Genomic DNA, 144,179 nt, shown 5'->3' on the forward strand with positions numbered 1-144,179 from the left:
TTGAAAGGGGTTAACAGTGCATATTGGACTTACTTTGCCTATAATGACCTGAATTTCCCTAATTTGGTTGCTGGTCTACCAGCTCCACCTCCAGGGGTAGAAACTGAGGTTCCCTGAACTCAGAATCACACCCCAAAAAACAAAGTTTAGCACATGTTCCAGAAATGCTAATCGAGCTCAATTCAAACCCTGGATCCGATAGTGAGGGGACTGAAATTAACAAGAAAGTCAGTGATTCCAAAGGCAAGTAAAAGGGGTCTTACCAGGAGGCTACCGCAAGCCCTCAGGAAGGTGGAATCAAGCCTCGCCGCAGGACGGGATGGAGTAGAGGCCTGGTGGTGCTGGACCACCCTGGGCAAGCCAACAGGAGCCCAGGTACAGTAACAGAGTTAGCCTACCATACTGCCAGCACCTCCCGCCTGACCAGTGAGACCACTATCACCAGTCACCTGGCCAGTTTGCAGCTGCAACAGGCTCCCCGAGAAGAGTAAAGGGCAAGCAACTCACCCCCCTACCATTAGACTGTAAATCCTCCAACGCAGAGCTCACACACATCCTGCCCTTCCCTCCCTACTCCCACACTAAACACGGTTGGTTGGTTACTGACTACTGCCAACACCTGGCTAGTGTAGCCGGCTCCATTAATAGGTGAGGGCAATCACAGTAATGACTCCAGCACCTCCCTTTTCTTCCCCCTAACAACAGCACACACACCTGACAAACTGCAAAATCCTCTGAAGGGATAATAAATTCTTACGAAGAAATTATGTCAATAAATAGGAAGTGCAAGTTCACATCAGGTAGAGAAAAAAGGAGAAACAAATATTACTCATCCAAAACATTAATCAAATAAGGAAACAGATGTCAGACCCCACCCCCGCTAATTAATTAAAATTAACGCTGAAAAAAGAGACTTTCATCATTCAATTGAATTTATTGAGCGCTTATTGTATGCAGCGCACTGTACTAAGCACTTGGAAAGTACAATTCGGTGAGACAATCCCTACCCAACAACGGAGACTTTAATCCTTCTTGCTTGATATTGAGATTTCCTTCTAGCAATTTGACTTCCTTGTCTACTAAAGCAGGGGGGAGGGGGAAAAGAAAGAGATTTTTTTTCCCTGTGATCTAACAGGCGAACCTGGATCCCAGCCCCAGGTTTCTCTCTCTCAAACAGTGGAAAGAGCACTCTCTATGCCTCTCTCTCTCTATTTCCCTGTCTCCTCCCTCCCCGCAACTCCCCCTTCCTCTCCAAACCATTAACTAGGGGAAGCACATTTTGTGTGAGAGCAGGGAAAGGTGCAAAATTTCATGTTTAACAAGCTTCTTTACCCCAAAGTGAAGCGGTAAACTGATTTCAGAGCAAAGAGTAGAAAATGATCTTTCCATTAGGGCACACTCCCTCCCCAGGTGCTGTGCTTACTGTAAAAAAAAATGTGGCATATGTTAAGCATTTACTAGGTGCCTAGAACTGGACTAAGCCCGAGGATAGATACTAAGCCCACCTTTTCCTCTGCTCCCCCTCCCCATCGCCCCAAATCCCTCCCTTTGCTCTACCCTCCTCCCCGCCCCAAAGCGCTTGTGTATATATGTACATATTTATAATTATAATACTATTTATTTTTATTAATGTGTGTTTATCTATAATTCTATTTATTTATAATGATGCTACTGATGCCTATTTACTTGTTTTGATGTCTGCCTCCCCCCTTCTAGACCGTGAGGCTTTTGTGGGCAGAGATTGTCTCTATTTGTTGTTAAGCTGTACTTCCCAAGCGCTTAATAAAGTGTTTTGCACACAGTAAGCACTCAATAATTACGATCGAATGAACGAAAGAGGACACACTCCCTCCCCTCATGGAGGTTACGGTCTAAGTAGCTATTTAAGCCCCATTTTGCAAATGAGGAAATAGGGGAATAGAAGAATTAAGTAATAATAATAATATTGGTATTTGTTAAGCGCTTACTATGTGCAGAGCACTGTTCTAAGCGCTGGGGTAGACACAGGGGAATCAGGTTGCCCCACGTGGGGCTCACAGTCTTCATCCTCATTTTACAGATGAGGTAACTGATACACAGAGAAGTTAAGTGACTTGCCCACAGTCACACAGCTGACAGGTGGCCGAGCTGGGATTCGAACTCATGAGCTCTGACTCCAAAGCCCAGGCTCCTTCCACTGAGCCACGCTGCTTCTCAATAGCATGTCTGAGGTCACACAGCAGGAAAGTAACAGAATCAAAATTAGAACCCGGATCCCAAGCCCATGCTTTTTCCATGGGGTCTGAAATAATAAGTATTATTATGGCATTCGTTAAGCGCTTATTATGTGCCAGGCACTGTACTTTGGTGGAAACAAGCAAATCGGGTTGGATATAGTCCTTGTCCCACCTGGGGCTCACAGGCTCCATTCCCCTTTTACAGATGAGGTCACTGAGGCCCAGGGAAGAGAAGTAATAGTAATAATAATAATGTTGGTATTTGTTAAGCACTTACTATGTGAAGAGCACTGTTCTAAGCGCTGGGGTAGATACAGGATCATCAGGTTGTCCCACGTGAGGCTCACAGTTAATCCCCATTTTAGAGATGAGGTAACTGAGGCACAGAGAAGTTAAGTGACTTGCCCACAGCCACACAGCTAAGTGGCAGAGCTGGGATTCGAACGCCTGACCTATGACTCCCAAGCCCGGGATCTTTCTACTGAGCTACGCTGCTTCCCAAAAGGGGCAGAAAAGGGCTGAGGAGAGGCAGGAGGAAACAAGGATGCTGAGGAGGCTCAGGAGCCAGGGAGGTTGGGAAGGGATCATCCAGTTAGACTGGTAGGAACCCAAAACAATTGTTATCCACCCAGGGTCACACAGTAGACAAGAGGCTGAGCGAGGATTAGAACTCATGACCTTTTGACTCCCAGGCCTGCGTTTCAGAAAGTATAGCCTCTCACGGCGGCCGCTCCCGCATAGTCACCCCTGGGAAGGCACATTGTTGGAAGATAATAACCATGTTGGTATTTGTTAAGCGCTTACTATGTGCCGAGCACTGTTCTAAGCGCTGGGGTAGACACAGGGGAATCAGGTTGTCCCACGTGGGGCTCACAGTCTTCATCTCCATTTTACAGACGAGGTCACTGAGGCACCGAGAAGTGAAGTGACTTGCCCAAAGTCACCCAGCTGACAAGTGGCCGAGCCGGGATTCGAACCCATGACCTCTGACTCCCAAGCCCGGGCTCTTTCCACTGAGCCACGGATGTGAGGGTTTCTGGGAAGAGTGAGCCTAGGCCGGAGAGGGAACCTTCGATGTATTTTTGTCCCCAAAGCAGCGTGGCTTAGTGACCCTGGGCCGCGGAGGGATGGCTTTGTATGTCCCCCAGCGCTTGGCACGTAGTAAGCGCCTAACGAATGCCGTGATGATTGAAGGGCTTGTCCCTGGGGCGCGGAGGGATGGCCCGGTATGTCCCCCAGCGCTTAGAACAGCGCTTGGCACGTAGTAAGCGCTCAGCGGATGCCGGGATGAATGAAGGGCTTGTCCCCGGGGCGCGGAGGCCCAAGGAGGGCCGGGGAAAGCCTGGGCGAGGGCGCCCTCTGCCGCCCGGCCTCGGGGAGTGCAGGGCGCCTGGGCGGCCTCTGTGGGAGCCACCGCCGAGGCCGGCCGAGCCCGGCCGAGCCCAGCCGAGCGCGGCCGAGCCCAGCCGAGCGCGGCCGAGCCCAGCCGAGCCCGGCCGAGCCCAGCCGAGCGCGGCCGAGCCCAGCCGAGCCCGGCCGAGCCCAGCCGAGCCCGGCCGAGCCCAGCCGAGCCCGCCCGGAGGCCGCCCCGAGGACCAGAGCTCCTCCGAAGGAGGCTCAGGACCACGGGGCAAAGTGGGAAGGAAAGGTACCTCCCCAGCGCCGCGGGGCGTCGTGGAAAGAGCCCGGGTTTGGGAGGCAAAGGACGTGGGTTCGAATCCTGGCTCTGCCACTTGGCAGCTGTGTGACTGTGGCCAAGTCACTTCACTTCTCTGGGCCTCGGTTCCCTCATCTGGAAAATGGGGGTGAAGACTGGGAGCCTCACGGGGGACCACCTGATGACCCTGGAAATCTCCCCCCGCGCTTAGAACAGTGCTCTGCACATAGTAAGCGCTTAACAAATACCAACATTATTATTATTATTATTTCACTTCCCTGTGTCTCAGTGACTTCATCTGTAAATGGGGATGAAGACTGGGAGCCCCATGGGAGACAACCTGCTGACCCTGTTTATCTCCCCCAGCGCTTAGAACAGTGCTCTGCCCATAGTAAGCGCTTAACAAATACCAACATTATTATTATTCACTTCTCTGTGCCTCAGTGACCTCATCTGGAAAATGGGGATGAAGACTGGGAGCCCCACGTGGGACAACCTGATGACCCTGTATCTCCCCCAGCGCTTAGAACAGTGCTCTGCCCATAGAAAGCGCTTAACAAATACCAACATTATTATTACTACTTCACTTCTCTGTGTCTCAGTGACTTCATCTGTAAATGGGGATGAAGACTGGGAGCCCCACGTGGGACAACCTGATGACCCTGTATCTACCCCAGCGCTTAGAACAGTGCTCTGCACCTAGTAAGCGCTTAACAAAATACCAGCATTATTATTATTATTATCATTATTATCATACCGGCTCCACCACTTGTCAGCTGTGTGACTTTGGGCAAGTCACTTCACTTCTCGGTGCCTCGGTGACCTCATCTGGAAAAATGGGGATGAAGACTGTGACTGTGTCCCACCTGGGACAACCCGATAACTTTGTATCTCCCCCAGACCTTAGAGCAGTGCTTGGCCCATAGTTAAGCGCTGAACAAATACCATCATCATTATCATTATTATTATTCCCCCAGCCCTTAGAACAGTGTTTAGCACATAAGCAAGAGCTTAACAAATACCAATAAATAAATGATACAGTGCTCTGCACACAGTAAGTGCCCGATTAGACTGTAAGCCCGTCAATAGGCAGGGATGGTCTCTATCTGTTGCCGAATTGTACATTCCAAGCGCTTAGTACAATGCTCTGCACATAGTAAGCGCTCAATAAATACTATTGAATAAATACCGTTTGAAGCTCTTCAACTCTGCATGAACCTCAGGGCTCGGCCCTGCCCGGAACAAATGAAGCACGATAATAAGGATGGTATCGGTTAAGCGCTTACTATGTGCCAAGCACCGTTCTAAGTCCTGGGGTACATACAAGGTCATCAGGATGTCCCGCTTGGGGCTCACAGTCTTCATCCCCATTTTACAGATGAGCGGAGGCACAGAGAAGTTAAGTGGCTGGCCTAAGGTCACACAGCATACAGGTGGCAGAGCTGGAACTAGAACCCACATCCCGACTCCCAAGCCCGTGCACTTTCCACTAAGTCACGCTGCTTCTCGATGATCGGATTCTCTTGTATCTGCCCCAGCACAGCGCTTCACAGGCAACCTAACACTGTACTAAAAGCTGAGGTAGAGATAAGACAATCAGATCGGACCCAGGTCCTCTCCCACATCAGGCTCCCAGCGGAAGTAGGAGGGAGAACAAGTACTGAATCCCCATTTTACAGATGAGGAAACTGAGGCAACGAGAAGTTAAGTGACTTTTCCAAGCTCACCTAGCAGAGGAGTGGTGGAGCCTGATGTCCTGACTGCCAGCCCCTTGCTCTTTCCACTCTGCTCGTCTCGCCAGTGAACTGCTGGCAATAGGGAAGTCCGAAGCAAATTGCTTTCTCCACAGGAAGTTTTCAGCCAGCCGGTAATAACAATAATCCCTTGGATTTGTTTAGGGCTTTCATTTTTCCAAAGTGTTTCACATCCATTAGCTCGTTTTCTCCCCACCATATCCCTGGGAGAGGCTGTTACTATATCATCCCATCCCTCAGGTTGCCGGGGACGGGGGTTAGGGGTTCTCCCCACCCCTCTGTGCGTGATTGCTACTCAGGACACCCACCTTACCTTACCCCCAGGGGAGCCCAGAAATGACTTGTTTTTGGACACGATCCCCTTTCAATCAATCACATTTACTAAATACTTACTGTGTGCAGAGCACCATACTAAGCGCTTCGGAGAGTACAAAAGAACAGAATTGGTAGACGACGTTCTCTCCCTATGAGCTTGCAGTCTACTCCTTGTACCTCTGCTCGTCTGCCCTATCGTTGGCCTTAATAACTCAGATGAAATTGGTTTACAGGATAGTCAACAACTCCTTCCTAAGCTTCAGAGAACACTTTGGTACTTTGATTATATGAACCTTAGGAGCCATTCCTTTATAGCACAAAGAAATCAGAAGTTTCACCACCCTTTAGACCAGGCCATTAAATTCTCCCCTCCCCAGTCCGGCAAACTTCAAGCTCATTGTGGGTAGGAATGTGTCCGTTACACAGTAAACACTCAATAAATAGGATTGATTGGCAGAGCCCATTTTGAGCCTCTTCTGTGAGTGGGGCCACCCCAGTCAATTGGTGATATTCACTGAGTGTTATGTACCGAGCACTGTATTAAGCACTTGGGAAGGAACAAAAGAGCATTTAATTATACTAAACTGTAAGCTCATGGTGGGCAGGAAACTTGCCTACCAACTCTGTTGTACTTTTCTTAGTTTTTAGTACAGTGTTCTGCACAAAAGCACTCAATACCATTGATTTATAGTCCTAGAGTATATTAATGTCTTGTCTCCCCTCTAGACTGTAAGCTCACAGACAGGGAATTTGTCTACCAACTCTGTTCTTTTGTACCATCCCAAGTACTTAGCACGGTGCTGTACACCCAGTAAGTGCTCAATAAATGCTATTGATTAATGAGGTAGATCTGATCCCTGCTCAAACATGACAGCTGGGACCCCAACCTTAAAGTGCCTAATTGGGACAATCACTGTGGATGGTGGGAGGGGAGATGAAAGGAGGGGAGAAAGCTGTGTTATACTTACCTGGTGTAACTCAATTCTCATCACCCTTCCAATTTACCTACAAGCTAAGTCCTTTTAGCGGTCTTGACTGATTTGACCTAAGAGGATTGAACAGAATGCACATAGTTGGGCAAATCCAGATTTTACCATCTTTCCAACTGGCAGCAAAAACATTAACAGTTTTATGAAGAGGATTTCTTGGTTTTCAGCTACTGAACACACAGGGAAACCACAGCACGATTCTGAACGGGTATGAAGAATAAGCTCTAGGGAAAATGTTGACTTGGGTCTGATTCATTGGTGTGACTCTTCAGGCAAAGCAAAAAAAAAATGCAAGAGGAATACCGTGAATTCTTAAGAACTCCATTTTAAGTCCCCTCGTGAGCCTCCCCCTCCTCCAGCTGAACCTGCCATTTGAAGGTTAACTCAGTGTTGTCTGTTCAATTCCAATATTTAGCAATTCAATTAACACTTATCAAAATTAGAAGATAACTTCCAAAGACACGCTTGCAAACATGTCTTGGAGATAAATTAGCTGAGAGCTGGGATAGTGTGTACGTACTATTGTACTCTCTCAGTTGCTTAGTACCGTGCTCTGCAGAGTAAAAAGCTCAATACACGCCACTGAATGATTAAGTGGAGAGGGAGTTCAATGTGGGAGTTAAAGCAGTCATATTAATATATGATTACTTAGTAGCTTTTTCCTCTAGTAGCACTTCGATCAAAATAGCACCCCCAGCAAGCTGGCCATTTACATGCTACAAGAAGGATCCCGCAAAGGACGTGGCTTAGTGGATACAGCCTGGGCCTGGGATTCAGGACTTGGGTTCTAACCTCGGCTTCGCCATGTGTCTGCTGTGCGAACTCGGGTAAGTCATTTTACTTCTCTTTGTCTCCATCACCTAATCTGTAAAATGGGGATTAAGAGTTTGGGCCCAATGTGGGGCGGGGACTGTGTCCAACCTGATTAATCTGTATCTACCCCGGTGCTTAAAAGAATATCTGGCACATAGTAAGCACTTATGATTGTTACGACTAAACACCAGTTTTACAGTGAGTTTACCTGGAGAAAATCAACAGATCATTTCCCTCCATCATCATCATCTGCCTTGGAAGGAAAATGGTGAACTAGTTCAGAAATTTGGGAACTCCAAAAAATTCCTGAAGTATTTCTGGATTCAGGATTTGGGGTACCAAAAGCAGAGCCCTAAAGTTTACACGGTAACGAAGACGCCGTTCTGCGAGGTGGGGCAGAAGGGGAGAGATGACCCGTCCACCCACCCTAGCTTTAGTACGGATCTCCACTCCAGAGGCCGCGCAACTTGCAGTCTACTGCCGATGCCGCTTCCTCCAGTGGACCTGGGCAGCGGCTCAGGGCAAGTGTGGGGAAGAGTAGAAGAGACGGGTAAGCTCCTCGAGGGCAGGCATCACGTCGACTTACTCCGCTGTCCTCTTCCAAGAGCTCAGTAAATACCATCGACTGGAGGAAGGTCGAGCGGTGACCGAGTCGCAGCGGCAATTCCCTCTCGGAACACGGTCTAGGTCTCACCCCCTTTTCTCCAAATCTCCCCCAGGTAGGAGCGGCAACCGCTTTTGTTGGAGACGGCCATGAGTACCTCTTAAGGTTTCGGGTGCGACACCTGGCCTATCGAGCCTTGACTGGAATTGACGGCTTCATAATGAATGCTTTGGATTTTAGTGTTCTAGTTTTTATTTTTCATTAAATATCTTAAACAATTTAAACCAGATTGAAAAAAAATTTACAGTTTGGTTCATATAAATATTTAGAATTATGTACATGGCAGAGAAACTTTCATAATTCAAACAATTTGAGGCAACTCATTTTCCATTAATGTGGACATTAACAATGTGAATAGAGACAAAAGAAAAGAGTGAAAAAGTTATATATTCTTGAAGAAAAACATTTAATTAAAAAAATCAAAAGAAAAATTGAACAGTGCCTAAATCTTTATTTTTCATAACCTACATATTTTTCAAATTAGACAGTTTTACATTCTATGACACAAAAGGAAACTTAAATTACCAAGAGTTTACATGTAAGCTTGATTCCAGTCTTAATGGAAAAAGTACAACAAAAACAAAAACCCTCAAAAACTTCCATATTACACTTCCATTTCATGAATTGGCAGCTGTTACCTCTCTCTCTCTCTCTCTCGCTTTACATCTTCGATTGTCTGCTGCTATTCGTGTAATAGGTTACAAAGCACATAAAACCCTTAAACCATAGCTAGCTGAAGGAGACACTGAGATAGGTCCACACATTAGTCAGCTGTTGCTCTTGTGATAGACTAAATCAAATCCAAATGGGGCCTTTTTATGCAGACTGCTGAAATCTTCCAAGATATTGCAGCAACATAAAAGCTTAGTGCCACTAAAATTTGCCTCTGAGCGACAAACACCGATGGAATCATCTGTGGGGGTTAGGAGGAGAGGGACTGATCTAAAGTGTCATGACACACGAACGCTTACCTAGTAACCATTCCGCTTCAATACATTTCTGGCAAAAGATTCTGGACTTGGGAAACTTTCCAATGAAGAGCATCACCACACAACCTGGTCATAATTTCGATTGGCATTTGACTCGTATCTCCAAATCTCAAACTTGAGATACAGCTGTCTAGGAGGGTTTGGTGAAATCTTTTTTTTTCCCTTTTTGAAAGCCACATATTTTAACCAGCTGTATGTTCCATAGCAAGTCAGCATGCAACATTCCACCTTTCCATTCTGATAGCTTTATTTTGTCAGTAAGTGGAAAAGAAACCTCAGTCTTTGCAAATAAGGTTGCTTTTTTTTTTGTATATCATACAGCTATTTGGCATGTCATTCTTGTTTAATTAAAAAAAGCTATAAAAATCACGTCAGAGCAGGGTTTAAGCTCTCAATGCAACAGACTGTTGCTGGGTAAGCAGTAATTACAGTGTATTGACCTACTACAAATGGCAGCAGAACACATTACAACAGCACAACACATCCTGCTGGTCTCGATATATTACTTTATGATGTACCAGTTGGCTACGATGATTAGCTGTACACTGTTGCTGTAAGTCACCTTTTTCTAAATTATTATTTGCAGCTGCTTTCGGCAGGCAAACGGAGTGAATCATTACAGCTGGCTCTAACCATACACAGATCCAACTGCCATGTTCACTGCCCATGGGGGAAAGGATACATCTCTATTAACACCTGGTGACTGAAGGGGTCTGGTAATCTGGGTGATGACTCCTCTTGTTGAAGTCCCGTCTCCTCCCACAGCGTTTGAAGTGTGCAATACTTAGAAAAAATACCAGATTTCAGTTTGCCATGCCAACCCTTTCTGCGATAAACACGGTCTTGGATCGAAGAGGTCAATTAATTCGGTTAACGAGTTGGCAATTTCACAACTGCTAGGGAATCAGCTGATGTTTCCTTAACAGGCATTTGGAAAATTATTAGCATCCTACACATATTCAAAACAAGTCACACTTTTCACCCTGAAAGAAGTGGTCAAATAGGTCTCAGGGTGAAATTTTCTGGCAGCCTAAATGATGCTTAGTTATTAACTGAATGCAAGAGACTTCATTCAGATTAATCGACTGGTTTTACTATCAGACGACTGCCAGAGTTTCACTATTTACATTATATTACAGAACACTTCCATATTGGTTAAAATGCACACTTTAAAGACGACTATGAAAACATTTTAGGGCTTTTAAACTAAGACTTTCTTTCCATTTCCCTTTTGCAGTGAAGAGGCAGGTCAGTTCAGCACACCAGAAGAAAAAGAAAAGGAGGAAAGGAAAAAAAAACCAAAAACAAAACAAAAAACAAAAAACCCAACAAATTAAAGTAATATTCAAACCACAACATTTAGTTTATCTACATCCAGCTCAACAGCAACATTTATAATATATCGATAATTTTTTATCAGATTTTTCTCTTTAGGGTACCTTTTTATATGTTCTGATTATTTACAACTGTACAAGCAAAGCACACACTTCCAAGTGCACATATTTAATACAGTATTGACTATTTGCATTTACAGGATTTCTCAACAATCTGAAAAAGATCAACTGTTTAAGATCTTTAAGGTATATTACAAAACTGCTGCTCGTTTTGGGACTGCAGCCTATTTACCCAGTAAGACCAGTGACAATAGCTATATACTGAAACTGAGTAACTCTGAATTCCACTCACGCCCACCCAGAGGGCCAGACTTCATTAACTCTATGCTGTCTTATACAAAAGTTAAGGCAAAGTCATTTTTCAAGTTTAAATAAAATTCAAGTCTTTAAATATTGGATGGAAATCATTTTCTTTAAAAAAAATCAGCTGTTTTAAATAAACATTTTGTGGAATAAACGGTATGGTTACATTCAGCAGGAAATAGTCTTTAACTGCCTGCTGTGTGGAACACTTAAAGAAAACCTTTAGGCATTTTAAAACAAAAATAATTTATATTTAACTTTATTAGAAACTTGCTAATTTAGTGCATCCTTGTCCTTCAGAAGTGCATCACTTCTAAAAGTAAATCAATGTGAGAAACCTCATCTGAGAGGTAATTAGCAGGGATTTTTTCCTCCACCACATACACACGCACACACACACCACCAAAAAAAAAAATATATATTTTCTTTCATACTTGAAAAAATTTAAATTTGTATGCCAATGCTGGGAGGTCCAGGAAGATGTCAACCCTAAACTGACAGGGATGAGCTCTTTCAAAGAGTATTTGGGGAGGAGTTAAATCTACATGGAACATGGGGTGGGGGGCTGAGAGAAGAGGGAGGGAAGAAAAGTGGGAGGAAAGAAGGAGGGGTGGTGGAGGGAGGAAGGAGGGAAAAAGGAAAGAGAGGGGAGGGAGGGACGGAAGGAGGAAAGGGGACGGGGAAAAGAAATGGGTGAGGGAAAGGATAAGGGAGAAGGAAAGGCGCAAGGGAGGGAGAAAAACCAGAAGGTACAGCGGTGACTCACATCAGCTTTCTTGCCAGCCCAAGAGGGCTGACTTCAGGCTATCGCAAGAACATTACAATGCTAAATTGTGGTAATATACATCAACGGGTACCTCCCACTAGGAAAGCTTAGGAACTCATTGCAGGTTTTTTTTTTATTCACAATGTGCTTTGCATTTTTATTTAAAGTAGTATCCATTTTAAACTGGAGTGAGAAGCTGGTTACTCGCTTGCAGTTCATCAAAACTCAAAATTTTTCAGAAGGTCTCGATGGTGCTAGCCTTAGGATCAACTTTATTGTTCATTTGCACAGAAGATAAAAAAAAAAAAGCTAGAATCAACTGTTAGAGTTTAACCTAAAAGTGCAAGTTTCTGTGCTGACATGTTGCAGCAATCTAATAAAAATTCAGTCGTATTGAAGTGTTTTGTAAAATTTACTTGCTGTTCTTGCACTCTAAATACTAGCTGTCACCAGCCATATCAGTCTATTTTGACATTTTAAAGATATGTACTTGCAGACCAGTTATTTAAAAAATTGAAGCAGCCCAGTTCTGCTTAATTGTTTAGAAAAACTCACTATATATATATATAGCTTGCATTCACAGCCACATGGAGGCTTAATAAAAAATATCAAATTCATTAAGATAAATGCATTTTCTATCCTGAAAAAAAATCAGACTTTATGCATCACCTCCAGTTAAGCACCAACCTAAACATAAGGTTTAGATTAATTAAATCCTGAAAAATAGATGGGTTTTTGTTTTGTTTTGTATTTTCGGGGGGGGGGGATCTATTTCATAGAAGAAAAACAAAACTTGCAGGCATTTCACATGCCTCATATACCACTGCAAGCTCCTAACCAGCGACTCATTCTCGGTACTCTGAGTGGGGACAACGGGCTTAATTTGGGATAAGGAGAACTCTCGCTTGGCCTCCCCCTGACACACACTCGGTTTCACTGTGGAGATTTTGGGGGGGTGTTCTGTTCTTTATTCAAACGTTTCCCAGTGGTTGGAGGGGGTGACCTGCGTCCCGATGGTCTCCTCTGGTCTTTGGGCTGTCCCGGGTTTGACTTCACAGGAGGGGATTCTCTGGATCTCTCTACTGTAGGTTCAGCGGGCTTCCTTTCGTCTTTCCCACAACCCGCGGTGTTTGGTTTCTGCTCCTTCTGGGGCGGCAACGGAGGAGGATCTTTAGTTGTTCTCTGGCAAATCTCAGCATAACTAGGTTTTCGCAATTCCTTGGGGGAGAGGACAGACATAAGATACTGGAACCAAAATCACCACATGATCTGTCTTCAGCTGAAACTTGGGAAAGGTGTACTCTGAACAGGCAAGGCAAGAAAGTCCAATCATTTTTAAACTACAGTAATGCAAATGGGAACTGTAGCTCTGAAAGACCCTCATTTTTCCTCAACAAACCTAGCAGGCTGAACTGAAGAATTACAGACAAGAATTTTAGTAACATTAGAAAAGCAGCTTCAGGAAAGTGGACAGGAGCTCCCTTTCTTATTTTCCCCCTCCCCATTATCTGTGTTTTTCTCTTCAGGATGTCAATATGGAAGCGGCAGCCTCAAAGGAGTGGAGGAAGTGGAAATGCTTCTGATCTCAATCCTACCTACCTCCTAATAATTAAAAATAATTGTGGTATTAAGCACTTACTATGTGCTTAGCGCAACATAATCAATTTGGACACAGTCCCTGCCCCCTATGGGGCACACACACACACACACTAAGTAGGAGGGAGAACAGAAGGTGAATCCCCATTTTATAAATGAAGAAACTGAAGTACACAGAAGTGACTTGCCCAAGGTCACACAGCAGGCAAATGGCAGAGTCATGACTAGAAGCCGGGTCCTCTGACTCTGAAGCCTGGGCTCTTTCCACTAGGCCATGCTGCTTCTCACCCTGTTGACCGATACATGTCTAAAAGTGACATTTTGGGGGAATAGGTCAAAACAACCTCCCGTGGAAAGACCAAGTATTCCCTCTTTCAAAAACATCTCCGTACCAAAGGAGAGACACACTTGTGTATCTACATCTGCAGGCGTGCACTTTTTTTTTTTTTTTAATAAACTGCGTGTACATGGAGTTGTCCTTTGAGTATATAAACATATGCCATTGCAGAGTACAGCGGGTAGCTACCTAATCCCAAACTCAATAGTTTTAGTTTCCAAAGAAATCCTCAACTGAAGTCAACAATGGTGGAATTTAAATTCTAGGAAGACGAAGAACAACTGCCAGTATCTACCTGAAATGCTGGCTATGACAAGAGAAACACAGCTGGCTGGGCACAGGGGCTATTTTAAAAGCTCCAGACACATCAATGAGTATCAAGACTGCTTTGTCAACACAACCTAAAAGAAGCTAGTAGCCTGAGTGGACAAAGTAAACGCTGTACTACCTTTAGGTGTTAACAAGAGAGTTGCTGGGCCCGATATGATTATCTTGTATCTAATCCAGCACTTTAAGCCCTAACTATTATTTCTTGCTCTGAAAAATGATGAACAACTTGGAAGCAAAACTAAAAACAGTAAGACACGTACTGTGGCAGCCCCGTTGACTTGCACCGATTTACACGCAGTAGTGGTAGTGAGTGGAGAAGAAAGCCTTTCCACGCTTTGTGTTTCCCTTTGCTGCTTTTCCACAACTTTGGGTTCCCTGAAAAATAAAAGATGTTATCACAATTTGAATTTCCAGAGCCCCAGATATTACACGCATCAAACCGGAAGCTCAACTGTCAGAACCAAGTGGTGAGAGAGTTCAGAAAAAAAAGAAAAAAAAGGAACCATTAGCATGCTACCAGGCTCTATGAGGTCAGTAAAAGAATTGTCCTTTGGTTTAAAGACAACACTGCTAAAGTGCTGAGACTTCAGCCAAGAGTGAGAGAGGGTCACTGACACAATCTCTCCCATATCTGCACACATAGTTACTGAAAACACAGGTGGGCGCCTTTTCTGGTCCGTTGCCTTTTGGGTGAACGTTGCTTAGATGACAATGGTCAGAGGGGATGGGTCTGTCCTACCACTAGAAGGCTGTGCGTTTCAATTGCTTATGCAGAAGTGGTGGTGGTTTGAGCGGTGGCTAACAGGATGTAATGGGAGAAGTCTGGCAGGGGTAAGCGATGCAGTCCATAGAGGAGGACTCCTCCAGTTCTCCTCTAATGCAGAACCCCGGTTAAAGGAAAGCTCACTGCAGCACTCGGCCCGCGTCTGAAGCTTTGCGCGTACAGTGGTTCTTTCCCCGCCCTGAAATCGCTTTGCACTTTCTCCAGCTAGAGAAGGGCCCTTGGAAGAATGCTCCCTAGTTCTGTCACCGTGTTCTCTCTAAAATGCTCAGTTGATACAAGTGTCCTGACCAAACCGACTATTTCAGACTGAAATCCTAGTACTGATCTGAGGGAAAGACCACAGCTCTGGGAATCAAAAGACCTGGGTCCTAGCCTCACCCTGATAAGGAGGAGGATGGGGCTATGCCATCAGGGGTGAAGGCTCTGACCGAAGCATCGCCCAGGACATTTCGCGAGGTGGGCGGGCCCAGGGGGAATCCTGAAAAATAGTTGGCAAACGTGAGCAGCCAACACCTCAGCGGTTACAAAGGCTACGCGAGCTGGGCTGTGGATCGACAGTACGGCAGCAACACTAAGATGTGGCTACTCCCGTCTGGAAAAGCCTGGTGCCCGCACTTTGCCACGAACTACACCCCTTTCCAGCTACTCGTTCAGTGCATTCCTCTTCCCGATGGAACATGACTGCCCAGGAAGGGAAAGTGTAAGTCACACACGCAAACCTCTAGCACTAGAATCAAATCCTGCCATCTGCCATGCAAAGAATTCCCCAGAAACCTTTGACTTTTTGCAGGATCGGAGTTTGGGGTGATCAAATGGGTCTGGGTTTCTTGGCAAGGGCATTTTGGTTATCTGTAGGCCTCATTTTGGGTAATCAATATTTGAGAGTTGAATTCCATTTCGAACAAAAATTGAGTATAAAAATATTCTATGACCTTCAACGTACTTTTATCCTACAGAACTGCCCTTTGCCTCCAGTAAGGTCACATTCCTGTCCTTCCTTTCCAATTTCCCTTCGTTTTTCTTACTGCTGCTTAATACTACTTGTTCCTAGCTAAAATGAAATCCCTTTTACCTTCATTTCCTTTTCCCCATCACTCTTTTCCTCTGTTTTGTTTCCTATACCCAGCTTAAGCTCTTTAACCAGTGGAATAGGATTTCAGTAAAAACAGAGTTACTCATATAACGGTGCCTGCTTTTCATACGATGAAACTTTGGGGTGAAAGTACAGGATACCTCTTGAATATAGAAAGGGCAGGGCGCATTAATCCTAAATGAGCTGTAAAATTACACCCCAAAAATAAAATAAACTTTCATGTATTGGTTCAGCGGGAAAATTTTACTCGAACAACAAGCTACGCAACTGTGTGACTCAGAATAAACCAAGGCAAATGCAGGTGCGTCAAGGTTCCAAGTTCTTACTCTGGCGTCTGGGCTGGGGATGGAGGGCGTTCATACGTCCCAGGTACAGCGGTGGTGGTGGTGGCGACGACAGCAGTGGCGGCGGCGGAGGCGGCGGCGGAGGCGGCTGGGGGAGGCGGCTCTCTGGGGATTCCTGACGGGATAGTGTTTGTACTTGCATCCACATTTAGATTCTAAGGAGAGGGATTCAGAGCACAGAATCGGTTGTATATTCCGTCTCGGCAACCTCATCGGAACGGGACAATTTCACTCATCGGATTACAATTTGGGGGCACGAAAGGGCCACCGGTCCAAATGGACCCAAACCAATGGAAACAGAAGTCGAGGGAGGTACCCCACTCTGGAAAATGCAACAGAGGCTTAGTGTGGTGGTGCTTCGTGAATGATGGACCACTCACAGCACTTAGCACTTTTCCCTCTGCTCTCCCTCCCTGCCCCATCCCATCCTCTGCTTCTCCCCTCTCCCCTCCCCTCAGCACTGTGCTCATTTGTATACATTACCACCTTATTTATTTTGTTAATGAGGTGTACACCCCCTTGCTTCTATTTATCGTGATGTTGTCTTGTTTTCCTTTCGTTCTGTTTTGCTCTGCCATTTGTCTCCCCCAATTAGACTGTGAGCCCGTCATTGGGCAGGGGTTGTCTCTATCTGTTGCCGAACTGTACATTCCAAGCGCTTAGTACAGTGCTCTGCACATAGTAAGCGTTCAATAAATACTATTGAATGAACTTAGGTACACAGCTTTGAATTAATATTATAACAATCTATTTATATTCATGTCTGTCTCCCCTTCTAGACTGCAAGCCCGTTGTGGGCAGGGAAAATGTCTAACTCTGTTGCACTGTAATCACCCAAGCACATAGTAGGCACTCAAATACGAATGATTAACTGATGAAAGCTGGATTTGCACATCACATTAAAATTATAGGCGCTGTGGACTTGCAGAGTTATCTTTAATTCTGTCTTTACTTTGCTTAAATCATGGATTAGGAAAACTCCTGGTTAAAATCTAAGGGTCAAAGTGAACATTCAGTTAAATAAGAATTAAAACTCTTATAAAAATTATGAATTTGCATATTTAATGCAACTTTAAGTGCTCAGACTATCCAAGTTAGTGGCTTCCTAAGAGGTTCCCTTAATACAAAATGACTTACACTTTCTATGGCAGAATTGATCCACGGACACAGAAATCATCTGCCCAGAGGAAGAAGGGTTCTCAAGACCCCTTCCACTGTTTTAAATAGTAGAAAGGAACTAGAAGCGAGAAGAATGATTTTCTAAAAAGGAGAGGCTAGTTCCACTGTTTCTGCAAGTTAACAGTGCATAAACCACAGTTTCAGGTTCTCCAAGAGTTGGCTGACTACGGGTTTGTAGGAACCCCTCAATGAAGTGGTCAGATGAATCTGCTTCATAGTTGTGGAGCACAATCTGCAAGCTGTGACAACTTTGGGTGGGTGGTTTTTTTTTTATTCAAGTATGTCCTCAAGCATCCTGTGATATGATAGGCATGTGCCCGGCAGATTTTGTGGTATTCAAGAGGAGTCCTCCTTTGGACAGAATTTTAGGGATATACCGTAGGACTTAACCTAGGATCTAGAGCCTAGAGTATCCACCAAGGGATACCAACGTGCCAGGCAAAGGTCCTGTTGGGGGCCAGTAGCTAGGAATAGCTGCCTGATGTTAGTCCAGGCCACTGCCTGATACGGTCTCCCTACACACCCCGCCAGAACCCTAGAAAATCATCCGATGCTGCTGTTGCCACCAGTTAGCTCAGAGAAACCCCGAGATAAGCCCCCAGTTTTACCAAATTAGCTGCCCAGAAGCATGGCAGAGGGCTCTTGTCTCCCACAGCTCACTGGCTTCTGGGTGCTAACTGGAAACTGATAAACCCTGGTGCTGCAGACTCCAAAAACCCTATGGGGGGCCGCACCAGACACAAATCAAACCTACTAAATGCCACATCGTTAAGATGCAGATCTTTCTTTTTGGGGATTTTGAGATGTCTTCAGATGACCAATACGAGCGGTATACGGTTTGATGTTCAAATTACATGTGATTTCCTGCATGAGAATCAGTGAACCTCAACCTCCCCACCCCCACAACGCACATACCACATTAATGGTAGGTTTCCTGCCAAGTGTCTAACTTACCCTATCTTTTGATGCTCCTATTTCTACATTAGACAATCTGTTTTCAAACAAGTCCTCAGTCTTCAAATTGCCTGCAGCTCCGGGTAAAGGCGGAAAGCTAGACAATCCCAGTTCAAAACTAGGAGATGGAGGTTTTGCCGCTGGTGGTGGTGATTGCGTCTGACCCCTCTGTAACACAAAAAAGGTTAAAGTTTTAAAACTGCGCTCACTCTCAATGACATATTGGCCGAGCCTATCCAAAACAAAAATAATAGTATTTACACCATGCCAAAATCACAAATTCTGCTGTGCACAAGTATGTTTCCTCTATTCAACTTTCAAACACAAAGGAGGATTGTAAATTAGCAAACTCTGCCATTATAATCTAGGATCAAACCAATGTTCAAGGTTGAGGACTGGATCCTCCCCAGGGCCTCTTGGTTAGCTTAGGAAGCTGCTTCATGCCTTTACAGATGCCTCCCAAAGTTGAAACTTTCTTCTGTAATTTGCCCGTTCAAAATATAACTGTGCTAAAAGGTTGTATTCTGCAATGAGAGGGAGGAAATCTATGGAAAGACTGGACACCAAGCAGATTTTGGACTGGAACTAAATGAGCAGAGTACAGGAAGAACTCGCTCCAAATTCCTAATGGGCTGTTAACTTTAAAGACTAATTATCCCTATTACTATTATTTATGTTTATACTTTCTTATCCTAAAAGGTTTAATACTTCCCTCACCCCTTATTTCTTATCTTTCTCCTCTATGGAAGCAAAAAAAAAAGAGGGAAAGGAAAAGATCGCTCACGTTGTGGACAGGGAACATGTCTACCAACTGTGTTGTACTGTATTCTCCTAAGTGCTTAGTACAGTGCTTTGCACACAGTAAGCGCTCAATAAATACCATTGATTGATTCAAATTCTCATATCAAAGTTCTGTGTAAAAGTACAGGCCCAAAGTACTCAAAGTAGGTACAAATACTCACTGTAAACTTGTCCTCTCTTTTCTTTCGATAACCATATGAGTTTTTCCTAGGGGATAGAAATGGTAAAAATTATCTACCATTGCCCAGGGAGAAAGAAAACCAGCTCATTCTCAATTATTTTCAAACTTCCGAAGACAACCTTCTATTCCAAAATTACTGTTTTAAGGACAGGCGGTACTCTGATAGATCCCTGCAAGACCAGGCGGCGCTGCAGCATACGAAACGGGACTGCAGAGATTCAGTCACCAGTCACAACGGAGTCCACTGTGTACAGACCACTGCAGAAGATCAACCAGCTCAGGCTGACACAGTGACCTAGAGTGTTTTTCCTGCCATGGCTACTCACTGTCACCACTGCTTCCTCTGCTGCCGCTCCCTGGCTAATAGCCTCCAGACGCTACATTTCAGAGGTTGCAAAATACATCATCTTCTTTGCTACACTTGTTACCAGTAGCATGATACTCCTGCCCCTATCCTGACAACCCTGCACCTTCCCGACTAAAATAGGTGAGGGGTGGTGGAAAGGAGGAGGAAAGGAATGGAGAAGGGAAATAAGGCCAGCTGATAGATCATCCTGAACCCCCGCCTCCCAAGGCCTGCCTCGGATGGGGAGCTTGGGGGGAGGGAAAGTGGGGTAAAAAGGGGGGAAGGAGTATAAACATGGAACCATGGCAGGAAGCCGGTGGGAAGGACAGAAAGGTAAATTTCTAGGACAGGGAATGTGGAAAGGGAGTGCAAGGAAAAAAAAGGGAGTCGGGCTAGCAGTAGTTCGGCTCCAATTAAGCAGGCAGAGGAAGGCTGTCAGCCCTGCTCTCAGTGATTCCCAGATTCCTGGATATGGGGTCCATAGTGGGTCACTGAAGGACATAGAGAGGCAAGTTAGGGGTGTAGAGGCATGTTACGGGTGTTAGATGATGTCACCTAAGCACTAGGATGGATGTTCAGGAGGACGACCAACACACAGTTCCCTCTAGCATCCCATTAACACTGTCAGAAGCAGATACTGGGCTGGACTGACCACAGATATAACTCAGTAAATGGCAGTTCTGATCTTCTGATATTCTCCACAGGTAGTCTTTTTAACGGAACTTATCCCTCTGCTCTTTACCAATTTTGGACTTCCTGTGTGGAGGTAAAACAGGAAGGAGGGGTGAGAGGAGTGATAATAAGCTAAGCCTCCGTTTAAGCTGTATATTGTGTAGTCAATAAATGTTGATAACCTTTCCCACTGCAAAAGTAATGGGGCAAAATTATGACAGCTTTTGCAACGTCCACACTGAGTTTTAGCCATCTGGTTGAGAAAGACCAGAGTGACTAGTCAAACAGAAAAAGAAATTTGAGATTTTTGCAAGAAAAATCTAGAAAATGAAATTCTGTTATTCACAACTGTTCACACTCGCCAACAAAACACCGGACACCTATTTTACCTAACATTTTCGTAACTCACCTTCCTCTACCTAATCCAGGAGATGATTCAAGATTACTCTGTTCCATTCGCCCAGTTCCTATATCTCTCTTGGCATAGCTTGAAGTGTTTTGTATCCGAGTCCTGTTCTGTCCTGGCTGCCTTGCTTGTGGACTCCGGACACCATTAATTAAACGATCGGCAGAAAAATTAAATATCGTAGGGCTCTCTAATAATCCAGGTCCTCTATCTGCATTGGGTATTGTGTGTCGCAGATGTGACTTACTAGGATTCCTGCAGAACAAATCATTTTATACATATTTATTCTAAATAAAATTATGAAAGCTTGCATCAAGAGTTTACAACTAGAATGAGGACTTTGTGGTCAAAAAATATTTTACCTTCAAGTTCTGCTACTATTTATAGTCTCTTTAAAAATGAGTAATTCTCCTGAAGACCAAAGTATCTTCATCTGTCAGTCAACCCAGGAGCAATAAGCCATGGCTTCAATTTCCAAGGTGACATTTTTACCTTTCCAGAAATCCAATTCAAAAGTTTGAGTCCATACACAGACTCTGTGCAGCTATATGGCAACGCTGGAATTACAGGTAGAAAAAAATCTACCTGGAAGAGGGCCAGGTGAGGACTTACTGGTTCTAGAGAAAGCCGAGGGGAGCCCCTGGATCAAGGCTCATGTCCCTCTCCTGCTTCAGGTGGAGCACATGTTGCTCTAGACCGAAAGCTCGTTGAGGGTAGGGTATGTGTTTATTGATATATTGCACTCTCCCAAGCGCTTAGTACAGTACTCTGCACACAGTAAGCGCTCAATGAATACGACTGAATGAATGAATGTTGCCTATTTCCTAGGCACTCCCTGCACAATCTCAGGTTTTTTGGGTTTTTTTGCGGGGGAAGGGACTTTTGTGCCACTTTTAGAGCAGTAACTACAGGGCGGGGGGGGGGGGGGGAAGGGAGGAGAGGAAAGAAGAAGAGGGTGAGAGCTGCTAAAATGGCTGCAATGGGCCAGATGGTAGTTGTCCCCTCTCCTTCTCCTGGGTCTGTGGATATAGGGCGGCTGCTCTTTCCTTAGGGAACAATACTTTCCAAATGAAATTTATTATTTTTCCTAATTGTTTAAAGGGGCAAAGAAGAAACACTGAAAGACACTTTTTTTGTATGAACTTTACTATGTGTCTGTCCTCTAATGAGTTATCTGGTGATATTTGGCTTTAAAGCCTGGGTTCCACTTTAGGCATATTCACAAAGCAAATGTCCTGGATGGGGCAACTTAGTTTGTTGGTACCTACTTGCCTAAAGAAATGAAAATAACTCAAAACTCCTCTATATTTCAATCTGATTGACTTGCCTGTTCCTAGGAGTATACTGTCTGAGGGAAGTCAAAGGAGATGCTGCAGGTTTGAAGGTTGGAGACGTAAACCCATTGATAAATCCAGTATTTGGAAATGGTGCTACCTGGAGATAAAGAAACAACACAGATCAAAACCACAATGATCACACCTTTCTATTTTTTGTGCTGCAGGAAAAAGGAGGAGACTCCTACATTTTCACAGTCTAATTACATATAAGGCTAATTCAACATACCACATCCTATTTCACCTTTGAGAGGGGGGAGGGGGGAAGAGGGGGGAGAGAAGGGGAAGGGGGGGGAGAAGGGGGAAAGAGGGAGGAGAGAGGGAGTCTAAATTTCATATAGTGAAAGGGCAAAGAGAATGGAGATTTTGCTTTTGGCTTTCTCCAGTACTTTTGGCCCCCAACTCTCTCTCTCATAACACATGTGAGGAAATTAGAGAAGGAAGAGCTGTAAAGAAGGAAGAGGTAGCCAAGAAGTTTTTGTTTTCAAAGTGTTTCAGGGCAAGTGCTCTGGTTGAAATTTGATTTTAGAACAATACTACTGAGTGAACCTAGTCCAATATTTCAATTTACTTCATTTTCTTGTTGAATGATAGTTACAGTAGTATTTATTAAGCACATACTGCGTGCAGTGCACTGTATTAAGTGCTGGGAGAGAATACATAGGTCCCTGTCCCTAAAGGGCTCCCAATCTACGAGTTTCAGTGGGGAGAGGTAATTAGAGACCGACAATGGCAGTGACTAAGCATGAAACTCATAGTTGTGCTTTTTAATAATTACAATAGGGAGAGCAGGGTGAGAAATTATCTCGAAATGTTGACATTTCCTGTTTAAAAGTGACTCTTCCTTTATTTTATTTGCATGGACTTTTTCTTTAAAATTACTCATGGGAACCTGCCAGCTGCATGAAGAGGAAAGCCAATACCAAAAGTCATAACATGCAATCATTTCTGAAGGAGTTCTAAGAAGAAAGATGAACATTCATTTAAGGATTGACAACACACATCAGGTGAAATAGTGATTTAGTGGTGATAGCTAATGGTTCCCCCATCATGAATAAATATGAATTTTTGGAAAGCTGGAGGGGGGGGGGGGGAGAAAAGACAAGGAATTCCCCAACTTGGTCGTACCACGTAACTGGATCTCAGGAAATTAAATCCACAAAGACCCAAGCCAGGTCCGACTTGGCCAGAGAGAGAAGCTAGCTAAGAGGGGAGAAAGAAGGAAGTTAGGTTGAAAGCTTGAACTTTGGTCCATTTATTGCCTAGGAGCCCTGCCAAGGAAGGGCCAGTTAGTCTTTGGCCCAAGCAAGCAAAGAAGGAGGAAGTCCCAGAGGAGAGGACTGCACTATGCAAGGGGAAAAATCTAAATAGGCAAAGTGAGTAATGTCCTCCAATCTCCTCGTTTAAAGTTAGAATAAGGACGAACTTGCAGCTTGGTATAGGGCTTGTCTTGGGATTCATCTGTGAGATGAAGACGAGCATTGCTACTACCATTCATGTTTGATTCTGGGCCTGTGAGCACCCTGTACAGACAAATCCTCCATAAATCATTTCTTTCCCATTGTGCCCAACTAAAGGAGTTGCTGATAACTTCCCCTGGATCCCATTAAAAACAAAAGTACAACATGGTATCAGGACACCTGCTATGCAACAAAATCCTCTGGGCAGAAACATACGGTAATTTGGGCGATAGAACCTTTTTCAAAGGACTTTGCGATTACTGTTGTTTTAATATGACCCGTACTGCTATGAAGTAGCGATTCCCACTAAACTGTAAGACCCTTGAAGGTTGGAATTATGCCAACTGATTCTATTGTACTATTATATTTATGGTATTTAAGTGCTTATTATGCACCAAGCACTGTTCTAAGCATTATGGTAGATATCCAAATTGTACATTCCAAGGGCTTAGTACAGTGCTCTGCACATAGTAAGCGCTCAATAAATACGACTGAATTAATATGAGTTAATCAGGTTGGACACAGTCTCTGTCCCACATGGGGCTCGCAATCTAATCAGGAAGGATAACAGGTATTGAATCCCCATTTTACAGATGAGGAAAATGAGGCACAGAGGAAGTGAAGTGACTTGTCCAAGGTCACAAAGCAGGCAACTGGGAACATAACCCAGGTCCTCTGACTTCCAGGCCCATACTCTTTCCACTAGGCCATGCTGCTTCCTCAGTACTTGCTTCTTAGTACAGTACTCTGCACACAGGAAACGCTCAAATACCATTGAGTGACTGAAGTAGTTTTAGTTAAAAACTTGCTTCTCAGAAGGACCCAGGCAGTAACCTGCCAGCAGACTTGGCAGCCTGGGAAGTGTGTTGTCTGATGGTGACCTGGATCAAGAGCAATAATGGAGAGACTGCAAGAGGAGGTATTAGACGTTTCTCTGGATAAAGGTCTCTGTGCTTCTGACAACAAAGTGTGCATTCAAATGTGAGGCATCTAAAAGGGGGGGGGGGGGGAGGGGGATGGAGGGGTACTCAGTACTCAGTGGTATGGCTGGATGTTAAATTTTCATTTAGTTAGCTACGAATATGGTAAAAAAATTAAAAGCATGCAAAAAATTGGCATGGGGCCATGCCATTTGTTAGTACTAGTCACCAGTCCTGCTGCTGGTCCAGTGCAAAGAGCTTTGGCTCTCGGACTCAGGAAACTTGGGTACTACTCTCAGTTTTGCCTGCTGGAGCTATGCCAACAGGCTGTGAAGGGTTTCTTTTTTTAATTGTTTTTGTTAAGCCTTTTACTTTGTGCCAGGCCTTGTACTAAGCACTAGGAGAGATACAAGATAATCGGGTTGGACTTAGTCCTTGTCGCACATGGGGCTCACAGTCTTAATCCTCATTTTATAGCTGAGGTAACTGAGGCTCAAAGAAGTGAAATGACTTGCCCAAGGTCACACAGCAGACACCTGGCAAAGCCAGGATTAGAACTCAGGTCCTTTGATTTCCAGGCCCATACTCTTCCCACTAGGCCAGGCTGCTTCTCTGAAGGTTTCTGACCAAATTATTACCTCAAGCCTTCTGTGAGGTAGACAGGCCCACCAAGAATCCAGATAAATGGCCAATCAACGTGAGTGGCAAAGGCCACAGTGGCTACCAAGTCAATTGCCTTCCGGTTTATGGCACTATGGTACAGCACCAGCCTTATGTTGTGGTCCTTTCTGTGTTACTTCTCCTATTGTAACTGTCCACTCCAATGACACCCTGTTTGAGATTCTGCTTCACTGTGTCCTCTGTCCTCCTTGTCTAGAAACAGCTCTCATTAGCTCATTCAAGCCCAACTGGGCCACAGAAAGGTGGGGTAGTACATGTGCTATAGACAGTGGTTGGTGTGACTCTTGAAGTCACAGTACGTAAGCCTCACAAAGGACACGCTAGCCTTTTTGACAGGGTTTTCTATCTCCTAGCATAACTGGCCAATTTCCAATGAGAGGGGCCAAAAGGTACTGTTTTATAGATGTCACATTTAAACTACACTTAAAGGGATTTTTTTTCTTTTAATGGTATTTAAGTGATTAATGTGTGTCAGGTGCTGTACTAAACTGTTGCGGTAGATGCAAGATAACTGTGATGGATACAGTCCCTGTCCATATAGGGCTCACGGTCTTAAACTCCTTTTTTTATAGATGTAGGAACTGAGGCACAGAGAAGTTAAGTGACTGTCCGAGGTCCCACGGCAGACAAGTGAGAGAGGGTAGAAACTGGGTCCTAGGACTCCCAGGTCTGTGCTCTTTCCAAGGAGGCCATGCTGCTTCTCAGCATTTTCTCTATTTTTACTAATGGTTTCCCTCTTTGTATTTACTGAAGCTAATTCTTCTTTCTAGCTGAAACATAAATTTGCAGAATCATAAAAGGACTGCTTCTCAGTTAAGAATAAAACAGAGAACCACAGCTAAACAAAATTTGAACTCTAATGTTCTGTAATAGAAAGATCAAAAACCTTGGGAAATAGCACTTTTATACAACTTAAAGGGAGAGGGACACACAAACTAAGTCACTGATTATGCTGGGCGAGTTTAGAAATGGAAACCTGTTAACATCTCTCACAGCACATTCCACTGTGTAGACAGAAATTACAATCCTGGGAACAGATGCACAGTGTATTGTATGTTATAGGATTTGAAAGATTCATTCTGAATCTAAATTGGGCAACAATTATGAAAATATCAAGTGTTTTCACTATTTTGACCTGACTGGTATATTGTTTAGGGAAATTTAAATTAAAAATCAATCTTGTGTTTAAGTACAACTACCCTTTGGAAATTGATGATGATGCTACTAATGGTGAGATTTTATCCAAGTGTGTGAGTGAAAGACAAAGAAAACCTTGGTTACTTTGTTTTTACAGAGTAGCAGTCCTGGTGACATCAACCCAAATGTGCATCTTTAGAAACTATTCTCAAGTCACAGGAAAGACCAGAAGCTTTTCTCAGAGAGCACACAAAATGTAGAATAACATGTTTCTTTTAGTATATAGAGTTATAATGTTATATAAACTGCTGCTACTCCCTCATTGAATTAGGATCATTTAGAACCAATTATAATTGCGAATTGTGTGTCTTCCAAACAACTGCTTAAAATGTATCGGGGAATTCTATTTTCAAATCTGTTTGAATCAAATATTAACGGTGCTATTTAAAAACTGCTTTACCAAACAGATGATATAAAACTGCAAGCTTTAATTATGGTAATCAACAAATTTGTGATATGGAAACATGGCCTTTGATACCTTAATTCTATGCTGGAAACTTCTTGTTCCTCCATCACACTTCTTTCAACAAGCACCACCTACCAAACTCTAGAACTTTACTGAATGGTGTGTTTAGAAAAAGGCTTGATTGTGGAAAACAGAATATCCCTTTATCACAGTCTCGTTCTGGGGATCAGAAAGGTCAACTGCATATCTGAAGAACTGATTAAACCATTGGGATTTAGAACAATGGTTTTAAACCTTAAGTCAGAACCCTTCTGAAATTTCTTTCAGCTTCACAGAACTTGAAGCCGATCTATACAGTATGAAAGCAATCGTGTTTTAGAATAGTTACATTAGAAACTCCCATTAAGCCTCAGGATAGCACTGAAAGAGGGAGGAGATGGTAGGCGATCACAAAAACCACCTTTCTTCCCATTTTCTACAGTTCCACGCATGAAGTAATGTGTCCCTTTCATCCAGATGGGGGCAACACTATTTCCTCAGCCACCACCTCATGAGGTAGCATTAGCTGAAAATAGTTCAGCCCTAACTCTGAACACAAAAGGGAAAGCGGTTAGTTCACCCAAAAAGTATTAGCTAATAAGTGAGATGGGCCAGGGGAGAAAGCATGTAGTGAGCAAACACTTACTCCCTAAAGTGGCTCATGAGAATTTAATCGGCCCCTCTCCTGAAATGCCCACCCCAACCTTTCTCCACAAATCAACAACTCTTTCTCCATGAAGTCTTTTAGATTATTCCCAGTTGACTTTTGTGACAACTGCTCTCGATCTGTCTTTTATCCTTCCCACTTCTGATTTTTTAATAAATATACATCTCCACTGCTGCAGCTGGTCATATGCATCTGTCATTCGTGTCCTCTTTCTCATCAGAGTATCAACTGCACGAGGCGAGGACACTCTCACCTACTAGCTTGGCAGTTCTTCCCTGAAGCCAGTTCAAGAATTTGCACACAGTGGAAACTCAAATATTACTGACTGAACTAGTTTTGAGGGGTTTTGGTTTTTTCAATCACTAATTCTGCAGAGCAGATTACTGTTAAAAATGCACATGTAACACAATCAGTCCTAACCCTACCAAAAGAACTTGGCTTTAAATCTTTTAATCAGTGTTCATATATCATGGAAATGTAGCAAACTTGGAAAAATGTTAAAAAAAATAATAAAATAAAACAGGCTTACCAAAGAAGGATCCAGGTAGCTATGTGTAGTTGACCACGTCTGAGGGGTAATTAAGCTGTACAGGGGGAACTGCTGTTGGGGGCTGTACACTGGAGGTAAATAAAATGATGTAGTATAACGCTGCTGGGTGTAAAGGTTCATGTCCAGAGGTCTATATCCATTCTTTGGCAAAAATGTGTTTATAGCTATTGCCTTTGCTTTTATCCGAGCCTGTATTAAGAATAGTAAAAGCATATCAAAACTTCTTAGGACTATATTAATATCAATAACAATCAAAACATAGCCATTTCTCTTCCTTACCTTTATCGGTTTTCCTTGGAAGGTTTTCACTTCTTCTCTCAAATATCTATAAGCCTAAGGGCAGAAATGTTTACAAAAGTTATTCCTTCACTCACACAATACAATATGTACCAAACTTTCCTGAATTAGCCTAAACAGTAATGAATGACTCTTTCACTCCTTCCTGTATAGCCTTTAATAGCTGTTGCTTTCTGGAAGAAAAATCATGACTATAAAGCTTCAAAATTGGGCTATACAATAGTGATAAAATTCATTTCACTTAGTACTGTTTTTTCTGTTAAGAGCACTTGTTTACATGACTTTCACATTGCACACCTGAAACACCTTTTCAAAAATCTACTTAATAATCTACTTTCAAAGTCTAACTTTCTAACTTCAGAAATACTTTGACCAAGTGCTACCCGGAGGCACTTATTGATCTTGTTCACTCAAGTAGTTGCAGCACTGTTCTTTGTGAATACTTGTATAAAACACTACTGGTTTTAAAGTATATATATAATTGTGTGGCACTTAGATTGCAATTGCTAAAAGAGAACCTGATTCTTTTAGGGACAAGTTTAGTGAGCAACTCTGAAAGAAAGGTAAATTGGGATTTAGACTTCCCCGGGAAAAAAACAAAACCAATTTATAAAGAAAATACTCTAAATATGCAGCAAATGTTGAGTAAATACTGTTTACCCTATTTTGCATAATTAATGAGCAAGACAAAGAGGGGAGCACATTCAACTGTAAAACTTTAACTAAAAAATGTCAAAGACCAGTCATCTACTTATATCTAATTTATATTCAATTTTTGTAATGAAAACAATAAGGGCTTACCTGCTGCGCATCAGCTTCTGATTCAAATGTTATAAACCAGTTGTCATTATAAGCAAACTCACAGTTGATGAACTTGGGTAAATTATCGCCCTTAAAGAGCGCTTCCACTTCCTATAAAATAGTGAAACAGAGATAGTGTAAATATCCCATTAAATGGCCAAAAAAAGCAGGAAAAAGGAAAGAAAAAACAGCTTTCAGAATCTAGCTGCTTTAGTGTTAGAGGTGACAGTGGCTCAGTCACAAACCTCAATTCAACATTCAGAATTATACATAGGGATTTTATCTAAGAAAGATAAACTGGTAAAACTAGAAGAAAAGAACAAAGGTTGAGTTATTCAACTCAACTCAACCAAATTCTTGCCCAATCCAACAACCTATACTGCATCCTGTCCTCCTTGACCTCTCAGCTGCCTTTAACACTGTGTCCCGCCCTCTGCCCCCCCCCCCCCCCCCCCCCCCCCCCCGCTTCTCCTTGAAACATTATCCAACCTTGGCTTCACTGACACTGTCCTCTCTTGGTTATCCTCCTCTCCCTCTGGCCACTCATTACAGGTGCTGCTCCTCTGCCTCCTACCTAAAAGTGGGAGCCCTTCAATACTCCATCTACACCTACTCCCTTAGAGAACTCATTTGCTCCCAAAGCTTCAACTTCCATCTTTACATGGATGATTCCCAAATCTGCCTCTCCAATCCCAACCTCTCTCCTCTGAAGACTGCTTTCAGGGCAACTTTGTCTCTCCCCACTCCACTGCATACTTTGCTGCCCAGATCATTTTTCTTTAAACAAACAAACAAAAAAAACAACAAAAAAAACCCATTACCCCATGTTACCCCACTCAGTGATTGCCCATTCACCTCTGCATCAAACTCCTTACCATTGGCTTTAAAGCATTTTATCAGTTCACTCACTCCTACTTTACCTTGCGGATTTCCTAATACAACTTAGTCCAGACACTTCACTCCTCTAACACGAACCTATTCATTGTACCTCAGTCTAATCTGCCTCACTCTCGACCCCTTGCCCATGTCCTCCCTCTGGCCTGGAACTCCATCCTCCTCCTTAAAAGAGAGACCACCACTCTCCCTTCCTTCAAAGCCCTATTAAAATCAAATCTCATCCAAGACACTCTCTCCACTTTTCCCCTACTGCCTCTCCCTTCTGTCATCTATGCACTTGAATCTGTGCCCTTCAAGCCCTTGATATGCATCCCACCTACAGATCCACTGCACTTATGCCCACAGCTGAAATTTACTTTCATGTCTGTCTCCCCCTCTAGACTGTAAGCTCATTGTGTCTGTTTATTGTTATACTGGACTCTCCCTCAGGTTTTGTACAGTGCTCTGCATATAGTAAGTGTTCAATAAATACCATTCATTCAATTCAATAATATTTATTGATTGCTTTATTGTGTGCAGAGCACTGAACTAAGGGTTTGGGAGCAAACAATACAACAATTAAACTCATTCCCTGCCCACAAGGAGCACTGATTAACTGATAATTCAGTAAGAATTGGATGTCTAATGGCATTTCCAAAGTAAAGTTTACCTATCTTCAAAACAAAGCCTTGCCACTTAGCAAAACTTTTAGAATACAATGTCAATCTGAACAAATAATTTAATATTTTACCATACCTTCAGAACAGAGGTTTGCAACTTTGTAAAATTTACAGTGAAACATTGTCAAATGGAGCAAAGACTTTAATGTCATTATACTATTAAAAGGATGGAAACAACATAAAGTAATGCAATTCACAAAATAAAACATTCTTTTTTAAAGCCAGCTGATGAATGCTACTTTAGGTGTTTCCCACAGCACTTATGTACAAATATCTTTAAATTATTCAGTATAAATTACTCATATTCACATTGGTCTCCCCATCTAGACTGTGTAAGCTTGCTATGGGCAGGGAACATTTCTACTAATTCTGCTGTATTGTACTCTCCCAAGCACTTAACACAGTGCTCTGCATATAGTAGGTGCTCAATACCACTAACTGATTGCTGAAAGGCTGATTCTTCTCACTAAGCAGCAGAGCCAGTAATGTAACCAGGCAAGCGGGGAGCAAAAGGTGCAGATGGGCTTTATTGATATTAATGTCTGCCTCCTCTAGACTGTAAGCTCACTGTGGGCCAGGAATTCGTCTATTATATTGTTATACTGTACTCTCCCAAGTGCTTGGTACAGTGTTCTGCACACAGTCCTTCCAAACCTCTAGCTCTAGTAGCTGGAAATGCCCCTTATTCCATCTCTTCCCTGGGGCTGCAGGAGTAAGGACTGGGGCCAGCAGAGAAGAAATCCACAATCCAGGTCTTGGGGTTAAAGAAAGTGCCAGGGAGGGGGAGTGAACGTTTGTATCTATCTTCTTTGATACAACTGCAGGAAGAGGAAAGGAAAGGAGATAAAACTATCAACTAGCCACAGTACACCCAGGTCACCTGATGGCATGGAAAGGGGTGGAGTCAGTGCCAGGCACCGAACTGCACTGGTACTGAGCCCAGTTTACCCAAATACCCCAGGGCCCTCTTCCAGGGCACACAACTGGGCTGTTCCATCACTGGGGATAACCTATCAATCAATCCTAGACAAAAATGTGGACATCTTTAATAATGTCCACAAGGAGATGCCACAATCCCTTTTGCTTACCCATTCCAATGTTTAACCACCTTCACTTCCTGGACAGTGTTCATTATTTCTCAGCTAGACCCACTACCCAGCAATGTTTCACCTTTGGTGGAAGATCAGTAATTCTGGGTTATAGTAGCTCATGTCCTTGAAATGTTATTACGTTGCATCTTGAGCTAGGGTCACTCAAGGCCCCTAGCCTGGCTGTGGTCCTCACCTGGGCCTTCTTCGGCTCAGGGAAGGAGACGGCCATCACTTGGCCCCAACTTTGTGGGCCCCAAAGGCATCGAAGTTGGGGCACCAGAATGAGGATGGTCTACGCTCCTTGGCTTCAGATCAATGTTTTGGCACAGAGTTTACCTCAACCTTTTCTTCTCCGGGATAAAATGGTCTAGTTCCTTTGTCTTTCCTTGTTGCAATACTCTTCCTACCTGTTAATTAATCATGGTGGCTTTCTTCTGAACCATCTCCAGTGTCTAATGGGACTTCAAACATTAATGTCTTACAGAGGAACAGTCATCTGGCTTTGCGGATTCATTTATAACGCTTGGATCGGTTTCAGAAATGGAAGTCATAAAACTAGTTCTGTACTCCCTACTAGAGGGGAAATGTGTCAGGTTAGGAAAATGAGATTAAACCTCCACCATTACTCTAAATATAATTTTAAGCTTGTAAAAAGGCAAGTAGCATATAAACTATTTAAGAGGTTTTTAGACTCCACTGTAGGAGTTATTTCAGGGAGTATACAGTGAAGTGGTCTGAAAGAGCTCTCCACCTTTCTCCATTCCCTTTTCCCTGTGAGAACTTCAGCATATCTGCCTGACCAACTAAAGAAGAGATCTAAGGGCGGAAGCCTGAAATTACTCCTGAGCCAAGAATGTAAATTTCATCCTCGAGACTATACTGGAGTTGATAGAAAAATTGGTGGGGGGAGAGAGTTGACTTATCTATTGGGATACTTTAGGGGCATCACAATAGTCCAGGGGTTAAGTTTCTGAAGGATCTCATGTTACGGAAGACTCAGATTGCAGCACACGTGCTTTGATGGATGCCACGGCCTGCGAATGTACAACTTTTTTCTGATCACACTGCACTCTGAAGGAGATGGAAGATTTTAACGCTTAGTACAGTGCTGTGCACACAGTAATCACTCAAGTACGACTGAATGAATTCTCCCACAGTTTTCTACTCAAAACACATAGTCAAAGCACACATTCCGGGAAAACTCACTGGCCTATATATTTTGTGGTGGACCATTAGAATTATTTTACTCTACACATAGTAAACAGGGAGGATATAAAAAGTGTCCTATACAAAAGCAATTTTTCCAACTGGCAACTTGCGCTGAGTGCCAAGTGACAAATTCTAGGTTAATGAATTACTGTCTTGGCCAGAAGTTTCACTTGTCTTTACTGCAAATCTTTTCATTCTTTTGAAAAAGGAAAGAGGAAAAACAGAATAAAACATGGAGTTTTTGATCACAAAACATGGATGCTGAAGCAATTTTTAGACTTTAGGTTATGAATACAATATTAAAAAACCCAACAGAAATTATGAAAACCAGATAATTTCATTTTTCCATTTAGTACAATGATTCTGACAGATTGTGGTGTCTAAAAGGTTATCAAAGTAAGAATCCTTTGGACTGATAAAACCATCACATTTCAAAGAGACCTCTGAGGAAAGGAATCTGCTTCTATTCCTAAGATTTCTCCCTTTAGGTGGCCTAGAAGAAGGAGTTTTGATTCCAGCCACAGAACAGGTATTTAGTAATTTAGTGTTTCCAATCTGTTATATGGCTGAAGCCCTAGATGCACTTAGCATGTCTCTTCCTTTAACAAGAAAGGTTCTGATTTATTGGACTTCCAGACCTGCCTGAAAGTAGGGCCAGGTGGCACTCTTAAGGGAAACTAAAGAATCTCTCATCAGCAGATTTCCCAACACCCCATCGAAGCATGCATCACCATCAAAGAACATTTATTAGGCACACATCGGGAACTGGTACCTGTGTTCTACCAAGTTAATCTAAGCATTTAGTCAAATACAAGAATTTCGTACAGCAATCCAACTGAGATAGACTTTAAGTTACTCTACTAGAAAGGCACACAGTGATGGCTTCTAACACAACCAGTTTTTCAAAGTCTCCCCTTTATATTCCCTTAGCACTATTAGTGACCAGCCGCTTATGTGAATACTGGTAAACGGGGAATCCTATGAGTTGAGTAATCTTCCCAGAATATAAAATTCTTACTTCAATAGGAGTAGACTCAGGTACTTCACGTAATATAACAATGCAGCGATTCTGATTTGGCCTGACCTTTTCTCCCTTCTCATCCACTTGGACTAAAGGCAATGCTATAACAGGAAGAAAAATAAGAATTTAGTGAGGCAACAACAGGTCTTCTGGAATGAAAACTGAACTATAAATTAGTTACCTTGGCATTCTTTTTACACCACTTTTTGGTGAATGTTATAATACAATATTACCTCACTATTACATTTCTAGAAACAATAAGAAATAAGGATTTAGAAATTGCTACATTTGGGTACTTGAGAAAAATTACTTGTACCTTGAAAACCAGGATTGATTAGTTCTCTAACAGTTTCAAAAGTTTACCACAATTCTCAATTATTTAACAAAACTTAAAAAAGAAACGTTCAGGCACTAGCTAAGTTAACTATCAGAGACAGCTGTGGTGAACACAGTTTAAAACAAAAACGTCAGCCATGCTGTCTTTTTTTTTGGGGGGGGGGGGGCGCCAACACTACTTTGATGAGCATACTTTTGGAACATGCTGTTTTCAAACACTTTAGGCAAACATGATTATTTGTATTGGGTGTTACTGATATAGCTATGTAGGGTTGTGTTCTTCAGAACGTATAATAATCTGACATTATAAAAAGTAGCAGTTAAGAGTGATGAAATTTTGATGCAGCACTGTTGTTTCAAATTTAAAAGCTGCATGTCCCTTTTAAAGGAGCCTATTACAATAGTGAAGGAAAAATTACATACTCACATTACATATGTGTGTATATGTATGTTATGTTATGTGTGTATATATATATTAGAGAGAGAGCGTGCATATATGTAACACCAACTCATCAACAGAAATCTTCTTCAAAGACTTTTACGTCTGGATTTGAAAAATAATCAAACACAGCTAATGATTTGGGGGAGGAAGAATGTTCTCCAGAGATATAAATTTTTCAAGGGCAAATCCCCTATCTTAAAGTCACACTCTTGACAGGAGCCATGAAGCTGGCTCCACGATCACAATACCTTTGATACAGTTCTTCACACTTTCCTAACGTTTCATCAGTTACAAGGGAAATACAACAATCAAAATACAAGGAGGCTACACTTTTCATGAATCCAGGTTTTACCTCTTGATATTGGTCCTTCCTCATTTCTAAAGCAGAGCAGAAGAGGTAGACCTGACTTTTAGGGTAGGCTGCTGAAGAGGATTCATTAGCATAACATCACACTGAAGCAATGTTAATGGATTGTTCAAGGTGCACAAGGAGTCAAACAACTAGTTATTTAAATTCACTCGACTCAACAGGAAGAAACTAAAACTGTGGAATTCCTTGAATTATCTTTAAATTAATAATGAAATATTCTTAATTTGCTTTTTATTTTTAGGAGGGTGAGAGAAATATTAACTTCAGCTTGTCAGAGGGCATTCAGGAAATCAAAGTGACTTTACCTCAAGACAAACCACCACCTGAAAGATAAAACTGCCTGACTAATCTTATGGATATTGGGAAGAGCAACAAAAATTGTGCATAAAACATTATGAGCTGACTGGAAGAAGGCTATTAGAGTAGAATCTGCCAGTACTGTCATTGCTTTATCTGTAATAACGTCTGATGCTTTCTCTAACAGAGTACCAAAAAAACCAAAATTAAGTTTTGTGAAGTGGCCGAAGGCAGTCATCCAGGGCAGTCAAAATTAATAATAATAATAACGTTGGTATTTGTTAAGCGCTTACTATGTGCCGAGCACTGTTCTAAGCGCTGGAGTGGACACAAGGGAATCAGGTTGTCCCACGTGGGGCTCACAGTCTTAACCCCCATTTTACAGATGAGGTAACTGAGGCACCGAGAAGTTAAGTGACTTGCCCAAAGTCACATAGCTGACAAATGGCCCAGCCGGCATTTGAACTCATGACCTCTGACTCCAAAGCCCATGCTCTTTCCACTGAGCCACGCTGCTTCTCTACAAAGACTGAGATTTGGAGACATGCAGCAAAGTCTCTCAACATTTATACCTTAACTTATTAGTAATCATGGCAATCTTTAAGCACCAGATGCACACAAAACAAAACTTTTTAACAATAAAACTTGGCTAAATGAACCCTGGACAAAGAAGAAAGCAGTAGAGGGAAGAGTTACTAAAAGTATCACTTGTCCTAGTTTGCAAGCAGTCCTTACGAAGTCAGTTTATTTTAATAGAGCAGAGCATATCGGATTTCCTTTTCTTCGGGGAATGCAGTTGTGTATGAACAGGGAGGTCAGCTAAATACATCCATTGTATGGTTAGATCTTTAGATCTAGTTAACTGAAAGGTAGTAGCTTTTCTCAATAAATACTAGTATACTGCTTTCAGGTAAAGAAAGGTAATTGTCACCTACTTTGTCCACACTTCAAGAACAGCTGTCTCTCTTTCCTCTGTCAATCAATAAATGAGTTCTGCAAAGCCTGCAGAAGGCAGCCCATTATGGATGATCTCCCTAACTGTTCTCTTTCCAGGGAGGGGATCTCTGGAACCAACAGTCACAAACACCAGTGGCACGGTTCCAAAAACTGTTGCCTGGAGCTGAGCTGGGGGATGGTGGAGAGGGGGACAGGGAGAGGGAGGGGCACAGCTGGCTGCCGAGGGACGACACTAACGGGGGTGCCGCAGCAACCTGGTGCTGTCTGTAAAACCCTTCACAGTTGCTGGTGGCCATTCCTCCCTCAACTGAGGAAAATATGGAGGAGAGAGGAGGAGGAGGAGATCTTTTCTTCTCCCTCTATGGCCCTGAGAGAGGAGGAGAGGAAAAGGAGGGCTATTTAGCTTTATAGGTCAAAGGAAGAGAATAGAATTGACTGTTAACAGTGACATTTTAAAATAAAGTTCTCCAGTAACTTTTTTCTTTTTTACTTTTCATCTAGGAAATATCTGAAAATTAACTGAGTTTCACCCAGTGCGGGTATTATTGACTATTAGGGGCAGGCCAGAGGGAACAGAAAAAGAAAGAGGAAGGCCTAGTATTCAAACACAATGCAATCTAATGGTAAGTTGTTACCCTTACTCACATTCTTCAGATCACTTACAAAAAATTCCTATAAAAATACTGAGAGGCAGAATGGTATTTCAGAACCCCACCAATTCCAAAATAAGACACCTGGCGAATAGATGAGGGGGGAAAAAAACCCAAGACATACACCAGTTATAAAAAGTGCCATTCACTTACATCTCAGCACTTCAACAATCAAATCCATATCAGTACTGAGTTTCTTGACGTGGTCAAGGTTAGCTACTGTTATTATTGGCACATACTGATCACTGTCCATCTGTGATATAAGGTACATGTCGCTGGCAAGATTCTCTCTGTTGAAAGAAAACAGGACAGATTTCAGTTTCCTGTAAACAAAAGCAACATATTTAAAGAAGTGGTAATCATTCAGTGAGCACTTGGTGAGCACTTAGGATGTACTAAGCTTGTGAAAGAGCATAACAGACTGTGTTAGCCCACTAAGATCTAACAGTCTAGAGGGGCAAGACAGACATTAGAATTAACTACAGATAAAAGGCACTGATTTTACCAGACGAAAGACCAGTTAAAAGTGATCTTTTCTACCAAGGAGTCCATTCCATCTCTTCTAATATTGAGAAAAACCAAGGGAAGGTTGCCTGATAACTGACTGCCCAATAAACCTCGTATATTTGGAAGGAGCCTTCCATCTGATACATGCAGTACATGTGACGGTGCAGTGAAATTAAAGTACCAATGGAAAGTCAACACAGAGTTGGATCAGCAAAGAATGCTGTTGGCTCAAACTGGGCATCTGATCAAATGATGTAGGGTTAAACCAGCTCCTGAAAAAAAGACACTGCAAAATGTCCATCTGGTGTAACAACATAGGATTAAAAAGATCATTTACTCTTTGCTTCATCTCAAACACAATCAGCACCAGGAGGGAACATTTAAACATATCAAAGTGTTCCCATAAGCTATTAAGCAACCCTGTTAAACTCACATAATTTATTTTCAACTGCAAGAACAACTGGGTGGGAACTGTGTCTCTGAATCAGAATGCTCAGATATAGTTGGTGCTGAGCTTGTGTTACAAAACATAAAGGATACAGTAAAGAGATGGTGTACTGAGGGTACTTTATTCCCAACTCACTCCCTTCCTCTCTCCCCTGCATCCCATCACAATTACAGAACAAACAGGACTTTAAGAATGCAACTCTTTATGGATCAAAAATCGGGGTCCTGGCATGAAACTTCAGAACGTAGGGTCTACTTCCAGATTTCATTCCTGGGACCTGAGGGTAAAGGTGATTAAGTGCAAATCATTGCACTAACTGTTCAGGAAAGTACAAGAGCAGCAGGAAACAGGTTCTCTCCCCACAAGGAGATTACATGCTATTGGGGTACACAGACATAAAATGATTGACAAATGGGATAATCAGAAGAAATGAAATGACCGTATGACTCACGGCAAGAGCATGGGCCCGGAGTCAAAGGGCCTGGGTTCTATCCAGAGCTCTGCCACTTGCCTGCTGTGTGACCTTGGGCAAGTCACCTAACGTCTCTGTGCCTCAGTTCCCTCACCTGCGAAATGGAGATTCAATGCTTGCTCTCCCTCCCACTTGGAGACTGAGCTCCAGGTGGTTTAGGGATCTGTGTCCAACCTGATTACCTTATATCTTTCTTAGTGCTTAGCACATAGTAAGCATTTAACAAGGACCACTATCATAACTATACATATGTACATAAGTGCTTGGGTTGGGAGGGGGTGTATAAATATTCACATGTATAAGTGCTAGAGGTGACTGATAAATCCACGTGACTTGGGGTGTTGGGAACTACCAGGGGAAGGTTTACTGGCGGAGATGGGATTTTAACAAGTCTTTCTGAAGGTCTCCAGGTTGGGGTTGGTGGTTCCAGTATGGAGAAAGCAGTGTCAAAAGCAAGGTTCGGTACAATGTTGGCCTGGGAGGAATGAAGAGGACAAGGCAGAGAGTAGCGGGTGAAGAGGATCGACCTGTAATGCATGTGCACAGATCAATGTCTCTGTGGGAGGCAACTCTTCGATATTTCAGTATGCGTGCTTTATTTTTCATATCCAAGTGGCAGCGCCCCAAGGCCCTAGATCTCCTCTGACTTGGCACTCCAAGATAGTAGGGACAATGAGGAAGGTGTTAAGCACAGGGCTCTGGAGTGATAGCAGAACACATTTTTAATGGCTTCTGTGATGGAGGCAATCATTGCTCTTTACCACAAAGACTTTGTTTGCAAAGAAGGGAGCGATTTTACAAGTTTGGGGAGTTCTTTGAGTATTCTGAAATCTTTACAAAACAGAAAAATTATTAAATATCATAAGAAACTCTTCTCCCCTGACTTAGAAGAAAAATTCCATACTTGGAAGACTCAAGATTTGGGGCACTAGCAAAAACTGGTCAGGTGTGGCCAGGGGAAAGGGTGCAGTGGGCTTGCTCCTCTATCCATCAAACTGCATAGGCCCAATATTCAAGGTGAATCTATTAGCTACACCCAATTTCCTTCCTATGAACACTGCTGCAAATGATGCATAACTACAAAATATGAACCATAATTACAACATGATTAACTCGCTGTAAATCATTACGCATTTACCTGGACAGACAGAATTCCAGTGTTTTTTTAAGCACTTCCCGGAGGTCTTCTTGACCCTCTGGCTGTAGATGCTCATTTCCTCCTAAAAAAGAAGAAACTTGAATAAAGGAGGGATGTCCAAAACACACACACAGAAGTTCCTTGCTAATAAAGCTGCTTCAAATTCAAAATTATGCTTGGACAGGTAAATGAACTTTTATCACTTCTTTCAAAAGGTAGAACAGCAAGTCTCCTCAGCCTACGACCAATTACTCATCAGAATAACAACAACATCTAAACGGAAAATGTGTTGAAAAAATATTTATAAACTTGGCTCTTAATCAAATCTTCTCTAGAGTTTGATGGCACTCTTTAACGCCTATGTTCCATAAGCTTTAGGGAGGGTGAAGACACAGGAAAAGTCCACACTGCAGAGCGAATACATTTGGCCTATTTAAACAGTGGGTCACGATAATAAGGGCATGGCAAACTAATAACATAGGAGGGAGAGGCAGGCAAATAATGTACCTTTCTGTCCAGAAGGACTCACTGTAGTATGCCTATTAGGGAGAATGCAAATGCTTGGCCATTTTCACAAGAGATTTCATTTTATGGGCCTTCTATGAAAAGATCAGCTTTGTGCCTTTGGCCCCCAAATCTAACATTCATTTGCAAAAGGGGAGAAGGCATTGTTAACCAGACCCCGAAACTGTATTAGGGCTTTTAAGTAGAAGAGGCAGCTGGTTCAGGCTTGAATGCAGGTGTGATATGAATGTACCCTCATTTTGCCAAAGGGGGACTGCCATTCACAACAAGAACTAGATTTCCAGGGCACATATTGCAGCTTTGAGCTTTACTGTAAAAACTCGAAACTGAGGAACAGTGAAGTTAAGTTACCTATCGAAGGTCACCCAACAGGAAAGTGGTGGAGCCAGGACAAGAACCCAGGTTCTCCAACTCCTAGGCCTGTGTGCTTTCCATTAGGCCATGCTGCTTCTCTGCTTAAATCTAAGAGGGAGAACAGATCCCGGCTCGCCAGCCTGCCTGCTTGGGCAAGTCCCTGAACTTCTCTGTGCCTCAGGTTCCTCATCTCTAAAATGGTGACTGAATGCCTTTTCTCCATAGACTGTGACCTATCTTGTATGTTCCCAAGGGCTTACAACAGTGCTTAGCACATAGTAAGCATTCATTTCAGGTCTTCAGCACTGATTCAAACTCTCAGGCCTTACTAGGGATCTGGGAAGAACAAGGCTGGGAGTCCTGGTCGAAGAACGGTGGTGGCAATCATCCCCACCGGCCCCATGGAGTGACTACCTCTCAGTTATTCATCAATTTCACCCCTGTGTACTTTTGACACCGTGGGTTATATATCCTTGCTTTTCCTCCTGCTCCCACTATTTGCAAATAAGAAGTCTGTTTGGCACCCATATTAGATTGTAGGCTAAGGGCAAGGATCATGTCTTTCACTTCCGTGGTTCTCTCCCACATGCTTAGCTGGGAAGCGTCCACTGATTTACTGACTGATTGTTCCATGCGATAAAACTCTGAAGTATTTTTTGGAGTACGCTAGCACCATTAACACTGTACATGTAACAAAGCCTGGACAGGGTAGTTTTTGAGTGTATATTTTATATGGGAATTAAGTAAATGCAATGTTTTAGCACTCCTAATTCACACTGCAGGATTTTCCCATGAGTCATGACATACCACTACAGAATTACTTTAGAAAATAATAGGCAGTCTAATTGCTCAGAGATTAAAAAAAGAACAGAGCCCATAAAAAAAAAAAATCACATCAATAGCCTTTTTACCTGTCTGGGTGCTTTCAGGCAGAGATTCATATTCGGAATGATCCAGAGCCAAAGTGTTCATATCGGTCTGGTCTGACACCGTTAGAGATGGCTCTTGTAGTTCTGCTAACACTGCATTCTGATGCTTTTTGTCACCATCGCCATTGGCATCCAATCCTACAATGAGGATTATCCCCCAAAAGGAGGGATTTTGGAGGAGGAAGGTGGGAGGAGGGGAGAGAGACTGAAGATTTTCTCTTTTCAAAAAAATCTTATACTCTTAGTTACTCTAATTACTTCAATTATTGGAATGAAGTGAAAACATTTTATAATGTTTTCTGTTAAAACCCAAGAAACCACAATGCACAGCTAAGGCACCAGCCAATTTCTCAGCATTTAAGATCTGAGCTTCAAAGACATGCTCTAATGTAAAGCCACCGATTAGGTTTACGCAACCTAGAACATGTTACTACTTCTGACTTAAAGCTTACCTTCTTTGCAGGAATCTGGAGGGTGGTCTGGTATTTCTTCCCAGGTTTTACTCACACTACCAGTGGAACCACTTGCTTCCAAGTGTAGCATATGATTTCCCCATACTTTTGCATTAGGGTTTAATTCGGAAACCTTGGTGGACTCCTACGAAAGACATTTAGGAATATGTTGAGGAACACTTGGAAATTTAGGAATTCTACCGAGGCACAACAAAATGGAGAGAGTTTGTGCGGCTTAAAAACTCATGGTTAGTGGGAGATTTTGGAAAAGGGGTCCAAAAGAACCGAAGCTCCATCTCTTCGTGCGGATTTAGATCCGAAGATGGTGGCAGTGTAACAGGGCCACTCAGAAAGGACTAATCGCTCTGGCATCAACCCATGCCATCTAAATGCACTCATGTTACTGAGTAGCAATCGATCCTGGTCCAGGAACAAAACCTCAAATTTGGAAATCGAGCTACATTTTCATATTTATTCATAATGCTAATTCAGAAAACTAGTCCTCTTTAAGGCAAGGGTATTTCAGTAAGATAAGTGCAGAGATGAGATGGAAAAGTGAAAATTCCTACAACTTGGAATAGCAAAAGTTTTGGTACTAGTATTTCTACAGATAAGTGAGTAGCTTTAAAAAACTGTACTGTTTTATAAAAACATCTGAAGCAACATTTTCTTATATTCACTGAAAAAAATTCATTTAAATAGACCTTTGGATGTTCAGTAACATTTCAAAAGAATATTCAATTTACAACTAATTGGCAGGCAATTAACACTCCACTTCCCAGGATAACCAGATATCTGATGAGCAAATTGGTTATCTAAACTGGCATATTCACTTAAGCCTCACTTCATTTTATATTTGCTCTCAAAGATAAATTGGTTAAGAGTAGCTAGAACTCACTTAATGTGTTAATCAGTAAAAAAAAAAAAAAAATACTGAAATCTACTGACTGATTCCCCCAGTGCGCAGTGCTTTTTGGCTGGTCTCACCTGAACTACTTCTTGGCAGTTGTACACACCTCTTCTTTAATCCTAGTCCTAGTACTTGTTGACTCTTCCTGTCCTAGAATAACCTGGAGGCCTTTAATAACTCTGCTCTTGTGCCACTATTACTAAAGCTTTTAATTTCTGACAACAGTTTGTTTCTCTTAAGGGTAAAATGGGCCTCACAGACACAGAAAGCAGCAACAAAACTTCTAAATGAACACAATAGGCCGGTTGACAAGTTAGCTAAATATAACATTAAAAAAATTTCAATCTAATTTTGAAAATGTAATCACTAACATGCATAAGGAAAGATAGTTTTAAATTATGTTAAAGCTCTATGACAGCACAATATAGGATTTATAACATAACTCTACGCTTAGGAGTTCAATTGTTTAGATCTGGTGGTTTAACTATCTTCAAGTCTATAGAGTTTTTATTAGAAAAATGCTAAACAGGTTTCCTCCACATCCAATAAGGACAGGAGGAAGTATTAATATTGCTTATAAATAGTTTGAAAGCAGGAGAAGTTTCAATTCAACCATATAAGTCTCCTTTGCTTTTTGGGGATAAGACATGGGGACGGACCAACATGGGGGTTTGATACCCATATGCCCCACGACATTCACTGCCAGAAAGAAAGACTGGGAAATTTAGCCTCTCACAGATTCCTTCCAACTTTTATTCTAACACGCTGTGACATTCATACAACCTATGAATAAAAAGAGTAGTGGCAGATGGCAGCATTGATTTAGCACCTGTTGTTCGATGCATGGTCCTAGGCACCGGAGGTTATTATGAGACAATTAAGGGACTTGGGAACCCCTGAACAACAGTGCAGTGTTATGGGGCGCAAGGTGAGAAATGAACATGTAATATGAAATGTACACAAAAACCTGTAGCAAGTTTACAAATATTTATTCAAATAATAATAATGATCATATTTATTAAGCACTTACTATGTGCCAAGCACTGTTCTAAGCTCTGGGGAAGATACAAGGTATTCAGGTTGTCCCAAGTAGGGCTCACAGTCTTCATCCCCATTTTCCAGATGAGGTAACTGGCAAAGAGAAGTTAAGTGACTTTGCTCAAAGTCACACAGCTGACAAGTGGCGAAGCTGGAATTAGAACCCACGACCTCTGACTCCCAAGCCCATGCTCTTTCCACTATGCCATGCTGTTTCTCAATAGCATATGCAAACGTTAGGAAACGGCAAACGGAAATAGTAAATGCAAGGAAATTCTACAGAAGCTGCGATAGGGTAGTTGCTAGGGTAGTTGCAGATTAGGGAGAGTCTCATGTTGGAGGTGAGATAAAGTGAAGGGTTTAAAGAACAAGAAGGTCTGTACTTGGCAAAGAAGAGTGGATATGGCATTCCCCAAGAGGGACATAGATGTGCAAATGAAGATTTGGGTGAAAAATTAAATGTGTGTAGAAGGGTGGGAGGGAGGTTGTGAAAAATTCTCCTAGAGAATTGGGGCATGAATTTGTTGGGTGCCAATAAGACTTGGTTTCCCTATGTTTGGGGAAGCCACCTGGTAAAGACCTTGGAATCCAATGATTAGAAATTTAGATTGAATACTGGTAATGGATGCAGGAGGACTTCTAAGGAAGGAAGCAATGTGATCTGATGACATTTAAAAAGGATGACTCATAATCCTGAATGCAGGATGCCCTGGAGGGAAGAGAGATTAGAAGAGAACAGTAAGAAGGAAGTTGCATGAATACAGTGGTGAGGTGAGTGCTAAACATTTGCATAAAGATCATGGCAGTGAGACTGGAAGAGTAGGCAGAGCAGAAATATCAGAAGAAATATCAACAGGATTTGAAGCCATATTGAAAGACAGATAAAACAAAAGGAGTCAAAGATGACACCAAGGTTATGAACTGAGAGATGGGGGAGAACAGTAGGTGGTTGACAGGGAGAGGAAAGTTGACAGGTGGAGAAGGCTTGGTAGAGAAGATGAGGAGTTCAGTTTCAATTAGCTGTAGGTGGAAGTGGGCTAACCAACTGGAGAGCCCACAGATAGATGGGAATATGGAGGTTGGAGGTGTTAGGACAAGAGAAAGATTTAAGAGTTATCTTCAAAGAGGTGGTAGTTGAAACAACTGCAGTGGATGACCTCACCAAGAGGCAACAGCTTAAACTCCCAGAACCAGGCTTTGAAGGACGGCCACATTTAAAAGGAGAGGAAGAGGAGTCAGTGACTGGAAAGCATGGTTACAAAAGGATAGAACTGTCATTACAACAAAGCCAAAGAGAATTTTGAGATGGAGCCAGTGATTAAAATGTCAAAGCAGGACAAGAAATCAAGAGCCCTCGGAAAACCCCAGGAAGGGATAAATTAAGCCAACTGAATTTAAAGCTGTGTTACCATGTTGGGCCATCACAGAAATGAAGTGAAATACAGTATTTTAAGTGAGTACCTTTAGTCCATGAAGCAATATGTGCTGCTTCACAGCTGACTAAGTGGGTTTGGCAACTTAAGAATGTCAGCCTAAATTCCTTGTACAATATTTAGTCACCTGACTGGAGTGTTAAGAAAACTCAGAAGTGCATCAACGTGTGGTACAGAAGGCTGAAGCTACTCGAGGAATTTAACTCGGCTTAAATGACTACCCGCCCTAAAGAACAGTAGGGGGTATATTTTGGTGGTGCTGTTAAACAAAAAACTAGGGGGGGGGACGGGGACGGGGGACGACCAACAACCAAAACCATGATCCTACTGTAGAAAGTCAATAGGAAAGGGGAAGCTTTGCAAGACCCAGGGAGCACTGTCCAGTTGACAGTTGAAGGCCTTTTCACCCACCCTGAAGACAAAATATTTTATAATAAATCCAATACATTCACAAAACATGCCAGGCTCTCCCACTCCCTTGCACATTAAATTTAGCCCTTCTGTTGCCAAGTGGAAAGAGCAATGGTCTGATCATCTGGAGTCTTGGGATCTTATCCCGGTTCTGCCCACAGGAGGCTTCCGCTCTTTGCCGCACAATAGTATCATCATCGTCATTTAATGCAAAGCCTCCAGTAGTTTGATGGCGGCAGTTTTGTTTTAAAAATAAAAAAGGGTAGAAGAACAAAAAGGAAGAGGAACCATATTACTTTAATTTCTCCTCGCCATGGTGCTCTAACCTAAGACATTAATAGGCCAATTATCCAAACCTTTCTTATTTTGAACGGAGGCTAATTTAGACATTCGAAAAGTATGACTGATTGAGTCCCATTGAGGGAGTGTCTGCTGAAGTAGTCAAACTCAACTTTGCTTGGTTGTTAAAACGTTCTACTGAACTAGCCTTAGCCTCAATTAATTCAGTGAGGTCTCAACCCAATTAGCTCTGATAAAAGGCTGTGTAGATTGCTCAATAATTTTTCATTTCTCATTACTGTAAACACAGCATTCAGATATTATTTCCAGAATTTTAAAATTGGAAATTAAATGGCTCCATATGACATCATATAAAATAAAGAAATTCAGAAATCAGCGATTTTTTTAAATCCCCTAGGTGGCAATACTAATCCATATATGGATTTTTAGTGGCTATTTTTCCTGCTCCAAATAAATGTCTGTGAAGAAGGACCAAGTAAAACTTTTGAAATCTCATTTTGTCCACCAGGAAACTTGGAGACATCAGTTTTCAAATGTTTTAGTTTAAAGATACAAATGAGCAGGTAAAATTTGTCATGGCATCAAATAATGCGACAAATGTGAAATGTTACTTGATACACAATAGCTAACTGCTAGATTTAAAGCTATAACCTCAATCTACAAAACACGCACAAATTCCTGCCTTTAAATAAATCTTCACATAGCATGCTGATTGTTAGTGACCCAAAATAGATCACTGCAGCACCCAGCAGGCTTTCAACACCCATGAAGAGTTTAGATAATAATCCTTAGGAACAGGAGTTGACTACATTTGCCGATTTGAAATTGCAAAAGTGGAAAACTGCCAATTTAAATATGAAGTAATTGGAGGTACTGGCCATCATTTGCATCCAAATTTCCAATAACCAGAATAGTTTTCTCTCCAAGATTTTTTTATTTAAGAAATCGAAATATAGATTTTTTGCAACCTGCCAATATGGCAATGTAAGCTACAGAAATAATCACTATTTAAAAAAAATACCAGCCTGAAATGTTCAAGTAAGAGATATACACAATGGGCTCAATAAATACAATTGATTGACTGGGCAAGCTAATTAGTAAACATCTAAGAGATCATACTCTATAAAATACAAAAGGGATTTCTCAAGCCACATCAAATCATGTTTAAATACTTACTAATTGTTCACTTCTATCTTGCCATCCCCAAATACCGCTATCTTCCGGTACCAGCAGCTGGTAAGGACATCTTTCCATTGAAAATGAAGAAGCAATTCCTAAATTATTTTGTTTATTTTGTGGTCCTTCACTAAGTGTTTGCTGGTTATCTTCCAAAGTATCTTTTGCAGTCGGATTAGTCCATAGGTACCCCAACAAATATTCACCACCACCACTGAGAAGCCTCTCAGAAGACATCTGATTTGTTAGGGTTCCAGACTGATAGTAAGGAAAGTCACCCAAAAACTGGGAGCCCCCTTCATCTTGGAAATCCTGCAAGTCAGTTTCTGGGGGTTGTTCAGATTCGATCGAAATATCTTCCAGGGGATGGTGTGGAACGTAATTCTTCTTGTCTGGCACCAATTCTTGACCACCAACTGAGATGACTGGAACTGCTTGAGGTATTTCATATGAAGGAGTAGCAGCGTATTTATCTACTTGTGTGGGATCAGCACTAACATGTGGATGTCCATTAGGTGTGTTTGGTGTACAAAACTTGTTTTTTTCATAATTAGCATCATCCTGCTTTTTTGCATCACTCTCTTTGGCATGTAAAATATACCCCTTACTTGCTGAGTCTGCACTTATTCCTCGTGACTGGGATATGTGTTCATTTTTATCAACTGAAACTAAGGAGTTAAGAGCATTCGGATCAAAATTTTCTTTTTCTACAGCAAGTCCATCTTCTTCAGCACAGAGTCCAGCTTCCCCCTCATCTTGAAATTTGGGCTGCCTTAAATTTGATAGGCAGCTTCCGTAACTCTCAGTAACGTCTTCAGGTGAATACCCAGAAGACTCCCCATTCCATACTGCTTTTAGTTCTGGATTTTCAGGACTATCGCTAAAATTGTGCTTTGTCTTTTCAAAGGGTGTTGAAGCTGAATTAATTTGTAAACCATTTAATGCTTCAAATTTGTCAGTTGTCTTAAAAGCTTCCAAGTTATTTTCCTGTAGATTTATTTCAAATGTAGCACCTTCCAGAAGTTCAGCAGGGTTATCTTGAGTTGTCCTGTGCACTAACTCTTCTCTGCAATTTACTATATTATTTTTCTGACCGAGGGTGCTATCGGAACCTGGAATTAAATTTTGTGACTCGAACTGATTTGTCTCATTTTTGTCCGTTTCAGACCATGAATATGTAAATGGATCTACTAAATTTTTCGCTAATATTTTAAGTTCAGTCCCATCACACACTTGATTTTCCATTGCCTGAAATGAACTTTCAATTAGTAGTTCATTGTCTAAATCAATTTCACTTGCATCTGGACAAGCTGGAGGTGATTCAAATGAAATATCCTCTTTCCTTAAAGAATCAGAATTCTGAAAACACTTTTTACCTTCACTTTCTACATGTCTTTGGGAGCATTTAGGTGACGGATTGCTTCTGTCTTGAATTATTTCACATGGATTTGAGCCGTGTAATTCACATGTTGAAAATCTATTACTTAACTGTTCCAAAGTCTTGCTCATAATAGAATCAATGGGTACATCTATCTGATACGAAGACTTTGGCTCCACTGAAACCTTATTATTCTCCCCTTCTTGAGTAGGATTTACAGCACAGGCTACATCAGAAACCTTAATATCCCGTTGAAAATAGGGACTGCTCTCAGATTTTAAAGGTTTTCTTTCAGGCTGAACGTTTTCACTTTCCAATCTGCACCCATCCAGACCTTTCCCTCTGGTGTCTATGAGTTGTTCACACTCAAGATTGTGATCGCTAGAATTTGACACTGCTTCTTTGTGATCACAGGGCATTTGAGGAAATTCACTTCTAAAATGATTAGCAGTCAAGTCCTCCGGAATGAACTGAAGTCCATCTTGAGTGACTGAAGGAAAACTGTCTATTACATCCAATGCCCCTTGACATTTACCTAGACTGTCGCTGAACGTTTGTTGGGAAAATTTGTTTTCCAGTTCGTTTGGGAGCCTTCCCATACTAAGATATAAACTTGGTGATGATGCTTCACTTTCATCATTTCTTTGGGTATTGTCTGTGTTTTGAACTAAATTAATGGAAGCATCATCAATATGATTTACTCTTTCTGAACTATGACAATCTCGCTCTTGATGAGCATGGAAATGCTTTAGTAGATCATTGCTTGTGTTATTACTTAATTTAGCTAGGGTGCCAGTGCTAGCTAATGTGCTCATCTGAGTACAGTCCTTTAGAAAGTCATTTTTTTCCCCTACATCTTCAGTTGGATTATTAGATTTTAAATCACTAACTCTCAGTAATTCAGGACTAGACAGAATTTCCACATTTAGAGTCTCCTTTACTTCATTTGGCGCTAACGTTTTGTGTCCTGAAAATTCTTGCTGGTGAGTTTTTAACTCAGCTGCCCCTTGAACAGAATGCCAAACTGAAAATTCCTTCCCAGTATCTAGGGGCCATGACACAGTAAACATTCCCTCAGTGGTAACAGCTGAATGACACTTGCTTGTTGCAGTTTCTGCATGCATGACAACAGGGGTCTCTTCTTCCATTTTCAGATAATCGGTATCTACAGCACAAATGCTATAAAACCCCCTCTCTCTCAAATTCAGGATAGGTTCAATGCCACGATGAGAGAGTTTCTCATCTGCTAACTTTTCAGACATACCTGAAGGTTGTTTATACCCATCAGTAGTGCTGGTTTGCAAATTTACCACTTTTCCCCTCTCTGCTGAGTTTCTATAAGTTTCTTTGTTACACTCCAGATGGTTCCCATTTAAGGAAACCCCTTCCTGTAAGCTTTGGTTTGAAAGCACTGGTGCATAAGAAAGAGAAACAAAGTCATTTCGAGAACGTAGATCTTCAGCCATGTTAAGTTCGGGTCCATTATTCACGAAGTGTGCATTACTATTGGAATTTTCAGAGGCCTTTTCATTAGCAACGAAGTCACTCTCAACTTCCCTCTTCTCCAGATTCTCATATCTATTTAAGGCTTTTTGTATGTAATTCAATGATGAAAACACATTAGAGGATTCATCCATATTCTCAGTAGACCTTTCACATTCTGTCTTCCCCACAATCTTAAAAAAAGGAAACTTCAATTTTTCAGCCCAAAACATCCTTACAGAATTTGGCTCCCTGTCCGTTTGCAAGCCTCGAATACGGCTAACTACAACATTTGCCTCATTAGCTGTCTTGTCTACTTCGTATAGTTCCTTACTCTGCACAGTATCCAATATCGAAGATAAAGTTTTACTTATCCTGTTTTCTGGTGCCTCCTCTTCCCCCGAGTTTTGTAACAGACCAGTTTTCTCATTGCTTTTGCTGTCATTTAGTTCTTTGCTGAAGCAGCAGCCCATGATGGAAAAATCATAGCACGAAGCTCCAGTCTGCTTGTGAGATCTTAAATGTACCTCAACTAACTTTCTACTGTGCCCGAAGTGAAGCCAACACCCAGATACCAAAAATAGCTTGTTACAGGGAACTCACATGTCACTGCCACTCAAAAGCCAATTCTAATTCACCATAGACCACTGAATTGCTTAACAGTCCTGTACAATCCCCCAAAATATTTGCTAGAATCAAAACGAAATATATCACGGAGTTACTTTTGTTGTTTAATTCACGGAATGTTCTTTTGCTCTCTAAGATAAATGGCAAATCTATCGTTATTCCTCCCTCCCCCAGAATGAAATACCATTTCATACTCAGAGTCGCTTTATGCAACCAACACAGACAAGAGTGATTACCCCAAGGGTAACACTGCGCAACAATGTGGGGCAGAATACTGGCTTTACAAATTGTTACCGGCTTTCACTATGAGGGCAAAGCCATTACACTGCCCATGTGGTGCTAACCCCTAGGGGTAAATCAACTCTCTTCCCTTGGGGGAACCCTAACCACTGCTAACCCCCACCTCACTTAGTGGTTTCTTGGTTGTAGTTCTCTCAGTTACACACTGTACATTTGGAATACATGCAATACCTAATAAAATGGGAGGGAAACTCGATCTCATGCTAAACCAATGAATTTAAAGTTCCATTTAAAAATACATGAATTTGCCAATAAAGCTCTATGTCCAACCTCACAAAAGGGGAAAATGAGGGTCGATTAACAAAGACACTCATGTAGGACAATCACACTTAGCACTTCGTGGCTTAGAGGAAAGAGCACGGGTTTGGGAGTCAGAGGCTGTGGGTTCTAATCCCTGCTCTGCCACTTAGCTGTGTGACTCTGGGCAAGTCACTTAACTTCCCTGGGCCTCAGTTACCTCATCTGGAAAATGGGGATTAAGACTATGAGCCCCCATGTGGGACAACCTGAATACCTTGTACCTACCCCAGTGCTTAGAACAGTGCTTGGCACATAGTAAGTGCTTAACAAATATCATCATCATTTATTTTGTTTATGTGGTGACGGCTTTTCATACTTCCATTTAGTACTCTTTCCACTCTCTAGTGGATACCCCTTGTATCAATATTTTTCCTTCTGTTTCCAGATCCACGTACAATTTCAGTCTGCCAGATTGCCCTCAGATTGTACATTATTTAAGGGCAAGTACCATGCCATTTACTAGTCTGTTCCTTAACATCCAAGGCAAGTGCTCTGTCCGCAATAAATAGGTGCCCGGTAGAGCACTTTTACCAGCACCAATATGAGCAGGACTGGCTGGGAACACAGATCCCACATGAGTCAGTGTTCCTATTCCTTGTCCTTTTTCTGGCGCTGACTAACTCTTGTGATCCCAGGCTCAGTGGGTAAATCTCTCCGCCCCAGAGTCCCCACCTATAAACGATGAATCGCACTGCCCACATACACCCTCCCTTCCCCCTGGCACCTTGGGAGGAGACACCCACCCCTTCTTCTGAGACTGGGAGTTCCATGGGGACCGGGGGGGTGAGTCTAATGCTCACTTGCGTATTTTTCCCCAGTGCTCAATACAGTACTCTGTTGGTGGCAGGTCCTCAATAAATATTACCACCACAGAGACAACTACACAGATGGCCCACTGGCAAGCCCCAGAAGAACTTGGTCCATAAAAAGTGTTGTATTCAAGCCAGGGCCCTGCTGTTGAGAAGCAGCAAGGTGTAATGGATAGAGCATGAGCCTGGGAGGCAGAAGGTAAATGGGTTCTAATCCCGGCTTGGCCACTTGTCTGCTCTGTGACCTTGGGCAAGTCACTTCACTTCTCTGGCCTCAGTTCCCTCATCTGTAAAATAGGGATTGAGATTGTGGGCCCCACGTGAGACAAGGACTGAGTCCAATCCGATCTGCTTGTATTTCCCTTGGCCCTTAGTACAGTACCCGGCACATAGGTGCTTAACAAATTCCACTGTTATTAGTATTATTATTGGTCTAATGGACAAGAGCTGTCTCTGGGAATCTGAAGACCAGGATGCCAGTCCCTGCTCTGTTGAGTCAGGGAATACCTACTGAAGCTATGACACCAGTGGTGAGAGTTTCTGAAAAAAACCACTACCACCAACTGGCAATCTGAAAGAGGGATAGGCCCAGGACCCCTGAAAAATAGCTGGCTAACATGGGCAGCAAAAGCTTGCCTACATACCCATGCCCTGCCTCTGCCAAACACAATTACCAACAAAGTAACCTCCTATGCAGCCTTTTTTAAAAAATGACATTTGTTAAGCACTTACTATGTGTCCAACACTCTTCTAAGCACTGGGGAGGGTACTAGTTAATTAGATTGGACACAGCCCCTGTCCTGCATGGGGCTCACAGTCCAAGTAGGAAGGAGAACAGGTACCGAATTTGCATTTTACAGTTGAGGAAACTGAGAATCAGGGATCTGTCTAATCATTAAATTCTTCATCGTCTGGACCAAATGTAAAAAGTTACTGCAGATTATTTTCTCTGACATATTTCAAAAGATGTGACATTTGTCCCTTCTGCTCACTTGAAAAGTGAACCTAATACCTTCACTCCCATTGCAAAGAAAAGTTAATTCACTGAAATTTGCAGCCTGATCACATTCGTTTTCTTAGAAAGACTGGATATTAATAATTATAGCAATAATAATGATTATGGTATCTTAAGCACCTACTAGGTGCCAAACACTGTTCAAAGCACTGCGGTAGATACAAGACCATTAGGTTGGACACGGCCCCTGTTGCCCAAGGGGCTCACAGTCTAAGCAGGAGGGAGAGCAGGTACTGAATTCCCATTTTACAGATAAGGAAACTGAGGCACAGAGAAGTGACCTGCCCAAGGCCACACAGGAGGCAAGAGGCAAAGCTGAGTTTAGAATCCAGGTCCTCTGACTCCCACGTCTGTGCTCTTTCCACTAAGCCATGTTCTTCCCCTTGAATTTTGAAACTTATCTTGAAAATATATACCTTGTCAAAAATCTGAAAATCTTCAAGATAAGATTCTTGTCTGCTGTTTGACCTTGGGCAAGTTGTGTAAAAAGAGGCTTGCTTTTCACTTCTGACTTTCTAGTGTCAAGCACCCATTCTGCCACTCTAAGGCAAATCCTGAAAATGAATTTCAGTGATGAAATCCTGATTTCTCTGTGAAGATTTTAGTTTTGTAGGTGTCTGGTATTGTGGAATTAGATGGCTGTCTTTAAAGCTATAAACTGGATGAAGGCTTCTTTTATTTCAATACATAACCAGTTTTGTGCAAGAAAAGGATGCTTCCTTGTTTAGTAATTTAAGTCCATCAGGTGCCTAAATTAAGTCTGAATTGCTATGTTTTAAAGATAATATATATTACCGTATCTTAACCAATCGGATTAGTTCAGACTAGATGCCCCAAATCATTTGTTATTCTGTAATGAAATGTGTTATAAACAACAGGATCAGATACTGTTTTCCTGGGAGACTGAGAGCTACCAGGAGGGGGCCGAAATTTGTAAGTATGGGTTGTTTTACTTGGTGGTCGTGTTTTGGCTGCCCGAGGGTCTCTGACATGTTAACCTGGATTGAGGACAGCAATATAATAATGTTGGTATTTGTTAAGCACTTACTATGTGCAGAGCACTCTTCTAAGTGCTGGGGTAGATACAGGGTAATCAGGTTGTCCCTCGTGAGGCTCACAATCTTAATCCCCATTTTACAGATGAGGTAACTGAGGCACAGAGAAGTTAAGTGACTTGCCCACAGTCACACAGCTGACAAGTGGCAGAGCAGGGATTTGAACCCATGACCTCTGACTCCCAAGCCCTTGCTCTTTCCACTGAGCCACGCTGCTTCTCAATGCTTCCTACACCCCAGGGGGATGGAGGTAAATTTCCTCCAACCAAGTCCAAGGAGCTGGGATCTAGAATGGTCTGACTGTTTGTGCTGAAGCTCTGTTTCACATATCTTGGGGATCGGGGGATGGTGCTACTTGAGAATTTAGTGAGTTCTTACTGTGTGCACAGCACTGTATTAAATGCTTGGGAGAGTACTTTGCAGAGTTGCTACATAAAGGTGCCCTGCCAGCACTTACTGTCTAGCTGGAGAGGCAGATGTTAAAATAAACTGAAAATATGTACAACGGGCACAGGAGTCAACAAGGACAGTGAAATAATGTTGCCGGTCAGAGGAGAGGGCAGAGTTAAAGCAGGCAAGAATGAATCTGAGATGGACGTAATCTGCCTGGGATATGGACTTCGTCTATACAGCTTGTGTGCAGGAGCCAATGAAGCATATTGTGGAAGTGATCCAGGTCTGTGGGTTAGTGTACAAGATTGGTGAAGGGATAGAGGAATGACAGAGTTGAGTTCAGTAGATAGGGGGGCTTTGAGGACATCAATTTGTGTCAAGGGAAGGTAGTTTGGGTATGGGGCGTGACGACTTGAGAAAACTAGTGTGGGACAAAAAAACCCCTGGAGGTCTCTGTGGGGGAACAGAGCAGATTTGTGGGGAGGCGGTGAGAGAGGGGAGAGAAAGCAGGTTGCAGAAGTTGTGATCAGAGGGAGTGATTTCAGAGTCAGTGAGGGTAGAGATGATGAGATAGAGTGCGTGTCTAAGTCGGTGAGTGGGTGCGGTGGAGTCGAGCGGGAGCAAAGCGTGATTTCGATATTCTCCTTGGTTTTACCTTTACCTCCTGCTGAGCGGGAATCTGTTTGCAGAACCCGGTTAACTCAATAGGTGAGCCAGTGCAGAGAACGCTCTGTCGCCTTCCTCTCTGGAGCAGCTCCTGCTTGGTTCTCCTCTGGAGATCCCTCCGTCTCATTCTAAGCTTTGCTCAGGCTGGACTCACTAAGCTGGGCCTTGGTTGTGCCGGGTAATGGCTGGACGCTCAGAGGTTCGATTTAGCAGCTGACTGATACCATTGTGGCCTGGTGCGAACATGCAGGTGACTGCAGAGAAGCAGCACGTCCTAGTGGATGGAGCACGGGCTTGGGAGTCAGAGGTTGTGCGTTCTACTCCCGGCCCCTCCAATTATCAGTTGTGTGACTTTGGGCCAGCCATTTCACTTCTCTGTGCTTCAGTCACCTCATCTGGAAAATGGGGGTGAAGACTGAGTCCTACGTGGGGCAACCTGCTTACCTTGCATCTACTCTAGTGCTTAGAGCAATGGTCGGCTCATAGTAAGCACTTAAATACCATCACCATTATTATTATTAAGCGCTCATATACCTTCATTATTACAAATATTAGGGTCCCTTCCAAGCCACCAAGAAACTTCTAAACTCTTCCTCTCCTAGAGGTACGAGAGGACTTCATGTAGTGCTGCCATTGAATTCAACCAGTCAGTCGTAGTTGAGCACTTACCGTGTACTAAGAGCCCGATACAAAGACAGACACATTCCCTGCCCATAATTTGGGATTTAAGGGGAAGTGTCCAAATCCAGCGAGCTCAGCTTCAGTACCAGCCTGACCTGATCTTATGGGGTGCCTCTGGGTCAATCTATACCCGTGCAAAGCTTCACTAAAAAAGGTAACACTTTTGGGGGGTAAAAAGTGTGTTTCACCAGTGCCAGTTCAACAACTTAGCAGGGAAAACTAATACCATCCTAATAGTATCTTAGCACCACTCTGAAGTTTTCGGTAACCACTGCATAGCACTAGAATCCACAGATCTTGCTCATTCCAAATTTAACTTACCAGCCAGAAAAACTTACTACAACAGACACCATGAATTAGCTATGAATTCAGTATCTGATGAGAGCTACAAGAAATTGGGCAATAAGTCCTAATAGGAGACCTTTAAGGGCCCAAATCTTTTGGTGCAATTTCAGTTTGTGATTGAAATTTGGGGGAGAATTCTGCAGTCTTGTGCTTTCTTAGATGAATAATATACAAAGTTGGCAAGGAGCGAACCTATGCAGGGAGAGGAGACATTAGCAGAATAGGGACTATCAGTGAAAATTTGCCTTTTAACCTATTTGCAAGATTTGGGAGATGTATCTGAAGGGGAGAATTAGTAGTCTACAGAAAATGTTGATGATATTTCCATTTTTTGTCGGCCTGCAGTCAGATGAATAGATGATTAATATGAAAAATCGGTACTCGCCTCAGCCGACAAAATATATGGAAATCTCAATTTGGATTCTAAGTACTACAGTGGAAAAAGCTCTAGATTATTTTCTCAAATGTTAAAATGAAAGACATGCAAAAACTAAACATAAGGCGTGTTCCCTATCCCCAGGAGCTGAATTGTAATGGGAATAATCAGATTTATTTTCCTTAAAGCTAGGCACATATATATCAGGCTGATCTCGTGATTGGCCTGACACATTAAAGTGGCCACCAAGACCAATAATAAATTGGCAAATACCGATTTACAAGTTCATTCAGGCTTCATTCCAGCCTGAGAAAGAAGAGGGTTTTGGGCTAGGGAGTCCAGGGAAAGTCCGACATCAAGGAGCAAGTCGACCAAGCTGCACTAAAGCGAGTATTTCCCTTTCACTGATGTGAAAGTTAAGATCACACTGCTGGTTGGTTTACAGGGTGTTGGGCTGTGTTGTCTGCCAAAAAGCCGCTCAGATTTCTTGTGGGAGACGGGCTAAGACACTGAAGGGAAACGGGTTGGAGTACGTTTCCCAGAAGACCAGGGTTATTTCCTCTTCCTAGGAAATAACCTGAAATAGCAAGGCCCCCCAGAAATCCTCTCTCTGCACTTTCTAGGGCAGAAGCTTTAAAAACTGAAAAGCGGAAGCCATTTTGCCCTCCTCCTCTTGCTGCTGGTGTCTTGGCTCCACACTATTGCTCTGCAGCCTTTGTCCCGGGGAACAGGCCTCTAAACTAGGCCCCTTCACATAGTGAGCATTTAATCTGTTTGTTCTAGTGGTAATGTTTTTGCGAGGAGGCTTAGACTAGGCAAACAAAGAACTGGAATCACCAGTGGAAAATTCACAGGTAGATTAAAACTACCTGTGAATTTTCCCCTAGTAATTCCAATTTTTGCTCTGATTGAACTATTGCTACAGAATACTGAACTTGCAAATATATTACTCTAAGAGAAGCAGCGTGGCCTAGTGGATAGAGGACAGGCCTGGGAGTCAGAAGGCCCTGGGTTCTAATTCTGGCTCTGCCAATTGCCTGCTCTGTGACCCTGGCCAAGTCATTTCACTTCCTCTGCGCCTCATTTACCTCATCTGTAAAATGGGGATTAAGACTGTGAGCCCCATCTGGTACACAAGATTGTGTCCAATCTGATTAGCCTGTATTTACTTCAATGCCTATGCAGTAAGTGCTTAACAAATGCCATAATTTTTTTTAAAAGATGCACGGATAAAGCAACCCCCTAACCCTGTCAGGCTTCTATGCTGAGATTGGAGACACACTAACAAGATTGTCCGAGTCAAACACCTACCTGTCCAAAGAACATAGTGAATACAACTGAATACAAGAGATGCAATCACAGAAACCTTGTTTTATTCATTTGGGGGCTAACTGGTTCCAGAATCCATTAAAAGGCCAGGACCACCTGGCCTGAAGAACTCATACTGCTGTGGGTCCAGAGGTTGCAGGGGGTCCCCAAAGTCCAGGGAAGAAGCCGTGACCCCCAACAGGAGTTAGACACTTTAGTACCATGATTATGTTTGTCTGGTAAATGAAGGGTCTGAGGACTAAATGAAGGGTCTGAGGGACTCTTCTACCTAAATAGCAGTAATACTTTTTTTTCCTGCTGTTGCTTCACAACTGTTGATTTTTCTCTGATTTTTTTTTTTTGGTTTTGCTACACTTGACTTTTCCACCCCCAGCTCTTCCTTCAGGGTCATGGATCACATCTCAATCACTGTCTGCATATTTGTATTAGCACTTAAATGTTACTGCAGAGCACAATTATAAGAACTTAACTGCTCTAAACATTCAAGCGTGCATTCAGTTGTCTAAGCAGAAGAGAATGGTTATTTTGTTTTCCCTTGCATACCCCTTGTTTCAATTAAGGAAGTGAAGAAGTATGTTGATCTTATTCCAGAAGTGAACAGAAAGAGCTGGCATAGGGCCTAGAAGAGATCCCAGCAAGGGGGTGGAGCTATTTGCCTACTCAAGAAGGCTTCCTATCTCCCCGGTCCCCTCTGTAGCTCAGAGGCCAGAAGAGATCCGTCAGAGGGAGGTCTGGACACTGCCAACCTCAGAATTCCTGATGTGCTTTGCCAATTCTCAATCAGTGGTATTTATTGAGCACTTACTACGTGCAGAGCACTGTTCTTAGCGCTTGGGAGAGTACAACAAAATTAGCAGGCAAGTTCCCAGTCGATACCCCTGCTCAGGCACATCTACTACCCCAAACGTAACCTCATCTAGCAACTACCAAGCAATTCTTAATTTTCTTTGGTTAGGGATGAAATCCTTTATCAGTTCTGTAAGTTTGATCCTATTCACATTTAAATGGTTCTATTTAATGCAAAGATTATGCTTAAATTCCCACATCAAGTATCTAGAGGATTGTCCCACCTCACCAAAATAGGAATTTTTTTTTTTAGGAAAACAATTCAAAACTTACTTCAAAAAATACAAATATATCCACACACCAAAACGAACACTTCGAGTCATAACTTTGCCTCAAAGACAAATCTAAATGATCTGTGAGAAACAATTAAAAGATAAGATTTCACTGTGAAACTACTGGCATATTTTTCCTGTCTATTCCCCTGCTAAAAAACAACTTCTCCATTTACCAGTTTGTGTATAGTTTGAAGTCCAGGGTCCGGCACAGATTCCTGGTTGCTCTGAATGACCTTTGTGCCTTTGATGCTGCGTAGCTTTTTATGAGCCACCTTAAAAGATATGGGAAGGTAATTTTGCTGTTCTCAGAAACCAGGCACCAGTCACCATGAGCTGATTTTGTGGTTATGTCAGATGGCACTGGTGGGGGCCGGGGAGGGGAAGGCACCCCCAAAATGACTCTAAGATGCTTTTTTTTCCTGGGATTGGATCAAAAACACACCATATCAGGCCCCTCTTCCCATCAGATCTTTTTTAGAATTTTCTTCTTGTTACAGATTCTAGTCTCAGATCCCGTGGAGAACTCAATCCTTCCAATTTCTTGGGCTAAGACAAAAATGGGGGCCCCATCCTAATCCTCCAGTCTTTGTCAATATTGGCTCTGATATTGGTGTCTCTACCAGAGACACTGTGACTCCAAAAGCACTTTAAAGATTTTCCTGATTTGAACTAGCCACTGAGGCTGTTCAATGTGTCTCCCCCTCTAGAATGTAAGTTCATTATAGGCAAGGAACACTGACTGCTAATTCTGTTGCATTGAACTCTCCCAAGAGCTTAGTACAGTGCTCTGCACATGGTAAGCACTCAATAAATACCATTGATTGATTGTTTCCTTCTCTATCCCTGAACTCCAATGGCCACAAATGCTTCAGAAGGAGGGATGGGGCAGTTATGTAGCTAATGGCCTGGGACACCTTATGGTAGGCCAGAAACTGGGTAGGGATCGAAGACTGGACGTTGCCAGAGCTAGACCATAATCTGTTTAGTTGCCAGAGCTAGACCATAATCTGTTTACTAAGTAATACAAACAATTCTTCAAATTCTACAATTATATCTTATGCAGGACCCCTAATTTTGGACCTTTCTAGAGTCAGTCTACTGATTAACTATTATAACTTCTACATCTCGTCTTCCTAATTGGTCCCCTCAATTGTGTCCTGACAGCATTAATGTATCCAAGTCAATTATGTTTAGAAGTCTATTGAATTCATGCAATTAAAATTTTCAAATTACATTATACATAAAGATTATACTTACTAGATGAGAACTGTCTTTCACTTCTTGTACTTGCTGCACCTGCGGTTCAGCCACAACTTTAGTGTCCTGATCAGAAGTCATGAGCTGTCTGCTTTTTGGCTCCTCAGAGAGAACTTTACTAGTCACCTTAGTGGGCTATAAAAGGACAAAACAAAAAATGAAAATTGTGTAAACAACTGCTCAAGGGAGTCAATAAAACCATTAATTCTTCAAATAAAAGTATCACGTCATTTGGGGGGAAGCTCATTCTAAAATTCTTAAGTTGTTACTGTCCTCTACATATATTTACTCTTTGAGTGTCTTCCCTCAAGTTTAAAAAATAATCAGTAAAATCTGGTCCTAGCCACCCTCCAAACATCTTTATTTGTTCATTGCCAAATAGATCTTTCACACAGAATTGATTTTTGTAATCAAACAGTTTAGAAACGCTTCATTGGAACGTTTTACTAGTTCAGGTTTGGATAAAGGCAAACCCAAGGCTGACTGGTAATGCAAAATATTACATGTAAAGGCAATATAAACATACACACATACACACATTTCTCAAATCCCAAATTTTATACCTATACCTTGCACCCACTTAATCGTGTTTCATTTTCAACCTGCCCAGACTGAAAAGGTGACTGGACAAATTTTAAACCCAAAGTGGATTTCAATAAGGATTTATTAATTTGAAAGGGAGAGGGAAGAGCTCTAAGGTCAATGCATAAATGCACATGGGTTAAGACACCTTCAATAGGTGAAAACCTTGATATATTTTCAACTTACTTTATAGGGAGGGAGTAGTGGTGAAAGGATGTGGGGAGGCCAGAGTTTCCAAAATGAAATCATTGCAGAATGCGCACTTGCACAAGTGTTCCTTCACAAGAATTTCTCAAAACATTTACTACCTGTTCCGCCTGCCTCCCTCCCTCTCACATGGAGAAAACGTTTGGTCAGTAACTGAATAGCTACGGCAATCGGCCTTAACTTTCAGGCCGCAATCCTTCCTGGGCCCTGGAGAGCCCTGCAATTCCCCAGAAGAATATGGAATTTTTTTTGGTTTCACTGGGGAGCTTGCACTAAGAGGCCATTGCTTTAGTGATCTGGTACGTGAAGTTCTTGAAAACCTTGATAAGGATCAAATGAGCATTCTGGTTGCTGTCTCAAAGGGACGGAAGAACTCAAGCATATTTAACACTAGAGTACGTTGATTAACCGACCTCTCTGGGATTATCCAAATCGAGCCTGTAAAACAAGACAAGTAGGTGGGGTAATCCCACAGTTTGCACCATCTGAGACTGTAAAACTGTGACATTCCAACATTGTCATCGTGTGAACCTTTACTGCCCCCCTCAGCCTGTGAGCTCCACGTGAGACAAGGACCGTGTCCAGCTTGAATACCTTATATGTAACTCCAGGGCTTAGTCCAGTGCTTGGCACATAAGCGTTTAAATACATTTCACAATTACTATCATTATTAAAGAACTGACAAATTACATATCGTTTTCTGGATTTTTAAAAAATATAATAATTATGGTATTTGTTAAGCGCTTACTATGTGTCAAGTACTGTTCTAAGCGCTGGGGTAGATACAAGGTAATCAGGTTGTCCTCACAGTCTTCATCCCCATTTTCCAGATGAGGTAACTTGAGGCGCAGAGAAATTAAGTGACTTGCCCAAGGTCACATGGCAGACAAGTGGCGGAGGCAGGATTAGAACCCACGACCTCTGACTCCCAAACCCACACCCCTGCCACTAAGCCACACTGCCTCTCTAATAAAAGATGGATTTATTTAGAGAAATAAATTTTACACCACAATGCAAAAAGCACTTTTCAAAAGTCATCCACATAACCAAAAAGGCCATCAAAAAGGTCTGATCCCAGAGAGGCCTCCTTCCCGTGCCACTCGGGAAACCATAGACAAATGGACTCGAAAGGTGCCACCATTGTTAGTTACCTGGGGGAAGACCGAAGTCAAGCAATTACAAGTTAATTTGGTGCCGAGCATCTTTACCCATCAGTATTTGGTGCATTCAAAAGCTACTGGAGATTTCTGAATCATCGTGTATGGATTTGCATATTGATGAATGCCTTACTTGTTGAGTACATGTGAGCCCTTTCCCGCTCCCTACTCCCCACCTCAGGCCCAAGCTGTCAACAGCTGCTGTGGTCTGCCTGCTCCCATATATTAAGAAAACAATTCCCGGAGCCCCAGACTGCTAATTCTGAGCCACAAGTCAGATCTGCTACTAACTACAAATTCAGCACCAATCTAGAGGTACGATCGGATGCCAGAGTCTTCTGTATATATTATAAATGTGCCAACTAACACAGGGCAAAAGAATGTCACATTATGTTTACAGTAGCTTCAGTGTGACACTCTACTAAATCCTTACTCCATTTTGGAATCCTCACAGTGCATTATTCTGGGATTTTACAAGTTGTTGGTTTAAGAGGAAAAACAAAGAAAAAGATCCACCAATTTAAGAGAGGATATATCCCAGGCACAGAAATGACTGTTTCGACTGTACGTGAGCAATGCCTTTTAGATGATACAGAAAGCATCACAGAATAGTAAACCTGGAATGGGCCTCCAGAGATCATTTAGCTAAACCCTTCGTCTCTCTAGATAAGTCAATGATTAAATTATCCTGGACAGATTTTCTCTGTTCTGCTTTCACTGTCATACCAAGTAAAACAAAGATCTTCATGAAACTAGTCTGTCAGGTTTCTAAGCAAGTATCCCCATTTTACAGATGAGTAGACTAAGCCCAGGAAGACTAAATTAATTGTCCAAGATCACTTTGGTCAGGATGAAGAGTTTTACTAGACCACATTACTGGATGAGGTTTCAGAAAGCAGCCATACTTGCGCTCTTAACAACTAATCACAGCTTCATTACAAATTTAAAAAGGCACTCGCAAAATGAAAAACATAATTTAAAATAAAATTGAAATAGTAATAGTGTTAAGCATTTAATGTGTGCATAAGCACTGGACGCAGCCCTGGAAAAGAATACCCGGGTAGGAATTAGATACAGTCTCTTGTCCCTCGAGGGGTTAGCATGGCTAGGAAAGCACCAAAATTGCACTAAAACATTGTTCTGCCATAACACATTCCTACTATGCATTTCGACTAAGGACATTGTTTAGGGACTTAGGGGATCTTTTGTCCAACAATGCAAGGCACACTATCAGAAGAAACTGGGAGCCTGCTCGTGGCATCATAATGGCTGGGTGCAAGTTTACCCTAACGAAGGGCTTTGCAAGAATGCCACCCCCCACCCCGTCTTATCAAACCCCTTTAGGATTCAAAGTCAATCAGCCCCTTAAAGAAAACCTCACAATCCTCTAAACCTAGATATTAATTCAACAACAGTATGGTTTTATATCTTACTGGGAAAAATAATTTATCCCAAGCAAAAAAAAAAAGGGGGGGGGCATAGGTATTTTTCAAAAGAAGATAAAGACAAAAGTTGAATGACCAATTTGCCCAATACCACAGTGTCGAGGCCTGGGATTAGGACTCGAGTCCCTGGCTTCCAGTTTTGAATTTAGTCTGGTTCAGTTCCCCTGAATGGAAAGGGAACAGCGGCAATGACGAAGGGCTTAAACTATTTTAAAGAAAAGACAGCCTACTCTGAATAGGTACTTTTGAATTTTCACAACATTACATGTAAAATACAATCTGGGCCTGAGGGCCTCGGTCACTGGAGCCTGGGTGTAGGGGACAGGAAAGAGGACTGAGTTTGAGGGACAGGGGAGCGGGAAAGCCATTTAGAACAAAGAAAGGGAGTAAATGGAGGGAACCACAGGGGAGCATTTACAGTGCAATGTGAATCTGAAACTATAGGGCCAGGACAAGTAAGGGCTGGTTCGGGAACAGAACCTAACAAATCTGGAGAATGTAAATCTATGGAGAAATGTACCCCATGATACCGCCGTACACAATAAATCCACAACTTGGGCTGGGTTGTGGGCAAAGCCTATATCCCAAAAAGCCTGGGAGTGGGGTAGGGAAGAAGAGAAGAGGGAGGGAAGACAAGCCTGAGATTTTCTTATACACATGATTTTTATAACTTTAAAAAGTAGTTTACAAAAAGGGAGGTAGAATAGTTTCCTTTGCTTTGATTTCAGGGCAACTCACAAGAAAGGAGGGAGTAACTAACTTTTGACAAAAACTGTCTTCCCCAATGTTGTAAGCAGTGTTCTGCAGTCTGTGTGCAGTAACAGTGTGTAAAATCTACTCAAAGGGAAAACAATGTATTCTCTACTAGGAGAGAAGTATGTGTGCCTTGTATGGGTGAGAGAAAAGGTGCGTGTCATATGAGCTGACAAGAGGCAGAGGGTGAGTCTGATTTAGACCTAGTCAACTGTACACTAGTCAAATATTAATCATTCAGCACATAAAATTGCTGTATTGTACTTTCCAAGTGCTTAGTATAGTGCTCTGCACACCGTAAGCGCTCAATAAATAAGACTGAATGAAAAACACTATGCATTCATGGAGGTGGCGTAGCCAGCTCTCCATGTATTCCCCAGCCTAGAACAACTCCGAACAGGGAGGCTGCAGAGGTATCTGAACCCAATCAAAATTAAACCGGTTCAGCTTTGACTTGGCCTGGTCTGGTCCGATGGGAGTCAAAGGATCTAGGAATCCGGCCTACGCACCTACTGAGGGGTTCTATAATATGTAAAAAAAAAAAAAAATACAGATCTTCATTATTTCAATGCTCGGTGGTTCATTCATTCATTCAATAGTATTTATTGAGCGCTTACTATGTGCAGAGCACTGTATTAAGCGCTTGGAATGAACAAGCTGGCAACAGATAGAGACAGTCCCTGCCGTTTGACGGGCTTACAGTCTAATCGGGGGAGACGGACAGACAACAACAATGGCAATAAATAGAGTCAAGGGGAAGAACATCTCGTAAAAACAATGGCAACTAAATAGAATCAAGGCCATGTACATTTCATTAACAAAATGAATAGGGTAATGAAAATAAATACAGTCACTCTTGTACTATAATGGCACGCAAATGTGTTGGTCAGCCACTCGTATTTAGCGCTTACTGTGTGCAGAGTGTGGTACTAAGCGCTTGGGAGAGTAAACAATTGACACATTCCCTGCCCACAATGAACTTACTGTCTAGAGATCACACAATCATAGACTGCCTGTACACTCACAAGTAGACAGGCACATATATACAAATTCGAGAGAGATTACCTGACCTCGGGACAGGGGCTGGAGCTGAGACCAGGTGGCACAATCCTCTGTGGCCGCAACCAATGGGCAGGAGTATCTATCCCAGCACTTAGTAAGCCGGACACATAATAAGCACTTAAATATCAATTATTATTAGAGCAGGGGCAGCCTGCAGTCTGCCGCCACCCTGACAAAGTCAATTTCACATACAACTCTTCTGGTCCTCCATTTCTTTTTGATCTTGACAATCACAAAGGATATGTTACACAGCTTTTCACACAATTCACAGCAAATGGAATGACATTCAGAGAAGCAGCATGGCTCAGTGGAAAAAGCACGGACTTGGGAGTCAGAGGTCATGGGTTCTAATCCCAGCTCTGCTGCTTGTCAGCTTGTGACTTTGGGCAAGTCACTTAACTTCTCTGTGCTTCAGTTACCTCATCTGTAAAATGGGGATTAAGACGGTGAGCACCTCGTGGGATAACTTGATCACTTTGTATTAGGGGAAGCAGCGTGGCTCAGTGGAAGGAGCATGGGCTTGGGAGTCAGAGATCATGGGTTCGAATCCCAGCTCCACCACTTGTCAGCTGTATGACTATGGGCAAGTCACTTAATTTTTCTGTGCTTCAGTTACCTCATCTGTAAAATGGGGATTAACTGTGAGCCTCACGAGGGACAACCTGATTATCCTGTATCTAACCCAGCGCTTAAAACAGTGCTCTGAACATAGTAAACGCTTAACAAATTTCAACATTATTACATTTAGCTCAAGCCAAGTTTTGGTTACTCATGGTAAAAAAGAACAGGTAACACAGCATGGCTGTGAACTGGTTCACACCATCCTGAGGTCATTAACACTGCAAAAGGAACAAATTAGGACTATTTAAAATTCATTGTTTACCATGAGGTGTTAATGACCAGTGTGAATTATCAAGAAGTATAAGGAAAAAGTGAAACAGTTCATATGAAGTTTTATCCTTATCAAATTTATGATTTATTTTCATCTTCCACAACCCTCTTGAATTTCACCTGGTGTGATAAGAAGCCTTTGTACTATTTCCATTATTTTCAAATCTCCATAGTCCTGTGGAAACAATTGTTGGCCACACAAATTTTTGGTTAGGTTTCACAGGAATGCAACTAGAGCCATTCCCTCTTACAACACTCTTGTGCAATACTACTCTTGATTTTTAAGGCCAGTATTTCTTTCAGGACTCTCCCACTTTGAGATAGCACTGCAAACACCTCTCTTCAATCTTTTACGTATTTTGACTGGCTTTTGACCACCACTCTCCCATCCTAAGCCAACCTAAAATCACATCTCCTCCAAGAAGCCTTCCCTCACTAAGGCCTCATTTCCTCAACCTGTCCTTCACTCTGTGTCCCCTATATTGCTGGCTCTGTATCCCTTAAGGACTTGATTGTCACCCCACTCTCAGCCTCATATCACTTACGTACATATCCATGCAGTCTGCCACTTCCCCAATCTGGAATTTATTTTAATGTCTGTCTTCCCCTCCAAACTGTAAACTTCTTGTGGGCAGGGATATTTACCAACACTACTTACCATATTTACCAATGAAAGTACAGTACAGAAATAAAGAGAGACAATTCCTGGCCACAGTGGGCTCACAGTCTGTGGTAGGGGGCAGGGGAGGAGAGAGAGACATCAATACAAGTAAGCAGGCATCGACTTAAATAAATAAAATCATAGATATATGCATATATACTTAAGTGCTGTGGGGCAGGGAAAGAGGGAAAGACTACTGTTTCGCTGAGGAAAGCTCTCCCCAACGCAGGGTCCCTCTAGGTCCCAGCTCCGCGAGCCATCCTTCATCCGGCCGTGCCGCGTGACCTAGGGCCAAGATGGCCCCTCGACACCCACACCCGGCCAGTCCACATGCGACTAGTGACACCTTATACTGTGGGAGATGGATTTTCACTGTCACACAATCGGGCCGAGGGGCTGCAATACGGAAGTAACACTTACAAGCAGTGAGGGAGCATGGTGGAAAAAATTTTTAAAAACCTACAGTACACATCACATCAGCCTAGAAGCCAGAAATGGGGGAATCTTGAAGGAAGGAAACGTAAAAAATGTATGAGAGATGGCATACTGCCCACCAGTTCATGGATCTGGTTTGTTGACCAAGAGATACTCCCACTTACAATGTACAAAATCTTGACAACTTGAAGGGGGTGGGACTTTGTAGGTGCCAGCTGCAGTGAGTGAGTGAGGAAAAAACTGCTTATTGAGGGTAGTTCACGTGAGAAACTTCACACTTGTTGGCCAGGAAGAAAGAGCAGGGAAACCAAGTTTCCTTCCCAGAAATCACCCCAGGCTTCCTTGGGATCAACTGGTGCAGAGATATGGAGATCCAAAGAAAAACGGCAAGGGGATTTGGCTTCTATGCTGTCTAGTCCCAGTTTCTTAACTATCCAACCTCTTTACCTGGTTTCCTATTATTGCCTGGTTCACACCATTTAACACCTCATTTCCCACTTTTCCATTCATTCCCTGGCTCATTCATTCAATCCTATGAGAATTAACCACATCCTCTTCTAGGTACACACAAAGTTTTCTTTTTACAGAAGAGAATTTGGGTCCCATTGCTGTACACCACTGAACTAAGAGCAGAAGTTATTAACCACCCTAAATACAGTATCACCCAAGGCAGATAAGGAATTAAGGACTCCTATCAACAACTACTAGTGTTTTATAAACCCTAGCAGCCACAACTGAACCAAACAAGGCAAGATTTTTTTAAAAATCTGGATTTAATCACACATATGGAAATATCACAACACAAAATACTAAAGGAGAGGTTTGCAAAGTAACTATTTGTAGCTCCTGAAGGTCTGAGACCATCAGAAGTTTGTCTAATTACCATGTCGTGTGGTTTTACCAGGCTGGTTGCTTGGGGAACACTGAGAAAACAGGTTTAAACTTAAAACACCCTCACTGATGTTAAAAACACTGCAAATGGTATCTATTAAATGCTTACTATTTGCCAAGCACTCTAAGAGCTGAGGCAGATGCAAGATAATCATATTGGATGGGGTCCCCATCCCACATGAGATGCACAGTCCAAGAGGAAGGGGAAACTGGCATTTTGTAACTCTTTTTTACCACTGAGAAAACCAAGTCAAACAGAGGTTACATGACTTGGTCAAGTTCACACAACAGACAAACGGCAGACCTGGGATTAGAACCCAACTCCCCTGACTCCTAGTCAATCAATCAATGGTATTTACTGAGCGCTTACTATGTGTAGAGCACTGTCACATGCTCTTTACACTAAGCCTCCCTGCCAATGTACACAAACTATACTCATATCCAAATGATCTCACTTTAGATTTCCCTTTCACACCAGATGTATCGAGGAAGGAGGACAGGCGGGGTCGGAGACAGACGTATATTACCAAGGGTAAATGCTTCTAACCAGGTCTTGGGCCCAGGAGGAAGGCCTGTCATCCTGTTCTCGGCTATAAAGCAACCTGAAACACTTCCTTACTTCAGCCCCGCAGTGGACTGCTGGGCAAACCCCACCCTATGGCCAAAACCCAAAATATTCTAAATGACCCGGGTGGGTGGGGAAGGTCTGGTCTGAACTAACTTGTACCCTGGTTAACACTTTGGGGCACAAATTAATTAACCAAGGGTAAAACAATCGGACCAGGCTGAAACCCCAGACAAAGGGTTTCACAGGGGTGATCTCCTCAGGAATCTGTGAGTGAAAAGGGAATAATAATCATTTTGGTAGTCATTAAGCACTTATTATGGGCCAACCAAGGCTACTGAGAGCTTACAGTGCACAGAACACTTTACTAAGCCACTGGAGAGTACAACGGAATAGATACGATCCCGGCCTTCAGGAACAAATTACACTTGCAACAATACAAAAACTTTTCCAATGAATGCTATTTGAATATGCCTTGTCACCTTATTTTGTTTTGACAATGAAGAATTATTAGACTGAATTCTGCTAGGGAGAAGGAACTGCACCATCTTGATGAAACTCTGGTCAGCAGCTACAGCAATGCCCTGGTGCATTAGGTAGTGGGGGCCGGTGGAAAGAGGACCTGGCTCCATAGTCTCTGCTCTACCACCAGGCTGCTACAGGACCTCAGGTAAGTCACTTAACCTCCATGTTCCCCCATTTTCTGATCTACGAGATGGGGATAATACCTTCCTTTTATTTGGCGGGGGGGAGGGAAAGGGGGAAAGAGAGGCTTAAATGAGATGAGGAATGTAAAAGTGCTTTGGAAAAAAATTTAAAAAGGCTCTACAAATTTAAGGTTGCAAATTTGTTGGTAGCAGGCAAAGTGGAAGCCATTCCACAGCTTGGATGCTAAGGCAGTGTGGTGTTGGAACGAAGGGCTGTGCACGTGTCTATTGCCCTGCCCTATCCCAACTGCATATTACAAGCCTCTGCGCACAGTAAGCACTCAATAAATACGACTGACTGGAGTGAGCAAAATAAAATTGTTACCAGAAGTCTCTACTTTCTGAAACCTGGAAATCCTGCCAACAGATTTGAGTCTTTTACTATTTTGGCTAGTGCATGTACATGTGGATATAGGAGAACACGAACAATGGAATATGTAACAGTTCCAGGTTTGCTACCCTTTGCTCTTTCTAGCTGCCTTCCCTCCACTAGATCAAGAGCCCTGCGTGGGACACAAATGGTGTTGATTGAATCATCTTGCATTTACTCCGATGCTTGATAAATCCCATTGCTAATACCACTCCAATCCGGGGCCTTCTTGACACTTTCCATCTGGAGCTAGAATGTGGAGGCAGAGCTCAGGGGCAATCCCTGCCATTCTCTCCTTACTTTTGTGTGTGAAAAAGTAATCAATGTTTTTTTCTCCTTACTCAGTGGTCACAAAGAAGCATTTAACTCGGGTTCTCTTAGTGGTGTGCACAGGACAGTCTGCAGGGGATGTGATTCTATTTGTTTTGTTATGTGTCTTCCCCTTTTAGAACGTGAGCCCGTCCTTGGGCAGGGATCATCCCTAGCTGTTACCGAACTGTACATTCCAAGCGCTTACTACAGTGCTCTGCACACAGTAAGCGCTCAATAAATACAACTGAATAAATGAATTATTTTTTCCTTACAAGTGTTTGTGGATCTTAGCTGGGGTTCACTCCAATCCCAATTGTTTTCCTCCTTTGTAAATGAGTGGGGGTGTCTGCCAGATCACTTTTCCCATCAATCTCTTGAGGTTTCTTGGAAAACAACTTTTCTGTGCCTCAGTCACCTAATTTGTAAAATGAGGATTAAGGCTGTGAGCCCCATGTTGGACACGGACTATGTCCGATGTGATTATTTTGTTTCGATCCCAGTGCTTAGTAGTGTCTGGAAACTAGTAAGTGCTTAAGAAATACCATTAAAGGGAAAAAAAAAACCTCCCACTTCAAATTACTCCTCTATCCAAACCCATTCAAATCTCCCCTTCTCCACACCACCCCCTGCCAAAAAAAGACAAGGCAATTGGCCTTTGTAGGGTTGGGAACAAACTTTGAAATCCACTGGCCTAAAACTCAGGATTTATTCCAATGTTATGTCTTCGTATCAGACAACTTTGTCCAACACAATCTCACATTTAAATAAACCCACCTCTGTAGGCAAAAATTGGAAGTTTTAGATACAGTATATTTTAGCCTGAAACGGCCTCAAATTTTAAACCCGGTCTAAATAATTCATTAATGATCTTTAGAGTCACTCTATTCAGAAGAAATGAAACAGTTCTAGAAATACAGATTAGCAGCAGTGAAAGGGTCCAACTGTGTTATTTCGCTGGGGGGGGGCCATGATAGAGTCTGATTTCTAGTCCTAGAGGATACCTCAGGCTCCCCACAACTCGATATGAAACAAGTGTCTTGACTAGGTCAGAAATACCACGACTTCCTCATTTGGAGATGGAACGGCTGCTTGTTTGCAGATGCTCAGCCCTCAATTTTCTTTGTGGAACTCAAGCCCTAGGGTCCCAAGCACTGAACATAAATTTACTCATAAATATTTTCATAAGAAATGTGACCCACTGGTAAATTTAACATCCCTGATTTAACACGGTTATTTGCAGCTTGAGGTAATTATATATAAAAGCACCACTATGTTCTAGTTTTACAACACTTTTGCCCCACACACTCCCAAAGAGACAGATTTACTTTGCCTTCAAAATACTCCGGAACAGAGAATAAGGCTCATTAACTAACCACCTCATTGGATTATTTAATGCTACTAGTGAAAAATATTAACATCCACAAAGTCAAGAGTTATAAACATAACTGTCCTAGTGATACCTTTCAAGTTCATTGTATAAGATATTACATAGTCTTACCATCACTGTACACTTGAATGAAACTTGTCAGAAACAGAAGTCTTCAGACACTATTAAAAGTTCTAACCAAATATGTTAAAGAAAATTGTATTAAGGTAAATTCTTCAGGAAATGCACACTCAGGAGAAGATTGTGGGAAGAACATGTGACTTAGCAAATAAAAGCATTAAGTACCTAGAAGAAAAAACCCAAACTCCTGGACATTATAGAAGCAAGCTGTTATGAAAAGTTTTGCTCAGTATTGCTTCTGAGGACAAAGGGCTGTCCATGTAAACAGTATCTGGATACTTCTGTGGACATCTGAAATAAATATTTAGGGATTTTTTTTTATTCCTTTCCCCCCACAACTTAAATTATTTTCAGGAATCGAAGCTATCTGCTTCACTGAAATCTACATGCATGCTATGATGGATACCTATAAACTAAATGGCAATCTTGCTTTTCATTTGCTATGATTTTTTTTCAAAGAAGGAAAGAGAAATAATTTGTGTCCAGAGTCCCTTTAAAATAGTTCCAATTAAAAAAAAAATCCCTGGCATTTATGCAAAACAGGTGAGGAAACTAAAACTACACAAAGTTCTCCAACCCCATTCTTTTAGCCCAGTCAGGCAAAACCAATGGACCCAAAAGGACCTCCGAAATGGGCTAATACTGTTGTCCCTGAAATGAAAGCCAATTTTTCCGTAGCAAACACCGCAAACTCTCTCCCACCTCCTACTCGATTTGGATAGTGGAGAGGTAATGGGGAGGGCAACACTGGATCATGGAGATGTAAATTCATTTACACATCATCATAGTAAAAACTGGGATGAATGAGCATACTCTAGAGAAGAAGTCGAAGCTGGGGAAAAACTGGTAGAGAGGCAAGTTTCTGTGGCAGACCCTTTCAGTTTTCACACACAGACGGGGTAAAGATTTATTTTACGGCCACAGGGGGAGATATTTATTTACAGGGAAATAGAGTATGTACCCAGGTGATTTGTCAGTTAGTCCACCTTTTCAGGTTCAGTACCCTTGAGGAACCTGATATTCTGCACATATCCTTGATTCCTCCCACAGTAAATGTGTTGAAGCAAAGCGAAATGCAATGAATCACAGCATTCTAGCCTTGAGATCTCATTTGTTGTCCTCACTAGCCCACTGGGCTTGAAGACATGCTCAATGTTGCGTCCCAATAGGAGCTGCCATTAATCTAAAGGCGGGTAGTCTCTGCTGAGGTCACTCTGGCCATACATGATTTCTGAATTTTTCTTTTTAGGGAATCTCGCTACCCGCACTTCTCAGTGTGCCACACCCCTGCCTGCTTACTCACTGACTGCACTTCATGAACCAGAGGGAAAGTGAACAGCAGGTTGAGCAGGTGCTAGTAGCCCCGTACAGACCACTAGCGCAATAATCCATGGCACAGAGAATAGAGTTCAGGCCTGAGAGTCAGAAGATGGTAGGTTCTAATCCCGGCTCCGCCACTTGCCGACTGTGTGACCTTGGGCAAGTCGATTCACTTCTCTGGGCCTCAGTTACTTCACCTGTCAAATTACATTTTACATATAATTTGCAAAAATAAATTACATTTTACATATAATGTATTTCACATGCAGCCATAATTATTATTAAAGTGGGGATTGAGACTGTGAGCCCCATGTGGGACAGGGACTGCAACCAACCCTGATTTGCTTGTATCCACTCCAATGCTTAGTACAGTACCTGGCACACAGTAAGCGCCTAACAAATTCCACAATTATTATTAATCAATTCCTCCATGCAGATATTTGGTCCTGAGATCCGGAGGACAGGGGCTTCTCCATGGTCTGATACCATCGAAGGGGCATATAATTCCCCCAAGTAACTGCACCTGCAGTACCTGCTCTCCTATGGAGCAAGTGTAGGGTAAAAGTGACGTGGGTCTTGACATTTTGATTTGGCTACTCAACTAGGAAAGCAATAAACTGAGTGCACAGTGCACAAGCTTCTTTGTTTGTGGCTTCTAGCACTAGGAGCCAAGAGGAAATGATATATTTGGAAGAACCTAGACCAAGGGTAAGGGTAGAATCAATCGTATTTACCTCGTGCTTGCTGTGTGCACGGTACCGTACTAAGCACTTGAGAGAGTACAACACAAAATAACAGACATATTCCCTAACCACAATGAACTCAAGTGATGAAAAGCCTTAAAATCACCTACCTGAACACTGCCAGTTTTAACTGCATTTTTTAAAGTGAATTAAGTACTGTTCGCTGCATTTCAATACTACAGGCAGGAGATGCAACATCCTTTTAAAAATATTTGAGAAAATTTTTTTAAATAGACCGTGCTCTCTTCTAACATGAAGGCTGCATTCTTGCAGAACTGCACATTTAGGAAGCCATACTGGAGTACCGGTGCCCGACACCAAGTGCACATCAACCCATGGCATTTATTGAGGGCTTACTCTGTGCAGGGCACTGTGATAAGCACTTGGGAGAGTACAATACACTAGAATTAGCAGACGCAGACCCGTTTCTTTCGGCTGCACTGCCTCCAGACAGTCCTGCGTAGTCAGAGGAAACTTCCCCTAATTCTACTGTTGTGTTCTAGAAAAGCAGTGTGGCCCAGGAGAAAGAGCACGGGTCTGGGAGCCAGAGACCTTGGGTTCTAATGCCAGCTCTGCCACTTGCCTGCTTTGTGACCTTGAACAAGTCACTTCACTTCTCTGTGTCTCAGTTCCTTTAGGCTTTGAGCCCCACGTGGGACCTGATGGCCTTGTATCTACCCCAGTGTTTAGAACAGTGCTTGACACAGAGCAAGCACTTAATACCACTATTATCATTATTATTAAGTGTTCTAGCCAAAATGTGGACACAGTCTCAGAGAACTGAGTATTTATAGATGTAAAAAAAAATCAATAAAGTTTTGTGTGTTTTTTTTTTTTTAAGAAAAGAGACCAGATGTAAGCAAAGCAAACAGTAAGTATGTACTGGTCTGTTGGTGAGAAATGAAAATGAATATAGTTTTACCAGATGACATTCACCATGCCTACGCAAGTGAAACAAGCACACTGTGTTGCCAGTCTAGTCTGCAATTTACAACAGAAACGATGAGCTTGGTTACCTTAAAATGAACATTGCTAGAGGTCACCATTCTGCCTGTAAATTATGCTGATGTGTTCTCATGCTGCTTAGGGTAAATACTGCAGTGCCATTCAATGAATGTAAATCCACTCTTATGGAAGCTTTTACAACATCCCCGCCAAAATGAAAAACTTTTCCCTCTCTCAGAATGCTGAAATAATCCCAAGCTTCTCCTTTTCACCTCTTCCCTAGCCTCCCCATCCTGGCTCTCTGTGGAAATGCCCTTTCTGCAGCTTCCCTTGATTTAGTCACAGAGTAAAAGATGGAGCCGACACTTCAACCGGAATTGCCTTTGCTATGTGAAATTACCAACACTGGCTTTACTGCCGTTTGTTGAATGTCGTACATCCTACACATGGCTTACTGTTTCTTTCTCAGGACTGTAAACTTGTTATGGGCAGGAAACATGTCTGCTAACTTTATTGTATTGCCTCAAACGCTTAGCATAGTTTTATGCACATAGTAAGTGCTTAATAAATACTACGGATTGATTCTCCAACAAATCACAAGAACCAACAAGATTTTCCTGTATTTTAATCAGTGCTCTGGAAACATTTTGTTTCTGTGCAACACTGTTCATCTAAACCTACACTGGAGCAAGCAAACAAATTGGTAGGAATAATAGGCAATCACTTTTCACTATAAAATTTCTAAATACCAGCATCTGTTCCATTTGGTGGTGTTTTGTTTTTTTTTTTGCAAAGGCCATAGTCCTCCATGACAACAGTTAAAAGTCCTTAGGTCATCCTCCCAGAATAAACAAGCTCTTCGGCAGAACTCAGATACATACAAATCTATTTAACCGGCTGTCAAAAATCCTATAGTTATTTTAAAAAGGTAAAGAACACCGCCAACTATTTCACAATCTCTCTCAAATGTATATTTTAAAGGACAAGAGGCTAAACAGAACTGAGGTACCGTGGTCCACATGAAAAAAAAACCTGTTAGGAGCAGGAAGTGGGAAGTTGAAGAGGGAAAAAAAAAGGAAAAATTACCCTTGCATTACATTTGCTTTGAGGATTTGAAGAGACTGTTCTCCAGCTTCACAGTAGATACAACCAGTAGAGTGCTGGAACACTAGATGCCAAATAATGGTAAGTTGTTTTTTTTCCCAACTATTTCTTTGGGCAACTGATCAGTTTCACTCAGGTCAAACGTACTTGTAAAAATATATCCAGTCATTCATTCAATCATATTTATTTAGTGCTAACTGTATGCAAAGCACTGAACTAAGTGCTTGGGAGAGTACAATTTAACAATAAACAGACATTCCCCACCCACAACCAGCTTACTGACTGAATGGTTAATTCGTCATTAAATAAACTGAGCGTCTTGAAGTCGAACATTTACAGCTAAAATATAATTTTAAAATACTATTAAATTGTGAAATAAATAGTATATCTAGTAAAAAAAATGAAATGATTGATTTTGTTACAGGTTTGCTTTACTGACGTAAAGGTACTATATTAGTATTTTTAAGCTAGGCAGCACATATCGAAGTCTAATAAATCTGGTCTAATAATGGAAGTGGAACCAAGTTACCTTACAGTAAAAAATACAATTTTGGCACTAACTTACTAATTTGGGTGATCCTATACAGTAATAATAGTGAAGAAATCATCCATTACAATCATCATCAAAAAATTACACACTAACCAAGCAGAAAACAGCTCAAAAAAATATTGGCTGATAAAACTGGATAAGAAAGTCTCTGCACAAGAGCAAATATATCATTAGTTTCTGACAAAAAGGTGAGGCAAATAAATAGCATGAAAACAAAATGCAGTAACCACTTTCATATGCCCAGATTGATTCACTGCTATTAAAGCTTTAAAAACCAAATAATAGTTTAAAATAGTTTAAAAACCGACTGACATTCACGACCTTTTGTAACATCAGCACTCAAAAGAGATGTGGCATCATTTGACTTCATGATATGAAACTGAGTTTTTTCCAGAGTGGACACATTATGAGAAAATACTTCCTTGAAATAAAAGATCGCCCTCTTAAATAAAAAGGAACAAATCCATGCTCTTGAGAAGAATGATACAGAACTTTTGTGAGTTCTTGATATTTCACCATTAGGAGTGTGATCTTGGATTGTTGTTTTAACTTGATCTCAGAATTCATTAAGATTAGGGCACTGTGGCTTTGCGGAAAGAGCATGGTCTTGGGAGTCAGAGGTCGTGGGTTCTAATCCCAGCTCCTCCATTTAACAGCTCTGTGAGTTTGGGCAAGTCACAACTTCTTTGTGCCTCAGTTAACTCATCTGTAAAATAGAGATTAAGACTGTGAGTCCCATGTGAGACAACCTGATTACTCAGTGCTTAGAACAATGTTTGGCACATAATAAGCCCTTAAATACTATTATTATTTGAATTTGAAAAGGGGATTACAGTTTCCAACTAAAAAGAGATTTCTCCTCATTCCATCTTATTCTACTTTAGAATGCTATATTTCTGCCCTATGCGTACACAGAATTAACTCAAGCAACATCACCGGTCAAGTTACGAATTGTTACCTCACATATTTTCTAAAAATTGGGTACAGTAAAATCAGCATTTCTTCATCTCTCAAAGGCATAAGATCTAATCACTTTTCACTAGAATACTCTTATGGTTGTCAACACATGCACCTGAAATAAAGGTTCTTGCATCACAGAAAAAGCCTGTCAGATTATTCCCGAAACTGTTCAAACAAGTTATTTGCCTACCAATCAATTTTTGTATTCATGCCTTCACTATAGAGCTAGCTCAGGGGTTGGCTTTCTTTGAATAATAGGCTATATTTAAAGGTAAAATGTGTAGTCTGACAGCTGTTCAAGTAGAGAAACGAATCAATGGTATTTACTGAGTGGTTACTGCATACAGAGCACTGTCTTAAGCACTTGGGACAGTACAATAAACAGTTGGCTAGACATGTTCCCTGACCACAAGGAGATTACAGTCTACACCCTTAAAACTTCACCACTGGCTTTAAAGCACTCAGTCACCTTGTTACAGGTTTGCTTTACTGACGTAAAAGGTATTATATTAGTATTTTTAAACTAGGCAGTGTATATTGAGGCCTAGTAAATCTGGTCTAATTATGGAAGTGGAACCAAGTTACCTGACAGTAAAAAATACAATTTTGGCACTAACTTACTAAGGCAATCCTAGACTGTAATAATAGTGAAGAAATCATCAATTACAATCATCAATAAATTACACATTAACCAACTAAGCAGAAAACAGTTCAAACTGTTTTCCTCCTACCTCATCTTGATACTCTCCTACAACCCAGTCTGCACACTTCGTTCTTCTAACTGTGCCTTGATCTTGTCTATCTCGCTGCTGGCCCTTCACCTAAGTCCCACCTCCATTCTGGAACACCCTCCCCCTCCTCAAAATCTGACAATTATTCTCCCCTCCTTCAAAGTTTTATTGAAGGTACACCTCCTCCAAGAAGCCTTCCCTAAGAACCCCCCTTTCCTCTTCTCTCAGTTCTGTGTGGCCCTGACTCGCTCCCTTTGTTCTTTCTCCCTCCCAGCCCCACAGCACTTATGCTCATATCTGTAACTTATTTATATTAATGTCTGTCCCCCCGCTCGCCCGCTCCCAGACTGTAAGCTTGCTGTGGGCAGGGAATGCGAACATTTATTGCTGCTGTATTGTTCTCTCCCAAGTGCTTAGTACAGTGCTGTGCACACCAGAAACACTCGATAAATACGACTGAATGAATAAGACATCTCTACTACCAGTTACTAGAACTTATGCAGCGTGAAAAGTCAATTATTTGACCTAACTGGACAGGAGGTAGCTCTGACGTTCTGTCAGTTCTCCCACTGCCTGCTCTGAGTACAATGGTCTACTAAGTGTTTTCATAAGAATCAAATCAGCAGTATTTATTGTGTCTTGTCAGTGAGTACAGCATTGTACTAAGCCCTTGAGAGAGTACAATAGTTGGTAGACGTGATCTAGTGGAATTATAATTCTGAGTAGTTTTGGCCCCGGGAAATTTTCATCTGATACTCATGAGACAGATTTCATATTACTTTCCAACTCTCATACCAGGCAGGTTTAGGAAGTCGGAGGCTGGTAGAAAAGACCTGACTCACCAAAGGGGTGGGGCAGCTTCCCCCTGCCCACACCTGGATTCCAGGTACAATCCAGACTGCAGAGATAGTGGGGAGGGGCCGGAGGAAGAAGTATAGGATTTCAGTGCCCACAAATGGAAGCAGCACATAAGACAAGCAGCAGTAGGACTTGCGGCACTTCAGAAGGTGGTCAGGGCTAGATTAACCTTGGGGCATTGGCTTCTATTTGCCCCCGCCCCAAAGAACGCAGGTCGGCCCTGGTTATCGTGTCAGTCTTGGAAAAGCCACAGACTAACAGCCGCTTGGCTGACTTGAACTCTCTGCTAGTCAAAATCCACTGCCAAATTGGGATGAGTTCACAGAACCTGGAAAATAGAACTATAATTCTAAGTGATGTAAACAAACTGGGAAGATGGCCCTACAAATTGGGAAAGGCAAACACTACCAATACAGGAAGGGGAGAGACAAAATGGACAACAGTCCAATACAAAAATGGCAGGGAATCGAAACTGACCACATGTTGAATGATTCAGCAGTATAGGCTGAGTAGCATTTAAATAGTATTTAAATAGTATTGCTATTATGTAAGGCAAAAACAGCATGAAGGGTTGTACAGAAGACCCCCAACTTCATTCTTTACTGGGCAAACTCAATGAGTATTGAGTTCAGGTGTAGAAAAACTGAAGTGTTCAGGGTAGACACTGAAGTGATCAGGGTAGGATAGATCCTGTGAGAAAATGTTAAGAAATTTGGGTGGTTTAAGCCTAGAGACAAGAGGGTCAAGCAATAACTAATTAATAGACTTGAAGTATATGGTATGGATTTTATTGCGGGGGGGAGGGGGTGGGCACAAGGTGGACTAGTTGTCCTCCACAGACTAACTGAAGCGTGAAAAATTTTAATGAGACATGAAGAACGGCTTGAGAATCAGGAAAATCAAATATTGGAATGGGCTACCAAGAAAGACAGACACTCTCGCTCCTTGGACAGGTGTTTGGTCACTCAGTTACCTAGGGGACTGAACTATATGTGATCTCTCGAGCAGTGGATTTAGAGGGGAAGTCACTGTTCTCAAATGTTGGAATGTTAAACCCTGACTGCCCTAGCCCCGCCAGGCGAGAGGGATGGGATGGGAAAGGAGAATCCATCTGACCTAGTTACTTCAAATAACGACCTCTAGAGTGTAAGCTCCCTGTGGGCAGTGAACATGAATACCAACACTGTTGTGCTGTACTCGCCCAAGTGCTTAGTACAGTGTGCTGCACATGTTAAACACTCAATAAGTACCTTTGATTGGTTAATCTGGGCTGCTGGTCTTCAGGACCAAGAATACTATTCCTGGAGTTTCTTGCCCATTAAAGTGAGGTGTGGGGTTCACAGACCCCAGCTGTCTAAATCTGGGGCAGACAGGATTAGTGGGGGATTCCCTCGCCTCTCTCCCTCACCCCTTTATTCAAGGCACCACTGGGAGACCTAGGGGTAAATACCTTGCCTCTCCCTTCCAAAGCATGGTCTGGGGCAGGATGACTACGGAAAATTCTAGTGGCCTGCCTGACACATAGGAAAGGAATAGAAAAGTTTAGATCCTTCTTTTATACAGGAAGACAGTGAAGCAGAGAATGCTGGCAAAAGTTTAAGTGAAACCATAGTCAATTGGGAGGAGATACCCACCTAGCAGGAAAATCCTGCCTCATTGGCCTCAGGAGAAGCTGGAAATGATCTGTATGCCAGGACTGACACTCACAGAGCTTATTCCACTATCTGATCTAGTGGGTATCTACTTTTGGAGAATTTATCACCATTAGCAGTACTGAAGCAAGTTGGTGAACATGGGCTTGGTAAATACAACCCTCTTCGAAAAGCAAATGGAAGTTGGGTCTCCTGGTACACAAAAGCACTGGACTGGGATTTAGGAGCCCCTGCTTCTCGTTCCCGGCTCTGGCACGACCTCTCTGCAAAATCCTCAGTACAGTCACCTCACTCTTCATACTGATGTGTGAATTAATGACGTGACAAATGCCGGGGGCTTTGAGATATGAGAAAAGTCGTCACTTTACATTTACAAAAACTTTTTCAAAAATGCTTAGGTGACGACCTTTATACTTTACTTCCACTGTGGATGTGGAACTAAGTTACGGAAGCCATCTTAAAAGGCGCTGTCTTTTCAAGCAGAAGGCTCAGAGTTTCAAAGTGATGTAAAAGATTTAAAACCCAGGACACTGAGTTCTTTCAAAAGGCAGGTTTTCACTACATGTTCTGGGTAGGACATTATTAGGGCAGTAGAGAACGTTTGTTGTACTGTACTCACCCAAACGCTTAGTAGAGTGCTCGGCACACAGTGAACGCTCAATACCATTGAATGATTAATCGATATAACTGCATCATAAACCTGGCTGGCTACAGCACATCACATTATCCAGAAATGGCTTCTGTGAATGCAGTCGTTAGAGTAAATGAAGTATTTCCAATATTGCAACCTTCGTGTTATAGAACTCAAACATTGGTCTTCTTCAACTGAACTACCTGAACACTACAGGTTTAAAAAAAAATCTCAAATATCATGCTAAGGGAATCTGGAAATTAGTATATTAGTTTCTTGGAAAAGGAGGACTATAAAGCAAAAGTTTTCTAAAGTATGATTTTGGAATCACTTTTATAATTTCGTTTTACTTGTGCAAGCATATATGTGGGTGTTTTTAGAAGCAGCGTTCCTCACATAGAAAGCTGATTTCTCAATGACTTACTGTGTGACCTTAAGCAATTGCTTAATCTTTCTGGATTTCAGTTTCTCCATCACTCAAATGGGGAAAATGTCTTTTACCAGTTGCACAAGTATTTGAGGATGAGTAACAAAAAGCAAGTGCTTTAAGCTCTCCTGAGTTCCAAGTTACAATAGAAAAGAGCATTATTTACTTCATTGAAGAGGTTAGGAACTGTTGTAATTTGCATGAAATTCTCAGTTTGAGAGAGCAGTCCGTACTTAAATTCCGAAATCACGCCACACTATTATGCTCACAGCAGGAAGCGGGCAAAGTAAAAACAGTTCTTTGAGGATGGTGGACTAAATGCCTGAAGAGGTGGCAGAGCGCTCACGGTACAGCACAGCCTGTTACTTTCTCTTCAGTCAGAGACCTTCTTCGCCAAAAAACAAACAAACTGTTGGGTAAGAACAAAGATGCTGACATTCCCAAAGTCTGAACGTAGGACAAATGTCGGGGGCGGTTTGGGTGCTACTTAAATGCCAGAGGAAAGACAAGATTTCAGTCGAATTTTGAAGAATTGTATAAAATACTTCTCGTTTAGATTTTTACAGACAATTTTGTATTGCAGCCTAACTACAAGGAACAGAGGACCCAATTCAAGAAGGGAGAGTGGCAAAAACGAACTCTTCTTAAACTCCACCTCAGACTAAGTTTACTGTCACTTGAAAGATCTGGTTGTATCTAATACTAATTCAGAATACTAAATGGTCTAAATCCACCAACTCTGTGACTGTCAGGATTCTCATGATGGATTTCTGTGCAGATATTAAGACTAGCACTGAAATGATTCATGTTTCAAAGATGTGTGTTTTGACACATAATTCAGTTTTTCTCCAGACAAGCCATACTTTACTCCAATACATTAAAGTGCTTAAATTTTTCTTTAAAAATATTTAAATAAAGCACTTACGCTCCCACTGATAAACACCCTGATTTTTAATTCTTGATGGAGTCCATAATTTTCTATTTCCCTAAAGAGTCTTCCGCAGCTGGTGCCTTAAAGAATAGTGAAACTATCACTGTAATATACTCTCTGTGAAACAGAGGTAGCCCGACAAACATTACTTTATGAGGTGAACTGGTTGTACGAAAGACAAGTTACCCCACTTAATGGAAAAAGCAAGGATAATTCAAGATCTCACAGAACGAGTATTGTTCTAATTCAGAGGGTAAAAATGCCAAGAGTTGAACTTGTAGTTTTCAGGCCAATTCTCAAGCCTTCATTTACACCACTGGATGAAAATGACACTACCCACAACGATCAGTTAACACTAGTTGGGCTACTCTTTTAAAATTGAAGACAAAATGATGAACCTGGACCTCACAGCATATACTGTATTATGAGTTTATCTTCAGCTCTTTCATGAGATTTTCGAGAAAACTATGTTGAGTTTGTATTGTACTCTCCCAAAGGCTTAGTACAGTGCTCTGCACACAGTAAACACAATAAATTCCATTGATTGATTTATAAAACCAGGATGGAGGCTGCCCAAGTGCTAAAGGAAGTAATGGATAGGTTTATTTAGTGGGTCGCATGTGAAGCGTGCTTCTAGTTCAAATATACAGCATGCCAAGAGAAACTATCTCTTTGAACAAGATCGAAGCTACTAAAACAGAAAAGCTGAACACCTGTGGTCATTTTTAAAAGGTAAGTAGCAATTTATTTTTTTTAACGAGACAAGATCTTTTACTTTAATTGGAATTGAGCCCAGCCAGTGAGGCGATTACATTCCACCTACCTGAACACACTTTCTGCTTTATTTGGCAATTCTATTTTTCCACTTCCTGTCTTCACACACAAGTGGTAACACCAGTGAGATTTTATTACTTGCACTGTACCCCAGAAGGAAACTGAGTTTCAATGCAAGAGATTAAAAGAAAGGAAGTGTGCACCTATGGAAGTGACACACTGTCATGAAATGTGCAAATGAAATATTGGGATCGTTAAGAATTGCACTGAGCAGTTTTATATCCATTTCCCATTTTGGCAATTTGGAAATGATGGAATTAAACACTCTAGCACAGGTGAACATAACTGGGCATAAACACTCCCTGACTTTTGGCTACTGTCCTGTTTTTTCCACAGTTACTTGTATGACCAATGCTTCAAAGTAGGGCAACCTGAGAGTATTTATTTGTAGTGTAAATAAATACGCTATCTATTTAGTATAAATAAATGTACACTAAATTTACTACATTTAGTGTAGTAAATGTCACTACAGCTTCCATCCCCCAAAAGAGAAAGATTTGGAAGGCATATTACTTCCAGGGAAAGACTCTCCCAAACCTGAGTTCTAATCCTGGCTCTGCCATTTGCCTGCTGTGTGACTTTGGGCAAGTCCCTTCACCCCTCTGTGCCTTTGGTTCTTCATCTGTAACATGGCGAATAAATACCTGTCCCTGCCAACCCCTCATCCAACCTTCTCCTGGGGCCTGGATCTCCCTCCCCCATCATATACAAGAGGCCACCACTCTCCCCACCTTCAAAGATGAACTAAAACCGCATCTCCCCCAAGAAGCCTTCCCCAACTAAACCCTCACTTCCCCTATTTCCTCTCCCTTCTGCATCTCCCTTGCACTTTTTTTTTAATGGCATTTGTTAAGCGCTCACTGTGTGTCAGGTACTGTTCTAAGCACTGGGGTAGATACAAAGCAGTCAGATTGGACACAGTCTCTGTCCCACATGGAGCAGTCTAAGGACTTGCACTCCTTTATTCACTCCGCAGCATTTATGTACAGATCTTGATTCTTTCCCATTTCCCATACCTGTAACAGAGAAGCAGCATGGCATAGTGGATAGAGCACGGGCCTGGGAGTCAGAAGGACCTGGGTTCTCATCCCGACTCTGCCACTTGTCTGCTGTGTGCACTTGGGCCAGTCACTTAACTTCTCTGGGCCCCAGTTAATTGATCTGTAAAACGGGGATTAACACTGTAAACCCCATGTGGGACAAAGAGGGTGTCCAACTTGATTAGCTTATCTTTACCCCAGCGCTTAGAAGAGTGCTTGGCACACAGTAAGCACTTAAGTACCATAAAAAAAAATATTTCATTGTCTGCCTCAACCTGTAGACTGTAAACTCCTTCTGGGCGGGGATTAGCCCCTAACCCTTCCCCACCCCCAAGTAAGCACTCAATTCAACTGACTGATGTGGGGCAGAAACTGTCTCATCTGATTGTATTGTGCCACCCGAGTAGGATGTGTGGCAAATAACAAGCACTTAAATACCACAATTATTAAACAGATTTTCTAGACTAAACTGATCTACAAGAAGAACTTCGCACTGTCAGCTTTGACTTGTTTAACAGTAAATAGCCATCAACAGTAGTGAGTGCTCACTCTGTGAAGAACCTTTACCCAGCACACTTGGGATAGAACAAGAGTTAGTTTATATGATTCCTGCCCTCAAGAAGCTTACAATCTAAAGTTTGCTTCTTGACTCTCTTAGACAGTCAACTGGGGTCTAAAAATATGTCCAAAAAGTTAGTAGAAAATGGCATTAACTTTCCCAAAGTACCTCGTTCCCCTACAGCCTGGGGGCTGAATTCTTGCAAAACGCCATGTTGAGGAAAGCTCTGTTCTTTGCCAGGTGCCACACAACTTCTCCCGACACCATGGCATGCTCTATCCAAACAAGCTCACATCATTGGACAAATGCTTCCTAATTTCCTAACCAATTACGGGCCAACTGAGGGTACCTGGAACTACCAAAAGGGGTTGCTTTCCTTAAGTATTACAAATGCACCTGGATCTGTGACCTTTGGACATTTGATAATTGCCCCACTCCCAACCCCACAGCACTTAGGTACATATCTTTAAATCATATATTATAATTATCACTTAATTATTCATATTAATGTCTGTCTCCCCCTCTAAACCGTAAGCTCGTTATGGGCAGGGAACCTAACTCTGTTGTACTGTACTCTCCCAAGTTCTTAGTACAGTACTTTGTAAATAGTAAGTACTCAATAAATACCACTGATTGATGAAAATGAATTTCTAAATTAGTGAGAGTAAGACACAGTAACTCCAGACTATAGGGAAAGCCTGGCTAAATACTGAGTGCTTTCTTCACTATTAACACTCACATAACATTTTTATTTCAAAAGGGAATGGTTGGAAAACGCCACCAAAGCAGAAAAGACTGGTGGGGCGTGGGGAGGCAGGGGGAGAGAAATCCATGGGCTCCTCAGCTTAGGTATGTATGAAAGAGAGAAAACAAGAGATGGATTCTGGTGAAAGAGCTAAAAATGATTTAGCCAGTACAGAGAAAAATTAAATGAAAGGACATCATACAGGACTGAATTAGAGGGAAACCCCTTTATCTCAAAAGTTTTAGGTGAGACCAGTTTTAAACGGGTCATTCTCTCCTCATTCCAAATGTAATTTAAAATAATATTTGACTTTTGACAGCTGACTGCCCTCAACATTTTCTGAACAACTGTTCACCTTATTTTCTGATACTAATGATAATGTCTCCCCATCACTCTCCCCCTGTCCCGCTCCAAAAGTCTATAAAAATGGTTATGCAGCTCATTAGTGAATCTGCTTGACTGAGGACACTAAGAGACTCACTGGGGTCATTCCCCACCCTCTCCCCCTGAAATCACCCAGCCAACTCACTAACCTAAATTCTACCAAATGCTCTTCTGGTCATATCAGCACCGGATGTGTGTTCCCCAAAACTCTCAAGACTAATCTTGGGGAGAAGCCTTGGGGTGAGTTTTTTCACTTGACAACCTAATGGGAAATAGTGTTACTTTATATCCACATATATGTCTATCTTACACAGCCACAATGTGGCACTCACAATGCATGTCGTTCTGCGGGGTAGGAGGCTCTTCAGACCCTCGAGCCCCACTATTAATACATCTGTGGTGAGAATGAGAGGAGAAAGAAAAAGAGAAAAGAGCAGAGGATGAGAAAAGGCGAATGGGAAGAGAAAGATAGATAGAAAGCACCTTCGTCGCATGCTGACCCGCCAGTCCCACCTTAACACCTTTCTCCTTGGCTCAAATTTTGGTTTCTGGGCAGCGAGGGTCAGAGGCAACTGGCTACAGAAACTAATCTGTCTGACCACCCTATTATTTCCACCTGAATCTCCGGTCTGCAGATAGATGTCCTAATGTTTTGTTTTTTTTTTTTTAATCGGGCAGGACGACTGCAGTGTTGCCACTCTTCAGAAGCTAACACACATATACTTCCTCATGCTCACATAAAGTCCACTTCTTTACCTTTTCTTACAGCCAGGGAACATTTCCACACAGCAGAACTTGTAGACTGTAGTCCCTCTAGACTCTAAGCTCGCTCTGGGCAGGGAACGTCTACCCACTTTGTTTTTGCTGTACTCTCCTAAATACTTAGTACAGTGCTCTGCATACATTAAGTGCTCAATAAATACGACTGACTGACTGAGCAACGACAGAATGAACCTAATTTCCAAACCTTGATACTCTTCCCCCAATAGTTTTGTTTCTTTTAACAATTAAAACAACAGGAAGCACACATCATAACAACTGTGGTATTTGTTAAGCGCATACGATGTGGCAGGCCCTGCGCTAAGTGCTGGGGTGGAAACAAGCAAATTAGAAAATTCTATCCCCTACACAACCACAACATAGGAAATAACCCTCAGGACAGAGCCAACTGTTCCACAAAGTACTCCTGGGAACATTATATATGGGAACACTTGGCCTAGCGGAAAGAGCAGAGGACTGGGAATCAGGACACTTGCGTTCTCATCCCAGGTCCACCACCCTGGGCGATTCACTTCATTTCTCTGTGCCTCAGTTTCCTCATCTGTAAAACAGGGAAGGACTGTTCTCTCTTCCTCTTGGCCTGTGAGTCTCCAGCAGGTCAAGGACTGTGTCTGGGCTGAGGGTGCTGTATTTAGTAAGGTGTTTGGCACCTACAAAGTGCTTAACAAATAGCACTATTATTTAACCACTCGCACAAAAGACAACACTGTAAAACAAGCCCTGGGGTAACACTGAACATAGAAATAAAATTCTCAAAGTCTTTCTATGGGCACAGGCAAGAGTTCCAATACTTAGAGGATTACACATTGCCCTCTTGGTTAACTGGTTAATGTTCAGTCCCAGTCTCACTCGGAGGCAATAAAGACCGGCAACACAGAAAAAACTGTGCATATGGAGGAAAGCATGAAATTGTGTGATGTCACACGTACAAACCTCAGGGCAAGAGACTAAAACAGGAGCAATGACAGAATCCACATTCCAGAGAATGGAGGCATGATGCAACTAAAATACAAAGAAAAATCTTATAAAGGGACTAAAAGGGTCATAAAGGACCGTTGGAAAAGGATAACTCCTTTCTGTTGCATGAAAAAAAAATCAACAGAAAGAAATTTTAAACTTGTAATTTTAATAAAAACAAATCTCGTTTAATCAAAGGAATATGAGCACTTATGACAAGTATCTTCCCCTCTCCAGGCAGTAGGCCCCCAGTGGCATTTTGCCTTTTACCCTTATTTCCCTACATCCACTTTTTTTCTCAGTTTGCTATAAATGACCAATTGGCACCATCAGCAGTGGGAGAACGGTCTTATTTATGCTTCAGAAAAGTTAAATCTGGTTAAAATGAAATTCAAGAAACTTTGTGATTCTTTCATAATGGCATTTTAAGGTTTTTGTATTTCCGGCTAGTAGGACTGACAGAAACGACGGTGTCCAGACCCATCAACGTCAGCCCTCGCTCAACTTTTGGAGGGATTTCATTTGGGGAAGAGGCATAAAAATCGGCAGATTGGCAAACGAGTCACCAGAGGAAACCAAGAAAGGGACTCAATTGGGTGCCTATGCCAACAGAAGACAGTCCAATAAGAAGGAGTGCTTCTGCAGTTTATAACTGGGGACGGGTGAGAGCATTCCAGCAACCCGGAGTCAGTTCGAATGCCAGCTGGGTTAAGGGAGGTGTGGCCAGGCAAAAAAGCAAAACCACAAGTTTAAAATCACCTGTGGTAGGTGAGAGCTCTATAGATTAAAGGCAGGATAAGAAAAAAAATTAAATATGCTCCCCTAAGACTTTCTTGCCACTAACGCTCTAATAAAGGCAGGTAACTGAACCATGAGAGCCCATTTAAAACATTCGTTTGTGAACTGCTGGCCTAGATGAACAGTTTACCATCCACCTGCTAGACAGAAGACACAACAATAAATAAGATTTTAAGTATTTGGTCAGTTATCTTCAGGAAACTTTCACCATTTCCAAAGCAACACACTAATTCATGGATACTAAATGAGAAGGAGTCAAGAAGCTGGCACCTGATTTCGATTCCTAATTCTACCACAGGTTTTCTAAAGGATGTCCTTGAGTAAGCCACTTAAAAGCATGACTCAGTTTCCTGATCTGCAAAACAGGGATAACAGGAGCTATAAAATAAGGTAATGCTCTATCTCCATGAAAACTCAAATAAATTGACAAGCATCATTACAGTCTCGAGAGCACCTCAGAGCCAACTCAAACTCCAGGTACCATATTTACAACTTGACTACAAGCAGTGTTGACCAGCATTTAAATACTTTAGGACAGTGGTTGCTCTCCTTTTGATTCCCAGGAAATAGAAAGCATTGGTTAGGGAAGAGACAGAAAAGCGAGTGAACATTTTCTATTGCCCCTAAGTTTTCAAAAACTTGATACGTTTGCTTATTAAGATGTAGCTGAGCCAATCGATACTTCTGAGTGCTTACCGCGTGTAGAGCACTGAATTAAGCACTTGGGTGAGTAGGAAAGCGTCAGCAGACATGCTCACTGCCCTCAAAGAGTTTACAATATAGTGGGGAAGGCTGACACCGAGATAAATTAGATAGGAGGGAGTACACAAAATACTTGTAGCTAAGTGCTATGATGGATTTGGGAGATTAGAAATCAATTGGGGAAGGTCTCCTGGAGATGGGATTTTAGAACAGCTCTGAAGATGGAGCTCTGGTCTGTCAGCTTTGTAGGGAGAGGGAGTTGGGGGGTGAGTATGAGGTCAGCAGGGGGAGGGGGGAGAATGAGGCTCAGTGAAGAGGCATGAGAGAGAGGAATGAGGAGCGCGAGCTGGAGTGAAGTGGGAGAAGAGAGTGGATAAGTCAAAGGGAGGGTATGCCTTAAAGCCAATGACCCAGGGGTTTCTGCTTGATGTGGAGAGACTTGGGACAATCGCTAGCAGTTTTTGGAAAGAAGGCAGAATGACATTTTAGGGGGGGAAAAAATGCTTCAGGTGGCAGAGCAAAGTATAGACAGGGAAGGAAGGACACTGGAGATGAGTGAGGTTTGACTCGGTGGCCAGCCGGGATACGACAAGTGCCTGGACCAGCGTAGCGTGGCAGCTTCTTGGATGGGGTGAAGAGGGGCGGATCCTGGAAGCGTTTTGAAGGAAAAAACAAATTGGGCCATAGATGAGACTGAATGTCTCAACGGTTCTCCTAGTCTCCCAGTTTTCCTTCATAAAAATCAAAGTCCACTGCGCAATTATAACAATTTGCCTTACCTACTTTCTTTTTCCCCCCTAAAACAAGTTAGGATGAATGCACTGTTCAGGGAAACTTTAGCCCTCACTCACTAGCATCTTCTTCTCTTCCTCTTCCCCCTTCACATTTACTGTACATCATTTGCTCTTTACACCCTTCTCCCTTAATTCTATGTCTGGACCCGGAGGATCCACTATTCCATACACTTTCTGAAATAAAGTTTACAAGACCATAAAAAAAGAAGTCTACTAAAGTTGGCTGGCCTTGTCTCTGCTCATTTAGGGAAACAGCAGAGCTGGTCAGCTTCATCTAAAGGTTAACATTCCTAAATGAGTAAGGCAGAGTGGCACGTCCTAAAGGAAATGCCCCAAAGAGAAAGGCTAACTTTCCCCGAAGGAAAACCAGAGTACCGGATTACAAATCACATCGAAAGTTACAAATGATTTTTTCCACCATTTTGATAGTTTAAAGGAGGAGGATGATGCTCAATACACTGCCTTTGAGAAAGGACTGTTACACAGCCTTACATCTCCTTAATAACTATAATTATTATTACATGTAGCGTTTTCAAACAATATAAGAGCAGCAGAATGGCAACCCTCCTTCCTGAAAAGTCACCCGTTTTAACTTGTGACATTTCACCGAGTACAATAAAAGCTTCCATTCATTCGCTGAGATACTTGGAAAAGTTGGGGCAGCCCAAATACATTCGACTTCTGTAAAATAAAGGTAATTCGAGTGGGCCTCTGGTAGATAAATCTACTCTCCCCTGGAAGAAAAAAATGGTAATTTCAAGAAGAGAATGTGGTCCTCCAACTTAAAACGACGGCTGCCAGCTAAAACCACTTTCTACCATCACTTCATTGGCCAGTAACTGGGCACCGTTTTGCCTCTTCGCAGTTGAACTTTTAGTCTGCTACTGAAATAATCCCGAGAGACATTATTTCGGTCCCCGGCGACGAAGCAGAGCTCTAGAAGAAAGTCGATTTGGGGCAGCGGGGAAGAAGAGAGCCTTCTGTCATAACCTCGGAGCGCTGTCACCCTGAAATGAATACCCTCTAATTTGGAAAAGCATTCTCGTAGCCAGTCTCATTTGGGTGGCCTATAATTGACACTTTTGCTCGTCTAGAGAGGGTTTTATGAACCTGCGCGAGTTGAATAGAGATGGCTTTCACCGCCGGTCTCAAAGGGGACAGATAATAATAATAATGTTGGTATTTGGTAAGCGCTTACTATGTGCAGAGCACTGCTTTAAGTGCTGGGGGAGATACAGGGTCATCAGGTTGTCCCACGTGAGGGCTCACAGTTAATCCCCATTTTCCCAATGAGGTCACTGAGGCACAGAGAAGTGAAGTGACTCGCCCACAGTCACACAGCTGCCAAGTGGCCGAGATGCCACTTGGGACGTTTAAGGGACTACAGAGAAGCAGCGTGGCTCAGCGGGAAGAGCCCGGCCTTGGGAGTCAGCGGTCATGGGTTCGCATCCCGGCTCCGCCCCGTGTCAGCTGGGTGACTGTGGGCCAGTCACTTCACTTCTCCGTGCCTCAGTTCCCACATCTGTAAAACGGGGGTGAAGAAGCCTGTGAGCCCCACGTGGGGCAACCTGATTCCCTGGTGTCGACCCCGGCGCTTAGAACAGTGCTCGGCACACGGTACGCGCTTAACAAATGCCAACGTTATTATTAAAATGGGGATGAAAACTGTGAGCCTCCCGTGGGGCAACCTGATGACCCCGCATCTCCCCCAGCGCTTCGGACAGTGCTCGGCCCAGAAGAGGCGCTTAACAGATACCAACGTGATTGGAACCGTCTTTTTATGTATTTTTTCACTCTTTTAAGTTTTCTTTGGCCGCTCACGGCAGAGAAGGCGGTGCCGGGGTGGTATCTTTTGCGCGTTGCCCAGGGCCCTGTGGGCTGCCCGCCGCCGTCCCTCGGCGTCCCGGGGAAGGGGGGTGCGCTGGAAAAGGAGGGGGGCCGGGGAGGGGAAGGAGCGGGTGAGCGGCTCCCACTCGGTCCTTGGGAGGCCTTTCTCCCCGGGAAGCGCGGGAAGGGCCGGTCCTGGGGGGGGGGGGGGGGGGGCGGGTCGGGGTCGGCGCACTGCAGCCCGTCCGTCCGTCCTGGCGGCCGACGGAGGGCCGGGCCGAGGGAGCGGGGCCGCCCGGGCCCCGGCCGAAAGATGGCGGCTCCGGTGACAGGAGCCACGGGCGGCGGGGCCGAGGCCTGCGGGAGGGAGGGAGGGAGGGAGGGAAGGGGCGGGGAGGAGGGAGGGAGGGAGGGAGGAAGGGAGGAGGGGGACAGTCCCCGCCCCCGCCCCCGCACCGGGACCAAGGGACAAGAGCGAAGGCTGGAGGCCGCGGGGGGGGAGGGACCGGGGCTCTGGGTGTGTGTGGGGGCGGAGGGGGGAGGGGGGGGGAGATGGACCTTCCCCGCCGCCATCCCGGAGGCGGCGGCAGCAGCAGCCGCGGGGACGGGGTGGGAGGGACGGAGGCCGCCCGGGCCTCGACACTCACCTGTCACAGCTGCCGCTGGGGCCTCCTCCTCCTCCTCCTCCTTCGGCCGCCGCCCGATGCCGGACACCGGCTCCTCCGCCGCCGCCGCAGCGCCGGCCGCGACCAGCCACACACACACACACACACACACGCGCGCGCTCACACACACACGGGCGGGGGGAGGCGGGCGCGCGCGGGGGGGCGGGGGGGCGGGGGGGACGAGGCGGCGGGAGCCGGGAGGGGGGCGGGGAAGGGCGGCGCGGGCCGGAGGCGGCGGGCGGCGGCGGCGGCGGATCTTGCCCCTGGGAGGCCCGAAAGGTCTCAGCCCCGACAGTCCGCCTCCCCAACGCTCCTTCCCGTTCGCATGAGAACACACGGCCCCCCGCTTCCGGTCCCCGCCGGAAGTCCCGCCCCCTCCCCGCCCGCCCACTGGCGGCGGCCGAGCCCAACCCCGGGCGCCCATTGGTGGGGCCCGCCGCCCTTCGCCCCGCCCCTCGCCTCCCCTCTGCCCTCCCCCCTCCCCCTTCGGCCCGCTGCGCGCGCACCCACCGGCCGGCGCGGCGGATTGGAGGGGGTCGGCGCGCCGCCGCCGCCGCCGGGGCTGTTGACGTCGTGGGCCCCGCTGCTCCTCCCTCCCTCCCCCCCTCCCCCCCTCCCTCCCTCCCCTCGGCCTGACTGGGCCCACAGCGCGCATGCGCACGGGCCGGGGCCGCCCTCCCCGCACGGGAGGCTCATTCATTCATTCATTCATTCATATTTTGAGCGCTTACTAGGTGCGAAGCACTGCGCTAAGCGCTTGGAATGGACAATTCGGCCACAGAGAGAGACCCTCCCTGCCCCTCGACGGGCTCACCTTGATTCTATTTATTGCTATTGTTTTAATGAGCTGTCCATCCCCTTGACTCTATTTATTGCTATTATTTTAATATGTCCATCCCCTTGACTCTATTTATTGCTATTGTTTTAATATGTCCATCCCCTTGACTCTATTTATTACTACTGTTTTAATATGTCCATCCCCTTGACTCTCTTTATTGCTATTATTTTAATATGTCCAGCCCCTTGACTCTATTTATTGCTATTGTTTTAATATGTCCATCCCCTTGACTCTCCTTATTGCTATTATTTTAATATGTCCATCCCCTTGACTCTATTTATTGCTATTGTTTTAATATGTCCATCCCCTTGACTCTATTTATTACTATTGTTTTAATATGTCCATCCCCTTGACTCTCTTTATTGCTATTGTTTTAATATGTCCATCCCCTTGACTCTATTTATTGCTATTGTTTTTGTCTGTCCGTCTCCCCCGATTAGACTGGGAGCCCATCAAAGGGCTCAAATCTGTTGCCGATTTGTCCATTCCAAGCACTTAGTACAGTACTCTGCACATAGTAAGCGCTCAATCAATACTATTGAATGAATGAATGAGACAGACAAGACAAAACAAGACAGAAACAAGACCACTTCATCACCATAAATAGAACCAAGGGGATGGACACCTCATGAACAAAATAAATAGGGGAATAACAAAATGACTTCTCTGTGCCTCAGTTCCCTCATCTGTAAAATGGGGATGAAGACTGTGAGCCTCATGCGGGACAACCTGATGACCCTGTATCTCCCCAGCGCTTAGAGCAGTGCTCTGCACATACTAAGCGCTTAACAAAAACCAACATTATTATTACAGTGCTCTGCACACAGTAAGCGCTCGATAAATACGACTGAAGGAATGGATCAATGAAGCTCCTCTCAGGGCTGCCCGAAGCCATTGTTGAGGCCTCTGGTCGCCTCCCCACGGGGCTCCCCTGTCCCCAAATTGGCTCATCGATCGACCAACCAATCGATCGATGTTTATAGAATGACTCCAAAGGGGCCAAGTGTGGTTCTCGAGGGTGGGACCGAGCCGGCAGGTGGCCACCCGCCTCCTCAGGGCCTCTCTCCCTTTCAGGGTGCGCTCTCCCTGATCCCTGAGGACCAGGGGACAACGTCCATCTTTTTTAATAATCATGAAAATAAAAGAATCTGTTAAGTGCTCACGATGTGCAAGGACTGGGTTAGAGGAAGAAGAATCAACTTGGAAGCCGTCTCTGTCCTACCTGGAGCTCACAGTCTTAGCAGGAGGGAAAATTTAGATGTGGAAACTGAGGCCCAGGGAAGTTAACTGACTTTACTAAGGCCACACCGCAGGCCTGTGGGGAAACCAGAATTAGAACTCGAGCCTGATTTCCGTGGTTTTTGCACCAGGCTAAGCCGCTTTCCTCGCTTGGCCCTCGACGCAGAGTGAGATGGCAGACCCTTAAAAGGGGCAGCCAAGCAAGATCTCTGTGGCCTATTTTCTGTTGTGGCAAGATTCCCAGCATCGAGTTTTTGGAGATAAGCTGTGGAGGGGAGGAAGTTTTTCCTTTTTCATTCCCAACCTAAGCCATCATCAGTTTTGTGGGGTCTACAGATGATCCGGCTCAATGCCAGGGGTGATATGCACCGGTGGGAAGTGGTTCCTTTGTAGCAGACCAATGAGGTGTCTGCCAGTCAGTCCTGAAAACGAGATTATTCATTCATTCAATAGTATTTATTGAGCGCTTACTATGTGCAGAGCACTGTACTAAGCGCTTGGGATGAACAAGTCGGCAACAGATAATTACAATCAGTGGTATTGATTGAGCAGAGCACTGTACTAAGCCCTTGGGAGAGTACAATAAAAGAGAATTAGCAGACGCGTTCCCTATCCATAATACAGCATACTACACTGGTCAAAATCCTGTCGTCGGCCAACGCTGACCTTGGTTCCATTCATTCATCTTATGCTCCTTTGCTAGCAAACATTGCCCCAGTATTAAAAATTCTTTTCAAAACTTTCCTCAAAAATGGTACTGACCCCACCCACATTTGGCAAAATTATTCCCTCACTACTGGCCTTACCAACTTCCCCATCACTAAAGGATAAAAATTCAGGCGGCCGGCTTTAGCAAATATTCAAAAATTTCTGCGGTAGAGATTCCAATGACTATGACACCAAAGGAAATGAGAGACAGAATATGTTCAATTTTGTTTATGCCTGTTCCCACCCCAGTTTTACTGTTTTGGAGAAACTAAAGATCCACTAAAATTCAAAACAATGTCAGCGTTCCCTTTCAAAAAAAAATTCCCTGTTTTAATCTCTATCTTTCAAACTAAGTATCCTGATTTACAGTTTTCAAACACTGGCAGGAGAGAAGCCCACATTCTTTGATCTGTCATTTATGGATCCAGCATTCTTCCAAGTTTTCTGTGCTAGTTGCAGGTCCACAGTCTCCTAGCAGAAAACATCTGTACTTTAGTAAAATAAGATATTATCAGAGATATTCATTCATTCAATCCCATTTAGTGAGCAGAGATAACAGAGGTGCAAATACTGCTAAATAGCAGCAGTAGAGGCTTGACATTTTTTGCAAAACTGAATTGCATATTTCTAGAGCTAAATAAAAGCTTTAAGCTCTTACTCATGGAGCCATTCCAACAATTCTTAAATTCTTTAATGTTAAGGTCATCACTCCTACTTGGGCTCTGGTCTTTCCTTACCTCTCCAGATCCTCTGTTTGATGGTTGGGCTGCCAGAGGGGTAAGAGGGCGAGTAGGTGAAAATTGTAGGGGCACTAATTACACCTTTGATTCCTAAGGGAAGATAGGTGGACCGATTAGCAGCTCTTTGATCCTTAAAGAACTCCAGTTAGTGTTCTGCAGGCTAGGGATAACATCTCCATCCTCCAGCAATCAACCAATCAATCAAGGGTATTTGTTGAGCACTTACTCTGTAGAACACTGTACTAAGCACTCGGGAAAGGTCACTACAATAAAGGTTACTTCTTGTTTCTTCTCAGTCAACTACTTGAAGACCCTCTGGTTGGAAGCAGCTTGTAATAAATTCTTACCCAGGCACTCACTTGAGTTGGGGGATGAAGGTAGAACCTGGATTATAAAAGTGAAGTCATCAACTTTGTTACCACATCTTTTGGGCCAGAGTCGGTGGCAGACACCAGTCAGCTCCACCCCTCTGATGATGATAAAAGTATATGGTCCGCTCTTACTATGTACAAAGCACTGTACTAAGCAATGGGATAGCTACAATCTGAGCAGACTGGACAAAATCCCTGCTCAGCATGGGGCTTCAAGTCTAAGAGGGAGGGAGAACAGGTATCTTATCCCCATTTTACAGATGAGGTAACCGAGGCACAGATAAGTTAAATCATTACTCAAAGTCACACAGGAAGCAAGTGATGGAACCGGAATTAAAACTCAGGGCCTCTGACTCCCAGGCCCACACTCTACCCTCTAGGCCGGGGGCTGGCAGGAAATAGTACTGCCAAGATGTCAACTCCTCTGCCTGTTTGGTCCCCCTCTTACCACAATAATTATCATTTGGCAGGCCACAGGCAAGGACTTTGGCAGCAAACTTGGGTCTGTTTTCATCCCGCCAGGCTCTGGGGTCGAAGGCTGGATGAACCTCCCTCAGAGTCAGTGAGGTACTGGGCACAAACGGGTGAGGAGCGTGAAATTAGAGTCCTCAGGGACTATAGCTGGCTTTTTTGGGCCCCCACCTCCATCCGGACCTGGCCAGGGACCTTTTATCTCCCCACCTCCAGGCTCTGCGACCAGTCCAGGCCAGATGGCTCACTCACATGATTAAGCGCCAAAGCCCAACTTGGGATTTCTGTGAGTACTGCTCAGTTCTGGGGGTGATCTGTTCCCCCGCTGGAAGCCAGGATAGGATGAGGGGGATTCTGTCACCTGGAAGCCACAAACTCTCAAAGCCCCACCATAGATTTCGCCCCCATAGTCAACATGAAAATTGGGCACCTGTGAATTCTTGCTGTTACAATATACTTACATAAATTGAGATCGCTTTTGCTGAAGCTTATCTGTAACAAAGCAATGACGGACCTGGCGGTAGAATAAAAAGAACAGTTTGTACTATGGGTCGTATTTTCAAATTTTATTGCACTTCTGACTTTCCCCAAAGCTAAATTCTTCTAGGTTCATACCCTAATGAACATGCAGCCTGGTGTTCATGGCATAAATTTATATGCGCCCTAATCAGAAGCACTGGTCAGGAAGCTATCAGCCGTTATTGTGTTCATTTCTTAGAATGGAGATTTTTTAAAAACACAAAAAACCAAGGAACCATGCAAAGTACTTCTAATTCTCAACTATTTCTGAAAGACTCATCCATTTTGAATTTTTATCCTTGCCCCAGTTCATCTAGGTCCCTGGCTCAAATTTCAAAACACGGCTATGGTCAATCCTGCTTTTCTATTAACGACTGATTGAAAATGTTAATTAAGCCAAATAAATTGAGGTAGAAAATGAATGTCTACTTATAGTATTTATGACAAGGAGTTTCACAACATCGGTTTAAGTTCCCACTTAATAATAATAATAATAATGTTGGTATTTGTTAAGCGCTTACTATGTGCTGAGCACTGTTCTAAGTGCTGGGGTAGACATAGGGGAATCAGGTTGTCCCACGTGGGGCTCACAGTCTTAATCCCCATTTTACAGATGAGGGAACTGAGGCGCAGAGAAGTGAAGTGACTTGCCCACAGTCACACAGCCGACAAGTGGCAGAGCTGGGATTCAAACTCATGAGCCCTGACTCCAAAGCCCGTGCTCTTTCCACTGAGCCACGCTGCTTCTCGACTTCACTCACTGGCAGATTCGCAATGGAGTTTTCAGAGACTGAGGAAAAATAACTTCATACTTTCCATGTGTTCAGGACTTGTAATTCACCTGCCTGTGATTCCGATTATCATTATGGTATTATTTGTTAAACATTTACTATGTTTCCAGAACTGTTCTAAGCTCTGGGGTAGATACAGGTTGATCAGGTGGACACAATCCCTGTCCCATATAGGGGCTCACAGTCCAAGCAGGAGAGGGAGTAAGTATGGAATCCCCATTTTGCAGATGAGGAAATGGAAAGTTGAAGAAAAAGCAAACAAAAGGAGAGAAGGATGATTTAGCATGTTTCTTGCCTTCCAGCTGTCTTGACCCTGAATCTATCAATCAATCAATCAATGGTATTTACTGAGCACTTACTATATACACAGCACTGAACTAAGTACTTGGGAGAGTACAGTTTCAAACTACATGAAGTTTCAATAAAGACAAATCCATGTTTGAAAACTTGAACCATGTCAGACTTCTGAGTTTAGGTTCAAGTTCAACAGGAAATCCATTGATGTTAATAAAATTATTTGCCACTTAGTGTGACAATACTTAATCAATAGTGGGTACTTTTTTTTTTTACGGGTAAAGACAAAAAGATGTAGGGAAAGTAGGGCTTAATCGTTTAAGTCCATACAGTTGAAATTATTTTTTAACAGTTTCATGGTGACTACAGAAAATATTAGCCACTGAGATTGCTTTCTTCACATAGTGTCAAGAATTTGAATTATTGGAAGGGCCAAATAAGACCTGGCTAATAACCCCAGCTATGCCAGGAGAGATTAATTCTGTAGAATACTTCTGACTTCATTTAAAAATAATAATTTCACTGAATCACAATCCCTATGTAGCATCAGATTTTCATGTTGCTTATGTAGAACCACTTTATTAGTATATCCTTAGAGATCCTTGGTTTTTGTCTTTAATTTTACTTTTTTTCTGAGAATTTACTGGGGCTTATTCTACACCAAAAAATGGATGAAAATCAGTGGGGAAAAATGTGACTGCTTGGGATAAATATCCAAATTTGCTTTGGTGAATGAAAAGTCAGTCTGGGACAGCAAAAAATGTCCCACCCTTGCTCAGACTCTAAAGCTACTGACAGGACAGAGGACTTTAAAGGCTCTTTTCTGACCAAGGGGTAGAGGCCAGGGATGGAGGCTGGGGGTAGAAGTCAGGGAACCTCTTATAAACCTCATCCTAAGGCAGCAATTGCACCCTAGTAACTCTGCTTCACCTCTCCGTTACTTCAAAATGCATTTCTCTGAAACAGATTTAATCCTGAACATTTCTTAAATCATCATTTATTTCTGAATTAACTTCACCACCTAATAAATTCAGTTCATAATTCTTTTTGTAATGCCTATGAGTTACCAATCATTATTGGCACCATGTATGAAAAGCGAAATGTTAAATTATTCATACAAATACCTTGCATATTTTGTTGCCATGCCTTTTAAAATCAAGTATTTCTATTAGTTAATTCCAAGTACAAAATGGCAGTAACTAAAGAGACTATATTTCCTGAGGCTTAAAGCACGGTGTGCCCTGGAGAAGCATCGTGGCCTAGTGGAAAGAGCCCGGGCCTGGCAGTCAGAGGATCTTGGTTCTAATCCTGGCTTCCCACATACTACTACTAATAAAAACAGTGGGTTTTGTTAAGGGCTTGCTATGTGCCAAGCACTGTACTAAGCGCTGGGATAGATACAAGATTATCAGGTCCAATATGGGGCTCACAGTCTAAGTAGGAGGGAGAAGATGCATTGAATTCCCATTTTGCAGATGAGGGAACTGAGGCACAGAGAAAGTAAATGACTTGTCCAAGATCACAGAGCAGGCAAGTACCAGACCCTGTGATTAGAACCCAGGTCCTCTGATTCCCAGGCCCACACTCATTCCACTAGATCACACTAGATCTTGTCTGCTGTGTGACCTCGGGCAAGTCAATTAACTTCCCTGTGCCTCAGTTTCCTCCTCTGAAAACTAGGATTCAATATCTCTTCTCCCACTTACTTAGACCGTGAATCCCATATGGGACACGCACTTTGTCCAACCTGATGATTTTATCTTTCCCCCAGTGCTTCGCACATAGCAAGCGCTTAAACACCACAGTTATTATTACTATCATTATTGGACCACACAGGTTCACCTCCACGTGCACGCGTACCCCCCCCCCCCCCCAGCCCCAGAGTGATTATGATGATGGATTCTCCAATCCAGAATAACTGATGAAGCCTCAGAGCTGAGATTTAAGGACCACAAAACTGCAGGGAGGAGTTCATATTAGTGATAATGGTTTGTGTGGGGTCCCTTGCCCGCCCTCCTCCTTGCCAGTCGTGTTCTAACTGGTGCAACAGGCAAGGCGGGCAGTGGCGCAGCCCATTACGAAATGGACACAAAGGTTTTTTACACGCAAGACTCGTCGCCAGCTGACACAAACCACTACATAGGAAGGATGGACCGTTGCACCCTGGTCCTCTGAGACCATAAGATCATTGTGGGCAAGGAATGTGTCTGTCGTACTGCTACACTGTACTGTCCCCAGCACCTACGACAGTGTGCCACACACAGTAAGCGCTCAATTAATACGACTGACTGACTGACTGACTCACAGCGGGCCATGACAGTCTTTGCTGCCCACATGAGCCAGCTATTTTCCAGATTCCTGCTGGGCCTTTCCATCTTGTGAATATCCTATGTGGTTCTTCAGAAGCCCTTATCACTGATGGCAGAGCAGAGCCGGGATTGGAGCCAAGGTCTACCGATTCCCGGAACTGTGTTCTTTCCACAGGATCAACAGCAGGGAGCTACATGTAAACATACACCCTCTTACCCCCCACCCACCCACATACACACGGATGGAGGACAGACCCGCTGAAAACTCCATTGTTAGGCATAAAATTGGACGGATGGGCATTCAAAGGGGGTGAAGAGGGCAACAAACTTAGACAAGAATAGAGACACAGAGAGGCAAAGCCAGTAAGGAGGAGAAAAACAGAAATTCAAGGGTGAAGAGACATGGTGATTAGAGGAGGAGGAACCCTGAGAAAAAGCAAGGGAAAAACCAGTGAGGAGAGAGTCAGAGAGGCACAAAATCAGGGGTACACAGGCAGGAAGCGGCAGAGTGTGGCAAACACACACACGTAGGACATTGTGAGGGACAGTTGAAGATGCCCCTTTCCCCCAGCGGCTTCAACGGGTGTTCCGGCCACCGGGCCCCGTGTCAGAGTTGTTCCCTGTTCTCCAGGGATCTCTGGCAAGGCCGCCCATCCTGCGCCAGTTCCTGTCTTGTCAGAAACCTCCGGGGAGCAGCTGTGGAAGCGGCAGGTATCTCAGAGGCCACCGCGTGTCCTCGGGGGGCCGGCTGAAGAAAGTGGGCAGTGTTGGCTTTCCGTCTCGCTGCCGACCACCTGCTGCCACCCCACACCGAAGGAACCCCTGGATGTCGGCCAGAACAGGGGCATCAGGGGCTCCCACTGACTGGTTTTCAGGGGACAGAATAGTGTCCCAAAAGGCCTGATTAGCCCATTTAATGCAAGATGCCCTGTCGCCCTAAGAAAACAGAGAAGGATCATTCTCCAGAATTACTCCATTTAAAAAAATTTGTCATTCATTCATTCAGTCGTATTTATGGAGCGCTGACTCTGTGCAGAGCACTGTACTAAGCATTTGGGAGAGTACACCATAACAGTAAACAGCGATACAACCATTAAGTAAAAATAAATTTATCAGAATTTGCTTTCATGAAGTTTTGTCTTGATGAAGATTTATTTACTACCTGTTAATAATATCTTATAATCCAATAGAATTTTTATCTAAGAATCTCAGAGGATTTAGTTTTCTATTTTTCAGTGATCAATTTAACCAAAATTAACCGTGATCAATAGTTTTTACTGACCACCTACTGTGTGCAGAGCACTGTACTCAGTTCTTGGGAAAATGCAATAGAAGTAAAAAACATAATGCCTGATAATGTCTGCCTTCAAGGAGTTTACCATCCAATGAGCATTTTGTAAAATAATACGGACATGACCATGAGAAAAATCCCAATAGAAGCCTTGGGGCATCCAAAGATTTGCCAAAGGTCACTGTAGCAGGAGTCCTTCTAAACCACTTCAGTCAATCAATCTATCAATTGGAGAAGCAGCATGGCCTAGTCAGAAGGACCTGGGTTCTATATCCCAGCTCCACCACTTATCTGCTGTGTGACCTCAGGCAAGTCACTCCACTTCTCTGTGCCTTAGTTACGTCATCTGTAAAATGGGGATTAAGACTGTGAGCCTCCTGTGGGACATGAACTGTGTCCAACCTGATCGTCTTGTATCTACCCTATGGCTTAAAACAGTGCTTGACACATAGTAAGTGCTTAACAAATACCATTATTATTATGATAATTATTATTATCTACTGAACACTTCCTGTGTGCAAAGCACTGTACTAAGGGCTTGGGAGACTGTAAGCTCTTTGTGGGCGGGGAGTGCATCTACTCTCCCAAGCCCTGAGTACAGTGCTTTGTACACAGTAAGTGCTCAATAAATATGATTGATTGATTGATTGAGAGAACAACAGAGCTGGTGGACAGATTCCCTGTCCACAATGAGGTTATAGTTTAAAAAAGGAGTTTACAAGTCTAGAGGAGGAGCTTGCAGTCTAGAGGAGATTGAGCCCTTCAGGAGCTTGAATCAAGCCCAGGACTCCTGTTGTTACCCTTGGGCTCCTAAACCTTCTGGTGTGGTCCTGACTTTTCTAAAACTTTCCCGGAGTTCACGAGGTGGATCCTTCCAGGACAGAAGTTGGAAACTTTAACATAATTTAATTTTGTTAGAAATTTGAAGTTGGATGGGATTTCCTTAGATCAACTAGTGCAAGCTAGCCACTAGGGGATTGAGAGTGCATAAACAATTCAACACAGATGGTTGTCTAGCCTACTTTAAAAATACCCTTCAACCTCTCTTGCTAAGTTGTTTTAATATAAATCACTTTTACAGTCAAGAAGTTCTTCCGTCAGTCTAATAAAATTCTTTCAGTCTATTTTCAGCCTATTCAGTTTGGTCCAGTTTGGTCCTCTGTATTGATAAAGAACACCTGGTTGTATATCCTCCTTAAAATCTGGAGCAAGTATATCTTCCCTTAACTTTCTTCTTCAAGCTAAAAAAACCCCACTTTCTTTAACCTTTCCTTAAGACCAATACTGCAACTTTTTAATTAGGTTTGTTGATCTTCTCTGGACTCTAGGATCAGTTTAAGCAGATATATCTTGCTGACCTCTCTAGGTGTATGCTTTAGATTGAAACCAACAATCTTAACTAATTAATTTTTTTAAAAAAATCCCTTAATTACTTTAGTATTGCAGAATATTAAACTAGGAATACAACTCTGTACAGAACTAGTTTTATATGCTGAGTTTCTGAAGAAGTCTAACTTGTGTGGATATCCCTTTTTCTTACTGCTTACAGCTATCCAGATTCACAGTGGACAGGAAGTAAGTACCAATATTTTCTTGACTTAAACTCAGTACCAATGTCTTTCCAACTCACATAAATAAAGAAAGAGAATGTTTTGTTCAGCTTCATTCAAGCACGGAAAAAAATACAATGCACTTCCATTCACCAACACAAATAGCAAATGTCCTATGACTTGTCTATTTAACGGGTAACCAACAAGAGAGCCACATAATTATAATTGTAGGGTATCAGAACACTGCTGAAATTGCAGTGCTGTTACACAGTATAAACAATAGACACTTGGAAAAAAAGGGTCTCCAACCTGTTGGAAATGATGCTTCAAGGTTCTGATTCCTTTTACAAAAGGCCGATGTTATTCTGCAGAACACTGCTCCCTCTCCTATTTACACACTGTATTTTTCATCGCTTTTATAATTGAATTGTTGTGCACTTGCATTTATACTTTTCATGGCAGCATTGCAAAGTGCAGTGGGGAGATCCTTGGGAACAAAAGCAAAGCAAGACTTCGAGATAAGCCTGGTTAAATATTACTCTGCTGGAGTGCCATTACCACCACAGTATCTCTGAGGCCCCAGAACCCTACACTCAACCTCTTAGCTGTGTCAATGTGTGGACAACCCGACCCTAGTAAGTCCACCCCTCACCCTCTTCGATTCCCCAAAAAGGTCTCTCCCCAAAGCTAAGGGAGATTGGCAGAGGCAAATCTTCTCTTCCTATTTGAGGGTTGAGGAAAAGTATAAGGACTGTCATCCTTGAACTCTCAAAACATCATTGAGGTCACGTCTCCTCCAAGAGGCCTTCCCCAATTATGCCCTTTTTCTCCAGTTCTCTCTCCTGTGCCATCCTTGTATTTGGATCTGTCATCTGTGGACATTTGATATTCACCCTACCCTCAGCCCCACTGCACTTACGTACATATCATTAAATAATTTATTATAAATTATAATTAATATCTGTCTCCCTTTCTAGACTGTAAGCTCGTTGTGAGCTGGGAACGTGTCTGCCGACGCTGTGGTATTCTCCAAGCATTTAGTACAGTGCTCTGCACATGGTAGTGCTCAATAAATACCACCGATGACAATAGAGAGGGTCCTGCTTGACACTGAGTTACCTTGACTATTTAATCTGCTCAGTTGGCTTGATTTTAATATACTTACTGTGGTTTTCTCATTTATTTTTTGAATATAATTTTTCTTTATGTATATTGTCTGCCTCACTGTAGACTGCATGGTCCTTGTGGTCAGGGACTATGTCTTGTATTTATCACTTCAATTAAATTCCCTGTGCCTAAGACAGTACGAGGCACAAAGCAGTTCACTTAAGGAATACACATTGCAGAGAAGGTGGAAGGGAGAATTAGGGCAATTGGGATCATTAAGTATCAAATACTCCCACAGCTGAGCTAATGAAGACTCAGAAAGCAGGTGAACATGGAAGAGCATAGTTGCAACTTTGTTTTAAACCACAGCACCTCTGCCTGATGTTGAAAGAGTCAGAATCTGGTTTTTCTCTGGTCATACCAGAGTGGAGAGTGAGGAAGTTGCAGGGCCCAGGCCCCCTCCTTCTGGGGGTCCTCAGCATTCATCAATTTTTTTCATTGCTTTTTGGGGAATCAACTTGGCTTAGTGGATAGAGCAGGGACTGGGGAGTCAGAAAGACCTGGATTTTAATCCTGGCTCCACCACTCGTTTGCTGGGTGACCTTGGGCAAGTCATTTAGAGATTGTCTCTCTTTATTGCTGAACTGTACTTTCCAAGTGCTTAGTACAGTGCTCTGCACACAGTAAGCACTCAATAAATATGATTGAACGAATGAATGAATTTAATTTCTCTGTTTAATTTCTCAGTTATCTTATCTATAAAATGGGGATTAAGACTGTGAGCCCCTTGTGGGACGTGGACTGTGTCCAACCTGATTAGCTTGTACCTACCCCAGAGCTTAGTACAGTGCTTGACACATAATAAGCACTTAACAAACACCATTAAAAAAACAAAAACAAAAAGCTGCAGACAGGATGGAACTCAGAAGGATTATTATTATTATTTTTAAAGCCCCAGGCTGTGGGCCAGAGTGAAAAAGAGGAAGTGCGGGCTGAATCTGGTTCTAAGCAGTCGCCATCACCTGGATAAGCCCTTCTCTCTTTCCATAATTTTATTCAAGTTCAATTTTGTTTGCCTATGGCTATCTGAAGTTGGGTTCCTGGCTCACCCACCTAACAGCTCTTTCCTTTTAAGCACAAATACCATAATTATTATATTATGGGCACTTTTGGGGGAATGGTATTTGTGGGTAGACACATTAGTCACTTTTAAAAAGTGACTGAAATTATTTCCTTGGTGCTGTTCAAGATTTGGGATGAAGGTAAAAATAATTACTACGACTGAAATACATTTGGATCGCTCTAAAAAATAAGGAAATGAAAAAGTGTTTAACTGTTCAAGATTTGGGATGAAGGTAAAAATAATTACTACGACTGAAATACATTTGGATCGCTCTAAAAAATAAGGAAATGAAAAAGTGTTTAACATTTAACTTTAAGAGTCAACTTCCTAAAAAGAGGAGGGTTGGTATGTACTAATTGCTTTTGCAGACATTTCTCTAGGCAGGCAACTGGCTGAGCAGTGGAGAAATGAAAATGAAAATTAGATTAGGAAAGTCTTGGGGAAAGGATTACCGCCTGTCACCAAACCTCTCTCTGGACCTGAGGTCAAAGTTAAGGATGGAGATATATTAGCTAGCTGGTTCTGCTACTCTTTCCAGATTTGGGAAATTTCAAGAATGTTTTCCAGAGGAATGTTTCTCTGAAGCTGGGCACTGAGACACACAAAAAAAATGCTTTGACTGGTGAGCCTGCCAGAGGCTTCCCCATGCATACCTTCTACGGTAGCTAAACCCATCTTGCCTCCAGCAGGGCTTTATCTACTGGGCAAACTGGTTGCTCATCCAGCTTCATCCAACCTGCCCCTCGCCTCTCTCCCCACCATCCAACTATCAGAGTGTGTTTCTGCTGGCAGCCTCAGCTCTCTTACCCATCCACTCCACCCAAACACTCCCTGTTTCCACAGAAGAAGCCAGTAAAGGAAGGGAAAACAGAGTTGGGAGTCGTACCTTCTTTTGGAAGGATAAGCTTAACAGCAAACTTCCCGTTTCCATTACTCTAGGCCCCAGTTTCCCAGACGACTTCATAGGCTTGGGAGAGATGCACTTTCAAGCCAAAACATTTCTAAAATTCCAACCTTAGCCTCGTCTCTCCACAGTGAAGTCATTCGATTAATGTAAATACTACAAGACTGTTGATTTTTGCTGACAAGTGGCACTGAGGGGAGTGCCCCTCTGTGCTTGCCTTTAAACTTGGTTGAAATCAGCTAGCCGTGACTAGGGAATCCAGTGCCATGCTGTCACTGACTTATTCAAGGCATGTTTGATTACATCCCTGGGTTGAGCTGTCACCCGGCATTGATACTAAACATAAAGAGTAACAGTGGACCGGTAGGTGGAGAGGAGAAAGAGGAGGAGGAGGAGGAGATGGAGGAAAAGGAGACAATGGGAGAAATCAATATCTAATGGTTATGGAGAGGGGGAAGTAGGACCCCCTCCCCTTCACCACCCCACCACAGTCCAATATTTCTCCATTTTTCTTTCTCTTCCTTTTCTCATCTCTCCACTTCCCTGCCTCCCAAGTCCCTTGTCCTCTGTCTTTTCCCCTTTTCCTCTTTCCCACTGCCCCATCTCCATTTTCCCTTTTTCCTCTCTCTTCTCTCCTTATCTCTTCATTGGCCTTTTTTAACCTTCATGCCTATCTTGTTTGAACACTTAAAATCTCCTCGTCTTAGGGGGAGGAGAATGGATAATCTTTGCAACCCAAATTTTGCTCACCTGAGAAGTAGATCAGGACCACATTCCTCTTACTGATGGCGTCCTCAGTATGCTTCAAGCTTCCTATGAAGAGATTTCATTTGGCAACACTTCTCAGTTGCTTATTTTGGGTTTCCATTCATACCAACAAGGTAAAAAATGAAAATCTTTTTGTGCTATTAACAAACCTCCAAATTTTAGAAGAATAAAATAATTTGGAACATACACAGTGCTGTTTGTGATCCATCACCCTGTAGTAGCCTTTTCACTAATCTGCAAAGGAAACCAACTCATTTTCACTCTCAGCGTATGCAAAAGTGGCCATTTGTTTTACTTTCTCAGTGAAATTTTCTAGTTTGGTTTTTCTATGAGTGTTTAAGTATAATAGAAATTCCAGACTGGATGTGGAAGAACACTGGGAGCACTCTGATACTCACCTGAGCACCAGAGCACTCATGCAGTTATCCTTTTACTCGCCCATTTCCTCTACCTCAAATTTTTTTTTTAAATGTCTGCCTCCCCCTCTATACTGTAAGCCCCCTGTGGGCAGAGATGGCCCACAAACAATACAAATTGTATTGTATGGTATTCTCCCAAATGCTAAATTTAATGGTTTGCACACAGTAAGAGTACAGTGCTCTGCCCACGGTTAGCGCTTAGTAAATACGATTTGGAACATTGATTCCGATTTGGAACAGAGAAGCAGCGTGGCTCAGTGGAAAGAGCATGGACTTTGGAGTCAGAGGTCATGGGTTCGAATCCCCGCTCAGCCACTTGTCAGCTGTGTGACTTTGGGCAAGTCACTTAACTTCTCGGGGCCTCAGTTACCTCATCTGTAAAATGGGGATTAAGACTGTGAGCCCCACGTGGGACAACCTGATTCCCCTGTGTCTACCCCAGTGCTTAGAACAGTGCTCGGCACCTAGTAAGCGCTTAACAAATACCAACACTAAATACGATTGAATGAATAAGAGCTCAATAAATACCATGGATTGATTGATTGATTGATGGATTGAATTCTGGCCTCCGTGTCTCAGGGCTACAGTCTGCTTTGGAAATCAATGGCCCCTGGGAAGCACTTGAGGTGTTTCAGGCTAAACCAGGAGAGAATGAATATCCCTCTTACCTATGTCTCTCCACTATCGAAATTCAAGAAGAAACCCTGCACAGAATCTCCAGCCCTGAGCCATTTTTATTCCAATGAAGAGTGACTCATCAACCCCTGAAGCCATTTCCATTATTTCAGGCTTTCTGTGACAGGTACTAAAGGCTTCCTTTCCTATTCTTTTAATATAATTGCAGCTCAGACAGTAAATGGGAGGATCTTCACCTAGTCCCCTAGTGCAGGTGCATATCTGTGTGGCCTGAAGCAGCGCTTCTTAGTGGAGAGAGCCCGGGCCTGGGAGTCAGAAGGACCTGGGTTCTAATTCTGACTCCATCACTTGTTTGCTGTGTGACCTTGGGCAAGTCACTTCACTTCTCTGGGCCTCAGTTACCTCATCTATAGACTGTGAGCCTGTTGTGGGCAGGGATTGTCTCTATTGCTGTACTTTCCAAGCTTTCAATAAATACGATTGAATGAATTGAATGAATGAATGAATGTAAAATGGAGATTAAGAGTATGAGCCCCACGTGGGACAAGGACTATGTCCAACCCGATTAAAGTGTATCTGCCCCAGTGCTTAGAAGAGTGTTTGGCACATAGTAAGCACTTAACAAGTACCATAATTATTATTATTAAAAGAAAACTGCATGGCAGCAGGCCTAATAATAATAATGTTGATATTTGTTAAGTGCTTACTATGTGCAGAGCACTGTTCTAAGTGCTGGGGTAGACACAAGGGAATCAGGTTGTCCCACGTGGGGCTCACAGTCTTCATCCCCATTTTACAGATGAGGTAACTGAGGCACAGAGAAGTGAAGTGACTTGCCCACAGTCACACAGCTGACGAGTGGCGGAGCCGGGATTCGAACCCATGACCTCTGACTCCAAAGCCCGTGCTCTTTCCCCTGAGCCACGCTGCTTCTCAAGAACAGGCCTACCCTGTTCTTGGCCACAACAAGGCCATCAGCATTGGAATCCAAAGACACCAGGCAGTCATTTGTATTTATTGAGTGCTTCCTGTGTGCAGAGCACTGTACTATAAGCACTTGGGAGAGTACAATATCACAATATAACAAACACGTTCCTGAGCTACTGTAAAAGATTTTCGCAAACACCAATTCCGGTCAACACCAGTGAATGATTCCAAAGGATTTTTCGAAATCAATACATATGTAATTGCTACAGGGCACTAACCAAGAGCATCTCCTGCTCTCATAGCATAGCACCTATCATTGAGCCTTTCAAGCTCACTTGCAACTATTCATTTCATGTGGAAATAAACTGTCTCATTAAATTGGGAGGTGGACACGTTCTAATTCATGTGAAAAATAACACATGCCATACCAAGTACTTATAAAATCTCATTACAATCACTCTCATCATTAATTCTTATTTATCGAGAATTCACTAAGTGAATGTCATTCTACTAGATCATCTCTCAGAACTAGTCTCCCGCTCAAAGCTGCAAGCTCAGGGATTGTATCTGCTAATTCAGTTGTATCCTTCCAAGCATTTAATCCACCGCTCTGCACATAGTAAGCGCTCAGTAAATATGATTAATTGATTAAGCTCTTAATAAATACTATTTTAAAAAATCCAAAAGTTTGGGGGGACAGGTTCAGCCCCTGCTCCCCAAAGATGTGGGAGGGGGACACTGACAACTTCCCAGTGCAGGGACTAGTTCTGAGCGATCATCTAGTAGAATGACATTCACTTAGCATGCTCTGCACACAGTAAGCGCTCAATAAATACGATTGAATGAATGAACCAAGAGTTCAAACCTCTTGTCCAAGGTCATGCAGCAAGTTAGTCTAGAAATCGCTGATGGACAGGTTTTTTGGTTCTCTAGTCTTGTTTGGAAGAGTCATGAGGTAAAATGCCTGGCCCCAATTTTATCTCTTTTGGAGAGCAAAGAGCTAAGTTGCCTGTGCCAGAATCTGGGCTTATAGCTGGAGGGAGTGAACATTCCCAGCTTGATATTGGACATGGGGCCATTCCATCCAGGGTTTACAGTGTTTGAAAATCTTTCTTGGCTCTACTGCTTGGTCCAGCCACCAAACGCAAAATTGCAAGTCATTGTTCCCTCACCAAACTTCAGCTTATCTGACCTGCCAGACTATCGTATAGCTGCAGGTTAAAAATGGCAGGGTAGGCGCTTTAGAGTGGCACGTTATTATTGAATATAGAACCTCATAAATGTGTAAGGTCCTGGAGGAAAGTCAAGCTGTGCCAAGTAAATAACAGGTTTCTGCTTCAGAGAGCTTACTGGCTGATGGAACAAGTCAGGTACAAAATCAAATAATACAGACCCAAGTCGAATGTCATTTTGATTGAAAAACAGTTAAGCCTTTCAGAGACACAAGCTTATTAGTCCCACGGCACCATTCTTGTGAGACGTATTATTCCCTCTTTCACGAACAAGAGGGCTCAGACTCTAAATGACTTCCCAAGGGCCCAAGGGGAGGATTCTACAGCACTTCCCCTAGATTTACCTGGAAGACATCCAGGAAAAGGGCGTCTCTCAAAGTGACAGGTAGTGGGAGGGATGACTGGTTCCTAGAACCTAGAGAAAAAGCTCAGTTTTGGTGAGGCTAAAGAAAAGGAGTAATAGATTTTTAGGCTGCCACTTTCCGACCACATACAGAAATCAATTGAAGAAATAGTTCCCAACTCCTTTTCCCTTGAATATGCCACAAACAGAAAGGAAAACAAGGCTGCAAACACTGAGATGCCATCTGCACTCAGTGCTGTGGGGAATGACCAAGGAAGGAAAATACATGATACTTGCCCTTAAGGAGGTGACAATCTGATGGAGGAGAAAGGATAAACACAATTAATACAGATATAAAGATTCACAGTCATTATCCTATATAATAAGACCCTTTAGAGATTTTCCTCACATGCTAGGGGCACACGGGAGCAGATGCTAAATATAGGGGGAAGATACAGCAAGGTAGCCGAAATGGAGAGAGAACAAAACATTGCTTATCTTAGGATGGAAGAGTGATGAGCAGAAAGAGATGAGTGCAAATGGGAAAAAGAAGTCAAGGAAGAGGGATGTTGATAGTTACTTGATATTCACCCCACAACACTTGTGTACATACTCCTAATTTATTTTAATGGGTGTCGTCCCCTCTAGATTCTAAGCTACTGGTGAGCGGAACGTGTCTTTCAATTCTGTGGTATTGTACTCTCCCAAGTGCTTAGTACAGTGTTCTGCATACAGTAAACAATAAACTCATTGATTGATTGATGAGGGATGGAACTGGAAACATGAGAGCAGAAGATATAGATTTAGAGAAGAAGATGAACAAGAAGAGTGGGGATGGGAGAGAGAAAAGAGAAAAGGGAATGAAAAAGAATGAAAAGTAGAAAGGGACACAGGGAAAGAAGGAAGGAATGAAGGAAGCAAGGAAGGACACAAGCTAAGAAAGAGGCAAGAATGGACGAATGGACAGTGGAAGGAGACAAACGTGGAGTGAATTAGAAAATGAAGCAAAGAGGAGTTTATATGGCAATATTGGGAGCAGAAGAGAAAATAAAGCATGAGTCTTGAGGATGGGAAGGTTGGGGATGAAAATATCAATGTGTGATACAAAGAACAGGAGAAAGAGCATGAGAGAGGGAAATCCCAAAGCAGGAAAGACAGGATGAGAGGGAGAACAGGAAAGGAGAAAGTAGGAGGGAAATTTGTGTGCCCTAAAGGAAAGAGCACAGGACTTGAAATAAGGAGACTTAGCTTAGCTTCTAACCCCAGCTCCACCACGTGCTAGCTGTAAGTCCTTGTACAAGTAACTTGACTTCTCTGTGCCTCAGTTTCCTCATCTGGGGAATTGAGTATCCATTATCCCTTTCCATACAGGACAGGACTGTGTCTAATCTAGTTGTATAACACATAGTAAGCCTTTAACAAATACCACAGATATCATTATTGTTACTGTCATTGTAAAGGAGGACATGAAGAGTGAGAAGAGGGGAAAAGCTGTAGAGGAGCATGAAAATGGGAAAAAAAGATAAGTGGCTTGGTAGAGGAAGTGAGAAGACACACAAACTTTGAAAAGCAGGTGGTAGAGAAAGAGAGAGAAAAAGACAGGGAAAAGCCTAGTGAACTAACACCCTCTATAAACACTGAAAAAGCAGGGGAAACAGACCCCCCAAGGGGCAGAGGATTCAAAATGGAAAGAAAAACCTCTCAGCAGTCTGAAAGTGGGGTAGGAAGTGAGAGGCTAAAAATGTAGTGCAAGAGAAAAATCAGGGGGAAAACGAAGTGCATCTACACCAATGGTTAACACCCTTCATTTCTCAAAATTCAGTTGTAGGGAGGAACAGTTTGGAGAAAAAAAACTCCAAACAAAGCCAGGGGGCTACTAAATGGATGGTAAAAGAGGAACACAGAAACCCCAAGCTAGATGAAAAATACCCCTTGGATCATTAGCATGGCTGGCTCACCTTGTAATCTCTCAATTTAAACCTGGGGATGAGTTCACTTGAATTTCTCCTGTGATTTTCTCCCCATTTGGAGTTGTTTGCAGGAAACAACCACTAAAACAGACCTACTCCACTCAGTGGAACAATGGGGAGGAGAAGAAATGAAGATGACACATAAAGCCCTAAAGGCAATGAGATTCAAGGAGGCAGAGGAGGATACTGAGGACTTCAATTGCTCCATTCAGTTTAAACAGGAGGAAAGGGAGAGATAGACTCTCCCCACAATTAGCAGGAGGCAAGCATAGAAGAAGATGGGAAAATCACCAACTGTCAAAATCTGCAAATTATATGAGGGGCTCAGTCAGTGAAACACAGAGGACAGAGAAGTAATCGTAATTGTGGCATTTGTAAGCATTTACTCTGTGCCAAGAGAAATCAGCGTGGCTTAGTGGAAAGAGCACAGGCTTGAGGGTCAGAGGTCATGGGTTCTAATTCCAGCTCTGCCACTTATCAGCTGTGTGACTTGGGGCAAGTCACTTCACTTCTCTGTGCCTCAGTTACCTCATCTGCAAAATAGGGATTAAGACGGCGAGCCTCACGTGGGACAACCAGATTACTTCGTATCTACCCCAGCGCTTAGAACAGTGCTTGGCACACAGTAAGCACTTAACAAATACCATCATTATTATTATTATTTAATACAGCTAGATCAGAAACAGTCCCTGACCCACATTGGGTTACCCTCTAAGGGGAAGGGAGAACAAGTATTTAATCCCCATCTAACAGAAGAGGAAAGTGAGACACAGAGAAGGTAGATGATTTCCCCAAGGTCACAGGCAATTGGCAGAGCCAGGATTAGAACCAAATTCCTCTGTCTTTCAGTCCTGTGTGCTTTCCACTAGGCCATACTTCTTCTTGGTGTTGCAGTGGAACTTAATGAACTTTGGTAAAACAGCAGGCCCTAACATGAAGTCCTCTGCCTCGATTAGAGCAGCTCTTGCCGTTGGCTGTCGGTATGAGTCTCTGCTTAACTGTGCGTCAGATGTATCCATAACCCTGCCCCACACAGGGAGCAGCCGGTGTGAAGGCCATTTTGTAGTGATAAGCATTAGGAGATATGGTTCCCCTGGGCCTGAATCTTTCCAGTGAGGGAGAGAGTCTCTAAGATTAGCATTTTAGACCACACTTCAGCCAGTTTTCAAGAGCCTAAGCTTTATGCTTCCAGCATTGTCTGCACTATTAGATGATTCTCCCGCTGTATTCGTTCTCCAGCTGGATGAAAAAACACACTGCCTAACCAACAGCATTTTGATTGAAGGGTGTTTGCCAAAGTGAACTTAGATAAGCTATGAGAAAACCAAGTGAGACTATAATCAAGGCCTCCAGGCAAGCCCCAGCACAAAAGTCTAAAATGCTGAATGAAATGTTTACTCAGCTCCATGATTTTCTGCCCCCTTGAAGTGGAGCAACCAATCATCTGTTAGTCTCATTTTCTCTCTCTTTCTTTCTTTCTTTCTTTCTCTCTCTCTCTCCCCCTCTTCCTCTCCTTTTCCTTCTTCCTCAAACTTTTTCAGTCTGAACCTCCCAAGATTTTTTTTAATGGCATTTGTTAAGTGCTTGTTATATGCCAAGCACTTAAGTGCAGGGGTAGGTTCAAGCTGATCAGGTTGGACCCAATCCATGTCCTACATGGGACTCACAGTCTTAATCCCCATTTTACAGATGAGGTGAGGCCGAGAAGTGAAGTGACTTGCTCAAGGTCACTCAGCAGACAAGTGGTGGAGCTAGGATTAGAACCAGGTCCTCTAACCCCCAGACCCCAGTTCTTTCCACAAGGCCGGCTGCTTCTCAAAGTCTTTGTTCAGAATTAGCTCGGAATCTCTCATTGTTCTCCACCAGGTCTCCTGCCTCTTGATATTGTGTCCCAGTGTATTCCATGGCAAGGCTGCGGTGCTTTTTGCTTGGGGAAAAAATCAAATGAGGAAGAAGTACAGGAAAGAGAGGGGGGAAGGCAGTTGGGTTTGTGGCCCAAAAAGTCAGATCTTCCTCTACATGAAGACAAGAAAGGTCGTTCAGTGGATTTTGGCTGATGAAGAATTAGGAATAATAATGATGGCATTTGTTAAGCGCCTACTAGATGCCAAGCACTGTTCTAAGCGCTGGGGTAAATACAAGGCTATGGGATGTCCCACGTGGGGCTCATAGTCTTAATTCCCATTTTACAGATGAGGTAACTGAGGCACAGAGAAGTGAAGTGACTTGCCCAAAGTCACACAGCTGACAAGTGGTGGATCCGGGATTAGAACCCACAACCTCTGACTTCCAAGCCCGTGCTTTTTCCACTAGGCCACGCTGCTTCTCTTAGGAATGTATTTCTAATAATAGAAACAATAGATGGATAATGTTTTATGGGCAAATACATGGAGTGGAGCTAGAAGAAGAGGTGGTGGAAAGTTAGGAGTTCTGATGATGAAGAAAAGAGGAAAGAAATGTGACAGAGGCAAGTTTGTGTGTGAAGAAAAATATTCAAGATGAATCTGATATTTAGAATATAATAGAGTATTGTACTAAGCTCTTGGGAGAGTTGGATAGGACAGAGTTGGTAGATTCATTCATAATTGTACTTATTGAGTGCTTACTGTGTGCACTTGACTAAGCCCTTGGAAAGTACAATTCAGCAACAGAGAGAGACAATCCCTGTCCACAATGGGCATATGTTCCCTGCCCATAATGAGCTTGTAATCTAGAGGGGCAGACAGACATTAATACAAATAAATAATTTATAAAATATAATTTACAGTTATGTACATAAGTGCTATAGGGATGACAATTGGATGAAAATCAAATGCCCAAAGAATCCGAGAAACATTGGATATTCATAGAGCTCTGAAGCAAAATTTACCCCCAACTGCCAGTCCCTGTGGAAGGAGGCACTAAATTACAGAAGTGGAATCAGGAAGTAACAAGGGCTGATTGATGCCTCACTGAAACTTCACACTGTAAGAGGTGTCTAATCTGGGGGCTGGGTAGTTTGAACTTCAAATGTATCTAATATAAACAAAAGATAGAAATATCAGAAGAAAAAGTTTCCTTTCAGAGGAAACAAACCTGAATCTATCCTATTGTTTAGTAGAGTGCTTGGTGCAGAGTAAGTGCCTACCAAATATGATTATTAGTATTATTAATAATAATAATACTTAAGTGCCTACTATGTGCCAAGCACTGTCCTAAGCGCTGGGGTAGATACGAGCTAATCAGGTTGGACACAGTCTCTGTTCCACATAGGGCTTGTAGTCTTAATCCCCATTTTACAGATGAGGTAATTGAGGCACAGAGAAATTATGTGATTTGCCCAAGGTCTCACAGATAAGTGGAGGAGTGGGATTAGAACCCAGTTCTTCTTGACTCCCAGTCCTGTACTCTATCCACTAGGCCATGCTGCTTCCCCTTATTATTAGAGGCATAGAAGGGAAAAACATTAGGGAAAACATTTGAACCTGATGACTAGAAAACTGTGAAATACTGAATCAAAGGAAGGTGGGGGTACCCTTGATGCAGATATTTAAGAGTAAGGAGATGATTGTGTTTCTGGAAGTATTAAGGGCAGTTCTTTCTGGAGACTTGGGAATGGGCTAAATGTCCCTTCTAGCCCAATTATTCTGGGGAAAAGGTTCAGAAATAGCTCCTTTCCTATTTCAGTTTAGATCTTCATCCCTATTTTGCTATCAGAAATACTGCCCTGAAAAGCAACAAAAATCACCAGAGAATTGCCAAATGCATGTTTGTGTCATATGTTCCCGGTGTTACTGTGAATGATCTTTCAAAGAAAGGAGGGGAATGATTCCAGGAGGCTTATGCTAAAAATGTTCTTTTCCTCCTAGTGCCATGCAGCACATCAGCTTTGAGTAGGGATTTGGGAAGAGAAGCAAGGACAGCCCACAAATCAACCAATCAGTCAGTTGATCAATTTGTTTCCAGTTGGCTAGAGCCATTAGTTGGTTGGGGGCACCGTCTTCCATCTGGAAAGTTGGATGCTTCTGTCTGCGTGCCATCGGCTGTGAAGTAAAGGTCCTGGGTAGGAGGAAAATCCTTCCTAGAAGCAGCGGAGCAGGTGTTGGTTGAAGGTTTCATTTACTTGAAAAAGGTGGAGAAAAAGTAAGGAGTCCAGGTCTATAGGGAAAGTTGAAAGAGGAAGATAAATAGAACGTGAAAAGAGGGAGGGGAGGTGGTGGAAAAGGTCAGATTACATGCTGAGGAAGCATAAAGGGATCAAAGGATAAAAAAGCTCAATAAGAAGATCAAAGTATAAGCAGCCAAGTACTTAAATAAGAGGGGTGTTGCAGGGGCCATTTAAGAGGATTAGTTAGACACTTCCTCCTCTTCCTCTTCCCCCTTCTCTTCTTTCCCCTCCTCCTCTTCCTCTTCCACCATGTATTAATTTATCTATTTCTGGGGCACTAATAACCCACTGACTGAATTCTTGTCTTTCAAAATGGTTTCTTTCTTTCTTAATCTTTCCTGGACATAGACTGCCACAGCAGCAATTCTACCTGCTTCCAGATGCAAATTCGTTGATTTTTATCAGTGATTTTGTACATCCTGCAGGAATTGGGAATGCTGTATCCTTTCTCCCTCTGGAAATATAACCTTCCCTAAAATTGTTCTTGGGATCCAACCTGCACCCTGCCTGCTTAGCTTGTATCTACCCCAGGGCTTAGTACAGTGCCTGACACAAAGTAAGCACTTAACAAATACCATTTTTAAAAAAATTAAAGAAAAAGTTCCCGCAATCAGCCCCAAGTGGCTAATTTCCAAGGAGGCCACCAGGAGTTCTGGATGAAGGCCGAAGAGAGAGACACTGCCAATAAATATTGTTCATCCCCTCTCCCTTTCCAACCCCATAAAGCTTACTCTCACTCTTTTGCCCAGTTCGTGGCCTATCTGTCTTACCAATTATTTTCTTGGTCAGTTATTTGAGAGCATATTCTAGTTGGTAATGGAAGAATCAAAAGTATTCAGATATAGCAGTGCTACCACTAACTAGGTATTTCCTTCATGAATTTGTTTTAAAAGCACTTTAATAATAATAAAGTCACTTCCAGTAACAGGAACGGTGACTTGCAACCCGATAAGCATTAGTTGCCTCTGTCCATTTGAGAGAGAGATCATGCTATTCCAGTGTGCTTATTCCATTTTCATTATCGAGTGCCATCACTTTTTCTTTTTCAGTCAATGCTATTTATTGAGCGCTTGCTAGATGCAGGGCACTCTACTAAGAGCTTGGGAGAGTACAAAAGAATTAGAAGACACATTTGTGGCCTAGAATTTGCTAAAAGAGGGCTTGGCATTGAGAAGAGAGAGGTGGATATTTCTGTTTCAAGTCAATCGATCGGTTGATCAATCAATTATATTTATTGAGCACTTACTCTGTTCTTGGGGGAGTACAATAGAGCAAGTAGACATTATCCCTGCCCTCAAGGAGTTTCCAATATAGCCATATGCATTCGCAGAAGACCCCGTGTATGTTTCAGGTGGCGGTGGGGTAGGACTGTCAAAATCATTGCTGCTTCAGCTCGACATTCTCTCTGAAGCTAAAATGCAATCATTTCTGCCTTTTATAACCTTGGAGACTATTTCTGGTGCAAATCCCAATAGCGATGTCAATTATGATGGCCTCCTTTGAATAATGCCCAGTGAGACTCAGCTTTCAAGTACTCCTCAGCTCTACAAGGCTGCTCGGTTCACTGCTGTGTTGGCTTCAGTGTTTAGCCAAGTCGCTGTAAATAAGTGCCAGGTAGAGCTGAATCAGCTCACCTGTTCCGGGTGGCTATTGACCGGTCATCAGATGGGACCCGTTTTCAGTCACTATTCTCTGGAGAGGAATCTGAGCCAGTGCCTGGAGGGTTTCTGATTTCCGGATTCTGCTAGTAGTCAGGCAAAGGTTTGGATCCTGGCCCTAGACTAAGACGCTAGATTCTTGGTGTTTGTTTTTTGTTTTTAAGAAAGAAAGAAAGGAAGAAAGAAAAATAGATGTCAAGCCTGTAAAGCTTGCTTTCTTAGAATTTTATGTTGAGGGGGACTAAAGCTTCAGTGAATGACAACTTTATGGTCATTGAACTCATCCAGGCAATCAATGCTATTCGAGAGCTTATGAAGCACTTCTCTAAGTACTTGGGAAAGTACAATATAACGTGAATCCCTGCCCCCTTGGAGTTTACAGTCCACAGTAATTGTCCCCTAATCATCCCCTAATGATTCAGCAACTGGCATTAGGAAATTCTATGGTCAACTGAAAGAAAAATTCACTTTTCTACTAGAAGATGGGAAGACTGATGATTGATGACTACTGATGGTAATGACAGTGACCAGGAACCTTAGTAGACCAGTTGCTGTTTAATTGTTTAATAATATTAAGTGTGTTATTTGTTAAGCACTTACTATGTGCCAAGCACTGAACTAAGCGCTGGGGTGGATACAAGCAAATTGGGTTGGACATAGTCCCTGTCCCGCATGGGGCTCAAAGTTTCAATCCCCATTTTACAGATGAGGTAACTGAGACCCTGAGAAGTGAAGTACCTTGCCCCAGGTCACACAGCAGAGACACAGTGGAGTCAGGATTAGAACCCATCAACTTTTGACTCCCAGGCCGGTGCTCTATCCACTACGCCATGCTGCTTCTCATTTAGAGAGACAGTGTGGCCTTGTGGAAAGACTATGGGATTAGGAGTCAGGAGATTGTGGTTTTAGCTCCAGTCCATCCACCGCTTGGTGTGTGACCTTGGGCAAGTCACCTAATCTCTCTAGTTTTCCATTTCCTTATCTAGAAAATAGAGATAAAATGCCTGCTCTCCTTCTCTCTTAGACTGTGGGGCAGGGACTGTGTTTGATCTGATTATCTTGTATTTATCCCAGCTTTTTGTACAGAACATAGCATATACTAAGCACTTAATAAATACTATCATTATTTAGTACTTAACTGATGAGGAAATTGGAACTTGTGGATCTTTATTTCACCTTGGCCACTCTCATTTTTGCTTAGCCTTTGGGCACACCAGCACACAAATTTCAGTGCTTCAATTTTCCCAACCATAAAATAAACACTACCATCGGCTAGTTGCCAGGCACCTTACTGGGATTGAATGAGAAAATGCTTAAGGTGCAGGTGCACTCTTTGAGCCTGCAAACTGGGCCTGCACAAAATATTAGAAGGGCCCGAAGTGGTAATTAGGCCAAGCGAAGAGCAAATACCTCTTTAAAAGGTATGAGAGCAGAGGGAGGAGTGGAGTCACTCACTGATCAGAGAATTCATGGGATTTTTGAATCAGTTAATGAATGATATTAGAGACAATCTGAAAAAGAAATGCTATTCTCTCTGGCATCTTTAAATGCTCAGGTGTTAAAACCCATCTATTTTCTTGGTTCCTTGAAGTTGATCTGTATACTACCCTATACCTAAGAAATCTGTAAATACAATTAGATGCTGCGGATTTTAATATCTAGATGGGGCATTAGAGTATGGCATGTGGCTTTTTTTTTTTAGGTAAATGAAAAGTAAAATTGGAAGCCTGTGGCTCAGTGATCTTTGATCGGCTCTGTCGAGAGACTCAGAAAACATTCATTTTCTGGCATGTCTCTGACTTCTTACTCAAAGGAGGTGGTATGGCTAGTGGCATTTAATCGGAAGTGCTCTTGGGTAGTGGTAAGAGGAGCATGCTTTTTTTCCCCCTTGAAATGGGGGAAATACAATCAATTATCAATGGAATTTTTTGAGTGCTTACTGTGTGCAGAGCACTGTACTAAGTGCTTGGGAGAGTACAATATAACAGAGCTGGTAGACATGTTCTCTGCCCACAATGAGCTTACACTCTAGAAGGGAGATAAATGTAACGCATGAGTTTATACGTGAACTAAAGAGAAACTACATGGTGATATCTTCCCTAAACAACATCCATACAACATTCCCTAGAATTTCCCATGCAGAGAGGTTTGATTTCTTACTTTCTGAAGTTGCATAGGTTCAGAGAAAACCAATTCCCCAAACTTATCGAGCCATTTAAAGATCAACTAACACACATCAACTTAGGAGATATTCATTTAAAGGAAGATTTCCTACAGAAGTGGGGAAAGGGAACTTGCTAGTGGACAAGTCAGTTTTTTTATGGTATTTTTTTAAGCACTTACTATGCTAAGTGCTTAATACTCTGTGCTAAATACTGGAGTAGATACAAGCTAATCAGGCTGGGTACAGTCCATGTCCTACATGGGGCTCACAGTCCTAATCCCCATTTTATAGATGAGAAACTACTGGACAGATGGAAGCGGTGTCTGAGAAGGCTAAAAGTGGAGATTTATTCTTACCACCAAAACAAAACTACTGGAATCTTTTCCTCTCCAATATCTGGGACATCCCATTGAATTTGCTCTCTTACCTGGGGATGTAGCAAATGAACTGGGTAATAGCAAATAAATGGCTAGCACGCTTGCTGAAGTAACCTCAGCCTTGTTGTTGGCCCAGGGGAAAGTGTATTGTCTTAGGAATTAGGAGAGTCAGGACTGAGGCTCACCCGTAATTCCCAATTAGAGATGGACCCCTTCTGTCTCCATTTTAATATATAGTGCTTTCAAACTCCTGGAGGGCAGATCCTTATTCTCTACAACACTGGGACATTCATAAACTCAGTTGTCTCTCCTCTAAGTGCTCTCGTTCCATCCCTGATTGAGATCCTTTCCTTAACTATGCCTGGGGTTCCAAATGACTCGTAATCCTCCCTGTCTGTGAATTTTCTGTCTCTTCCTCTAGACTGTAAACTCAATGTGGAGAATTTGTCTACCAACTCTGTTATACTGTATTCTCCCAAACGCTTTAATACACTGCTTTGCACACAGTAAGCGCTCAATAAATATGACTGATTGATTTTAGTGCTTGGGCTTTCTGAATGCTGATGGGTCAGCACTTCTCTCTGGCTAAAAATGGAAGGATTTGCTTAACCTTGGCTTCTGGAAAGGGTAGATGAACTCATGTTCTGATAAGGAGAAGAAAGACAGCTGGGTCAGGTTTGGATGTCCTCACTGGGAACAACCGGGAGTTCTTTACCTTTGGCTTCCCAGAATGCGACTCGTTTTCTTTACTCTTTAGATCTTTACTTTTTGGTAGAGCTGTGCACCAAAATAGAGAGTTGCAGCAGGAAGACTGAAATTTGGGAGCCACACTGGAAGAGTGCGGGACAAGAAAAATACAAAAAAGGAAGGAGACAAGGGAGGGAACACTGTAAAATCACTTCCACATGTAAGCTGATGGTTTTATTACAGGATACATTTTAGCACGCCTGACGTTACCTTTGGCTTAATTGACTTCCTATGATTGCCCTGTTGAAACTGAGAGTTAAATTTTGCCTTATTGGCAAAACCAATCAAAAAAGAATTCACACAGACACACACACACCCCTCCTCTCCCTCTCCCCACCCCCTACCCCCAGTTTCCTTCCCAGCCAACAACAAGTTTGGTATCCATTCCAGACAGGCTTCTAACTGAAAACTGGCTGAGTTGGCTTTTGCTGCAAAAGTAGAAAAGGAGGGAGGGAAAGAGAAATGTGTCTTCTAATTTGCAGTTAACTAGAATGACCAAATTTTAGCTTCACAATTCTATGTTGTCATTCTGTATTATTTAGGAATTCAAATCGGAGAAATGGGGTTAAAATATTTTCCGTAGATTGGTGAAAAAGCTTGTTTTCTCACCTTTTAGTAGAAGAGATCAAATTTAAACTTTCGAGCTTTATCCGATGGCAATTTTCCCTTTTCTAATGCATTTATTCCCTTGCAGTTTTAAGAATTATAGCGTGGGACTTTTGAAAGTATAAATGTTAGTCAGGACACTGAATGTCCACATCTCTGCCAGGATACATCATTTCCTTACAAATGTTTCAAAAGTTTGTGAAATAGGAAATTACATGAAGAAAAGACATAGAGATATGCTGGGGTAGCAGTGTGGCTCAGTGGAAAGAGCCTGGGCTTCAGAGTCAGAGGTCGTGGGTTCGACTCCCAGCTCTGCCACTTGTCAGCTGTGTGACTGTGGGCAAGTCACTTCACTTTTCTATGCCTCAGTTACCTTGTCTGTAAAATGGGAATTGACTGTGAGCCTCAGGTGGCACAACCTGATGACCCTGTATCTACCCCAGTGCTTAGAACAGTGCTCTGCACATAGTAAGCACTTAACAAATACCAACATTATTATGTTAATGCATCTGCAAAGATTAAGCCCCCGTAAAGAAATTCAAGAAACAGTGACTATTATAAATAAAGGGAATAGCTCTTTAGCAGCAGTAGTTTTGTTGCAATAGATCATATTTTTACAGAGTACAAAACCAGAAAATTCCAGACATTTCCCTTTAGACGTTTCCCTTTGATTTATAATTGGTGAATTTGACTACCGCTTCATAAGGCCAGTAGAAGCCATTAAAACCATTGGAAACTGGAGGCCATGTTAAAGTGTTCGTTGGACTCTGGTTCAATTTTGTGCAGACAAAGAACAACAAAAGAAGAAAATATCCTGTCAATATCTCTTTGTGACCAAAAATGACCTTTGGAAGCAGTTACATTCCTCTTTCTCTTGGAAAAGCTGCATAGTCCATTTCAATGCCACTTGTATTTTTCCTCTGACTGAAAATAGCTAAGGAGGTAAAGACTAAATGAATAAAGGAGCATTCTGAAAATATGTAAGACTGTTTTCACGAAAACTGTGTTGGTAGGTCAGGCCTATACAGACTAGCAAAGAGTGAATTTCAACCTTTATTAAAAGTTGTAATTCTGAAATCTAACTCTGAGGACTGTCTTACTTTTCCTTCGACAAATGCATATTTTGCCAAGCGAGATGCAGTAATAGCATTTTCACTTGCTGTTTGTAATGTCATCAGGCCCTTGATAACATCTGGGCAAAGGGCACTGTCGACAGTATGTGGACACTACAGAAAGGTAAATGAGAGTTCTGCTCTACTTTGGTTGCTTCCTTCTATTGAAAAAAAACCCCAAACTAGCAATTTTTTCAACATTTTTTTGCAGCTAAAACTAAGAGTAATCCGCAGTTCCCAACACTTCTTAAACCTCCGTTTTCTAAAGTGGTTGAATTTCTAAGACAGATCAAGTTAGCAGAATTAACGCGTGCTGGCTAATAACTGAGGAGAAGCCACTAAGAAGAATAGGGAAAAGGAGAATTATTTAGGCAGTAGGTGATAATAATTGGGGTGTCTGTGATGCACTTACTATGTGCCAGGCACTGTACTAAGCACAGGGGTAGATAAAGCTAATCAGGTAGGACAGTCCCTGTGACTCATGGGGTACACAGTCTAAGTAGGAGGGCGAACAGGTATTTAACCCCCATTTTACAGATGAGGAAAGGGAGGCAGAGAGAAGTTAAGTGACTTGAACAAGGTCACACAGGAGACAAGTGGAGGAGTCTGAATTAGAAACCAGATCCCCTGACTTCCAGGCCTAGGGTCTTTTCCACTAGAATCCCTGACAGTTCATCACCCTAGCTCAGGTTACTTTTAACCTAGTCTTCTGGGTATTGAGGGCAGCTTCTGGAGTTTGTTTTTGTTAAAAGAGAGATTCTGCCAGGAAGTTTTCCTAGGCTGGGAAATAACTGATAAGCAAAATGGAAGAAGCCTCATTGCTTGTATTAGTTGAGACTAGGTGGGATAGGAGGTCAAGCTCGAGGTCAAGTCTCAAGCTAGATGGAAAAATCACTGAGGTCAGAGAACATGTCTTCCAATTCTGTTGTACTCCCCAATTCCTTAGCACCGTGCTCTGCACACAGTAGGTGTTCACAGGTATTGTGGATTGGTTGGCAGATAAGGTCCTCAGCCGTCCCTGAGGAAAGGTCAAAAGCCAATGGATTTTTTTTTAGAGCAGAGTGTGTCTTAGGCATCAGGGAGAATTTGACTCAATTCATCTTTTGCCTCTTAGTGCTCTTTGGATAAATGTTTGCCTACTGCTGGAGCTTAATAATAATGACAATAGTAATAATACTAATTGTGGTATTTGTTAAGCATTTACTATGTGCCAAGTGCTGTTCTAAGTGCTGGGGCAGATACAAGGTAATCAGGTTGGACACAATCCCTGTCCCACGTGAAGCTCACGCTCTTAATTCCCATTTTACAGATGAGGTAAAAGAGGCACAGAGAAGTGAAGTGACTTGCCCAAGGTCACACAGCAGACAAGTGGCAGGATTTTGGATGAGACTACACGTATATTTGAACACTTTTTTTTTCTGAAGAAATGTCTCCTCTCCTCAAACTATCCATCAATCAATCAATTTATTAAGCAGCTACTTTGTGCAGAGCACAACTGAGTAAAAAACACAGACTCTGCCCTAAAGGAGTTTACAGACTAACAGGATGGGAGGGGTGAAAGAAGCCATTCACCAATTCTACCCCTGCTCATAGCAAGTCTAGAAAGGTAAATAAATGTAAATTGTGAGTGCTGGTAGCAGAAGTATAAAAGGACAAATGTAAATGATTTAAGTCTAGAATATCAGTCAGTGCAAGGATGTATAAACCTCTACCTTCTGCGTATCCATTTTACTCTCCCTGGAAGATTGGGCTCGGGTATTTCCCAGACAATCCAGCACTTAATCCAACCAGCAACAGTATCCACGGAGCTGTTGACATAGCCAAGGGCAGGAATAACAGAGCCATAGGGACAACCTTGGAGTGGACTCAGTAATTGGTCTTGGGGACGGAGACTGGGGAAAAGAAGACAGGAGGTTGTCAGCTTCTCTTCTCCCAAACTTACTTTAAGTATTGTCCTCAAGCAATTTTCTAAAAAATTATAAGATAAACAGAGGCCTCAGATGTAATATTTAATATCATATCCCTGGAGTATAGATTTTTTATTATTCGGGAGGAATTTGGGGATTTTAGTTATCTTTGAAGTTTGGGTAAAAAGGTTTATTATTTTTAAAATTTCAGATTTGATTTAAATTTATTTTTATAAGACATTCATCAATATCTTCATAAACAGTGACCTCTGGGGGAAGATTAGACTGTCAGACCCATATAGGACAGGGATTGTGTCCCACCTGTTTATCTTGTATCTATCCCAGGGGTTAGTGCAGTGTGGGGCACATAGCATGTGCTTAACAAATGCCACTAATAAAAACATTGTCCCGTACTGGTTTTCGAGACTTATCACAGCTACTAGTTGACCTGCGTAGCAACATTAAGGCTATGTGGTTTAATTTAGGGTAACAGACTTTAGGATCAATCCAAACTATGACTGCTTTTTTTAAATTAAAGAAATGTAATTAAAGATGCAATATGGCCTAGCAGGGCTTGGGTTCTAATTGAGGCTCTGTCATGTGTCTGCTATGGGACCTTGGGCAAGTCACTTAACTTCTCTGTGCCTCAGTTTCCTCAATGGTAAAATTGGGATTAAAACTGGAGGCTCCATGTGGGACATGGACTGTGTCCAAACTGAATTTCCTTGAATCGACCTCAGTGCCTACTACAGTGCCTGGTGATCAGTTAATCGGTCAGTGGTATTTATTGAGTGCTTACTGTATGCAGAACACTACACTAAACACTTGGGAAAGTACATTATAGACAGAGTTGGTAGATTCGTTCCCCGCTCACAATGAGTTTACACTCTAGAGGGGGAGTCAGACATAAATATAAATAAATTACAGACATGTACATGAGTGCTACGGGGCTGAGGGAGAAGTGAATAAAAGGATACAAATCAAAGTTCAAGGGTAATCCAGAGGAGAGTGCGAGACGAGGAAATGAGAGCTTAGTTGGGGACAGCCTCTTGGAGAGATGTGCTTTTAATAAGGTTTTGAAGGTGGGAAGAGTGAACGTCTGTCGGATATGGCGCAGAGGAAGTGCTTTACAAATACTATAAAAAAAAATGATATCCCTAGTATCTAGGATTATGTTGGTGCTTAGTGGGTGCTTAATAGGTACTTCTTGAAAACGAGCATTTTCCATAGTCTAAAAGCAACCTGTTTTAAGCCCTATCACTGCAAATTCAGTTGTCCGTTTAATGACATTTAAATCCTAACTGGAAGTGAAGGTCAGAGTCAGAATCTGATTCCCAGCAGACCAGGATTTTAAAGCAGGAGAAGAGAGACTGGTGCTGTAGGCTTTCCCACGTCAGGCCGGGGCCCTCTTCTGTCCCGTGGGGGTTCAGTAGCCCATAGAGCACGGGTCTGGGAGTCAGAAGGTCAAGGGTTCTAATCCCAGCTCCGCCACTTGTCTGCCGTGTGACCTTGAGCAAGTCACTTCACTTCTCTGGGCCTCAATTACCTCATCTGGAAAATGAGAATCTAGACGGTGAGCTCCATGTGGGACAGAGACTGTGTCCAACCCAGTTTGTTTGAATCCACCCAGCGCTTAGTTCAGTGCCTGACACATAGGAAGCATTTAACAAGTTCCGTTATTATTATATCCAAACAGCTCTGGGACCCAAGATCCCCCTTACATAACAGCAGGCACCTAGACATAAACCAGCTTCACAGGGACAGAATTCTTTGGCTCCAGAGCATCACAACATCAAGATGGACTCCCTTCCCTTTCTCCCTCCCCCCTCTCCTACTCATCTTCTTCTGAAGATTGCCTCATAATCACTGCTGACAAATTAGCTGATATGTTTTGCAATGGCCCAGGTGACTAAAAGAGTTGAACTTCGTTCTAGTGTGATAGCTGCGTGAACAATACCCTTGTCATTTAACGGCTTCTGCATTGAAACTCCCCCTTCTGAGAAGGGGAATCTGTGGACAAATTGATCCTAAGAATCCCGCAGAAAAAACGAACTCCACAAGGGCTTTCCATAGTTTTACTTTTGTTTTAGAAAATATGAGAAGCAGCGTGGTCTTGTGGAAAGAGTATGGGCCTGGGAGTCAGAGGACCTGGGTTCTAATCCCGGCTCAGCCATTTGCCTGCTGTGTGACCTTGGGCAAGTCACCTCTCTGAGCCTCAGTTTCCCTAACTGTGAAATGAGATGAAATATCCGTTTTCCTTCCGATTTAGATTTTGATGCCTGTGTGGGACAGGAACTATGCCTGACCTGATTAGCTTTTTTCTACCTCAGCGTTTAGAACAGTGCTTGACACATAGTAAGTACTTAACAGATACAGTTAAAAAGAGAAGAAGAGAGTATTGGTAAAAGCTCTGGGAGTCAACTCCGGCTACCGAGCGGGAGCGTAACTTAGTGGAAAGAGTCCGGGTTTGGGAGTCAGAGGTCGTGACTTGGGGCAAGCCACTTAACATTAGAGAAGCAGCGTGGCTCAGTGGAAAGAGCACGGGCTTTGGATTCAGAGGTCATGAGTTCGAATCCCAACTCTGCCACTTGTCAGCTGTGTGACTGTGGGCAAGTCACTTAACTTCTCTGTGCCTCAGTTCCCTCATCTGTAAAATGGGGATGAAGACTGTGAGCCCCACGTGGGACAACCTGATTTCCCTGTGTCTACCCCAGCGCTTAGAACAGTGCTTTGCACATAGTAAGCGCTTAACAAATACCAACATTATTACTTCTCTGTGCCTCAGTTACCTCATCTGGGGATTAAGACTGTGAGCCTCATGTGGGACAACCTTGTATATACCCCAGCGCTTAGAACTTTGTTGGGACATAGTAAGTGCTTAACAAATGCCATTATTATTATTATTATTAATGATGTAATGGGTAATATGACCTGCTCAAGCTGAACAATTGACAACCAGTTGTCACTCAATCAATGACATTTATTGATTGCTTAGTATATGCAGAGCACTGTACTAAGAGCTAGGAAGAGTACAAAAGAGTAAGGAGACACAATCCTTGTTTTCAAAAATTTTATATCTACCTGTCCTTTGGAGGAGCTATTTTATTTTATTTTGTTCAGTGATTGTGTTCACTGATCTTGAGGTTAAACGTGATCATATAACCAACCCCTCTCCTCTTCTCCATACCCAGACAAATCGAAAATATGTCCTAGGTCAATTTTAGACTTTGCATTTTTGAAAATTCTATGAAACTTGCCTTCTCTGGGGATTTGAGCTGAGCAGTGAAATTATTTTCTTATCTTGACTATGCTAATGACTATGGGATCATGCCTGCTAAAACTAGTGTATTCTCCCAAGCAATTTAGTACCATGTTCTGCACTGTACTAGTGATTGATTATATGGGAGAAAAACACACTGAACACCTGTTACCCAAAAGATTCAGACTGGCAAAAACATCTATATCACCAACCAATCAAGAGTATTCATTGAGCACCTACCGGGAGCAGAGCACTGTACTAAGCATTTGGGAGAGTACTCCAGGACTAGGAGACATGATCCCTACCTGTAAGGAGTTTACAATCAAGTGAGGGAGATGAACAATGAAATAATTTAGGGCATGTAAGCAGATAAAGTGCTCATTAGAGTTGTAAATCCTCACTACACAGTAGGTGTGGAAGTACTGAACTGGTAGTTGGCCCCTAAACAAGACTCAGCTCGTGGAGAAATTCAGCAACACTGGAAATTCAAAGTGGAGCTTGAGCCCCCCGAGATTGTTTTTTTAATAATTACAATTCAGGTTAGAGTGAGGGCTAGGTTTAAGGGTGGGATGCGGATGAAGAACAGGGTTAGGATTTCTGATCTAGAAAATGGCATTATAGTCCTTGAATTTGAAGTTAGATGGTTAATGCTGGAAGAAGATGATGCTGGAATGTTCAACTTTATGATGTGATGTAAGGCTGTGCTCCATCGAAGGTAATAATGATAATAACTGTGGCATTTTCAAATGCTTACTATATGCCAAGTGCTGTGCTAAATGCTGGAATAGATACACGGCAATCAGATCAGACCCAATCCCTATTCTACCTGGGGCTCAAGTCTAAGGAGGAGGGAGAACCAGTATTTAACTTTATAGATGAGGAAATGGAGCACAGAGAAGTTGAGTCAGTTGCTCAAAGTCAAACCAATGGCAAATGGAGGAGCCAAGAGTATAACTCACATCGCCTGACTCCCATTCCTGAGCTTTTTCCACTTGGCAACACTCCTTCTCGGATAGATGCATCCATAAACGCTTATAAAAAAAAGCAGGGGGTTAGAAATAAATTCCAATAAAACCAAAGGCAGAGTCTGCAGAATAAAATAAGATTGTTTCGAAGTTATGATCACTTTGAATCATAAGTCGGGGCCGGGGGGAGGGGTGGGGGGCCTCTTCTCTACCCAGCTTCAAAATACCAACCCTCGAACCCAAACATTTTATTGTTCGGTGTGAGGAACCTCATTTCTAAGTGGGAGTTTCAGGGTTTGTGTTTTGGGTTGTGGTTAGGTAAAGGCATTCTGGTGAAAGCGTGCCACATTACCGATCCTTGCTTTCCACTAAAGTGGAATCCTCATCAACCCCCGGAGATTTGTGGTTTATTAATGAATGTTGTGACTAAACAAAAACCTCAGGAAACTTCACCGACGGTGTACTGAGCCAACCAAAACCCTCTGCTTTCCTTTTCAGTTTTGACTTTGGCACTCACATGCTAAAGCTCGACGCTCCAAGGAGATACAACCATGCTGTCTGTGCTTGCTGAAGCATTCACAGAAACCTGTTCAGACAGAAACCACCAAGTTTTACACCATCCTAGAATTATAATAATAAATTGAGTGGTGCCTTTTTACCATTCCCAAACTGCCCTTATTCATTCTCCAACACTTCTTTTCTCACTACCTTTTCATTTTACTATGAAGGTTCTGAAATGGATGCTACAGAAAGAGCTAACCATAATTTTGGAAATGCCATTTTGCCGTAGAAAATTCCATTTTAAGCCAAACTTGAACTGGGGAAATGAAGTGCCAACTCAGTGTTCATGGGGCTTGATCTAATAATAATGTTGGCATTTCTTAAGCGCTTACTATGTGCCAAGCGCCTTTCTAAGTGCTGGGGTAGATACAAGGTAAACAGATGAGAAGCAGCACGGCTTAGCGGGTAGAACACAGGCCTGGGATTCAGAAGAACCTGGCTCTAATCCTGGCTCCGCCGCATGTCTGCTGTGTGACCCTGGGCAAGTCACTTAATTACTTTGGGCCCCAGTTACCTCATCTGTAAAATTGGGAATAAGACTGTGAGCCCTATTTGAGACAGGGGCTGTGTCCAATCTGCTTAACTTGTATCTACCCCAGCGCTTAGAACGGTGTTTATCATATAGTAAGTTCTTAACAAGTACCGTAATTATTACTTATTAAATTGGACACAGTCCCTGTCTCACTTGGGACTGACAGTCTCAATCCCCATTCTACCGATGAGGTAACTGAAGCACAGAGAAGTGAAGTGACTTGCCCAAGATCACACTGCAGACAAGTGGTAGAGCTGGGATTAGAACCTACATCCTCTGACTCCCAAGCCCGGGATCTTGCCACTAGGCCACGCTGCTTCTCAGATCTGGGAAGACAAGACCATTATTTGGGGAACAATTTAGCACTCATCCCAACTCAAGCCTTGCCTGAGAAGCTTGAGATCAGCACTTTTGCCCAGCTGGTGGGCAACTAGTGAATGCCTCTAAGCTCCAGTTTGTCCTCCCTAGCTTGCCGCTGTTCTGGAAGCCCCCAGATTTTAGCGTGGTCAGTGTCATTAAGTGGGGTGCAATGCAGACCTTCCGCCGTTACTGTGAGATCAACCAATCAATGGCAGCTGGCCAGTCAGCTCCTACAGAAAGAGACCCTGTCTGGTGGACCTTAACCTAGCATTTTTGGCCTTCCATGCAAAGAGCAATAACAACTACTTTGGCAGTATCAGTCTCCCAAACAGTATCTGGCTAGTGACTCGGGGATCATTAGTATGGTTAAGACCCATGAAGCTTCTGTGGAATCTTTCCAATCTTGCCATTAGGACTGCCTCGAACAGAGAACACTTACTGGAATATACCAAGAGGATTCTGGGTGAAGAAGGTGGAGAGGAGGTACAAGAGAGGTGAGGTCCCTTACCTTTTTCTCGGGTCCGTGACACAGGGCGCTTTAAGGCCGCTGTCACGGGTCGTGTGTTGGCACGGCTCGTGCGGTGATAGGGAGGCCTCGGGGCAAAAGTGGGATTCTTCCTGTTACGTTAGACCTGAGATCTGGGGGACTCAGCACCTTCCCCAACCTGGCTCGTTGTCTGTTCCGGCCCAGACTGACTGATCTCTAGCTTCTAGTTATCTGGGAGAAATGAACGAGGCTGAGATTAGCCATTTCCGGGACTATGTTAAGGCCCCAATGGTTAATGCTATTTGTTCCACCGGGCTGCAGGCTGGAGAGGGAGGTGAATGGTGTCTTGTGCTCTTTGCTCCCAGGTGGGCTACCACCACATACCATGCCTGCCTCTCCTTTTTCTAGTCCTCCCCCTGCCCCCCAAACAACCGAGCGGTAGGCCGGTCAGCCGCTTCCACCACCCCTGCAATGCCTTCTCTCTCTCCCCGCTTAGAAGCAGCAGCAGGAGAGGAGTGTCAACCTTTTATGCTCTGGACCTGTGCCACATTTGCCAGACTGTAGAACAGGCAACAAACCACCTAGTAAACACTGAGGATTAAGTGAGAGAAGCGAACACAGGGTAAAAGAATTATTTAATGTTTTAAGAAAGTACTGGTTTGCATAATTCGCTTGTGGATGAAAGGTCATAGTCAATCTGTGGTAGGGATGATTGCTTAAGATCATTATCTCGCAGCTTTAAAGAGTGTTCATCTGCTAAAAATGCAAATTTTAAATTGTCGGATTTTAACCGTTAGATCATTTTCGTTCCATTTTTAAAATGCGTGCTCTTGAGAAAACACAAAGTAATTATTAGGTAGGAGGCTGACACTGACATTTGGAAACCAGAGGTAGGTCTTCCCCGCTTGACTTCGCTGATCTCCTGGACTCCAGTCTTTTCCCTCTCTCTCCTCTCTCTAGTCCATACTTTACTCTGCTGCCTGCACATATATGTATATGGTAGAGGTATATATATATATATTGCACTCTCACCATTTACAGCTATTATTTTCCTTTTGGTCATCATCCACCGGGCCATCAGTGAAGACGCTAATCATTTGGATTGTGAATATGATGTCTCCCGTCGACTGTAAGCTCCTCTGGGTGGGGAATGTGTCTGTTTATTGTTATTTTGTACTCTCCCAAGCTCTTAGTACAGTGCTCTGCACACGGTAAGAGCTCAATAAACGTGACTGACTGACTGAATGAACTGCATAGATAAAGCAGATGAGGGCAGAGCATGGTTCACTGCTAAGGGTCTTAATGAGGTAGAGGGCACAGAAAGCACACAGAGACGTTCTGTTCCGTATTCACAGACTGCACCCTTACCTCAAGCTACTCGTACCAATAATAATAATAAAAACAGCCTTTGTTAAGCATTTACTATGTGTTAATCACTAAGTGCTGGGGTAGATACATGCACATCAGGTTGCACACAATCCCTGTCCCACATGGGTCTCACAGTCTTAATCCCCATTTTACAGATGAGGTCAGTGAGGCCCAGAGAAGTGAAGTGACTTGCCCAAGGTCACACAGCAGACAATGGGAGGAGCCAGGATTAGAACCCGGGGCCTTCTGACTCCCAGGTCCATGTTCTACCCATTAGACCATGCTGCATGTACACTGTTGGTCAGAGAGGGACCGGGAGTGAAAGTGTGGAGGACTCAGTGTCCCCCATCAGCACTCCTGGCAAAACACCTTAAGCACATCTCCTACAGATCAGTCACTCAATCAAGCCAATGGTATTTATTGAGTGTTTACTGGGCTTGGGAAAGTACAAGACTGTAAAGCTCATTGTAGGCAGGGTACATCTCTACCAACTGTGTTGTACTCTCCCAAGTGTTTAGTACAGTTCTCTATACATAGTAAGTGCTCAGTACTTCCAGTTGATTAACTGAAGAGAGTGGAAAGGCTTGATCCCTGTCCTCATGAAACTTTCAAAATACATGGTGGGATAGCCCCTACCCTATCCTGAGTAAAAGTTCTCCACAAGAAGACAGCCCAGGCTACTGGTGACTGGACCTTGGGCAAGTCACGTAACTTCTCAGTGCCTCACCTTCCTCATCTGTAAAATGGGGATTAAGGCTGTGAGCCCCACGTGGGACTTGGAGTATGTTCAACCTGATTAGACAGCACCTACCCCAGTGTTTAGAACAGCTTGTGGCACATTATAAGCGCTTAACAGTTGCCACTTAAAAAGAAAAAAGGAGGGAATAAACCTTCCATCTTGGGGTATTTGCCTAAAGGAAACCCATCTGAAGTGAGCTGTCCATCCGCTATTTATCGTGATTATGATGTCTTGTTTTTGTCCGTCTGTCTTCCCCGACTAGACTGTGAGCCCGTCATTGGGCAGGGATTGTCTCTATCTGTTGCCGAATTGTACATTCCAAGCGCTTAGTACAGTGCTCTGCACATAGTAAGCGCTCAATAAATACTAAATACTATTGAATGGATGGCAGCACCATTCATTCAGTGGTACTCTGAGGAACTGAGCAGCCATTTTTAGCCATTTTAATAAGTGCTTAATAAATCCAGTTGACTGACTGAGGAGAGGGGGAAGGCACAATCCCTGCCCTCATGAAGCTTACGATACACACGGTAGGATATCCTCTACCTTTTCCTGAATGAAAGTTCTCCAAAACAAGGCGGCCTAAGCTATTGCAGCAGCACCATTCATTCAGTGGCACTGAGCATCTGAGCTGAAATTTTCTCACCCCAAATTGAGGAAAGGACAACAAATTGCCTTGCCTCACTTAACTGAACTGAACTCACCAGTTGGTCATGACTGGTGAGCTTTATGCTTACTGTGCAAGCACTTAGAGAAGTTATAACCCTATGAAAATAACAATTACATCATGGAACATTAGGATGCTATGTGACAATGAGAGCGGTCATTGCCCAGAAAGAAGAGCAGTGTCCGTTTCCAGTGAATTGGCCAGATTTCGAATCAATATTGCAATGCTAAGGAAGCTAAGTTATTTGAGGAGCCATATCTCCTAGAGATGGGTGCTGCAAACATCTTCTGGAGAGCTCTCCCTTCTAAGGGAGTGAGTGGTGACTGTCAGAAATTGAATTCACCATCACTCGATTACTAGTCTTGGCGCTTCCAAATTGGCCCAGAGGCATAAATGGGCCTGTTCTTTCCAGATCAAAAGCCTCGCCATTAGAGAAGCAGCATGGCTTAGTGGCTAGAGCATGGGCCTGGGAGCCAGAAGGACCTGGGTTCTAATCCCTGCTCTGCCACATGTCTGTTGGGTGACCTTGGGCAAGTCACTTCACTTCTCTATGCCTCAGTTCCCTGATCTGTAAAATGGGGTAAGAGTGTGAGTCCTACAGGGACCGTGTCCAATCAGATTAACTTGTTTCCACCCCAGAGCTTAGAACAGTGCTTGTCGCATTGTGAGTGCTTAACAAGTACCATAATTATTATTAATTATTAGTCTCCACAGTCTGAAATATAAACAGCCAATGGACCTTTTCTCCCTGCTACGTTTTACCTAATTGCAATCAAGGCACTGGGCACAGGGCTAGTCAGAGTCATCAAGACTGGTTCAGAGGAGATGACTCAGAGATTAAAGAACTATTCATAGCCAAAAAAGGAAGAAGGCATCCTAGAAGTCTATACGTAGCAGGCAGATCAAGTTAAGGGACATGCCTGAAAAGTGGTGGTTTGCCAAGCTGAAGAGATCCAAGGCTCGGAGGACCACACCCAAACCAAACCAGAGACTTCTAGGTATCACCAAAGAAGCTATGCGGCCCTGAACGCCCCACTTGGGGCAATAATAATAGTGATGGTGTTTGGTCAGTGTTTACTGGGTGCTAAGCACTAGGGAAATCACAAGATCATCAGATCAGACACAGTCCATCTCCCTCATGGGGAATCCTAAGAGGGAGGGGGAACAGGTATCTTATCTCCTTTATACAGATGAGGAAATTGAGGCATGGAGAATCAAGTGACTTACCCAAGGTCACACAGCAGACAAGTAGTGGAGCCAGGGTGGACTAGAACTTGGGTCTCTTGACTCCCAGACCTATGATCTTTCCACTAGGCCACAGTGTCAGTGAAAGCTAGGAGACAACTGCAAGGAGACAGGCACTAAGTAGGCCTGTGGCAATCAAGGAATAATTAGGTTTTTTTGAGCAGAAGAGATTGTGAGACAAAGAGGAATAAATAAAGAACAGCATCAGGTTCTGCAAACGGCAAACGCGCCGACACAGTGACGGTCCGTCTTCTTACGGACTTGGTGTCGGGGGTCACGCTTTTTAAGCCAAAGGCGAACTTCACTACTGGAGGTGACATCTTTGAATATGATGTATCGTATCCTTATTTGTCCTGGACAAGTAGATGAGAGACTATTGATAAGATTTGGGGAGAGTGAGCTTCGGTTAATGATTTGGACACCTCCCTGGTTAAAAAAAAACCTGAACACCTTTTAAATGCTTAGCTTTCTGGGAGCTTGTTTTACTTATGTGTTCCCCCTCTAGACTATAAACTTCTTACGCTCGGGGGACGTATTTACCAACTCTGGTGTCTTGTGCTCTCCCAAGTTCTTAGTACAGTGCTCGGCACACAGTAAATGTCCAATAAATGCAAATGATTGATTTAATTTAGAGCTTTGACATAAACCTTACCAATAAGAAGACTTCTTTATTCCACCAGAAGAATATAGGCCTGGAACAAGCAACTTGTGAAACGGGATGGGGTGAGATGATAAATTCCTATCAGAAAGAGAAAGATTCGCAGAAGTGCTCAGGATTGTCAGAATCATTTTTGTATCGGTATTTGATAAGCAGGCACTGTTCTAAGTTCTGGGGTAGATACAAGACAATCTGGTTGGACACAGTCCATGTCCCACATAGGACTCACAGTCTTAAGCCCCAATTTTAGATGAGGTAACTTAGGTACAAAGAAGGTAAGTGACTTGTCCAAGGTCGCGCAGCCGACAAGTGACGGAGATGGGACTAGAACCCAGGTCCTCTGACTCCTAGGCCCGTGCTCTTTCCATGAGGCCACACTGCTTCTCACTTGATTCCATATTTTTATGAGTGACCATATGGTTGACCAGTTGAAGAGAATGAATTACCTCAAGCTCTTAAAATAGGCAAAGCCCAGTAGCATTATAGAAAAGTAGATATTTTTGGATTCTTTGATTCTGTTCTCTCCCCCTACTTAGACTGTGAGTCCCATGCAGTATAGGGACTGTGTCCAACCTAATTAACTTGTTCTAACCCAGCGGTTAGAACAGTGTTTGAGAAGCAGAGTGGCCTAGTGTTTAAAGCACAGGCTTGGAGTCAGAAGGATCTGGGTTCTAATCTCAGCTCTGCTACATGTCTGCTCTGTGACCTTGGGCAAGTCACTTCAATTCTCAGTGCCTCATTTCCCTCATCTGTAAAATGGGGATTAAGAATGTGAGCCCCATGTGGGAGAGGGACTATGTCCAACCTGATGATCTGTATCTACCCTCAGTGTTTTCCCTCTAGACTGTAAGCTTGATGTGGGCAGAGAATGTCTGTTTATTGTTGTATTATACTTCCCCAAGTCCTTAAAACAGTGCTCTGCACACAGTAAGCACTCAGTAAATATGACTGACTGAATGAATGAATGTTTGACACATAACGCTTAATAAATACCACAAAACAATTAATAGGACTAAAAGTCTCTTAGAGTTTCCAGATTCAAAAATATCTTGAGACAATATATGTGACAGACTAAATGTTTAAATCGTACAAGGACTTCAGCATAATGAATTGCAATTATAAAATTTTTTAAATTTCATTTTCTTGCATACTACTTTGGATCACACTCTAGAAAGGATCCTCAAGTACAGATCTGAAGCTATGGATAATCAATCAATCATATTTATTTAGCAGTTATTGAATGCAGAACACTGTACTAAGCACTTGGGAGAGTACAGCATAACAGAGTTGGTAGACAGGTTCCCTGCCCACAACAAACTTAGAGTCCACAGGAAGAAACAAATATTAACATTAATAAAGGATTTACAGGTAAGTGCGGTAGCATAGTGTGGTTTCCTCAGTGGAAAATATTCATTCATTTATTCAATCGTATTTTTTGAGCGCTTACTGTGTGCATAACACTGTACTAAGTGCTTGGAAAGTACAATTCAACAACAAATAGAGACAATCCCTACCCAACAATGGGCTCAGAATCTAGAAGATTTTTTTTGGTTTATTTCCCTGTCATTCACTGTTCACTGACACAGACAAATATTGACAGATAGTGACAGTGTTCAATTTATTTCTTGGTTGAAGACTGATTTTCTGGGGATCCAGTAGTAGTATTGGCTAGGTTCCCAGAATGAGTCTTAGGTTATCATCTCTGAATCATCAAACTGAGAGAGAAGGGACAAGTTTTTAATCTAAAATTCTTTACAATGTGGTAACTCTTTCACCATACTTGCCTAGCACGATGGTAACTAGGTGGAGACAACAGAAAAGAGTAGTACCAAGGAGGTGGGGTGTCAGCCGTCTTCGGCCGGACAACCTCGGATTATGGATTAACAGGTCACAGAGGCCAGTTGGTTACCTGTGGTGATGGCTGAGGAACACATGAGGCTATACAGCAGCCCCCACAGCACTATATAAGACTATTGTCTGCATTTCTACTTGGCAGAAAGGCAATCGGAGCAGCAGGGCCTAGTGGGTAGAGCACTGGCCTGGGAGTCAGAAGGACCTGAGTTCTATTCCCGGCTCTTCCATTTGCTATGTGGCCTTGGGCAAGTCACATCATTTCTCGGTGCCTCAGTTCCCTCATCTGTAAAATGGGGATTGAGACTGTGAGCCCCATGTGGAACATGGAGCGTGTCCAACCTGATTAGCTTGTATCTACCCCAGTGCTTAGTACAGTTTCTGGCACACAGTAAGCACTTAACAGATACCATAAGAAAAAAAAATCCACTCTAGAGTAATGAGGATATATACGGAAAGGTAACTGTCTTCAGTAGGTAGAATCAGTCAGTGCCGCAGTGAGAAATGATGGGTATAAGAGAGGTCAAGTAACACCGAGCAAATTACTAGCAGTATAATCGTGTTCTTTGCACAGCTTCTCAGTCCTGAAGTGTCAGGCCTGAGGTTCTTCCATCATTCCCAGTGGGAGACTCATTCATCATAATCATTATCTGAATCCAGTATATCATGCGTTATTATTATGGATGCTTATGGATATATATATATATACATATGTATTAATGTATATATATCTCAAATTATTGAAATCCAGTACCTGAAGAAAATGGTCATCCAATATGTTAGTCATCAAACAATAAGCCTTTGACAAAATCAATCATTGACACCCACTCCTAGCCGTTTCCATAAGTCCTAATAACTATAACCTCAGCCTTAAGCCTTGCCCCTACCCTGACCCCGATGAGGTATTCCAATGACGGAGGTTGCTGATGGGAAGGCTGATATTTGACGTTGATCCGACCGGTATTTGGTTTTAGGCAATTTCTCCCTCCCTCCCGCTGTGCTAATTGTAATTTCTGGCTCCTGCCAGAATGGGACATTTCCCTCCGGAATTACCCCTTCCCTAAAAGCCAGAAGAATAATGAGTGTCTGGAAAGTTGGGGGAATGAGCAATGGATAGTCCCAGATTTCCGGTGGAATAAGGCTGCTGTTGCCTTGGCACATGTCTGGGTGACTGTCACCATCTATTTAATCCGGTAGTTTCGGGTGTCAGGGCTCTTAGCTGGCAGTGCTGAGAATGAAGCAATTAGTTCAGGCTTCCCATTTAGCCAGGGCTGACGTTCAGGACTCCTGAAAGAGGCTGATGATGCAAGATGGCGAGAGAATATTACGGAACACTAGATCTGGACCGAGGAAGGCGTTTTTCCAGCTCAGCAGGAAAAGATTTGCAGCAACTTTGGCCAGGAGCGCGATCGTTTACTATCCGCACAGGCGCGTCACATAGTCTTTCCTAACCTCGGAAGAATTCTAAGGATCAGCACACCAAGGTGAGGAAGAGAATAGATTGCAGCTTTGGTAATTACGACTTACAGCCTCATAGGAGCCTAAATTCTCCTATTTCACTACATGTAAATAAATCTCATAAAATTACTATTATTTTATTGCTACAAGTACTGGGAAGCTTTTTCCCTAGAGAAGAAGAAAAAGAGATCGGGCAAGATCATAAATAAATAAGCCAGCAATTTTAGAAGCATTGACCCGTCTTCACTCTGTATCACTTCCCACTGAGTTTTTTAAATGAGTTCAAGTCAGCAACATTCCAGATCTCTTGCATACTGTGTCTTTAATAGGGGTTACTCTGAGGGTTTTTAGGCTAATGGGTGGTTGAAGCCTCCATGAGAAGCCACCACCCAATTAGAATACTTGTTTCTACAAATATATGCATTCCTAGAAAACTTAGAGTGGTCCAGGAAGGTTAACTAAAACACTGGAAGATGTTTCATACTTCTTACCGTAGTACTCTGTCCGGCACGTCCACTCATCCAAACTAATGTCCCTCAGTGCAGCTCAGCTAAACTCCTTACCTGATTTTTCATCTTGAGCAGAAAATACAAGGGCCATTTTGTGATCTTGATTTACCTCCGGTTTATCTTCATTTGGGCCTAGGTTCTGGAAGTGAACCCCAAGTTCCAGCAGTGAAAATGACTGTAGAGCAAAATCACTCCAGGAACGACATACCATGTTAAGCTTCTCAGCCTAATTAAATCAGCCTTACCTAAATTCTTACGCCTGATGGCTGAAACTTCTCATTCCACCAAAATGTATTCTTTGGGGCTGTGATTCATCGCAAGTTTATATTTTTGTTTTCATGACATGAGGAAGAAAAGCATTTTTTCTCTATGGTATTTAAGTGCTTACTATGTTGCCAGGCACTATACTAACGCTGGGGTAGACACAAGCTAATCAGGTTGGGCACAGTCCCTGTCCCATGTGGCGCTCACAGTCTCAATCCCCACTTTACAGCTGAGATAACTGAGGTACAGAGAAGGGAACTGACTTGCCCAATATCATACAACAGACATGTGATGGAGCCGGGATTGGAACCCGTGACTTTCTGACTCCCAGGCCCATGGTCGATCCACTACAACATGCTGCTTCTCTACGCGACACCGTGCTGCTTCCCTCATTTTAAAGGTGAGGCAACTGAGGCCCAGGAAGGTTAAGTGACTTTCCCAAGGTCCCAGAGCAGACAAGTGACGGAGCTGAGACTAGAACCCACGTCCTCTGACTCCAAGGCCCAGGCTCTTTCCATTAGGTAATACTGTTTCTATTCTAAGAGCTCTTTTAAAAAAAATTGTAGTTCCTCAAGGGTCAGTTCTTGGCCCTCTTCTGTTCTCCATTTACACTCACTCCCTCGGTGAACTCATTCGCTCTCACGGCTTTGACTACCATCTCTACGCAGATGACACGCAGATCTACTTCTCTGCCCCTGTCCTCTCCCCCTCCCTTCAGGCTCGCATCTCCTCCTGCCTCTGGGACGTCTCCACCTGGATGTCGGCCCGCCACCTAAAACTCAACATGAGCAAGACTGAGCTCCTCATCTTCTCTCCCAAACCTGGTCCTCTCCCAGACTTCCCTATCACTGTGGATGGCACGACCATCCTTCCCATCTCTCGGGCCCGCGATCTCGGTGTCATCCTTGACTCGTCTCTCTCATTCACCCCACACATCCTATCCGTTACCGAGACCTGCCGGTTACACCTTTACAATATCGCCAAGATCCGCTCTTTCCTCTCCACCCAAATGGCTACCTTACTGCTACGGGCTTTCGTTATATCCCGGCTAGACTACTGTGTCAGCCTTCTCTCTGACCTCCCTTCCTCCTCTCTTGCCCCGCTCCGGTCTATTCTTCACTCCTCTGCCCGGCTCATCTTCCTGCAGAAACAATCTGGGCATATCACTCCCCTTCTTAAACAACTCGAGTGGTTGCCTATCGACCTCCGCTCCAAACAAAAACTCCTCACTCTAGGCTTCGAGGCTCTACGTCACCTTGCCCCTTCCTACCTCTCCTCCCTTCTCTCTTTCTACCGCCCACCCCGCACGCTCCGCTCCTCCGCCGCCCACCTCCTCACCGTCCCTCGGTCTCACCTATCCCGCCGTCGACCCCCGGGCCACGTCCTCCCGCGGTCCCGGAACGCCCTCCCTCCTCACCTCTGCCAAACTGATTCTCTTCCCCTCTTCAAAACCCTACTTAAAACTCACCTCCTCCAAGAGGCCTTCCCAGACTGAGCTCCTCTTCTCCCTCTACTCCCTCTGCCACCCCCCCTTCACCTCTCCGCAGCTAAACCCTCTTTTCCCCCCATTTCCCTCTGCTCCTCCTCCTCTCCCTTCCCATCCCCTCAGCACTGTACTCGTCTGCTCAACCTTATATATTTATTACCCTATTTATTTTGTTAATGAAATGTACATCGCCTTGATTCTATTTAGTTGCCATCAGTTTTTACGAGATGTTCTTCCCCTTGACTCTATTTATTGCCATTGTTCTAGTCTGTCCGTCTCCCCCGATTAGACCGTAAGCCCGTCAAACGGCAGGGACTGTCTCTATCTGTTGCCCACTTGTTCATTCCAAGCACTTAGTACAGTGCTCTGCACATAGTAAGCGCTCAATAAACACTATTGAATGAATGAATGAATGAATAAATACTTAGGAAGATCTTATTTTCACATGTAAAAGTATATTTACATTAAGTACTAGGTCATTCACTTTTTAAAAAAATGTCTGAGTAATAAATGGGTGTTTGATAGCTCAAAATGCATCTTCGGTCCCAGGAAGTCCTGTCCTAGGAAGTACAGAGCTAATCTGCTGTGGAATCTTCCATTTCGTCAAGTAAACAATAGCTTTTGCTTCTGAAGTGCCAGTTAAACCAGTTGTCCAGAATTTCACACCAGGTTGGACTATTTCAATATACCATTTTCATATGTTTCCAGGCAGACTGTCTTTGGTTTTTGGAGTCGCTTTCACCCTAGACCTCCCAAAGTCTTCCCTCACTCACTGCCAGGCTCCCTGATGCTCTTGGCCTACACGCTTTTGACTTGCATTACTAAAAGCAACTAACGTATTGCTGAAGACCCAGAGATATTTATAGTAGCTTATCTCATTCCTGCTGCAACTCCAGATCAAACATTTAACCAAAGATACTGCAACAGCCTACCTGTGTCTAAATGCCACCACAGAGGGAGAGGGCAGCAGGAAGTGAATCTACTCCCGTCCCTCATCCTAGACTCCCCCCGCCCCAACTCTGGTCTGTACATTTGTTGTCTGTGGGAGAGGTGGAAAGGTGGAAAATAAGAAATAAAGAAAAGACTGGTTAGGACAAAAAACATTTCAGGCGGGGGGGCGGAATCATTTCATCGTTTAAATGAGTACATCAGACTTATAAATCTTTTCTGCATATACACTTATAGCCCTCCTACCCTAATGTTCAGTAAGGACAGATAATACTTGTGGTATTTGTTAAGCACTTCCGGCGCTTAGAACAGTGCTCTACACATAGTAAGCGCTTAACAAATACCAACGTAATTATGTAGCAGGCACTGGGGTGGACACAAGTAAATTGGGATGGACAAAGTCCCTGTCCCACATAATAACAATAATAATAATTATGGTATTTACTAAGCGCTTACAATGTGCCAAGCATTGTTCTAAGCACTGGGGTAGATACAAGGTAATCAGGTTGTCCCACCTAGGGCTCACAGTCTTAATCCCCATTTTACAGATGAGGTAACTGAGGCCCAGAGAAGTGAAGTGACTTGCCCAAGGTCACACAGCAGACAAGTGGCAGAGTCATGATTAGAACCCATAATCTTCTGACTCCCAGGCCCGTGCTCTATCCATTAATAATGTTGGTA

General features: G+C 43.0%; 1 protein-coding gene across 3 annotated transcripts; it reads right to left on the reverse strand.

The window, feature by feature from the left end:
• Window positions 1–12,247: 12,247 nt before the first annotated feature.
• Window positions 12,248–92,933, reverse strand: LARP4B (La ribonucleoprotein 4B). 3 transcript variants are annotated; one of them, XM_029077845.2, is made up of 17 exons: window positions 92,856–92,933; window positions 60,392–60,526; window positions 41,990–42,134; window positions 41,520–41,675; window positions 39,730–39,811; window positions 37,318–37,454; window positions 34,110–34,213; window positions 29,236–29,346; window positions 28,417–28,470; window positions 28,117–28,326; window positions 22,211–22,317; window positions 20,887–21,138; window positions 19,440–19,485; window positions 18,478–18,645; window positions 16,327–16,499; window positions 14,384–14,498; window positions 12,248–13,078 (listed from the first exon to the last, which is right to left on the reverse strand). In XM_029077845.2, exons 2-17 carry the CDS (start codon window positions 60,470–60,472, stop codon window positions 12,794–12,796), a joined length of 2,226 nt encoding a protein of 741 aa, XP_028933678.1. In that variant the 5' UTR covers window positions 60,473–60,526; window positions 92,856–92,933; the 3' UTR covers window positions 12,248–12,793. The 3 variants fall into 3 exon arrangements, with proteins under 3 accessions (XP_028933678.1, XP_028933676.1, XP_028933677.1); XM_029077843.2 differs by lacking the exons at window positions 60,392–60,526; window positions 92,856–92,933 and adding an exon at window positions 47,258–50,628; XM_029077844.2 differs by lacking the exons at window positions 20,887–21,138; window positions 60,392–60,526; window positions 92,856–92,933 and adding an exon at window positions 47,258–50,628.
• Window positions 92,934–144,179: the final 51,246 nt, after the last annotated feature.

Source organism: Ornithorhynchus anatinus, chromosome 13 (assembly GCF_004115215.2).
Source record: "Ornithorhynchus anatinus isolate Pmale09 chromosome 13, mOrnAna1.pri.v4, whole genome shotgun sequence".
NCBI lineage: Eukaryota > Metazoa > Chordata > Mammalia > Monotremata > Ornithorhynchidae > Ornithorhynchus > Ornithorhynchus anatinus.

Bases quoted from the DNA above. Each gene is read 5' to 3' on its own strand.
- LARP4B (XM_029077843.2), bottom strand. From the start codon at position 50,590: ATGGGCTGCTGCTTCAGCAAAGAACTAAATGACAGCAAAAGCAATGAG. The intron at 41,676-41,989 runs GTAAGCTTTAAG...TCCTCATTGTAG, and splicing joins TCCAGATTCCTGCAAAGAAG to GATTGGATGCCAATGGCGAT. The intron at 22,318-28,116 runs GTAAGCCTGTTT...CTTTATCTCCAG, and splicing joins GCTACCTGGATCCTTCTTTG to GTAGCACCATTTCCAAATAC.